Source organism: Leuciscus leuciscus, assembly GCF_965113295.1.
Source record: "Leuciscus leuciscus genome assembly, chromosome: 11".
Taxonomy (NCBI): domain Eukaryota; kingdom Metazoa; phylum Chordata; class Actinopteri; order Cypriniformes; family Leuciscidae; genus Leuciscus; species Leuciscus leuciscus.
The window spans coordinates 18,139,106-18,283,284 of record NC_138735.1 but is presented as its reverse complement, the minus strand read 5'-3'; the positions used below and the strand labels follow the sequence as shown (position 1 = coordinate 18,283,284).

Here is a 144,179-nt window from a genome sequence, read left to right as displayed (position 1 = left end):
GACAATCAACTACTTTCAATACCCTGATAATTAAATGGAAGTGTATATACCTACTGGTTCATAATAAATCAATAGATTTTATTTTTGTATAAAACAACTACCCGGATTGATCAATGATTTTTATGAATCAAGAATACATAATAGTACATATAAAGTTAAAATATAAATACTTAAAATATCTGAATTAATAATCACATCAAATAACAAACAAAATCGTGCATTTTAATGCATTTTCTTTTTATTGAAATAATATGTTACAGATATGATCATCGCCACTTTTCACTTTTAAAAAAAAAGTAAAACATCCATACTAGTGTTTCAGTAAAGAAAGTATTGCACATGATCACACTGGCTGATAGCTTTAAATCCTTTCCAGCAAGGTCTCGGAGTAACCAGGGGAATAATACCTGTGAAAGAAAGGAAGATCAGTGGAACACCAAAAACCATACAGAATATTCAATCTAAGGGTTTACAGCATTATAAAAGCATGTTTAGTGTAAAAACATTTTATCATGGTGCTGTTTATAATTCGCATAAATATTCATGAACCTGACAATCTCCTCAGGGTAGCAGCTGTTGATTGCATTGATATATTCCTGAATTGCAGAACCAGGTTCTGCTTTGATCTCCTGCACTTTCTTCAGACCACCGCTGGTAACTAGCAAGCGCCGTGCTTTACTGTCATGAGGAAGAACCTTTAAGATGGGGAGGAAATCGAAAAGCTCCTTAAACAGTTCTCAATGTCATTAACAAATGCAGCTTTCAGAAAATGTGTTAATGAAAACAGTAAGTTCCCGCTACCTTACTGAACTGGCAGATGACATGTTTAAGAATGTTGCTAGGAGCTTCATAGAGAAGAGGCTCCAGTGCTGGTAGATAAGTGCACTTTTGAAGGATGCTCTTTAATGCCTTCTTGGCCTATATTTTGAGTATGTGAACAAAGCAAAGAAGAGGCAAGAGTTACTAAAAAATGAATGATATTGGTAAAAATTAATAAAACAAATTCACAAAAGTTCCTCTACAGTTACTAATGGACCATTGGTCACCTTGACCTGCAGGTCTTCAGAACTTTCAGTGTCCAAATAGAGTTTTAGGAGTTTAGGGAACACGTTGGCCACAGCAACAGCTCGTGCATGTTCGGGGGTGTGTCGGCCAATCTGGCCAAACGCCCAAGCTGTGGCTGCTTTGAGGTGGTCGTCTTGCTCCTCTTCCAGACAGATAGACAACTGTGGCACTCCCTACAGGAGTGGAGAATCAAATGTGATCATAATCAGTATTATGAGAGAAATCCACTAATATTCAAAAGTTTATGATCGGTGAAGATGAAAGAAGTCTCTTATGTTCACCAAGCATTTATTTGATCAAAAATACAGTGAAACATTAATATTGTGAAATATTAGTGCAATTTAAAATAACGGATTTCTATTTTAATATATTTTAAAATGTAATTTATTCATGGGATGGCAAAGCTGTATTTTCAGCATCATTACTCCAGTTTTCAGTGCCACATGATCATTCAGAAATCATTCTAATATGCTAATTTGCTGCTCAAGAAACAATTCTACTTATTATGACAGTAACATGTTTGTGGAAACCATGAATTATTACTTGATGAATAGAAGATTCAAAAGAACAGCATCTACTTGAAATATATATTTTTGTAACAATGTAAAAGTCTTAACGGTCCCCTTTGATAAAAGTATTAATTTCTTTTTTCTTTTTAAAAATCTTACTGACCCCAAACTTTTGAACAGTATATGTAGTCAAATGTAAGTTTTACATGTAATCTTAAGGAAGGATGTTATAACAGACTTTAGATACAATAACAGCCGTGGCTAAGATCTCGGAGTGTGCAGCCACATAGCCCAGCATCATGATCCCAGGCAGGCGAACATTCCCTTTGGAGTCCCCGAGGTAGTCAATCACAGCTGCTACGCCCCCCATATTCACTATTATCTGAGACAGCTGAGTAGGAAACAAACAATGCACACAAGCAAACACACAAGTCAGTGTGACATAATGATAAATAATAAATAAATAATTAGAGCAGAAAAGCAAAACCGTTTTGGGCAGGTGAAAAAAAAGTGGTGATGCAATGACTATGCGGTGACCAATTGTCTGTTTCCTGTGTTGCACTGGTGATAAATAACAGACCCACATTCTCCAAGGTTTACAGACTAGCTGCCTCACACCATATTATTTAAACAGGGGGTGTCAAAGAGCTGACAAAGTAGAGATTCCAAAGTTACCCAAGCATCTTGAAATCATTTAGTGGGTATGTTATGTATGTGGTAGGTACTTCTGGGGTGTGTTTTGTGATTTCCCGAATAAGAGTGGCGACATTCTTCCGAACAAATTCATCAGGGTCCTTTAGGCAAACCAGCGCAGCGGGGAATATCTCGGCCTCCACCACCATCTCGGCTACGTCCACGGAATGCTTGGCGATTTGACTGAGAGCTGAAAAAACCTGCCTCTGTAAAGAGTAAAAATGTAATCTACTGTCAAATTAAATCATTAGGGCTTTTCACACTGTGCTTAACCCTGGGGTTGGCGTTGTTCTAAACCCCAGTTTTAACACCAGGTAGAGGAAAGTTACCCACTTGCAATTAGAAGCGGGGTTAACACTGCTTTTTAGGGATATAAAACCCTGCTCTGGAGCCGGGATAGCACCAGTTTAACCCTGCATTGCGGTGCCCAAGCATGTAAAGTGTTAAATTGTGATTGAATGTTTATGGCTAGATGGTTTGCAACAGACAACCAATCAGATGCATCATATTCACAAGCTTTTGATGATCATATAAACAGTGCGTGTTGTAAACAGTAGTTTCAGCATTTGAGGGGAAAATTGAGTTATTGTTGGTGTATAAACTGGAGTTAAGAAGAGTTATATTGAATTGATAGTCGGCAATGTATAATATGAGGTAGCACAACGCTAGTTATGTAAACAGGTTGTGTACCGACTCATCCAATCAATGTCACTGACACCACAAATATGCAATTAAGAACATTAACATATGGTTTAGGAATGTAAAGTGTGAACCATCAGTTTATAAATGCCCAGGATTAATTGTTAACCCCGGCTAAAACATGAGTAGTGTGAAATGCGAAACAAGATAAGGATTCTAGGATTCTGTTTTTCCTGGGTTAAGAATGACCCAGGGTTAACTATTTCAAGTGTAAAAAGCCCTATTGAGTCTGCATGTCATTGATTTCAATATCTGTACACTCTTAAAAAAATAAAGAACCTTTATTGGCATTAATGGTTCCATGAGGAACCTTTAACATCCATGGAACCTTTCAATTAGACAAAAGGTTCTGTATAGTGGAAAAAGGTTCTTTAGATTATTAAAATATTCTCCGGTCACACTCTAGATTAGGGTCCAATTCTCACTATTAACTAACTATTAACTATGACTTTTGCCTCAGTAAACTCCTAATTACTGCTTATTAATAGTTATAGGTAGTTGCTAAATTTAGGTATTGGGTGATATTAAGTGATGTAGAATATGGTCATGCAGAACAAGGCATTAGTATGTGCTTTATAAGTACTAAAACACAGCCAATATCCAAGTAATATGCATGCTAATAAGGAGCTTAACTAAAGTGTTACCTGTTCTTCACAATAAGATGGTTCTTTTAAAAAGATACTTTGAGGAACCCCAAATAGTTATTCTATGGCATTGCTGCGAACCCCCCCCCCTTTCAGAACCTTTATTTTTAAGAGTGTAGACCGTGTCACCTTTAATTTGGCATCTGGGTTTAGGATCATCTGGGCTAGGTGGGCGATTGCCCCTGTGTCCACCACGGTTTGAGCCAGCTCTGGGGAGTGCTTGGCTATGTCGCTCAAAGCGGAAGCAGCAACCCTCTTCAGGGCAATTTCAGGCTCTTGGATGCATAACACAAGCAGAGGCACCACTCCGGCATCAACCACTGCCTGAGACAGCTCTGCACACCAGGAGTGAAGATGAACAAAAAAAGGAACATTGACAAATTGTAAGAAATAAATATAAAAGCAAACCCTTTTGGAAGCTAACTCACGTGCATTGTGCCTGGCAATGTAGCTTATTGCCCACGCCGCAGCCTCTTTGACCCCAGGGTCAAACTCCTCCAAGGAGACCACAAGAGCGTCCAGTGCTCCACAGTCCACCACGGCCTGGGCCAGCTCAGGGGAGTGCTTAGCAACAGCCCGAAGAACGAATGCAGCTGCTTTCTTATAGAATCGCTGTGTCATTCATATCCCAGTAATCCAGAGGGAAAGGACAAAGCAATTGAACAATAAATACACTAGAATGTTCATGAATCACCAGCAAAACTGCCTTTAAAGGGATAGTTCACCCAAAAATGAAAATTCTGTCATAATTTACTCTCCCTCAAGTTGATCCAAACCTGTTAGAGTTTTTTTGTTCTGCTGAAAACAAAGAAAGATATTTTGAAGAATATCGGAAACCAAACAGTTGATGGGCACCATTGACTTTCATATTATGGGGGAAAAAAAACTATGGAAGTCAATGGTGCCTCACAACTGTTTGGTTACAAACATTCTTCAAAATATATTCTGAATGTTCTGATCCAATCTGACTTCTGACCTGAATCATAATCATACACTGTTCGTTCGTAGGCCAGAGGAGAACTGCCCCCCCCCGACTGAGCCTGGTTTCTCCTAAGGTTTTTTCTCCATTCTGTCACACCTGATGGAGTTTTGGTTGCTTACCACTGTCGCCTTTGGCTTTTGGCTTGCTTACTTGGGGACACATAATATATTTAACAATATTATTGATCTGGCTGCACTGACACCTTTATATATGAGAACTGAACTGAGCTGGACGATGACATCACTGTTTTCTCCAGAGCGGCTGTATAGATAAATGAACTACATTAATAATTTTTTACAACAAAAACGAACCATCACTGAACTTACTTCAGCTGGACTATGACACTATTTTCTTCTATCTACTGTAAAGCCGAAACAAACTTTGTTGCATTATTTTCCTGTTATCACTGTAAAGCTGCTTTGAAAAAATCTCTATTGTAAAAAGCACTATATAAATAAAGGGGACTTGACTTGACTTTGTGTTCAGCAGAAGAAAGACATTTATACAGGTTTGGAACAACTTGAGGGTGAGTAAATGATGACAGAATTTTCATTTCTTGGGTGAACTAGGCTATCCCTTTAACAAACAGTAAGTCCATATATCACATTCTATACGATTTAATTCGATAAAAAAGAACTTTGGTGGAGTGTATACTATACTCCTAATGAAGCCTCTCTCACAGTGTAACAGTAGTCTAACAGAAAGTTTTGGAGTAAAAGCTTTGGGTCACCACTTTTTCGTTTTTTTTTTTTTTTTTTTTTTTTTGCTGGGTTATTCTGGAATCTGGACAATGATCCGAGAGTTTGCCAGGAGTCAAACCAAGATGTGATCTGAGATCTGGAGTTGATGCACTACCATGCACTTTAGATTTTTATAATGAAACAATATGTAAATGTTTAGTACCTGTATTCCTGCTCACAGTCATGTTACTGTTCATATAATTTAAATAAAGAATGCAGACAAACTGCTTTTGCTTTGCCTTTATGCTTATCACAAGACATTTAAAAGCAAGTATTAAATGAGAATAGCGCAAAAAATATATTAATCCAACTGGAAATTGCACAAACATGGTTTGCCTGGCTGACATTGCCAAGTTTTTGCATTGTGCAAAAGCAAATTTAGTCATGAAAGTCTGACGCCTTAAGGCAAACCTATTTATTTCAATGAAAGCTGAACGGCTCAACTAAAGAAACTCACGTTTTGCTCAGCCAGGGAGTACACAAGCTGAGGAAGAATGTCTCCCTTTACTACAGCCTCAGCCAGGTCATCGTTATAGTTGGCAAGCCTTCCGAGAGCCAGGGCTGCTGTCTGCTGAATAGTTGGGACTGCATCCAAAAGGAGAGGCCTCAAAAGGGACATTACACCTAAGCCAGAGAGAGTGAGCACATTTGTGCAGGGGAGAAAACAGGAGTGGAAAGACACTTGAGAGCAGATGAGGGGAGGATATACTTTCAAAGGTTCAAATCATATAATAAAATATATCTATAAAATGATGAGCTACTGTATGCGTTCCTTATTAGTTAAAAATGTAACTTGTTAACTATTTTGTAAGATATTTCACCCAGAAACATTCATTGTACTGTGCAGTGTTTTGGTGAAACATATTGATTTAGATCCTTTTTCCCCCCATCAGTCCTGAGTGTGTTGTAAAGGTTTAAAATACTCTACATATTGTAGGTTAGGTCGTTGAGTTATACAGCCCATGTTATAATTCACCTTGAATGTCTTTAAGCTCACTTGTAATTAGTATTACCCAGGAAAATCATATTTTATCAGTTGAAAAATTATTTCCATTATAAGCAGATAAGTTATCATACCATTCTTCAAGCAGAAAATTTTTTTTTTTTTTTTTTTTTTTTTTTTACAAAATAAATATTTCAGACACTCACCAGCATTTTGAAGTGTTTCAGTATTGTGTGGTCTTGATGCAAGATCTGCTACAGTTTGCACAAATTGTGTTCTTGCCTTCTGGTACTGCTCAAACACTGCATAATAATAATAATAATTCATATTATTATAATAATCTCGTTTTACAACTTTGGGTTTGCTGATAGGGCAAATTACTAACAGTAGTTTAAGTTAAACATAGACCGGCATAATAAGACGAGTCAATGCCAAAAATGATGTCAACAAACTGCGAAAGTAAGAAACGTAAGTAACCCCAGTGGTTTTAATGATCTGAGTGCGTTTATCATTGCATTAACATTTTTAATCATCCTTCAACGGATCTGACTTCCTCACCTTGTAAAACCTGCCGTTGACTCATTGTTTTATCAGTATCCTAAATCGGAGCAAAAACGACAAAAAGCTGCGTGGATGCGACAAACTGTGCGTTTAAACTTCCATTAGGAAACAGCGTTTGTTGTGACTTTGAGAGCAGGCGTGCAACTGTTGTCTTGGCAACAAACCGGAAGTGATAGGCATCTCAATGTTCGTTCGGTGAGCTTGCTGTCAATGTTCTTCTAATGTTTCGAGCTGACATCTTTTCAAATCAGGATAAGTGCCGAATTCAGGTGATGTCCAGATGTAATAGCAGGTTAATTAATCCGTAATTAGTTTGGGGTATTAAACAGGATTCAAGAACGGTGTCAAATCGGGACAGAGCAGCTGCGAGGGCGAACAGCTGCCCTCACATTCGTGTCTAAGTTACACGGTTACCGCAGAGACAACTGCAGTCACAGGAGCAGTGATATTTAGTAATTACTAGTCTTCACATTCGCATTTTCGTTGAATAAGTTTTAGAATAGTAAATACACTACTGCCTGCTGGTTCGTGATTATATGTGGGGAAAAAAAAGAGTCTTTCGTCGAGCAGCTGAATACAAACTTTCCGTGCGTGCTTGTTCACTTAAAAGTTGTTTTTACGGTTGAATTATTTTCACTTTAATGAGGTGGTCATTTAAGCTGGTTACCAAATAGTTCATATTTTCCCGAATGCCTTTGATAATTGCTTGTTGTCGACTGTAGCTGTAGCCTATCTGCTGCATTTCACGCACTCTGTGCCATGGCTGCATTAAACAAAAAAATGTCCAACCCTTTTTAAGTACTGTACACATTGCGTAGCCTATTAGAAAATATTTTGTATATAGTTAGCCTATATAGGCCTAAAATAGTAAAAAATCTAAGCTTGTCATTTAGGTTGTTATCTGGACCATTAGTGGAGAAAGGCTATCTGCCTTTATGAAAAACCCTGACAAATCGGGCCTTTATACGCCAGCTCAAGGCTGAAGAGTTTATGCATTAACTTTAATGTAATTTCTGACACAGATATGCTCTCATAAAGCAATACTTAGATACTTTTGAATTTAAAATAACAATAACAATTATTATAAAATAATATTAATTTATTTTTTACGGGTTCACCATGACATCAGCCAAGGCAAGGCAAAGCGAGCATAGATGATTATAGCCTATTGAAGAAACTTTTTTTAAACAATGACAGCTTATTTGGAATGTCCACTTGGCTTTGCTCATGTCCACCTCTAAATTCACTCCTAACAAATAATTTCAGTCAACAACATCATTTGTAGGGATTTTTTAAAGGTGTTTTGATTTTTCGACTTCATCAATGTATAGCCTTGTTACGTCAAAAGTACAAGTTTTAGGGGTTACACTTTATTTTAAGGTGTCCGTGTTACAGTGTAATTATACATTTAAGTGCTGAGTAATAATAATTAAGATTGTACTTACTATAGGGTTGGCTGCATGTAATTAAACACCATTTATAGTAATTACTAGTAACTATGTATCGTGTGTGTGACAAAGACTGAAACATTTTTTTTTTACCTATGAAAAAAGTTGTAACTGTGGATTGGCCAAAATTAAAATTAAAAGCCATAATCCTGTTCCAAACGTTAACCTTGACAGAATTAAATCTCTTAGAAGTCCTAACATGCACGGAATAAGACCAGACCGACCAGATTATAACTGACCTGTCAACTAAAATATAAATCTGTAATAGATGAACCACATACCCCGTTAAAATAAATAGCTTTCATTACCTCAGTGTAAGTGCAAATAATTCAGTGCAAACTGTCGAGACAGTGTTTCCCTCACGTCACGGAGAGATTCACCGACAGACTTTCCGTTTCTAACGACTAGGTATGACTATAGGTAATGTATACACAGGCTATTATAAGCTGTTTAAGCCACAACTGGAGAAGTTTGTAGCACCTGCCTCTCAATACCTTCGTCACAATAGACTTTGAAACCGGTCAAATGGATTTAGTCATAAGTTTACCAGATGTATATCGCACGAGCATTTAATAGTGTTCATCATTTGCTCTATGCAAAAAAGAAATAAACGGCTGTTCTGTAGGCCTATTACAGCACCATTATCAACACTTTGATGGTTATTTCTTGAAGCTTATTGTCAACTTTAAAAGTTTAGCACCATAATAGGCCTAGGTACTTATTTTAATTAGAAATCCGAATACGTTTATTCGGATGTTAAAGTAATGCATGAATACTTTTGGTATTTGTAGATTTCTCTTTATCTATTTCAAAGCAGCATTAAAACACAAGGCGATGTGAAAGTGTAAAATGTTTATTTAGATGTTTTATACTGTGCAACAGTCACAATACAATAGCTGTCAATAGTCTACAATCGACCAATAAGACAATGAACACTGAAGACATCAAAATCTTGTCCAGAAGGAGAAGTTGGGGGTAGGCTATAACAGTGGCTGTTTGTCTAATGACAAATTCGTGTATGTAATAGCTTGAAAAGCAGTCTGAAAGATATGTGTGCATGCTTTACAAGACTTGAGCATGACCTCGAGACCAACCTGACGGCCCGAACCGGCACAGTGGAGCATATCGTACAATAACTGCAAAAAACTAAACTTGAAGAACTTCTAATAAAAATGATTAAGCCAAGTAGAACTTAAAAGTTTCATTTCTTTATCCCTTTGAACACGCAGTTCTAATATAGTCTTTTGTCATTTAAATTTGAACTATATAGGCTATATGCCTTTCTTTGATATATTAAAGGCAAGAATATAACAGGAATGTTCAGTAGCCTAACTACCCCAGAAAAGGCAAACTAAAATCAAAAGTAAATGTTTTTTTGTTTTTTAATCATGCTTTTAAAGAACATTATAATACACATGTAAAATACAAGCAACAGATAACGCAATTTGTTTAGGGAAAATGTAGACCAAGAGTAAAAATATATAAAAAGGTATAATTCAGTCATTTCTGCATTCTGAAAATGCCGCAACCGTCGCTCTGCGCTCCACTTTGCAAACAAATGGGCCTCTAACGTTCTCACACAAACTTAGAAAATCCAGCAATGTGTCGAAAGAAGCGCGTCATTTCCACTACGTTAAAGTTACAAGTATAATATACTGATAATAATGAGAAAAATAATGGCTCTACATGACACTACGTTGGCATGGAAATAGCTGGATTATGTCTGGCGTTGGCTTTATCGTGTAGTCCCTTCTCATCCCGACGATGTGGAAGATCCGTTCAGCGCTGTCTTTCGCACTTTGTTGCCAAAACTGAACTGTCGATTTGGGCTTGTCATCGTCGTGCCGTTAATAGGGTTGGAAACATGGCTGAAATGAGGCTGAGAAGGCTGAACCAGTGTGCTTGGACTCGGTAGTGGTGATGATGTGGATGGGACTCCAGCGGGACTGCTGGCCTTGTCGCTGGCTGAGTCGCTTTCAGAGCGGTTTGTGCTGTTCACGCCATCTTGCGGGTGGGTAATCTTCATTTTTTTACAGCTGGGCCGCACGCGGTATTTCAGAGGCAGTGGTCCATTCTATGTAATGTGCGAGAATAACAGAAGGCATTTAACGGCGGATGCTGAGCAACCAAAACCAAAACCATTCTTAAGATATTTTAAGATACATAAATTACGTTTATGTAAAGTTTGTAAAGTCACAGTAAGTACTAGATTTAACACTAAAAAAATATTTGAGAACTTACTCTTCTCCATGTGTAGATGTAGGCAATGTCCATTAATGTGTAATAATCCTTCAAAGGCTCATCCTCATACATAACTTCAATCTATTAGAACAATAGTATTAAAAACAAGCACCAAAATCACACTGCAATGGATGCAAAATCAGAAAATGATAACAAATAACATCTTAATACCCTCTTTATTCGAAATGCAATGAAACACTGGACTGCATTACTGTAATATCTGTGACAAACTACTAAGGATTAAAAAAAGCCAGAAACTCTTTTGCAAATTAAACTCCATCCACAATGACATTGATCACATTACCTGGAAAGTAGGAGGTATATCCATTTTGCTTCTCAGAAATTTCCTCAAATGCATCACAGTCATGGCAGCAGGGCATTGTAAGTATCTTTTATTATTAACCTGTTTTTAACACAAATACTTTATTCAGATAAGCTTTATTGGTGCAATCACCATTATCACAGTAAAAAAGAAAGAAAAAAAACTTTGCAACTTCAAAAACGTTTACATTTTTTAATAAGAATCAATACTCCAGATCTTAATTACCTCTTCATTTTGCCTCTCATCTGTGCAGCCTTGCTGTTGGGCCCTAAACAATAAATCATATAATTGTTTAAAAAAAAACACACAAAAAGTGCTAAATTATAACTTGTCAAAAAAAATTTCATGGGAAAATTTTTTTTGCAAATATCTTTATCATTTAGTTAACACTATAGCAGAAAGGCTACTTCAAAAATAAAGGCTATGTTACACACTTTTACAACTTTTATAACAGAATACACTGACAATAAAAAAATAAAAAAACATACCTTTGATCAAAAAACTCAATTGACAAACTGATTATCTCATCATCTGTGATGATTCGCTTGTCTTCGTCAGCAACTTCCCCTCGATCCTCATTTGATCCATTTGCAGCTTTGAAATAAAATGAAAGAAGAATAGTGGCTTTAATTTAAACAAATGTCAACAATTAGACCACACAGCTGTACGACACTGTTCAAACAGTTACCTGAACAGTTCAACAAACTTGTTTTCAATACTTACCATCAACAGACGGATGTTCAGCATAAAAATCTCTTCTACGCTTCATTTCATCTGCACAGAAAACAACATTTCATGTTTCCTTGTTACAGTGTAATTATACAATTAAGTACTGATGAAATTAATTAACAACATGTACTATAGGGTTAGGGTTTGGTTAAGGGTTAGTTGCATGTAATTATGCATAATTTATTACCGTAAGTATATGTTACACATGCAACAAGGACACTGACATTTCCAGATCAAGCATGTGTGACTAAATACAAACAATAATTACAATCTTATACAGTGACTGACTTACTTTTGAAAAGACCAGGAACCAACTTGTATACAATGTCCTGTAGAGTTTTGTCAGACCTGAGGGAGGAAGGGTAGATGTTGATCAGGTAAAGGTCAGGTATTTTTTATTGCAATTTAGACAGTCCTGTTGCGACCGACTCAAATGTTATTTCTTAATTATTAAAAGGCATCCACAATAAAAAAAAAGAATATGCTAAATAAATACATCATTTCAGATAAAAAAAAAAACAGAATGGTGATTATGCTCTCAAATCAGTATTAATTATTACTATTACTAAGTGGAAAGATGGAACAGACAGTGTGATTTTAAAGGTTACCGAATATTGAGAAGTGGCTTCGTTTTGTGGACCTGCACATCACATATGGGACAGTATTTACTGGTTTCCAGGTACCGGACAATGCACATTTTACAAACTAAGGATCAGAGAAATATCACAGGATTAGACACAACAACATATCTAGATATGTTGCATGATATTCAAATATAACCATAGAAAATAGTGCAGTACATCTCATACTTACATGAGTGCAAGCATTCTATGATTGTTGTTGCATCTATGAAATATCCACCACATAAGACACACATCAAATGGGGATTGAGTTCTGTAATCTTGATCCTTGTTGTACGATGCATCGTCATGGGATGGAAAAGAGCCTGCAAGGACATCAAAATAAGATGAACAAAGGTTTGCAGCTAAGCAAAAGCAAGAATGAAAATTATGACTAGGCTACTCAATCAGCTGAGAGGCTAACATTTTTGTTTTTGTGGACTGTTGCGTATACATATGCAGATAACGGAATTGGGGCAATTAACCATTAAAAATGTTAGGTCATCTCCTAAACATGGGTCTTTGGTGCAGTAAAACCGCACAATTGCGATGTAAAGCGATCGTTAAATCGCTGCAAAGTCAGATTCATCAAACACGACATGACAGTTCACTGCACACCGGCTATAACGCATCCGTCATGAGATTCTACGTAAATTAACTTTACGTGACGAACACTACTTACGGTTTCTATAGCAACTAAAGCTGCGTTACATGGCAACGTACCAAGCAGCTGAAATGGAACATTCCGCGTAGAAAATGAAAGCACTGAACGCGCCAATTTTGATTTAAAACCGAAATCTCACCCATTAAATAAAGCCTATATGAAATAGTGTGCATGTTATGCGATAACGGCCTTCCAAAAATACAGTTTATCTTAAGACCTCGCATGAAGAGCTGAAATAAAAGAATGAACAGCTTTAACCGATGATGCTGACCTCCGTTTTGCCTTGACAGTCTCTCCCTCCTGCACTAATCTTGCAATCGCCCATTGCCCATGAATGCACCTTGCATTAAACTAATAAGATACCCGTTTGACATAATGACTATCGTCATACGTTGCTATAGCCTACTGTTCATTAATCCTGTTTTTGAAACACATTATTACGTCGGGGCATTCACTGATAGCCGAAGACAAGTGCTATAAAGTATAGAGAGTTCACATCAATGAGAAACGATCAGAGTAGCCTAAGCAAGAACTTTAAACAGAACACATAATGATGAACGTGAAACTTCTCAAACTCGTGCTGGATGAAGCATCCCAAAGTGCATATAGCTAAGCTAATTCTTATAGAATGCGTTTTGAAGGTTAATTGGGCAATGTTTAGCCTCCGTGCTGTAATATAATCGTACATTGTTATGTGCCAGTGACAAATCAAGCCATCGGACTAGCCTACACAAAACTGCTCGAGAACTATAAGCAACCGACATAGTGATGTTACTCCATACGAGAGGATATCAATACATGTCCGTAAGACAGCTTTCAAACCAAGATCGGTCTACAGAGGATTTTTTTTTTTTGATTTTTTTTTTTAATGTTGACCTGTGCCCTTTCTTTTTAAATAAATAAAAGCCTTCATGTGCTAACATTTATTTAGTGAAACATCCACCAGTCAAACAAAAACGATACAAGAGTTCTTGTTCTTAGTGCAAGCGTTTCGGTTGGTTATAAAAAACAAAACCACAAACATTCTGAGCGCTGAGAAGCATTGGTGATGGTGGTGATACATAGCCTGAATAAGTAACTGTCAAAAGGAGGAAACGACCCTTATACATGAATTGTACGTGAGAAAGTGCAGAGTTTACAAAGACCTGTAAATGATGACAGACCGGGTTAAAGTAATCAATATTCTAACACGTAACTTATAGATTTAGCTCTGACATTCACAACTTCAGGGAGTCAGGGAAGTTAGTCTAGGCTAGCCTATATGCAAAATTATTTACCAAGTCTTAAGGGAAAAGCTGCCGCTTCTAAATCAAGAAGTGCGCAAGTTAATCATATTTAAAAAACACATTCTGAAACAACCCGCCGACAAAGTCCAATATTAAAATATATTTTTCTTCTTGACATGACAACACAAAGCACAACAAGGCTTCCGCAGAGAATATAAAGGGATAACTAGCCTAATTCTTGAGCTTTAATATTTTTTTTAAATCTAAATGGTAGAGTAGGCTATAGTAGCCTAGACAAATGTGCTTTGTCAAAGTCCAACAAACTGATATAAGATCCATACAAACCTTGTGTAAGCCAGGCTATCTAAAGCAGCATTCTTCGGTTAAGTTGGATAAATGAAAGAAACCTCTAAAAACATTTGAAATACGTTAAATATGTAGCCTACCTGAGTTCATAAATATGTTGTTTTATCAGCCACATATCTTCCGTGTAGTGAATGATTGCTGTCAACCACTGAAAGCTTTGTCTTTTGCATCCGACAACAGGACAAGTTTAGGTTACCATGTAAATTTAAGTTAAGAAAACACACAAATAGGTACAATTCAGCAAAATAACAAGTTTGCCCGGTCGTAAACATAATACAGATCGCATATCTATAAAATTAGATAACTGCTCAATGTGACAACAATCGGAAAATCCTTTAGAATTCAGCCTCACATGAACAGACGACCCGTCTATACCCGATTTCTCGTGCACATCAGGATTCATTAATAACTAAACCATTCCATTTAAGCCAGAAACACCAAGCAAACATGATGATGGCAATAACTGATAACCCTACAACAAAATGAGAATCATTCGCGCAGACAGGACACAATATTATTAGAGAAATTAACTCAAATCTATAACCACGCGGAGAGACGGAGACAATGTTGCGGACGCGAGGCTGTCAGTTCCCGCATCCACTCTAACACACGTCTCCATTTTACACTCACAAAACACAGATGCATTTTGAGTACACAGTCTGAAATTTGACATTGGTAAGGGAAGATATCGAAGAACACATACCTTACTGAGCTGGAGTGAATAGTCGAGCCTGGAGGTGGTTAGACAATGAAAGTTAGAAGTCGTTCAGTAGAAAATGAATACGAGCCAAGCGGCCATCTTGAAAAGGGCTGCAGACGCTGTCAATTGCAATAAGAGAACGGTGGAGCAGGGCGCATTTCAATAATAAAAATAATAAAAAAATAGAAAAGGTCCGGTTGTCGATGTGTGTGCCGTGCTCGGTTCCAGATCTTGAAAGCGGTCTTGTATTTAGACCTCCGCTAGTAAAACGGCCAGGCTGATGTGCGTTTTCTCTAGGCTAGCTCCTTCAGTCTTCTCTTTGAAAAATGCTGCGCTGATGGTTCAGTGGAAACTGACACCGTCCCCAAAATGGCTTGTAGTTCGACCGCCCCGTGCATCACGTGATCTAATTCCTTAAGGGTGGCCTGGGAATATGTGTCGGTGTATTCAGCGCTGCTCGCGTTCAGCAAATAACAAAGAATTGCGTTTCAAAGTCTGTTTGACTGGTCCGGCTCGTTAGGTTTACACATCAGCCGGATAGGTTCTTGTAGGTCAGCTTTGAATCGTTTGCTACTTTTGTCTGCAAAATGATCTCTCTCCGTCAACAGCTTTGGAGACTGTGATTCATAACGGAGGCAAGATCAACTTACCATAAAACCCGAGTCACATATATAATCTATTCATAGACAAAGATGGTTAAACTAAATAGCGCAAATGTGTTGAGAAAGCAATTCATATATTAGCCTATCACATGTTAAAACATTTTGTAGCCAACCTAACCCGATAACCCGTTTCTGAATTAATTCATGGTGGTGAATGTGATGCAGATGCAAAGTAGTAGCCTACGAAATCCACTTATGGTCGGGGGTCCCCTAGAAAATAAGTGTTATTTTTGCTTCTACAAACTCAATGTTATAGCCTATCGCACAGTAACAAACATCCCGCATATTAGGATTGAATTATCCTATAAAAACCCGGTCCTCAACCTAAACAATTTATAGTCAATATAATGCGTTATTTTTAGCAGTTGCCTATTAGTAACGGGATCCAGGTCAGACACTTGCGACAAATGTCGATTTCTTCGTAAACATGCGTTTATCGAGAAAGACAGCCGACTGAGCTCTACACATAATTACACAAAGGCAGGTTTACTTATATCAACGTATTTTTATTGTGGATTTTAGGAAGAAAAAAGTTACAGCATATAGGCCTATTCGATTTATGCGAGAAGAATTCATCAAGAAAGAAACTGGAGCGCTGCGTCCTGAAAGAAAGACACTTTGCCTCGTTAAACCTCGGCATCCAAAAGACATTCAGGAATCCAGGAATCAAGACTGGGATGCCCTCTCGAGACTTTTTGCTGCGTCCTTCATTTTTCCGACCAAATCCTAAACAGTTCAAACAATCCAGATTATCCACCAGCAAATGCACGGACATGTTAGGTTACAATGATTTATTTCATAGGTTATATGCCTATATCTGAGCTCAACATAAAATGAATGCGATAATGCAAGTCGTGTATCTGTCATGCTGTTGTCTTCTTAGTGCCAGATCACTCTTTCATTTAAAGATGATCAGTTGGTTGACATCGTAAACTTCTCAAACTCTTTGTAGGCTAACAATAAACCTACAAAATCCTCTGAAATACAGTTTTATAAAAGTAACCACACATGGATTAACACTCTCAAATTAGAAAACAGTTTAGTTTTGACAGTGTGTGAATGATATGTGGACTGCTTTTTTATTGAACATACAGCAAAGTCAATCAGTCAATCGTGATTACAGATTAAAACAGTTTCGTCATACATTTATTTTCACGCAGTGGCAACCTTTTTGGCTTCGGTCCGCTAAACTTGTTGGTCAACAGCTTAAAGATATTTGTTAAGTGATGTGACGATGATTGAGTGCATGAGAATTTTATGACTTGATCTTTCGACAATTCACCTTTGTGTCACCCCTACGACAAACACAGGCATCTGTGTAATGACTAAGATAATAAAATTGGCTTTTCCAGATGCAGAAACCCAACGCTGACATTATAGAAAATAATCAGGTAGGCCTACAGCTTTACCATGAATTAACGGGTTATAGCCTATCAATTAACTGTCAAAAATAATTATACAGAAATGTTAAATAATTTATTGCAATTTATCGTCTGTATGTTTCTTTAGACCAGGAATTCTTGTAAAATGAGGAAGGCACACAAAATGCAACACTGTAGGATAAAGTAGGTTCTATGCTAAAAACAGATCTTGATGTTAATGACATAACATGCAGACATGGCTCAAATATTGCCTACTAAAAGCAACCCAGACCTTTAGAAAATCAACGATCTAGGCTGAAGTAAATCATGTCATGTTTACTTGTTTTTAATTATTTATTAATTAATTTAGGATAAAACAAACTAATTATGCAAATCGTTTAAAATAAATACCTGAAGTTGCTCCATGGTGCAACTAAAATTAATTTCCGAAGAAGCTCCACCCCTCTGCAAGAGTAACCAGAGTTTATTCAAAGTGAAGAAAAAAAACATTTACTGGACATAGCTATTGCATGTATGTATCTGAAATTACATACCTCGGTGTTCAAAGAAATCAGGTATGACGGCTGATTGACTTTATGTAAATGACTATTCTGCCGAGAGAAACAATGATTATGAGATATAGGCTATAGGCTACTGTCAACGCTGACTAACTTAAAGAAACAACGTACCTTTATACAATACTCAAGACGCCATGCAGCATCAGTTATATGGGGAGGACATGTATCAATGCTGAGGAACAATAAAGACATTTTTAAAAAATAAAATAAAATAAAAAACCGCTTATGGCTGCGGTCATATTTAGAGTTACATAGATTTTGCATGATTCATAACACTCTGCGAATCGTAAGATACTCAATATGGTTATGTGACGAACATAAAGGAGTATAATTTCCAATAAATAAATGCGTGTAATAGGTAGCAGATGCCTTTTACAATAAAATATTTAGGCTATTTCTCACCTTGACAACAAATATTCCAAATTTGTTTTGTTTTTCTAAAAGAAAAGAAACATTTATTTTACTGCAATGCAACTGCACTTTAATAGCATTTAGATGAGCATTTTGATACAAAACATTACCTGGAGTGAAGTATACAATAAGTCCACTCTTTCGATCTGGAACCTGGCGTCTTCAAGACACGAGCTAAAAGAGCACACGATATATTCAGAATGAAAAAGTGAAAAAAGTAAAAATAGAGAAAGAAAAAAGAAAAGAAAAAGAAGTGCTGAACAGTTTCTCTTATCTTCAGAAGACCATTTCGGAACATGTTACCTAATTGTTGATTTATCTGCATTTTGCTTTACTCCTTCCAGAATGAAGGTCGTTGTCGCAGCATGACAGTGTTTCAGGGTAGTCTGATCGATGTGCTTCAATTCTGGGTGACCTGCGATACATGAAAAATTGCTCTCAAGAAAAGCTGTTGTAGCTACGTGCGTGAGAGAGAGAGAGGAGGGGGAGAGAGAGGGAGAGATGTAGGCTAGCCTTGCGTTGTTTGGAACTGAACCAGTTATGCTAACAATGCTTGTGGCGATACAAATGTACAATTATTTGTCATAGCAATTAATCACATAGAATATGGGCTACAAACTGAGAGAGAGAGAGAGTAAGCGGAAAAAAGGACACGAAAAATATGCTTAGCGGGTAGCTAGCGCAGATGAGATAGCCTAACTTCACTTATTTACTTAGACGAAAGACAATGCAGGCCACTAAGCATGCGTTTGACCATAATCAAGTAAATGTTCATGACTCCTTATACATTCATTCAGTTCTTAAAGAAAAAGAATGCAGTGTTGGTAATCACACCATATAGCAGCTAATACGGCTAAGCAGAGGGATCATTGATGCACTGGACTTAGAACAATAGGCACACCGCGAGCACGGATGACGATCACAGTCTGTCAGTCCTTATGGGCTAGACGACACATAATATGCCAATCCTTAGAAAATAACATCAGAAAAAGACAGCGCAGCGCGACTTCCTTCTTGTGTAGCAAGAACCGGAAGTAATGCAGCACAAAGAAAAACCTCAACCATCTTACCTAGAACACTTTCGCATTGAGGCGAGACCAGACTGTCGAATACGAGCTCTGTGAATATCGTAAATGATTTCAGGTCGAACACATTTGGATCGGCCACGTTTTGAAGCCCTTTCATCACTGATTCCGACAACTCCATTTTGAGCTGCAGATAGCCTTGGTCACATGAGCGCGTCACGTCAGCTGATCTCAGGACTTGAATTGTCGGAGAACAGAGGCGCAACGCGTGCATTACTCGCTGTTTACATTATTTCAATGTTATTTCCATATAACCAGGATAAAAAAATAAATAAAAAAAAATCCTCACATAATGACTGACAACATCTCTGGCGAGATCTCTTCTATTTCCACTACTGCCTGTCCTGTCTTTATAGGATAAAACACTCGCCTGTAACCTTTGTCAATCTGGATACATGTGCAAGCAGCCTATTTCTTCTGCTGCATAACCTTTTATATTTCAAATTATATTAGAATGATTCGTGTGGACTCGTGGAGGTTGGATTATTGAATGCCTAGGCTACCCTTCTGACGTCTTAACCGCTGCTTCCATGAATCAACAAATGAAATAGCCTACCACTTTTACCTACACACCTTGCAGTTTGTTAAGCGAGTTTGTTATATATATATTCTGTAGCTGTGTCCACCCGACAAACTCAATTCGGATGAGCGACAGTAGCGCTGTTAATCAGTTGCCGAAGTCACGTTTGGAAGATAACCTTGGTTAGCTACTGCAAGAGCTCTTTTATTACAAATTAAATGTTATGTTGTTTTGAGCCAAACTTTAGAACTTTACATAAATAGGCTACTACATCATGGAAACAGCCTACAATAGGCTACGTTCAAATAAATCTACAATTTCCCAAAACGCAATATAACAACCGAAATTTTAATTTAGCCTTTACATTTTTTTTTAATGATAGCCTATACGCGTTTACAGCTATTACGCCGATTTTCTTTGTCGTAACCATTTCTGTTCTATTACCTAATCATTAGCCTATTAGAGCCTAAAGGTTTTTCACTAATGGCTAAAAAGTTATTGACGTCACATATTCTTCAGAACACTGGTTTCTGCGTTCTTTAGAACACAAATAACTCATATTTCTCGTATGACATTCGGTAAGATCTAATTGAGTCTAATTGGAATTTAATTGGCTAATTACAAATCAGCTTATCAAAGTTATTTTCTACAAGCGACCATCAGCACTGAATCGATAAAACCTTAGTTCGTAGCCTATAGCCTATAAAATGTACACTTTATCATATCATAGATGTTTAGAAATTTAAGAAACTATAGTACAAAATATTTTACCATGTATAGCTACTGTAAACACAATTATTTTGTCTCTTTGCGTTCAAGATTTATGAAGAAATGGTCCAATTTTATAAAATAGATAATGCAATTAGATAGGTCCGAAACACGTCGTAATAGCCTTTACTTTTCAGTTTAGAGAAAAGGTCTGCATAAATTGTCTGCACAAATCTGTGACAATTAACTTCTGCCAATTTATTTTGTAGGCTATTGATATTGTGACATAACGAGATTTTTTAATACAATTAGGCTAATCTTAAACTTTGCTCTTCTTTTCTTGGTTTTTGGTTATTGTCAGATAGCTGCTGTCGAAACTTTCAGTCGAAGATCATTGTGATGGTCAGTAAAAATTGATTCATTAATTAAACAATTATTTTGGAACTAATTTAGTCTTAGGCCTATATCAAATTTCCTATAGCTACAACCTGTGTTGTTCATAAAAATGTTGTTTCAACTGTTGTTTTATTATGTTTTGTAATATGTTTGCCTGCAAGAAAAATTACTGAATGAATAGTGAGATCCTCATATTTTTTCCCTGCTAAAATACTTTCGTATTTATTTAGGCTATTTATTTATTTATTTATTTCGTTTAGGTAATTGAAATATTCATGAAAGTACAACACACTTCACAATATAGACTAATCAATGATATAGGCCTAATCTATATTTAATTAAGCACTTTTTAAAGTAAAATGTTTTATTTTTATTCATAGGCTGTTTGTTCAAACATTTTCCCAAACTGATGCGATATAAATAGTTCTGCAATAAATGGCAGTAATGTTTTTCATTTACATAGGCTAAATTACGCTCTTTAACATCTCACCATGCAAGCAGGCCTACTCAGTTAAAAACATTCTGCTAACTGCGATATTTTTCTTTCAAAGTTTTAATAGAAGCCTTAAGACTCCTTGATTTTATGATACAACAAAGAGTTGGTCAGTAGGGTATTTACGTTACCACCCCTAAGTCAAATGGCATAGGCTATAGAATATGCATGATGACCAATATTAACCTGTTTGTTTTAGTTAAAGAAGAACAACAAATGTAGAAGAAAAATAAAACAGTAGGCTATTATTACGGTCATTGCTCTGACTTATGACAGAAGCACCGTTTTGAGGCTAAACTGCATCACGAACTAAACTGCTGTCATTAAAATATCCAGTCGACCTTGTCATTTCAGGGGTTACTCAAACACACCACGACAGCAGTTAAATGCTCCCAATTACTTATCTTAGGAATGCATTAGGCCCAAAATACCTGATAAAAACCCATCAACGTCATGATATGCAATTCGGCAAGCTGAAGATGCTTTTTTTTTTACCCTCAAACTGAACAGCGGCCATTTTGGGTAATGCCCGAGACAAGAGGTTGTTCAACAAAATGGATGTGACGTGGAAAATGGATTAAGTGTTTCACTGAAAAATATCCAGATGCCAAACAACTAGCTGTTAACTAAGGAGGCTCTTCAGCAGCAAATGTTCAGAAGAAAGTTCATGCTAATAGGAGACAACTATGTTTAAAATAACCTTTTGCGCCACATGAGATTTTTATTAGGGGGAGGAGATATTTAATAGCCATTGGGCTGTTTTATTAAAATAACAATTTTATTGCTTCGTGATTGTCTTAATAGCATATAGCAGAAGCATATCAAGAGCCTATAGCAAAGCATATAAAGTAATGCCTTTTAACAAGCCTAATATAATGATCCAGCAGTAAACTAAAGCCAAAAGTGGCAATTGTGAAAGCAGGTAGGCTAGGCCTATGCCTAACTGAAAAAATAAAAGATAAAATATCTTAAAGTCTGAAGTAAAAATTTTACTTCCCATGATACTCAGTATTTGTTTCAAATTAAAAGGCATTATTGGTTCAGGTTGCATACAGACGTGCGTTTATTTATTGCTAATTTGTATTGTAGAAATGTCGTAATCAAACAATTAAGTCGCCTAGTCTATTAAACCACAATTTGAACAAGTCAACAAATGTTTAGCTTAATTGATTATTAATTGCTTAATATATCCGTTAAATCATTAAAATAAATCAAAAACTAAATAAAGGTTCTAAAAGGGGGTTTTCACTATTCTCTTTAATAATCTAAAGAACCCTTTCCTATACTAAAAAAAAACTTATGAGCAATGGAAAGGTTCCGTGAATGGGAAAGGTTCTTCAATGAACCTAATGCCACAAAGTTGCTCTCCTGTTTAAAATTAATCTCGGAAGTCTCATTTATGGAGATAAGCAACATTCAACTATATATATAAGGGGGCAATAAACAAAAAATTAAAATGCCATTCTTCGATTCTTTATTTAGATTAATTTGTTTGCTTGCTTGCTTGTTTTTCTAGCGCACTGATAAGAATAGGCTATAATCATTTGAAGCAATAGCCTATAAACAGACCCATTTATAAACTGAGGCATCGATGTCAAACATGTATCCGTTCATCTGTTCCATATATCTAACAAACTATTAATTTATTTATTAGGCCTAAGTTATCTGTTTAGATTGCAAGCTCACTTAGTGGACGCCTTGCGACATAAAAACGTTTGGGTTCGTCTAAAATCAGCATCTTATTGGAATACAATAGCATTTTAATGGTTCTAAAATTGACCTCCAAAAAGTTTACAACGTGAACAGATTATTTGGCTAATTCAAAGGCCAACATTGGGATTTCTAGGAACTAATTGGACACATGACAAAGGAATCAAGTGGTGAATATGGCGACGTAGCCTATATGTATAAACTGTCAAAACAGATATTTTAACGTTTCTTGTTTCTAGGCTGTTTGAACTTCATCTGACACTTAAATGTTTTCTAATGATTAAACCTGATCAATTAATCCCAACATTGTGTGTTTGCTGCGTTTCTGATTGAGCATGACAATATTAAACTGAGTGACTTTTTAGGTTTTTAATTACGAATCTACTAAGCATTCATAAGGGGGAAATCATATTTATAAAATGTTCTAAGAGTAAGTTAATTGTTTAACAGGAAAATAATGTCAAAGAATAAAAGCGATAAGACAGCCTAAAGAAGAAAGGAAAAGGTAAAAAAAAATAAAAAAAATAAAAAAATAAATGGAACCAGAAAAAAATAGGTTTAATAAAATGTTGACTTTAAAAAATAGCATTCTTTTTATATAAAAGGGAGTTACAGTTTGGCTGTCATTGTTGTAAAATGTGTCTTAGAAAATATATGAAAGAAATGCTAACATTAATTCCCTGTAAAAATAAATAAATAATACAATTAAATAAATAAATAAATAAATAAAATAAACAGGCTGCACAGCATTTATTTTGTATGATGATCTTATTTTTTAATTACGTCAGCTGTCAGGACATCTCTCGTGAGGTGTTAAGATAAAGAAAGTTGACCTCATTGTAATGTGTGTGTGTGTGGGGAGGGGGGTCCTAATGGTTACGTCTCCTTTAAGACACGCGAGAGGGAACTTTCGTTTTTTGTTTTGTTCTTGAAGGAAATCATGTCAATTCATATGTGACCATGCATTGAACACGAGCATCATGGTATGGACGAAATGCAAATGATCGAGTGCGACTAAACACGTTCTTCTCATTGTTCTTTGAATCGTCGATGCACATCGCCAAGTTGTTTGGGTGAATAAAAGTACAGAAAATTCCATGCGTGGAAAAGTTAATTGTTAGTTTTAATAGCCTACAAAGCCATTTACGTAGGCTACACATTTGATCTCTTCGGGTAATTTTGTCAAGATTAGACCGTTACTTTCATTTACACACCACAGATGGCTTATTTAAATATTTGTCGTTTGATCATTTAAAAAAAATAATACGCTTATAATTTTCACGATCCCCATCGAGATTCTGTGAAGACGACTGTAAATTTGCGAAGACAAAAGAACACATATTATACCGCAACACCGCAATTATGCTGAGCCTCAACTCACAATAATCCTATTTGCTTTGGCAATGCGTTTAACTTGGGCTCGTGAGAGCTATATTTGTTCACTCACTGAACGTATAATAAAATACACGTTTGCTCACTTCCCACTGATACTAATGATTTGCCCCCCTCGATTTTACAAGCCGCCGTGTTGCTTCATCCTGTGAACTGTAGGCAGTTTATTAGTGAGGTTTGGGAAATCCTAATGTTCTTCGTGCCAACCCCTTGCTCTATCTCATTCAGAGTGGGCACAGTGCCAAAAGAGAGTGCTGTGAGTCTCCGCCCCTCCCTCTAGTCCTACAGCTTATTTGTTAAGGAGTAAACAGATCACGAGCTGGGCGAGACTTGTTGCTTTATCTCCGTATTAAAACGGTGATGTCACAATGCGCAGAATACAAATGCTCTGCAAAATTTGCAAATGGATGATCTTATTATTTGTCAGTTTTGAGCATTAAATGAGACGAGTCCTTTTGTGATTCTTGAAATGTAGGCTACTTTAACTCTCAAGATGTTGACTTTTGATTGCTCAAGAGGCCATTCAGCAACATTCTGGACGCAGAAAAACATGACATGGTTTATGCAGTCTCTTTCTCTCTCTCTCTCTCTCTCTCTCTCTCTCTCTCTCTCTCTCTCTCTCTCTCTCTCTCTCTCTCTCTCTCTCTCTCTCTCTCTCTCTCTCTCTCTCTCTCTCTCTCTCTCTCTCTCTCTCTCTCTCTCTGTGTGTGTGTGTGTGTGTGAGAGAGAGAGAGAGAGAGCCTCGGTTTCGCTATGGCCTCTGCATAGGCGTAATGATTTTATACTATGTGTGTGTGTGTGTGTGTGTGTGTGTGTGTGTGTGTGTGTGTGGCCCCAACTCCACAAAGATGTCAATATTCGAAATCCTTTTCTTTGTGGGAACTTTTTTTGCTCTAAACTGAAAACATGTTTTTGAAAATGTTAAAATGCAGAAAGTTTTCTTTGATGGGTAGGTTTAGGTGTGTGTGTGTGTGTGTGTGTGTGTGTGTGTGTGTGTGTGTGTGTGTGTGTGTGTGTGTGTGTGTGTGTGTGTGTGTGTGTGTGTGTGTGTGTGCGTGCGTGCGTGCGTGCGTGCGTGTGCGTGCGGACGTGGTTTCAGAGAGTGACTCTGCCCCCTATAGGAAGCAAAGCCCTCTTTTTGTTGTGGAGTTTGTGGACCAAATTCAAATCAATCACCACAACTTTTTTCTGCATCCAGAATGTTGCTCGCTATATCACCTCTCGAGCAATCACAAGACAACCAAATCAAAGGGTTAAAGAACATTTCAGGAATCACAAGAGGCCACTCCTGATTTAAAGCTCAAAATGACAAATAAAGCTGTATTGAAACGATGTGTATTGTGAAAAGTGTTAGCCTATACAAATAAATTTGACTTAGCGCTTTTCAGCTCTTATTAACATTGTACTTGTTGTTAGCTTATGTGTAGGCTGTGTTTTCGACCATAACATATTTAATTGTAAAATGTTTTGCCCTCTAAGTTGGGCAATCAAAACAAAAGTTTTGACAAGATGAGCCATGGAATTTGACCTGGCAATTATTGATAAAGGCCAGGACAAAATCTCCTTTCTTGTCAATAAATTATAAATAAACAGATAGGCCTATTCGTAACATGATTTTAGGACCTTGCCGTCATAACTTTGTGGAATTTAAAATAGCATAGGCCTATAGGCTTTACGTCTATTTAAATGAACGAATGCTTTTGTTGAAAATCGGTCCGTAAAATTGACCGCAAGCACTGACATTGACTTCTGGTCGAGTCCTTTAACAAAAATAATTTTTATAACTTGGATTTAATTTTATTTCTGAATGATCGCTGTTATTCTGACAGATGTTTTTTAACATAACCCCAATCTTTCACTTAATTTGAAACTAGTCATTCTTCGCCAAGGGACCAAAATTACTTAAGATTTAATTTCATTGCATCACGAACAAAACGTTCCAAACCCGTGAAGTTGACTTTTTCGTGGTTACAGAGAATGTCACACGTAGGCCGCAGACGCGCGCGCACACAAACATATAGACTACATGAAGCGGGGGCGCAGCCGTTGCCGCTTGATGGCAGTGGTGGGATGTAAGTATGGGCGTTGAGTCAGAAAAGACCTCGTTTTTTGACCGTAATGGCCACATAAGCCAGTGGTGAGGGACAATGACCAAACGGCTGGGCGGTCGAGAATTGAAATATGGCTGAAATTCACAACCAACGAATGGTATTGCACAATCTAGCTGAACTTCAAAACGGCCCGGGTTGCTATTGTAATGTTTTAGGCTATTTACAATTTCGATCGATCTGATTTGTCACCAATTCCGTAGATATTGCTTAGTAGCCAAGGCTATTCTGCCTCAATGATTGGCTCTTGCCACACCGCATCATACTTTGTCTTATGTTTGATTAATTTATTTGGTAGGCCTATACAACATTTAAGCTAAAGATTAAGGAAGATGGTGTTAATAATAATATAAAAAAATAATTATTAAATACAAATTATTAAATAGCCAACTAATATAATATAGGCTTACCAAAGTTTGAAATAATTCACAATTAAAGGCATTTTGTAGTTTTCTTTTACCTAGCCTACCTAACATGTTAATATAAATAACGCTTGCGGACTTTTATTACTCATTTTATTTTTTGTGCATTTAAAAAAAAAAAAAGACATGCAGAGCTTAGCCTACTCGATTAGAAAAAGTCTGTCGCGTATTTTCAAAGATGTGCGGTCCACATTCCCCCCAAATGCAGCTTTTCAGCCTGGTTTTATTGCTTGGCACAGCGTCGCTGCTGCGATTTTCCTGCGAGCGTCAGTGGGAAAAGCAGCCGCTCGAGTAACACCATATTAACCGCTGTTCCTTTGCATTCAGCGGAACGGAAAACCGAGCGTCATTCCTCCTTTTGACACATTTGGAATTATTCCTGCTCTACCCCTCATTTCATACATCCAGGAACTGACATTTTAACATGCTTACCGGTCTTTTGAGTCCACTCTTTGTACAGTGTTATTCAAGTAAACATCTTGCCAGCGGTCGCAATCACTGTTGAATGCAGTATCCTGCTGTATAAAACACCGCTTCATTTTTGCATCTTTAACTATAGCACGTTCTCGCCAGGCTAAAGAGACGTCGCCTAATAATAAGCTATTATCCCGCGGAAGACATTTTGTTAAATGTATTGTTTTAAACGTAAACAGAAGCTATTAGCATAACGTGCATAAAATACATAGCTATATTTTACTTATCTGACTGTATGTCGTTATTAAAGTGAGATATTATATGGGCTACATGGATAGCCTTTAACTTCTCAAAACACTGAGAAACAGTTAAATGCATGCATGCTCTTGCTCACTGTCTCCATTCGTGCAGGAGAGCTAACGCATTATGGAACTTTTTATTACTTTATAACTGCAGGTATTACACAAGACACTATTTAAAAAATTTCACGCTATTTTAAATCTGAGAGATTTAAAACAGGCTGTTGCAAAGATCATCCGTTCAGTTATATAAACTGGTTATTTATCCTATATCGTAGCTTCATGGCAGTTCTTATGTCTAACAAATATAGGCTAGTTGTTGGTTTTGTTTTGCCTGTGCGTTTAGGTGATTGTGCAAGGATTTGCATTGGGGAAACGGGAACATTTGTAATTCGGAGTGGCCGGCCTGCTGCTACGCGCTTTTTGATTGTCAACTTGAATTTAAACTAATCATTCAGAGTTTGCTTTTTTTTAAACGCCCCAAACAGCAATGGATAAGGCCATTGAAAGCAATGTAGCCTATTCAGAGAGGTTAATACAAATATGGCTAATGCTGATGTTACTGGGTTTTCTTTGTATCTCTCTCTCTCTCTATCTTTGCAACACGCACCACCACACACACACATCATTCATTGGTTTTTATAACGAGTCAAATTAACGCAAAAGGACAAAGTTTCCTTTTCTATTGAAGCTCCAAAGGCGATTCCTGTGACATTTCCCTGTCGACTACAAATGCGGCACAAATGAAAGCATTTTACAATCAGGCTCAAGCGGACCACGAGCTCTCAAATTCCTAGTGCAGGAGGTCCGAGCAGCTCTGCGGTGAGGGATCGGCTTTCATATGCGCGCTTTAACGCAAAGCGTTCTCTTTGTTCCCCTCCTGTCTACCCCTTTCTATAAGTTTTTATTTGTATCGCTTTGCTTTTCTGCTTGAAGCAAATAGCCTGTGCACGAGGTTCTCTTCGAAACACACACACTCACTCACTCTCTCTCTCTCTCACACACACACACACACACACACGCACACACACACACACACACACACACACACACACACACACACACACACACACACACACACACACACACACACACACACACACACACACACACACACACACACACACACACACACACACACACACACACACACACTCCTATTTCTACACTATATTTATTTTTTATTAAAACACTTATTAATTTATTGTCTGATTGTTTGTTGCTGTTTTTGTGTTTATGTTGTTTGTAGGTTACATCCAGCTCTACAAATCTATGCCCATCTGTGTAAAAAAACAAAAACAAAAAAAACCACATAAACAAATGCACATTATAAACTGAATTACACCGCAGAGAGAAATCATATCTAGGTCTCTCATATCTTCTCTCTACAACTCAAGACATTATTTCAACCCCCATCTTACAACACTCATTACCAAAGAGAAAGTGGTGTTGCTGCCCTCCTTCCTCTTCTCTCGGTAGGCCTCTCCAATGCTACACCAGGGGACTGGGGTGCTCTGATTGACAGGCCATGCTTTGTGTTTCTCTGCTCTTTAGAAGCACTCTGCTGCAAACAGACGGATGGCCCACTGCATGCATGCCCCTGACCGGACAACCTCGTGTTCAACAAAACAAGATTGAGCAAGCTACTCACAACACATAATGCAGCATGCTTTGTTTGTCTTTTGAGTGTTTAGTTTTGGTCAAATAGCCTATACAAATCTAAACTTAAAGATTTAAAATGAAAGATTTATTTATTTATGTTTTTGAACATGTCCAATGAAAATGTAATTTCTAGACCTAATCTAAAAATTCCACAAACGAGGATTTTTTATTATTATTATAGCATATTATATAATATCTGTCAGCCTTTGAAACTGTAGTTAATTGACATTTAAAAATGAATAAAATGGATATTTAGATCAGGCAAATTAAAAAAAAAATATATTTTTCCCATCGCCAAACTTGGTACAAAGAATTTTGCAAACGTTTGAGCGTGCACTGCATGAATTTCAGGTGTAGTCTAAAAGCAGTAGTGGAAACCTTCCCCTCCTCCTCTGCCGGGTCTCTGTGGGGTTACCTGCACCGCCTCAGGTGTCTGTTTGCTTGAACCCAGTCCACACAATCCGCAAGGTGTCACTTGTATGTCCACGAGTCACACTGCACAAATTCAAGCACCGGGGCTTTGTGAAAGAGGAAAGCCGATGTCATGTTTAAGCGAGGAAGAGCTCTGAAATGGTCATTATAGGCCTCAGGCTTCACCGCATTTACTCGGGATCGAGGAAATCAAACATTCACATACACACACAAGACAATTATCTCCGCTAACAATATTTCCCTCAGAACTTAGATTTTAAGCTGGTTTGCAGGAATGCGTTCCACTTTTTCCAGATATGGGCTGATTTTTGTATTGTCTGTTGTCAGCAGTCCTCTTAAAGGATTGCTTAAATCTCTCAGATAGCCAACACTGGTATTGGATATGAATGTATGTGCATGGATATCCATGTGTTAAAGGGAGAGTTGTATATTTACCTGCATGTTTTGTGGCTAATAATATTCTGTTGCCAGACATTGCTTGTCTTATGATTTTGGTGCATATTATGTGCAAGCTCCAGGAGATCTCTGAAACCTGCTCTCTTCTCTCTTGCTCAGTGACAAAAGCTGCACTTTTTTTCTCTGGTAGTCAAATCCAACATCCCCTCTGACTCAATATCCTCTGCACTTCAGGTATTGATCCTCTACCCTGCGTGTGTGCATGCATTTCCCTGCCATCCCTTGCTTTTTAGCCATCTCTCTCTCTGTCTGTCTGTCAGAGACCGAGGAGTGATGAAATCTCTCTGTCCCCGTGGCAACAGGCGGCACGTGGATTGAGGCCAGTGCTAGCAGATGCCTGATCTATGATAATGTCCATTGATAGGAAAATCAATGTAGCATTGATTCTCGGCCTAGTGTTCGGAGAGTATTGGAAGTGGAAGTAAAAGAAGGGGGGGGGGGGGGGGGGGCAGACTTGTTCAGATGGTATAGTAACTCTCTTTTAGGCTCAGTAAATGGCAACATGTTCAGAAACCCTATGGATTGAAATGGATTTAAATGGAATTTGAAGGGAGACAGGATTAAAAAAAAATCAATTTCCTCTGAAGCTGAATCACTTAATGATGATCTGGAGAAGTTTGAATTTTTCTGCTAATTGCCTGTTCCCTGAACATGCAGGTCAGTACTTCCACTACTGGGTCAACAGACCATTTCACTTAATTGGTGGAATATATTTTTTAATTCAGTTCATACTCAGGAATTGAGTGGATCGTAGGCATTTCTAACTAAGGGTACGTTTACACGACAATGATGTAATAATAACTGAAAAAGTACGTTTTTTGCGTACAGACCACAACGTTGTCTAAACGATCCTCGCTCACACGGATCCACGAAAACAATAAAAAACGCTGTATTATTCATGCCAGGCCAGTAGCTGGTGATGAGTGAGCATGTAATACGCATGACGTCACCATTTTCACAATTTCACGTTTTTGTAGTTTACGCAGAGACGGTAACGGCATCGGTAAACGCACATTTTGAAACTCAAGCCGATCTCATGGTATGGTAACTCGTAAGTATTTTATGAGGTGGCTAATTTGTATGAATTTGTACGATTTGAATCATACGAATTCGTAAGAATAAAAAAAAAAAAGTCACCAGGAAGTGGTCACCCCTAACCCCGCCCCTAAATTTGCCCGTCACTGGGGTCTAAACAAATCGTATAAAAACGTACAAGTGAGGTCGTATGAGTAAGGGGCATACTAAATTTGTACAGATTAGCCACAAGTTTGTGTTTTCAGGCCCCCAAAACAGTGTTATCGTGTAAATGAACGGCCAAATCGTACAATTATTTTGACATTTTTAGTAGAAAACAGTGTCATGTAAACATCCCCTAAATGGAGGCAGATCTCAGATATTTAGTCACACCCTCCACCGAGACACACGTCATGAAGAGAAAAGATGTCGTTTCAAGAGGGAGGGGAGGTTAACAATTTCAATTAAAGATTATGAGCGCGTATGAATAATAAAAAAAAATGATGTGCACGGATAAATCATTATAAATAACTGCAACATTCTGTAGAAAAATAAGAATGGTCATTTTTTATTTCATGGTGACTTTAAGGTATTGTGCCATTATTATCTCTGTCTTTCTTTCTGCACATTTACTATATATAAAGTTTCTTTGTCTGTGTGATTGGGAAAACAGAAGTTGCTGTGGAGAATAGCAGGATTGCATGGCATCTTGATCACTATGGCGACGCATGGACAGTCTCCCCGCTGCAGACTCTCTCCCTCCCCACTTATGAAGTGAAAATGGGTACCATAGCAACGGCACACACTGTTTACAATATGTACTCTCACTTCGTCACTGGCTGTTGATGGCTTCAATTTGCATGTACATTTTCCACAAGCATAAAAGATATATAGAGATTCTTTGAAGAATGAGGGAAGGCTCTTTGTCCTACACTGGCTATTAACAAGAATTACAATAAAAAAAATAAAAAAAAATCTGTAAAAACACACGCTTATCTATGTTTTTATAAAACCAGGATTAGATTTTATTTAGAGATGCTTTATTCTAAATCATAAATTGGTATTGAATAATACTTTGATTCCATTTTAAGCCACTTTCACAGTAAAAACAAATATATCAATAGGCCTACTTAAAGCCGTCAATTAATTGTTGATATAAACATAAAACCCAACCAAAACCAAAGTGTTTTTGGCAGAATATTTTGGTAGACTTTCCTACTTTACTTGCTATTTTACAGAGACAGTCAAACAATATTTTTGCCTATTAAATAAAAAAAGAAGGGGGGGGGGGGGGGGGTGTAGGATTCTGGCAGCTCACTGGACCTCACGCTGGGGACGCTGTAGGGAAATGGATCCCTTACCAGGAAATCTATTAAATTATGGCACACCACCGTGCCAGGCTTGGAGCCACTCTCTGTTTTTAAAAATTCCTTATTAGCTGTAATTCAAAAATTATAATCAACATGGCTTGAATATAAAATGGATAATAGTAAGAATAATGACGGTAATAATATAAGTGCCAGGCAGGCAGCTGGTATGGGTCTGAATAGTGTTGAAGCTTCTCGTGCTCTGCTCAGCCTGATGGTTAATCTAGCACTATGTCCATCGTAGGGTTCTGCCCCTAGGGGGAAAAGCAGGGAGGGAGGTGGAGAGGCGAAAAGAGTGGGACAGATATAGATAGAGGGTGTGCATATACAGAGGTTTCAGGAGTGGAGGGGGGAGGTTAATTTGCACATATTAAAGAGGGCAGAATTTCTCATTAAAAAGAGATTGAAGTTGATATATGCCGGGTTGTGCCTGACACACTGTACATTCTGATTGTGATAAGTCCTTGACAGAACAAAGAGGGCCCTCCCCTCTCCGGTGACCACAAAGACTGCCGTAGTCCAGGCTGAGTTCGGATTCTGCACTAACCCCTCGCTTCAAATGTCCCGTAAGATGATGTTCATTTGGAGGGTATTTTTAAATGGCAATTTTGAGAAGGAATAGTATTTGTGGCATAATGTTAAATTAATTTCCACTTGTTTCTACTTTTCTTAAACAAAGGAAAAAATCGGAGATACAGTAAGGCACCTATGGAAGTGAATGGGTTCAAGCCAAGCATTAAAATACTGAACAGTGGAGCTTCGCAAGATGTAAATAATATGCATGATAACATGATATTAGCGTGATTAACTGGTTGCACTTTATTTTACAGCATGTGTACTTACAATGTACTTACCTAAGAAAGTACTGGGTACTAAAAGGTAACTACATGTTAACAGAAGTTACACATGTAACTACAGATACGTTTAGGTTTAGGTTTAGGGGTAGGTTCAGGGTTATTACCCAGTTATTGTAATAACTACACTGTAAAAAAGTATATATTTTCATAATATATTTGTGGGGGGAAAAAAGTGCTAGCCTACCAATTAACTTATTAACCTTTTCTATGTAAAGTTATATCCAATTTTACACTTCCTTGCAATGACAACTTAACACCATAAACCGTGAAATGACTGTAAAAGTGATGATTTAAACAGCGATACTTTATGTAAATGCTTTTCTAAGCTTCACATTTCAGGTTTAATTTTTTTATTGATTTGTTAATTTGAGCAAGACTCTAAACAGGTTTTAACCTGCTGTCTGTTGGTAATGCGTTTTTATGTCTTCTGATGTTTACTTAAAAAAAATGTGGACAAAAAAAAAGCAGGGAAAGCAATTTTTGGCTCTACACTTAATTTTCACATTGGAATTTTTTTTTTTTTTTTTACGGGCCTATAATGTACAAGTAATACATCTGTTATTTTGTTTGAGATGCAGAGCTTTGGAAATGATCCAATCAAAACAGCCGTTTTCTAAGGGCCCATTAACACTCTCCAAGATCATTTTCATTATAAAACAGTTATTTAAAATGAACCTCAGTGCTAATCCACGTTAAAAAATAAATAAATCAATACTTGTCCTACCATGACTGTAACCAGTTAATTGCAGTTTCAAAACAGACTCACTGAACCTAGTTCATTAAAAACAAAAATTTGGCCGCTGTATTTCTTCAAGTCATTTTATATTACAAGTTATGCAATCAAATCCTAGATGGGCCTTTCACATATTGTGGAGAAAGGCTATTCCAGCCTGGGCCTCATTGTTTCTGAGCTGAAAAGCAGCATTTCTTTCTCTCGATCCCTCTCCCCGGACTGACGGTGGCCATTATGTGTCCTGTGCTGCAGCTTGATGCAGACAAAGCACAGCAAACACCACTAATTGTGGGTGTTGTGTAGCTGCCAGTGTTCGTACGGCCCCTCTCCCTTAACCTTAAGCACGGTTTCTCTCCCAGCAAACCTAAAAGCATCAAAACCATTCACACTCTGAAGAACGTAAAACACATTCACATTTTGTTATCTTTTGTCTTGGACTTGATTTGGTCCCTGTCTCTCATGTGTCCAACACCTGTAGTTACAAACTTTCCGATCACGTTTAATAAAACATAGCGAGCGAGGGAAGACACAGTCATAGTCTTGGTCAGCTAATCCTTCAAAACAAGTGTCCTCCACTCTGCAAAATACTGGCCATGTGGCTCAACAGATGTCTAATGCCAAATAACTAAAAGGCAACACAACTCACCAGACTCCTTTTTTATCATATGAAACTGATTGAGAAAAGATGTAGTGGACTCCAGAGACTTAGGCTAAGGGTTTAGAATCTGATTTGTGTGCTTGTTTATATTTTTATTTATGTGTGGTATGAACTTGATTTCTGTGTTTCTTTCAAGTCGCGGTGCTGTTATAGGCCAGGGAGTTTGTGGGAGGTCTCTGCACTCATAGATTACATTGATAAATGCACACCTGACATTCGATGACCTCATCCTTTTTATATGTCAGCCTTAGGTTGACCATATTTTTATTTAAATGGAAAATGCTTTGGAATTTACAGGGGTTTTGAATAACAGAGTAGTTGCCATACAAGGTACATTCCCTTATCTGAAGAGATATTGGCCTATATATCTGAAGGTATGTTATGTGGTAGGCCCACTCACTTATATAAGATGAAAGGAATTTTTACTTGAAATCTACTTTAATCAGGTGCAACGTTTAAAATAGCCTATAATGTAATATTACAAAGTTCAGACTTTATAATAGGCTACTAGAACCGTTTGCTTACTATCTGTAGTCTATTTATGCTTCTTGTAAAAACGCCAGTGAAACGTACAGCTACATCCTAAAAATACACAGCATTGTTTAAAGGCATAACATTTCACAAGAGGAACACACTAGAAGCATTTAGTCGACACAATCCTTCACACACACACACACACACACACACACACACAGCGCGCGTTTGTTATTCTATGATGGTGAGGACTTTCGGTTGACTTGTTGTCCATCTAATATGTTTATAAACCTGTTTGTGTTGCAACCTAGAAGACGCCACGTGTAGCCCTACTATTATAGCCTACCTGGTGCCATCATTCATGTGATGAAATATATATTTTTGAAGTGAGTAAGCGCATATTTTCATTCGCAAAAGAAAGAAAAAAATTCAACATGGCGTCTACGCCAAAAGTCATAGGCCTACATCAGGCTACAATTCAAAATATTAGCCTTCAGCGCGACCGGTTTAAGTGTAACAAATTGATAATTGTATGTATTTCGATTTAATTTATTTCGATTATATTTTTATAATTGTAATAATTTATTAATTGAATTCAAAATAATTATTTCATAAAACTCACCTGAGTTTCATAAAGTTTCACCTGTCAACTTGAAATTAACTTAGTTAGCCTGTTTCTGCCTAGCCTAATCTTTCAACACAATACACACTTCTCGGAGTTCCCTCTAAAATGAGCGTCAGTCCTGCCGATGTTCTCGTTAATAAATGCTCCGAATCTTCCTTTCGCTGGTACCATAGCAACGCATAATCTGCTGCTTATACTCAGGTAACCTGTAATGGTCTTCTACTGGGGTTACCGGCCACATACAGCGAACGGGCATCTCTCTCTGGGAGTTAAAGGGTTGAATAATTAATGAAGTCTCCTGAGATGTGCAGTGGCCCAAAGCAGCCCCTGTCCATGACATGCATGTTCACTGCACGGCTTAAAATGAAAGGGCCTGTTTCCTTAACACAGACACACACACACACACACACACACACACACACACTCTCTCTCTCTCTCTCTCTCTCTCTCTCACACACACACACACACAGAGAGAGAGAGAGAGAGAGAGCCTCGGTTTCGCTATGGCCTCTGCATAGGCGTAATGATTTTATACTCCACAAACTGTATTTGATATCCTCTAACCCACCCCTACACCCATCACAGGGAACTTTCTGCATTTTTACATAAAAAAACAAAACATAATTTGGGCAAGCTATGTGCTGACATTTGGTCCCCACAATGTAATATAAACCTGTACACACACACACACACACACACACACACACACACACACACACACACACACACACACACACACACACACACACACACACACACACACACACACACACACACACACACACACACACACACACACGTACGTACGTACGCACACGCACACACACACACACACACACACACACACACACGCACACACATCCCTCTCTCATGAGAGTGGCTCCGCAGCATAATAGTGACAGCTGATTCTAACTCACATTTCCATAATTAACAAGCTAGCGGCAGGTGAGCCTATCACTGCATGTCTCTCCTGACCCAGAACAAAATGAATAGCTCTTCTTGTATCAAGAAATTATATGCAATTTACTCCTTCTCTAGGACATAGAGGAATAAGAATAATTTAAAGTAGGCTACACCCACCCCCTTTTTCACTATTTTATTAATTATGATGGGGGCTGCTCAGATAATGAACTGATATCTATTTTTACCCGATTAATACATGATGTTCAAAGTTAGTCTGTCACATTTATCACGTTTGCCGGAATGATCATTTATCGTGCAAAGGAGGATGTTTTTATTTAAAAAAATAAATTTAAAAAAATCCTAATTGTATTTTTCCTTCAACTTAAATTTTAAATATATATAGGCTATATTAGTAAATAAAATTTTACTATAATTTCGTTTTGTTAAAGGGAGAACACAAAACATCTTAAGAATCTGTTATTTACTAAGCCACACACACACACACACACACACACACACACACACACACACACACACACACACACACACACACACACACACACACACATATATACACACATATATAAACACACATTTTATATATATATATATATATATGTGTGTGTGTGTGTGTGTGCGTGTGTGTGTGTGTGTGTGTGTGTGTGTGTGTGTGTGTGTGTGTGTGTGTGTGTGTGTGTGTGTGTGTGTGTGTGTGTGTGTGTGTGTGTGTTCTTAAATTACTGTAACTGTACTCTTAATATACTCTCATTAAATCGTTTATTGTTAAAATAGCAGCTTATTAAAATCTGTGTCACCATAAAATGTTCTAAAAAAATAACTTTATGCACAATGTAAAACCATATGATGGCATGAAGTTCCTCAGATTTGGTCTTTCCAGCAGCTGTTGCCTAATAACAACAAATATTCAGAGCAAAGACACCAAATAAACACACCGTCAGGGTAACACACAATAAAATAATGCAAGAAAGGGATAAAATGCAACCTCCAAATTTCCCGTAAATGATAAGGTAGCCTACGCCCTGCTTCAAACATCGTACATCTAGCGTCAAATATATATATATATTTACAAAAATTTACAGTAAAATTACGTCTTTTGAAATAGTCCACTTTCATTTTACGATACGTTTTTACTGTAATTTCTTTGCATTCTTTTCCCGTTAAAATTACTAATAATTCTACGGTGTTCTTCCGTTGTTTTATAGCTTTAATGGCCCGCATAAATATCATAACCATTTATACAGCCGTTTAGCTATTTGTCTTTTGTAAAACATGCATAAGAAAATGCACACGCATTTTCTCTATAATACCTCATTGATTAAGTTCATATCCTGTCATAATATTCTACATTTATGGATAATTATCAGTGTTTCGGCGTGCGCTTTGGAGCCGTTCTCTCGCGGTGGCTGAGCTCCTGTTCCCCGCTGCTGTTCAGCTCCGGCTGCGGCAGTGAAAATCAGCACACACCGCTGAGAGGCCTGCTGTTACCGAGCACTGAGAAAGAGTGTGTGAGCGTGCAGACCCCGACTGAATGAAAACGGCCGAGAAATAAACGGATTGTGAGTAGAAACACGTTTGTGTTTATGTACAAGTTATTTATGGATATGATGGAAAGATAGGTTTATGCAGCCAATATGTGACATTATTGATTAGAGCGATTTACTTCCAGTTAGGACATGTTTCCTGTGCCGTATGCTCCTGTGCTGAGCCCAGAGACAGGGTGACAGGGCAGATTAATGTCACGCAGGGGCCCAGACCCCCCTCTCCCACATGCAGAGGTCAGTTCCCAATCCGAAACAACCGCCTGCAACTAAACCACTGGAGATTCAAATGGTCACTTTACAGTGCGGATAAAATTATCTTTTATATTTCACGTTTTTTTTTCTTTTTTTCTTGCTCTTGAAGTATTTTATTTATAAGTAGCCTACTATTGGTGTTCTTTTAATAAATGTACTTAGATTTTATAGGCTTTATAAATAATTAATTAGGCGAGACACCATCCGTTTAACCAATTAGAAATAAACAACAGGGGTGAAATCACTTTCATAGGTTTTTTTTTACTCTATTTGCCTTGCTCTTGAAATATTTTATTTATAAGTAGCCTAATATTGGTGTTCTTGTAATAAATGTACTTAGATTTTATTTAGGCTTTATACATAATTATTTAGGCAGACACCATCAGTTTAACCAATTAGAAATAAACAACAGAGGTGAAATCACTTTCATTATAGGTTTTGTTTAATTTGATTACATGTTAAAATACTAGAATCACCATGTGTGCCACACACACACACACACACACACACACACACACACACACACACACACACACACACACACACACACACACACACACACACACACACACACACACACACAGCCTATATACAGTATATATATATATATATGAAGTAGATTTAATTACTCAATAAATTATTGCACACACACACACACACACACACACATATATATAAATAGTAAAGTAACTGTAACAACAATCTTTGTACTTCACACTAATTTACACAGTTTAAAGATAAACAGTAGCTTTTTAAACTTTAGTAGCAGATAAACATGGTAATATTAGGCTATACTTTATTTTAAGTAACAGAATTATACATATACTTTTAAGTACAGAGTAATATTAATGAACTAGATGTACTTACTATAGGGTTAAGCCTATGGTTAGGGTTATGATTAGGGTTTGTGTTAGGGTTAGTTGCATGTTATGCATAATTTTATTGTTATTACTATAGCCTATATATAGTAACTACTGTACATGTTACATTGACGCTGTAAAATAAAGTGTTACCGAATATTAGGCTATAAGAGTTTGAGACATATAACACAAAAAACAAACAAAAAAAAAACACTGAAAAAAAATATCTTACAACATTGTTTAGACACACTGAAAAATGTCCCCTCGCCTATTTTTTCTGTCTGGCTCTTGTATGAAAACAAATAAGTTGGCATGTAGGATTGATTCTAATCAGTTGCTCTAAACTTATTAGCGTGTATTTCTTGGTCCCGTCCATTTAGCGGTTTAGGGGTTTAGGGGTAGGGGGTGGCGTTACTTCGGAAGAAGAATAAGCTTGTCTGCGTATGAAGAAAGATGTGTCTGAGTCCCACCGGGCCACACTGGGACCATTATCCAACAGGAGTGAAACCTGTGGGGGTCCATCGCAGGAGCCGTGGGAGGGAGGATGATTTTGGGGGAGGCCCAGGACTGTATCCCTGTACCCAGCCCCGCTAATCTCCCTCAATGGCGGGGGAGGACACATACTGTAAGGACAGAGAGGAGGTGGAGAGTGTAAGACGGGCCCCTCGAGCTCCAAACTCACAGGATCACGGTGAAACACAACTGTGCAGGAGCAATTCAGAATGTGACCTGTAAAGCCTGGAAGAGGATTTTCAGGAAATGATTTACTGGAAATAATAATTTAATGATTTAATAAATCTCAATTGTATTTATACTTTTTACCTATAATGTTATGGTTTATCCTTTTTTATAAACACTAAAACAAAATGTGTAACCCATCTTCCAGTAACACATTGGAAAGATTAATTGAAAATAATTTATTATTCAAAAATTTGAACAAGGTTTTTGCATTGTTATTTAGTAAAGCGCAATTATATTATGTACTTTTTTTTCTTTTTTTTTTACCAATAATAATGGTTTATACTTTTTTTTCAAACTTGAATAAAATGTGTAACCACATTTTCCAGTAACATATTGGAAAAAAACTGACTTATAATATTATGATTTATACTTTTTACAGTTTTTATTTTTTTCTGTGATTTTTTTTTCTTCTTCTGTTTACATTTGCCTAATCCAGTTAATGAGTGCTTTGGTTGTTTGTGGTTTGAGATATTTCTAACTAATTAGAAAATGAATAAACATGCAAGTAAATAAGCAAGCAAAAAAATATCTTCAGCTAATAATCCCACTAAACAATCAATTAATGTTTCATTTAAATACTGAAAATATGTAGCAGACATTATTTATTTATTTATTAGTTAGTTAGATATTTAACCACAAAATTCAGCCAGTTAAAAAAACTAAAACCACAAATATTTTTGTTCAGGCACCCAAATGGACAGAAGTGGCCCTTTCTGGGCTACCCAGGAGAGCCAGGGCTGGTGTCCCCATAGGCCTCTGGCAGACTGATTGAAACCGTTGATGTTGGACAGGAGGAGTTCAGCTGGAAACAAGGGGGATGGGACTGAAGAGGGGGAGTGTCCAAACTCACAAGATGTGAATGAATAAACCCAGAGGAAGAGGAGGAGGAGGAGGAGGAGGAGGGGTGCAACTAAGAAGTGAAGAAAGATAGAGCATACAACAAGCAAGAGAGAAAGACAGAGAAAGAAAGTCAGAGAGAAAGCAAACGGTGGAGAAAGATAGAGAGTAAGTGAGAAAGAAAGCAAGAGGAGGGGGGAGGCAGCAGCGGTGTGTTTAAACAGCCTGGACTGGACATGATTGACAGGTCTGATAAGGCAGGAGAGAGAAGAGTGTGTGTGTGAGAGAGGCTGGAGGTGTGTGTGCGTGTGCGTGCGTGTGTGTGTGTGTGTGTGTGTGTGTGTGTGTGTGTGTGTGTGTGTGTGTGTGTGTGTGTGTGTGTGTGTGTGTGTGTGTGTGTGTGTGTGTGTCAGTCTCCGAATCTGACTGGGAGAGGAAAGTGAGCTATTAATTACTAAAGCAGAAGCAGATGTAACAGAATGGTGCCTGAACAGCTGGAAATCATCAGCATGAACGAAACAGGGAGGAGAAAGAAAGGTGGTAGGTAGAAAGAAAAAAAAGGAAAAGAAAGAAAGAAAGAAAGAAAGAAAGAAAGAAAGAAAGAAAGAAAGAAAGAAAGAAAGAAAGAAAGAAAGAAAGAAAGAAAGAAAGAAAGAAAGAAAGAAAGAAAGAAGTGAACAGTGCATTAGATGCTGAGAGTGGGCAGGATCTCTGCTGATGGGTTTGATTTAATAGCAGTACAAGTGTGTGGCTTGAGTGGTTCAGAATCATCTGGAAGGATGTTTGATTGGGCCTTTAATCCTATTCAGCTTTTTCTTTTGATAAAGAACCAAATAGAAAAATGTCATTAGAAGAATTTTTTTTTTTACAAAGGATAGCATGAGACCACCCAATAATAATAATAATAATTAATAATAATAATACAATTATTATTATTATTATAAATTGCAATTGTAAATTTGAAATTTGAAAATTTCATTCTTTTCCTAATGAGTTCTTTTGCTGTTTGTGATCCCTGTAAATCAAATAAATATCAAACTAACTAGAAAATTAATAAACATGTAAATAATTTAAGCAAATAACAGACTGAATATGTATATATGATTAGGAATAAATTATGAATTTATATACAGTGTATATATATATATATATATAAATTCTAATTTATTCCTAAGGATAATTATATTTATAATTATTAGTCAAATCGATTAAACATGTAACATAAGTATTTGTTTATATAATATATGTGTGTGTGTGTGTGTGTGTGTGCGCACCCATATATGTATGCATATACATGCACACAGACACACACACACACACACACACACACACACACACACACACACACACACACACACAGACATATATATATATATATATAATTACACATATATTATATAAACAAAACTTTTATGTTAGATGCGATTAATCACGATTAATCGATTTGAAAGCACTAATAATTATATAATAATAAAGATAATTATTTAAAATAATTTATATAAAACCATTAAATAACAAACATTTCAGTCCAGATTAGCACAGGAAGAGGATGAATTGGAAGAATTTGAATAAAAGAGATAGCGAACTGAAGCAAAGATTTCTGTTTACAAAAGTCTGCTCCAGAGACTTTCCAGAGAAGTCTGCTGTTTACAAAAGTCTAATTCACCTCATATATTCGTCTCATACGAGCAATGATCTTAAACGTGAACGTCTGCCTTTCCCACATTTTTAAAGACAGGCCGTCTTTAATGGCTCAATTAATTAGCAGACCGGAGCTCAAAACACACATTTTCATTGTGGTCGAATAATATTCCTAAATTTCAATTTGACATGGTCATTGAGGGTTACAGTTCTGGCGAGAATGAGAAAGAAAAGGACCATAAATCAGTCACCTCCCCTCCAGCTCTGTCAGTTAGCAGCTTTTGTTACCTACCTGTAAGCTGAATCCATTCCTTACAGGCAGCAGGGGTGAAAATGAATCGTCCCTAAGGATCTTTAGTGGGATTTTTCTATCTGAATCCCCCCTCCAGTGCACCTGGTGGAGAAGGAGTAAGAGACACAAGGCTTTAGCAGCTCTATGCCCTCGTCCTCCTATTACTCCATCTGCTCTCTGAGCGGGCATTTACACAAAGACATCCCTAACTGGGTGGAAAAGGACTAAATATTTGATTTATCACTGCCGTGCAAATGGATCATGGGAAAAGCGCGGCGGCGCCCCACAAAATGTGACGTTTTGCAAATTTCCAAGAATGCTTTCATCCGATTAAAATAAAGCGAAGATTTTTTAGATGCGTAAATGCTGTCACTGGCTCCATTGTGTGCGTGCTGCTTTGAGCGTATCAGGCTGGGGTGGAGGGGTCAGGGGTCAGTGGGTGGTCAGGAGTGTGGACAGCTTGATGAAGCTGAGGGGAGAGAGGGGCCTGCTGTTCCCACAGCAGGAGCGCTCTGAGCTGGGCAGGGACAGTGGGCAGGTCCCTGGGGGTCATGCTGAGAAATGGGTTCCACTCACCATATAGCAAACACAAGCACAGACTGCAGAAATATGGGGGTTCTTGAGTGTAGAAGGGGGGAAATAGTTATATAGTTAATAGTGTCTATCCCCCGGTTTCACAGACAAGGCTTAAACCTAGTCCGTCTAAAATGCATGTTTGCGCTGTTTTAAATGAACGCAACTTGCACTGGCGTATCTTAAAATGTCACTGCCATTGTTTTGTCTGAAGATTCACACCAGTAATGTGTTTTTCTAAGGCATGTTTATAAAAGCTTCTTAAATGTCCTAATTAAACCAAGGCCTAATCCTGGTGTAATCTAAGCCCTGTCTGTGAAACCAGACCTGTTTTCCTAATCATGCATGGGTGGAAGAAATAATGCATGTGGCTGATGCATTGACACTGATAAATCTCAATGCAACATTCTAGTGTGGCAACTACATTGAGGCTGTGCGATAATCATACTATTGTAGTTAAGGGGGATAAAGGGAATGAAAAATGAAAATTCTGTCATTTACTCTCTCTCTTGTTGCGCCAAACTTTTTACCTCCTGCTGAACACAAAAGAATATATGTCGACAACAATTTTTTGTTCCCAGCATTGACTTCCATTGTATGGACAAAAATACAATGGAAATGAATAGGAACCAAAATAGTTTTACCATCAAACTTCAGCAGAAAGAAATAATTACACACAGGTTTGGATCAACATGAGGGTGAGTAAATGACAAATTTCCTTTTTTGAGTGGAATAGCCCCTTTCAATTATGTAAATATATTTTAATTAGAATCTAAAAGCACTTAATATAATTCCTTCTCATTTTAACTGGAGCCAATTTAACCAGACAACTGTGTGATTGGAATACTTGTTATGATCAAATGAGACATTCTTTTAATGAAAAGTAGTTTGCAAGACTCTATTTTCAACTTGGATTTAAATGCATACAGAAATTCAGTAGAAAACTAATCTGATCTGATTTGAATTGCAATGCTACAACAAATGATATAACCAATTAGTTGTAACGACATATTTTTACATTACTTTTTTTTTTGTAAGTTATACAAGATTCAACTCATTTAAGTCAGTTTAATGTAATTTAAGTTGAAATTACTTAAATAGCCAAATTGGTTGTACTTAAAAATCTAAGGCAGTAAATTCTCTTTTAGTGTTTTAAGTCAAAAAAGGCACTGCAAGATGCAAGAATTGTTATAAACATTTTAATTTATCACTGAAAAAAGCGCAACACTACAATCTCAGTGTTCAGAATTTCTTAATATGAAGCAGGACTCGTGTGGTTTCACTTTCGATGTTTTAAATACAAACTTTAGAGATTTTGCATAATTTCTGTACAGATACATGAGAACGTGGACATACCACATCTATAACGTATAAAACCACATCAATAAAACGGTGCAAAAAAAAAAAAGAGAAGTCCCTGCACATACAAAAATAAATTAATACACTTTATTCAGTCACCAGTCTTGTGTAAAGCCTGTTGAAAAAGTTCTGAACACACCGACAGTGCTTTAAAACAGTCCTTCACACCACTAAGTGAATCACAAATATGTATTTACAACAGAAAAGAGGTAAAGGTGTGCTAAACTAAATCTTATTCATTCTGTCAGCTTATTCTGAATCAATATGTATCTGTTGATTTACATAGCAACAAAAGGAAAAGGGGAAAAACAGGCGTATTTACAAGACCACAAAATTATCAAGTAGGGTTTTTTCTTTTCTTATAACTTCAAACACCAGACATGTTCATCAAAATGTTTACAAGACTCAAAAGAGCTGAGAATTTTGTACAGTAGTATAAAAACATTTTGTGAGTTGAGCGTTAAAATATTACCTTGCGCCCAACATGCAACAAATGCAAATAAATAAAAAAGAACAATAGAAAGGTGGCTTCAAAAATGATCAATGCAACACAAACATTCGAAATCAGTTTTTTTTCTTTCTTCAGTGTAATCACTGTACAGGCAGAGATCTGCGACTCTCTGAACTGGTATTGCCTGAGTGACGCCGATTGGTATTAATTAATTTCACAAAAATGGATCGACTGGAAAAGGGGGAGGGGGGAAGAGACTGGCAGCGTCTCCAGCACATGGCCCCTCGCTGAGAGCTTGGAGATGGGGCCAGGCACTTGGGTTCAAGGCCTGGTCTATGTGTCCTGGCTTGAGAGGTAGTTGCTCTTCAAAGAGTGCAGCAGGGTCATTGAGACAAATTTGTGGACCTTTGGGACGCCTCCTCCTCACAGGAGAAGCTCAAGATCGGGATGCAGAGAAGGCCTTCATGGTGCACAAATGTCAGCGTTGAAACATTTGATGCCTTTAAATACACAGACGGACAACTATGACAGGGCTTTTATTAAGATTATCATGAGATGTTCCTTGTTAAAGGGGTACAGAGCGGTAACAGCGGGGAGCAGATACTGTTCCAGAAGCGCCACCATCCGAGACCTCCATCTACACTTTCCGCCCACAGAGACTCGCACTAGCGTGTCATTTTCAGCACACTGGCAGAGTGAGAAAGACTGTGTGTCTGTGTGCACATATGTGTGTGAGCCTGTCATTTAGCCCCCATGGGACCCAGTAAGTTTACAGCAAGTGATTTTCTCAAACTCAGTGCAGCATGTTGTTTGCCAGATGGGCATCAAACTGGCATGTGTGTGTGTGTGTGTGTTCAAATCAAGGCTGGTGCTGGTGAGGCTTTCGTGCGGTGGGTGAACGTTCTGGTCTTGCTGCTCTGCTCAGATTGCCAGCCTCTTGGGGTGGACAGATGAGAGGGATCCAGAAGGCAGAACTCCTCCAACATGATGTTTTTTTGTTTGTTTTTTGCATCAGGTCTTCTCCTGTCCTGTCACAGACACAGCCTTATCCCCCATTCTCTGAATAAAACACAAGCACACACTTTCAATAATCACAGCATTGTCAAAGTGCTACTTAAAATCTATACATTATATTGAATATTTCAAAATGAATCATATGTGTCAATACTTTAGTCTGTCTGATAGTTGCAGTACTAGCTCCAGTTTTCGGAGTGTTGTTGTCGTTGTGCATGGCGAGGAAGGGGTTTGTGGAGATGGCTGGCTGCATGCCGGGCAGGAGGCTGTTGATTGGCAGCTGTATGTCATTCTGCTGCTGCTGCTGTTGTTGTTGCTGCTGCTTCTGTTGCATTAACTGATAGAGCAGAACCTGCTGCTGTTCCTAAACAGACAGACAGACAAACAGAGTATGATGAGATGTCTAGACAAATATGGCACACCCACAGACTGCCCACGGACCGTCTGATGCATATTGCACAGAAAAGTGGCAAGAGTTCCCTTAAAATTGCAATTCCAAGTTGTTTTTACAAGCAGCCAGGATGCTAAAATAAACACTTCTGAGGAAGACCCATCATGGATGCTCATAATTAACCGGTTAACCGACATGGTGTTTTGTATGCAAACTAAGGATGGGACGGTATGAACATTTCATATCACGATTATAGTGACCAAAATTATCGTGATTATCAATATTATCACGGTTTTGTTAAAACGAGATGAAAGTGTTAAAGAACTGATGCTCACACTAAAAACAGTTTAATATTTGAAAATCAACAAACAACAAATAAAACAAGCAGCTCTATGCACTTTTTTAAGCAAGATTATATTCTGTGGCATTTCCTTCCTTATAATGACAGTCGTCAATAGCAACGCATTATAACACAGCGCACATCCATGTATCGCAACGGACGCGCACTCGCTCTCTCATTTCATTCAAATACAACTTGCCGTCTTGCGTCTCCGTTCTTGGGCGATTGTTTTGTACGCTGTGCAAAATGGATTTATAAACAGGTAAGATTTAAAACATTAATCTCAATTCAATATGTCCCCGTAATTGTGTGGTAAAGAAAAAAAAATCTGTGTAATAAGTGTACAATGATAGTCTTGTTTGAACTTGTTCGCTCGTCTTTGGCTCAAAGCCACTTGCTGCGAACTTTTATTCGCGGAAAGTGAGATACAATATTTCAACTCAAAACAACATTTTGTGCCCAATTATTTCCCAGACTTAGTTTTTGGTAAGTTAACTTGCCTTGCGTTCGCTATAAACAGTGGGTGATGGTCACACAAGAGGACTCGGCAGATTTGAAGTGTTTCCCCCATATTGTATAGTGACCATCCTCGATTAAGTTTCACTCAGGACTTTTGTAAAAGCCAAAATATGACCACACCTCAGATTTGGTCCTCTTAAAAGGCTGAAAAATCTCCCGAGCACGGCCACTGCCTTTCGCCATTCCTTCTCGAATAAAAAAACAACAACATTGCGCGCTGCACCTGCGTCAGACTGTATATGGACAGGATTTACAGTGAGTTATTAAAATCGCGATAATCAAACACGGTTTTAATGATAATTAAATTTTGAACGATAATACTAACCGTCAGTACATTTTATCGTGGTTTATAGTGAAACCGGTAATCGTCCCATCCCTAATGCAAACATGTATATTCCAATTTTCTTGGAATTATGCATGATTTCAGATTCATCTGCCCGTAAACATAACATTACAAAACGACAGCATCATCTTGCCGAATAAGATTGATCATGGCCATAATAAGCTGCAACGTGGGCTGCGAAAGTCGCATGAAGAATTGTGAATGCTAAAACGGTCTATATATTCTGTGCTGGAGAGTGTGTAGGTGCTCCACTTACCGGTGTGACCTGCTGGGAGCTGAACATCTGCTGCAATTGGTGCTGATGGAGGAGGATCTGCCTGTGCTGTTCATTGAAAAGCCTTTCCGCACTGCAAACACAAGTGCATAAGCCCCCATAAGAAAACTAAATGTGTAACATTTCAAAACATCTTGGCAATGGCCAGACAAAAGTATTAAATATAAATTAAAATGCATTGCTTTCTGTATGCTAAAGTAAGAACACTAATGATAACTTATGGATAGGAGAGCTGTTTAAGAAGACAACATCAGCTGTTCAATCTGAACTACAAGAGAAGTTTGTTTCAGAGGCAGACGTACAGGCGCAAAAACACAGAGGTGTAAGAACTAAATGAGCAAGTGTGGGGAAAAAAGGGCAAAGCGAGTCAATCCTCACCTGGTTTTCGCAGTGGTCATGCTGCTGCATTCCAAAAAGAGCAAGCAAAAGAGGGAGAGAGAGATCGGGAAGCAGAAAAGATATGAAATTAAGCAAACATGAATGCATCACAGTGCCAAGCTGTATGGATGAATCTCATGAATATGTCTGTCACAATTCACCCAAAATAAAAATAAAATACAAGTAAAAATACAATGTGTAAATATATATAAAAAAAATATATATTTTTAAAAAAGTATTTTAATATAGTATATTTATACGCTATCATTCAAAAGATTGGGGTCAAAAAGTTCTGCAAACTTTTTGCAGAAATTAAGCAAAAGTTTGCTTAATTTCAAAAGTTATTTAAAAGTAATTCATATTTGTTTAGTCAAAAAGGTGCGTTAATTGATCTATTGACATTTATATACTATACTTTTGAACTTCATATTTAAAAAATATATCAGGAGTCAGGAGTAATGGCTGCTGAAAATTCAGCTTTACCATCACAAGAATAAACAACGTTAAAATATTACAATAGAAAGCATTTATTTTAAATGGTAATAACAATATTATTTTTACAGTATTTTCTTATTAATTAAATGCCTTAGTGAGCATAGGCGACTTCTATCAAAAACATTAAAAAAATCGTACATACCCCAAACCTATAAATGGTCGTTTATGTTGCATTTATTTTTATTAATTTAATATTTCCATGAGATTCGCACACAAATCCACATCTTCATCAGCATCCCCTGCCATTTCATCGCTAATCCAGACCATGTTATCATGACCATGAAATACGGATCCTCAACCAAGGCCTCCGACTTTAAAGTAAATAGCAAATGAATCAGGTTTATTACTTAAAAGCTAAGACGACGAGTGCCGGTTTGTACCTGTTACTGAGGCTGTTGGACATGGGCAGGGATGTGCTGGTAGCTGTAGAGGGATGGGGCAGGGGGCTGTTGTTCTGGAGCACTCGGTTTATGGCGCCCACAATGCCACCCATGGCCAGGTGGTTCCCTTGCAGAGCACTGCAAACACAAGTGCATAAGCCCCCATAAGAAAACTAAAAAACTAACATTTAAAAAACATCTTGGCCATGACCAGACAAAAGTATTAAATATAAATTAAAATGCAAAGCTTTCTGTATGCTAAAGTATGAACGCTAATGATAACTTATGGATAGGAGAGCTGTTTAAGAAGACAACATCAGCTGTTCAATCTGAACTACAAGACAAGTTTGTTTCAGAGGCAGACGTACAGGCGCAAAAACACGGAGGTGTAAGAACTAAATGAGCAAGTGTGGGGAAAAAAGGGCAAAGCAAGTCAATCCTCACCTGGTTTTCGCAGTGGTCATGCTGCTGCATTCCAAAAAGAGCAAGCAAAAGAGAGATCGGGAAGCAGAAAAGATATGAAATTAAGCAAACATGAATGCATCACAGTGCCAAGCTGTATGGATGAATCTCATGAATATGTCCGTCACAATTCACCCAAAATAAAAATAAAACGATAAACAAAAGATTTATTTAAATTAAAAATACAATGTATTAATGTATATGTAAAAATATATAAATTTTTAAAAAGTATTTTAATATAATGTATTTATACGCTACCATTCAAAAGATTGGGGTCAGAAAGTTTTATTTAAAAATAATTAATATTTGTTTAGTCAAAAAGGTGCATTAAATTGATCAAGTGACATTTATATGCTATTCTTTTGAACTTCATATTAAAAAGAAAAATCCACAAAAATATTAAGCAGCACAACTGTTTTTCAACTAAATATTAATTATAAATGCTTCTTGAGCACCAAATCAGCACATTAGAATGAAATAACTTCTGAAGGATCATGTGACACTGAAAGACACAAATCCACATCTTCATCAGCATCCCCTGCCATTTCATCGCTAATCCAGACCATGTTATCATGACCCTGAAATACGGATCCTCAACCAAGGCCTCCCACTTTAAAGTAAATAGCAAATGAATCAGGTTTATTACTAAAAGGCCAAGAAGACGAGTGCCGGTTTGTACCTGTTACTGAGGCTGTTGGACATGGGCAGGGATGTGCTGGTAGCTGTAGAGGGATGGGGCAGGGGGCTGTTGTTCTGGAGCACTCGGTTTATGGCGCCCACAATGCCACCCATGGCCAGGTGGTTCCCTTGCAGAGCGCCCATCAGGCCAGTCACCCCGGCTATGGCAGGTAGGGATGAGTTGGCATTGCCAGGCTGGACGGCCACCCCGGCCATGCCGACTCCGTTCACCTGCTGCTGGGGGGGACTGTGGGCCGCAGAAGGAGGGGTGGAGAGAGAGGACGTGCTACTTCCGCTACTATGGCCACCAGACAGGGGATCCTGAAAGGAAAAGAAAGAATAGAGAAAGCACAAGAGTGTGAGAGAGAGGGGGAGAAAAGAGAGGTCAACGTGAGAGAGGCACCTCCTGCACCTGTCCAACCAAAGAGATGCATCATCATACGAATTACATTTTAAATTACAGGAAGCTGCAAATCACTTAAAAATTACACAGCCACCAATTATCAGAAAAATCTGATTTTACAATGCAACTACGTACTACACCATCACATCACTGAAACACTCGACTAGGGGTGGGCGATATGACCAAAATCCTATTTTACGTTATGAGAATTTTTTTTGCACGAAAAAGTGTGTATGTATGTGTGTGTATATATATATATCAAATTCTATAGTCACAATTGTTATTTTTTATTTTATTTTAAGTAATTAAAAATAAGAACAAAAAAGCACAAACAAAACAAATTAAGTTTTCAGGTACAGTAGGTTTATTTAACGAATAGTAAGTACTAGGGTAGTCAAAAGTACTGGTACTTCGGTACCAAGTCGAAATATCAAAAACGTAACGGTACTAGTCCTTCTGCAGTACCAGTAGTATCGAGAACCGGGTCTATTCACTACCCGCTGATAAGCTCTGCTTTCAAATGCTCCTGTCTGGATTTGTGTGAGAGCTCTGTGAAGAGCAGCCAAGGTTTCTTGCAGCGTTGAGCATTGTAGCCAATCACAGACATGTTTGTTTTGCACATGAACCCAATGGCCCATCAGAGGAGTTTAAGTTAGTCAATCTCTCAATAGGAGTTTGTTCAGCATGAGCTCTGCATGCTCGCGAATCATTTCATTATAGCCAACAAAGTATAACGACGATGTAAATAAGAGATTCATTCACTGTGCAGTATAGACAGATTTTTAGTTATAACAGGAGTTTTCACTCAGTGAGACTGCACTGCAGCTAAACTGAAGTGATATCAGCTTCATTGATTAAAAAGGCAGCGCTCTTTGATCGCTTTTCTGATAAAACCCATTCATAATTTGAATAAAAGTGTTACTTTTCATGCTGTTAAGTACACACTGCAAAGTTTAGAGAGTGACAACCGATTTAAAATGAGGGATTGAATCTGAAACTGTGATGTTTGACAACAGGCAGGGCAAAAAAATCTGATATATTGAAACCGATCCGTGCATTAAGTCTTAAAGTGTAAGTGCAATAGACCTGCCACTCGTTCTGTTACCTGTGATGTGTTTCTTTGTTTTTCATTTTATTACTAACCTTTCATTAGATTTTTTTTTTTAAGGCAAGTTTAACTGAATGATTTTTGAAGGTTGCAAGCTAATGGATTTACTTATAATAATAATTAGTAGTATTAATAATGAACTTATTTCATTTATTTAATATATTAAATTTTCAAAAAATTTAATTAAAAAATTAAAAAAATTAAAACAGTCACAAAAGTTCTTTCTATGATACCAAAATAGTAGTACCAAATAAGTACCAAGAACAGTGAAATTTGACTGGTATTGGTAATGAGTAAATTAAATAAATGTACAAATAAAACACTGCATAGGCTTCACTGTATGTATAAACAAAATATAAATAGATTCTTATTAAAGTTATAAAAGTTTAGTCAAGAGCAGTGAGTGATTTTCTCCCTCTTTTGTTGTTTGATTAACATTAATGAGGCAGACAGTAGCAGGTATATTAGACTGCTGTCACTTTAAGACCTCATGCACGGATCTATCATACTGACACACATTTTTCACTTAAGACATAACTGTGTTTACGTGAATACTCCCCACAATGGGCCCTTTTTTTACATAATTGTGTGTGTATTTCACCTTTCACATACAATAAGTTGCGAAAGAGAACCGATTTGGGGATCACATGCTGTCTGAGAGGTGGATTTCCTTGCGAGCACTTCGTCTGTATCAGACAGCACGAGTACAGCATTGGGTTATTTTTTTTCATGGCTTTTAGGCTTATTAACATCATGCACATCCTGCTCCTTATTTTCTTATTCATGCATGTTTCTTTATCACCCTAACATGTCAATAACTAAGTAGTACTATGCTACGCAGATATATTTACATACTGTGACATAAGCAATATAGCAAAATCTCTAACGATAAACACTTTACATCGTCGCCACAATATGTATCGTCATACCGCCCAGCCCTACACTCAACTATGTACAGATATACATAATATAACACTTGACTCAACTAAAGAGGTGCTCAGTCCCAGCAGATGGCATCTGCAGAGCAGGGGTAGAGGAAGTTACCTGAGTGGGCAAGGGTTGAGAGGACTCTGTTAAAACACTGCTGCCTAGCTGAATGCTCTTGCTGTGCAGCATGTCTGGAGGAGAGAGAGATTTTGCAACTTGACATGAATGCGGAGACCAGATTAGCTAGAGTTGAGCTGGGAGAGGAGGCTCCGTGAGCAGAACAGAGGGGAGGAAGGGGGTCGGACGGGTGAGAGGTGGTCTCGTATGTGTGTATGTGTGATTATGTGCATCGGGAGGAGGGGGTGTTTGGGGTGGGATTGGACTGTGACTGTCCAGATGGAGTTTGTGAAAACTGTACGGGTAGACAAGAGGCAGAAGGTAGCGGAGACTGCTCACCTGGGTGAGTGTTGCTGGGGTACAGAGGAGATGAGGCAGTGGTGGCCGTGGTGCTCGCGGGGGTGAAAGGCACAGAGAGCTGAGCGCTCAAGAGCTGCAGTCGTTCCTTCTTCATGGTAAGAGTTCGGATTTGTTCCTCCAGGCGCCTGTTTTCCACCTGCAGCTGGTGCAGGGACTTAAGCATTCCCAGAACTGGACAAAAAAAACAACAACACACATATACAAACATACCCATCAAATAATCTTAAAGCATCTTTTTAGAGCCGTTTCATAGCAGAATTCCAATTTGTCTTATATTTGAAGTTTGCATCGATTGTGTTATTTTTCTGTTCATTACAGTGAAGAAGTTTTAAACAATCTGTAATGTATGAAGTGATATATAAAAATAAAGCGGACTTGACAAGATTTGACGCAAAAATAAAAGTGGTTACAAACCACCGACATCAAGTCTTTCAGAAGCAGCGAACCCGTTACCACAAGCACGAAAACTACATCGGCACAAGTGTGGTTCAAGACCTCCAGAAGGAAATACAACGACAGACTTCCGCTCTTTCCCGCACGCTCGTGGAGGATTACACGGCACTGATCAGGGGGCGGCAACCCCGAGCCAAATGCAAACCAGATGCACTGTCAGCGAAACCGCAGAACTGGTCCCATATCAGCGGCGAACAGAAACACAACCGTCCTAGCGCTTCCTGTGCAGGCATCTCCATGCGTTTGTCAGACTTCCCCCACGTCGTCAGAGGAGCCTCTATCATAACAGAAACAGCTGCTGCTCATTCACACAATCCTGACACTACAAACCGACCTGCCGCTACTGAGAAATTCACTACTACCTCCTCGCAAAACTTACTTAGCCGATCATGAAACTACACAAGCTACAAAGACAAAACAGACAGGTAATGAAGCTCATAATTACGGTGGCATTAACCTATATATTAATTACATTTTACATTTACATTTACATTTATTCATTTAGCTGACGCTTTTATACAAAGCGACTTACAATTGCTATATATGTCAGAGGTCGCACGCCTCTGGAGCAACTAGGGGTTAAGTGTCTTGCTCAGGGACACATTGGTGTCTCACAGTGGATTCGAACCCGGGTCTCTCACACCAAAGGCATGTGTCTTATCCATTGCGCCACCACCACCCCTAATTACTCACATTATGGGGACGGATGTAATTACAGGCTTCAAACAGGCATATTATTTATGACTTAAGTAATTATTCTTGCTTTAAATAAAATATTGAGTGAAAGCAATAGACCCAAGTTTATCATTATGCACTCTGAGATTAAAAGGGATGAATTATACTGAATAAAACAGCAACAATTTTCATGAGATGAGCCAACTTTCAATGACCATAAATAATAAAGGCTTTTAGTGTACTAATGAGAAATTAATTTAAAATGCCTTTTGATATCTACTGTAAACCCTCTCAGCTAAACTTAAAAAATATTACAACAGGAATTCATTGATTTTTACATGCAAAAGCCAGTGTTGTAGTAAGTGGGTTTCCAGGCTGTTGCTATATGGTTACTAAGCTGTTCTGAGTGAGTTTTAGCATGTTGCTATGCAGTTGTTAAGGTGTTCTGGGTGGTTGTTTACTGCCAAGATCAAGAGAGTCAACCTGGAAGAATTACATTCTGTCCCTAATAATGGCTCTGCGGTTTTGTTTTGTTTTTGCTCTATTTATCATCTGCCCGAGTAAAATCATAAATTGTATCACTTAAAAAAAAATAGCACTTGCCTTCTCAACAAGTCACATAATTTGAGGAACTATTCATGTCTCTGAGGGATGAGTTCCGTAAAGTTTAATACTCAAGCTGGTTTAACTGGATCCTATGGCTAAACAATATCCGCAGCAAGACCAACACAGTGACAAGGCCAAACAACTCAGTGCTTGAGTGTTGAGGTTTAGCATTGTACACGGAAGCAACATACATCATTACAAAAGAGTAAAAAAGCCTCTCACCATCTCCTTGTGGGCCCTGTTGTAGGAGGAACTGCTGTCCTTCGTTCCATTGCCGTTCCAGCAGCTGGTCAATGCTTGTGGCCACAGGGGGCAGTGCATCCGAACCAGAGCCGAGTCCTGGAACCAACGGTCCTGACGCGTCATACCGGATATGAAGCCCACTTAACGGAGACCTAAGTGAATGCATATACACATAAGTTTATCAAACAGCTAAATTTGTCTCATTGTGAATTTAAAATGTAAATTCATGTCAGAGCAGGTAAGCCAAGCATCACAGTGGTACTAGGGCTGGGCAATATGGCCAAAAATATGAACAAAATATATTTTTTCCATATCATACGATATCGATATTTATTACAAAATTAAATTTACCATTAATGAGGAAGGAAACGCTTTCCACATATTTGTTAGACCTTGAGAATGAATTATGTCAACTTGTTTGTTCACAATTAAACTCCACAGAGTAGCTACCTTTTAATTTAGGGCCCCACAAAATCCATTTTACTCTCCCCTAAATTCTCTGTTTTCCATTTTATTTTATTTTATTTTATTTTTGGGGGACTCGGTTTTTAATACAAATGTATATAAACTTTAACAATTTAGTCAAGCTTTTAAAAAGTAATCAAATGAAAATTTAACAATTAATTTATAACAAAACATTGCATTTAAATTTTTTGTCAAATACAGAACTGCACAACAGAACTGTAAAAATTTAAAACATGGATGAATAAATATATTGGTTGTATGATATTCCTTAGAAATTAGAAGTACATTTTAGTATACAGTAGCAAGAAATTTGTCATAATTTCTTGAAGTTGAACTAAATGTTTCTTTAGGCGGTTTGTAGTGAGGATCTTTCAGTTTTATTTTCAGGTTCAGTGTGCTCTGACAGTGGTTTTTCTCAAATGAAATGGTGAAAAGCTTGTGAAGTGACTCAAAGCAGCTCTGGAGATGAAGTTCATATGTTCATGTCATGTTCATATATTGAGAAGGTAGGCGCTGAAAACAGTCAGTGTCACGTGTGTGAGTTTGTGTATCAGATGAAACGCCGTTCATTCACACAAACACATGCAGAAATCACTTATTAGCAACATGCACTCACTGACTGTTGTCACGTTTATTTCTGCTGTATGATAGGCTGTTAAATTAATCCATTGAGTTAAAATGTCCAGAGCTTATCAGTTATTGATGTAAATTGAATTGCGCTCTCGATATGATATTATTTATCGCCCAGCCGTAAGTGGTAGAATTCTAATTGTAAATATATTAATAGTTTTTGTTTACAAACAGATAAAAGACCACTGATGTATTAACAACACAGCTGAACTCCTTGTCTGGCATCATGTCTTCAGAGGCAGACGCACTGCTCTGTAAAGCCAAACAGAGTTCAAAGCTCGTGCAAGTGAGAGAGCCTGGGCCTGCGTCTCTGACACCATAAATCTCAGTACGCTCTTGTTTGGACATATAGCGATCTGTGTTATTATGAATGCATCCAGCTCTGGGCTCTACATCAGGGCTCTCTAGCGAATGTGAATCTATCTCTGGGGTAATTACGACTGGGCTGAGATCCGCGCCACAAGGCAATAAATCTCCAGCACAGGACTGTGAATCCATATCATCCTGCATGGCTGCTCCGGTGCGGATCACAGAAAAAGCAGATACAGATTTTTGCAGTTAATCTGAAAACAGTGCAAAAAGCTTCTGAATGAGATTCGTGGACATGTGGGATATATTTAAGGCCCATTCACAAAAAAGAACAAGATGCAGTACAGTGGAAAGCAAAAATGTGTTGTGTGAGAATGTTCCCTTATACTTTAAATACTGAAATTGCTGACAGGCAAAACAGTTTACACACAAAATGACAAGCTAAGATTTTACACTGATATTGAGCTAAATGCATTTCACAAAAAAGATCAAAATGATCTGAAAAAAGTCGATTACAGCATTTGAAAATAATATATTGTTTATATTCATTTCCATATATGAAATATACTGAAGCAGCAATGAAAGTACACAAAAAACCACTAAATAACCCACTCCTTAAGTAACAGAAGTGACCTAAATGAAACTCGACATACCTTGTCAACCAAAAATATTACATCCTGGAGGCAATTTTGTGCAGTATATTCAATTGAATATTAATCCATTTTATATCCTCAGTCTCGGGGCAAAAAATGCTATATCTTGGGTTACAGAAAATGAAAGTTTCTGCGTTCGGAGACATCATTGCCACATCAAACTCTGAAGCCGCTTTAACTGCGATAAGGGCAACAGCTGAGTGTTCAAAATGCCTGCTGTTCGGAAGGTGAGCGCGCAAGGGAGGAAGCGGAGTGAGTGAATGAGTGTGTTCTAGGGGGGAAGGGAGGGTGAGCAAAATCTCGGAGCCTGGAGGAAGGGAAGTCTAGCTCAGGAATGTAAATAGGACTTACCGAGGGGAGAGGCTTGTCTTTGGTGAGTTTCCTCTTCTGGAGAAGCCGAGAGCTCCGTCTCCTAGCTCCTGATCTGAAAGGTAAACAGAGAGCAGTCGATAAGGAGCCGGAGTGCAGATGTGGGCACAAGAGAAGCCTGGGAAATGCAGGAACGTCAGGCTCGATCCAAAGTGAGCCTGGTAGACATCAGATCTCCCTCGTAGAAATCCATCTAGGGGCTGCAGACTGGTCTCTCTGGCGGCTCAGCTTGCACACTGACACCACCGAGTGTGTCACTGAGTCACCTCTCTCTCTCCCCCCTCCCTCCGTTCTTCCCCTCACCCCAGCTCTTTCTTTCCCGTGGAGGCTCCCTTCGCCCTGCCTGCAGGCCCCATGCCAGACACTGCTTTTCATTTTCTGCAGTGAAAGTAATGAATCACATATGCGCCTCGCCAAGCATAACCCCCTCCCTCCTTTCTCTCTGTCTCTCTCTCTCTCTTTTTTTTCTCCACACCCCCCTCAAGTCACAGTTAGCCAATCCCCTTTTTCTCTTCCTCCCTGCTTCCTTCCCCCCTTCCTTTTTCTCAACAGTCTTGTTCTTTTTAACACTTTCCAGCCCACTACCACCTCAAGCGTAGGCTGGCTCCAGTGGGGGTGCAGGCACATCAGTGCAAGCCGCCCAAGGTCTGGTGTGACTTATTATGGTGCTGACCCCTTGCCTGACCCTGGATCAGCCCTGGGGCTGCAGTGCAGACTGGACCTGAAAGCACCGGGTCTCATTTTACAAAATAAAAAAATAAATAAAAAACACAGAAAGAACAGGGGACTGAACGACAGTGGAAACCTATGAGCAACAGGTGACCAGCATTGAGAGGAAATAAGTACTTTGTTAAAATGTAAACAAGCCTAGAGTTAGTCTCACGGACCCGATGACAAATGTTTAGAATAGTGTTTTTTTATTTTTTATGACCAATGCCAATATCTAGACAACAGGGTGGCTAATGGCTGAAATATACCTGGCATGTATGTAAGATGCAAACAAAACAGTTATTAATTTAAATGTTATATTATAATATATAATAATAAGATAATATATAATTATGTTTTTGAAAGAAGTCTCTTATGCTCACTAATGATGCATTTATTTGATCAAAAGTACATTAAAAACAGTAATAATGTATAACTATAATTTCAATCTAAAATCTATTTTAATAGGAAATATATTTATGTGATTGCAAAGCTGAATTTACAACAGCCATGTTGATTTACTGCTTAAGAAATATTTCTCATTATTATCAACGTTAAAATCAGGTTTTTTTGTGGAAACCTTTTCCAGGATTCTTTGATAAATAGAAAGTTCAAAAGAACAGCATTTATTTGTAGTAATCTTTTTTAAACAGTATAAATGTCTTTAAAATCACTTTTGATCAATTTAATATATCTTTGCTGAATATATGACTATTTTCCCTAAAATATTAGATGTATTAGGTGTATTAATTTCCCCCCCCAAAAAATCTTACCGTCCAAATATAAGCTTGTTCAATATATATATATATATATATATATCAGTTCTTTAGATGTGCTGCGCTGAGAACGATCACCAGACAAGAGCCGGGCTTGTGCTAAAAGCACGCAAGCTTTCCAGCTCGAGCGGTGGTCTCTTTAAGGACGGGTGTTCTTCCTCCTATTGTTAGTCAAATGACCCCCTGACCTCTGTTTGAGGAGGAGGGCATGACTGATCCATTATTCCTCAAAGGCTGTGTTCCTCTTTTTCTCCTCTCTCTCTTGCTTTCAACTGGTCCCACTCCCCACCCCAACCCCCATGACAGGGTCCTGCAAGCCCATTCGCTCATGAGTGAGACCCCCAGGGTTTAGGCAGGGTCCAGGGAAAGTGTTGAGTGGCCCAGGATGGAGGGAGGGAGTCTAAGGTATGCCTGCCTCCTAAACCCAGGGCAATCCCCTCTGTGTCATCACTGCGGTCATTGTGCAGATTAATGAAATGTTTGAGTGGTAGCATGCTTCATTTAACAGGTATGCACACTTTCAGCTCTCTGTCCCGGGGAGTTTTGTTCTCTGGCTCTCCCTCTCTCTGCGACCTGAGGAGGTGTGGGGGGGGGGGGGATACAGCTGACCACACATTCCACATGCACAGGGGAGTGGAGAAAGAATGGGAGGATGAGGAGAAATGGGAGAAGAGAGCGCAGGAAGCAGGAAGAAAGGATTTGAGAAGGGAATTCTGTGCCAGTGGGAGGTACCAGTTAAAGATCAGTGTGGTTCCCCGTCTGTGTGTCTCACCTGCTGGGGAGGTCTCGGACTGGGCGATCAGTGCAGCCATAGCAGAGGTCGGATTCAGCCTGTTTCCGAACATATGGGATGGCGCCAGGTTAAAGGATCCCGGTAGCGAGTTTGACTAAGGAAGAAAAGCATAAGAAAGAGTTAGACTAAAGATGTAAAACCTGTCAAATTCCAAATATTTCGGGTGCCTAAGTGCGTGTCCCTGCATGTGCGTGTATGAATGTGTGCGTGAGCGTTGGCCAAAGAGCTGGATGATAAAACACCATGTCAGCTTTATTTCCTGTGAGCCAGGAGAATTTGGCTGAGCCTGCAACAGCAGATCCACAGCCCTGAACAACATGCAGACCATGTGCTTCTGCAGCTAATTATTTAATCCAATTAAGCTATTTCCCTAATAGTGGTTGGGATTGGTTGCGGTGTTGCTTCTGAGGTAGCAGCATATGTGCAACAACAAACTTGGTGCATAGTGGAAACCACACAAACCTTCACATGACTTGCATTTAAATAACACTTTTGCTATAAAACAATCTTGTTAATAGCAGAGAATTATTGGGAGGAGAATTATCGAGAACTGAAGAATTATTACATAAAAGAGATGATTTGAATATTTATTCAAATTTACAGACCCTGCTATCAGCAAGGATGGGGGGGATGGGATCCATACAATTATGGACTTCATACAACACATCCTATTTACTCCATCCTTTTTCACACTGCATATTTTCATAAAATCAATTCGTTCTTTCCTTTTCCTTTGCTTGCTTTATCTACATCAAGGCCTTATCTGATCCAAACAGGAAATAATGCTTGCTGAAATTACAATGTATTGGATTTCTTGCTCCGTTATTATAGAATAATGTCTTTGTCTAACTTAAGGATTTCTGACCATATCAGACTGAAATACAATTGGTGGAAACCACTCTTGCAAATGGCCAATGAATAGACACCCATATAATGCCAATGTTTAAACCAACCTTGAAAACATGCTTCTTTTATGGCTCTTCAACCAACAACTACAAGATGTAGATGATTTGGACATGAAGCAAAGTCTATCAGGAACTCCAACCCTAAACCTGACATTGAATTTGAACTGCCTTGCCTATTAAAATTGTAAAAAAATAAATAAAATAAAAAAAATTCTTTGAATATTATTATTATTAACATTATTATAATAAATATGAATGGTATGGTTCTAAAATTAAAAAAAGGAAAAAAAGTAATATCCTGCATTCCCCTGGCCCCTCACAGCCCCGCAGGCCCTCCCTATTCCTCAGACTCCTCTTTCAGGCGAGAGGAGGGAGCATGACCAGTATGAAGAGAACCCCTCATCCCACTACACAGCTCTCTGTCCAGCCTGTCAGCCCTCATCCCATCAGCGAGCTGAGCTCAATGCGCCCGCACAGGGAAAAGAGGGACAGCCGGATTGTTTGAGGCTTACGGCTCTCAGCACCATTGTAGAGGTTAACGAATAGTGGGACAGAGGTGGGCCTAGGGGGTGTGTGCTGGGGTCGAAGGTCACCGCTGTCCTGCTTGCAACCACTGATTTTTTTTCGTCCAACCATTCTTCCATCCACAAAGGGAGAGTTAGAGATGGAGAAGAAAAAAAATTGCAAACATCAGGGACAGTCATGCTGATGGATGATTGTTTGCACTGAATATATGATAAAACACCATGTTATACATCAAATAAAAATGTATTATATTCCTGACCGCAGACATACTTTTAAAAACATCACCTGTCTACTGATCTACTAACTACCTAGTAGGGACGCACCGATACTGATACCAGTATCGGGCCGATACTGAGTTCATGTACTCATAAAAAATGCTCCGATACCAACAACCGATACCAGGCAGCGTGTAAACAGTGTTTGTGTCCAGACAAAGAAACACTGACAACAGAGGGTATAATGGTGATTAAAAAAATAAGACTGTCTATGAAGTAAATGTATCTTATTAGTGGAATATTAAACAAAATATAGTAACGCATTTAGCCGTGGTGCGCGAGCTGATAAGAGAAAAACGTGCAGTGGATTGAGCGCATCCGTTTTTCACTGACAGACGTCAGTGGAAAGTTTGTAGTTAAGTCAGATGACAATGGCAAAGAAAGTAAAACGAGGCATGTAGCTTATTAACGTTAACTGACGTTAAGAGAGAGAGAGAGAGAGAGAGAGAGAGAGAGAGAGAGAGAGAGAGAGAGAGAGAGAGAGAGAGAGAGAGAGAGAGAGAGAGAGAGAGAGAGAGAGAGAGAGAGAGAGAGAGAGAGAGAGAGAGAGAGAGAGAGAGAGAGAGAAACTTCTTTTGAATGCTCTTGATGGCTGATTGTTCACTCAGCACGTGTTATTTGGATTAAAACTAAATTGTATGTAAGTAAAACATGAACTTTTACCTGATTTATGTATAATGGGTGGTTCCCTACATTATTACAGGACATTTGCAGGTCAAGAAGTTCCATGAACGAAACATCCAAAGCTCCGAAAACCAACGTCTTGATAGACAGCGCGCGAATACTGAATTGAATTGGCTTTTCATGTCTTGCGCTTGTACAGACGAATTCACACAAGTTTATGTAAAAACGCCTGTCTTGGCGAGCATCCCAGTAAACAAAGTCGGTTATATCTCAAGTGAACGTAGACAGTATATTCAAATGGGGTCCGTGCATTCGGTCTTAAAGGGGCATTTATTTGTGCTATATTTTTGATTATTTGGTCTTATTTTATTACTGCCTGATTACTTGTCTTTAATAAATGTTTTAAATTCACATTAATTAGGCTGGTAGTTTTTGTAGTATCAAAATTGGAATAAAGAATTGATATTTCACTGGTGTCTAAACATTTGTACCACTGACCCAATCCTCACGGAGCCCTTCTGGAGCTGCTCTAAATAAATATGATGTGCTATTAAATGAAAGATAAAATATTATAGGGCAATAGAATGAACAGTGAAAGTAACAGAGGCTCATACAATGCATTTTAGCAGGCTTAATTAAGCATGAAAATAACTGAAGGAAATATATATTTGATGAACAAATTAAGACAACTATTATGATTTATATTCCTTTGGTTTATCTTCTAATACATTTAAAATTAGAAATGCAGTGAAAATACAGGTATCGGGTTTCGGTATCAGCGAGTGCCAAAAATGGGAGTATCGGTATCGGACTCGTTCTGGAAAAAGTGGTATCGGTGTATCCCTACTACCTAGTAAAGAAAAAAGTCCATCATATTAAGTCTCTATGCCATAAAGCTTAGGACTAATGGAGGATATTTGCAAGCGTGCGTTAGTAAGGGCTGGACCGCCGAGAGCCCTGCAGCATTAAGGCCATCAGTGGGTTTACTTCATCTCCTAATGTAAGGCCACCCTGCCTGCAGAGAGGGCAGATCTGCACAAACAAAGCCCTGTTGCCTGGAAACGACCGGTTGCTACAGCAGTGCAAGTCAAGACAAAGATGCTCAGGAGAGCGGCAGAGATGGTGCTCAGTCTCTAGTGCGCTTCCAAAGGGCCTATTTGGAGCAGCGCTGGGAGCCTGTAAGAATGACTTTACTTTATTATTGCCATCTAAACACATGCAGGAGTTCGTCAACGAGTGGGAGGGGATTCTGAAGTCGCCGATTGATTCATTCTGTATTTATTAATGATTTAAATATTGTTGCATGAAGAAATGTATACTTTAATTCAGAAAAAGGCATTAAATTGATCAGAAGTGACAGTAAATGTAGAATGTTACAAATATATATATATATATATATATATATATATATATATATATATTCAAATAAATGAAATTTATTCATCAAAAAATCCTGAAAAAATTGATCAGTTTCAAAAATTATATTAAGAAGCACAACTGTTTTTAACATTGATAATAATGTTTCTTGAACATTTAGAACGAGAAGATTAGAATGATTTCTGAAGGATCATGTGACAAAGAATACTGGAGTAATGATGCTGAAAATTCAGCTTTGCCATCACAGGAAAAAATACATTTTAAGATATATTAAAATAAAAAAAGTTATTACTTTTATTTTAAATGCAGCCCTGATGAGCATTAGAGACTTCTTTCAAATACATCGGAAAATATCTATATTTATATATAAATATAATTACTGACTCAAAGCGACATATATAGCAAATATAAAGCCAATTACAGCTCTTTTCTCACAGTGCCGTTCTGTTTATTTGACCACACATACTTCTCTGACTAGCTAATGCAAACACAATCACATTCATCCGTTAAGACCATATACTTAAGCAGCCTAGTAATAAATACCCTAAATGACTCAAAACACTGTCTTTCAAGAGCTGAAAAATGAGGTCTGAAGTGACAAACTTTACTTCTCCCACTGACATGTTATGTAGACATGCGGCCCTAAGATGGCTTCCTTCGTACTGTTAATATTACTGTCGCAATTACATAAATATTGCATTAGCACAACCTGGGCACTTGAGAACCAAATTCATTTGTTCTGTAGAAAAAGAAAAAGGGAAAAATCACATCACATGCGAGTTACTTAAAGCATAAATAGCTGCACCCAACGTTTACATCTGAGCCTTTTAGGAGTTAATTACTATTTGTGGCATGAATGTGCTTAAACAGCAATTATCTTGATAAATGCGGAGCAAATTAACACACAGTACAAAAACTATGAGTATAATTCTATTTAATTGGTTAATTTTGTGAGAGATAATGCATTACGCATACGTGTGAGCAGAAACTAAGCTGTGCAATTAGCTGTATTACTTTTCTTCGCATATATACACTACTGTTCAAAAGTTTAAGGTTCTCTTATGCTCACCAAGGCTGCATTTATTTGATCAAAAATACAGTAAAAACTAATATTGTAAAATACTATTGCAATTACAACTGTTTTCTATTTGAATATATTTTACAATGTATTTTTTCCTGTGATGGCAAAGCTGAATTTTCAGCAGTCTTTACTCCAGTCTTCAGTGTCAGATGATCCTTCAGAAATCATTCTAATATGCTGATTTGCTGCTGAAAAAATATTTCTTATTATTATCAATGTTGAAAACAGTTGTGTGTGAAGATTTGTTTTGTGGAAATGATGATTTATATACATTTTATTACTGTCACTTTTGATCAATTTAATGCATTTGCTGAATTATATATATATATATATATATATATATATATATATATTTTTTTTTTTTTTTTACTGACCTAATGGTAGTAGCTAAATCCTAAACAAAAATATATTGTGCAGTTTTAATATAGCCTAGTGATGCTGAATCACATTTTTATGCTCAAATCGATTTCTTTTATTAATTCGCCCATTTCACCAAAAGCAAACCAAATCGGTTTTGAAATAATCAAACAAACATGAATACAAAATAAAGTCCGTTAAATACTCACATGTGTAGATGAAGTGCTGGTGAACGGGGCGGTCGGGGGCAGTGAGGTGAGAGTGGGCATTGAAGTGACCACAGACTGATGAGCAGGTAACTCGGAATTGGATCCGGACAGAGACACTCCAAGCACCGCACTGGGCAACGAGCAGGCTACATCACTACTGCTGGGGTACGAACCTGCAAAAAGACACCAATTACAGTAAATTATATAAGTAAAACAGCACATCTTCAATAATCTCCAAGACAAATGTTTTCTTTAATTCTCAGTCAAAAATAACATTGTTTTGTTTATCAGCAGGAGATCTGGCATAGCAACTGGGGGATGTGAAACAAATCAACACAGGTTATGACCTGTAATCTAGTGGTAAAAGCAAAGTTTTAATAGCTGTAAGGGCAACCTCTGTCCTCCAATATACCTTCACTGGTTATCCATCTATCTTTCTCGCTGCCCCTGAGATGAACTTTGTGGACTTTGAATGGCCTGTCTGACCAGGCCCTCATTACAGCAGACATCGAGAGCGAGCACAAAGCATTTCTGAGTCCTCTCAACATGCACTCTGCACCGGCCTCCCGGTGACCCAGAAAACAGTTCCCTGAATCTGACGACTCACTATTTCTTCTGTAAAAATGGGCTTTCCAGGCGGGGCCGGAGTGCCAGGGAGGAGTGCGGCCCATTCATATTTATGTGCCGGTTCATGACATGCACGCTGTTTGTTGTTGCTGTTGTTTTATTGATTTTTCCCCCTTTTCTCTCTCCCTCCTCCCCTGCCACCATCTCAAATAAACCCAGCTGATGGCCCAGGCTGACCCATTGCAGGAACGAGAGAGGCCCCCTTGCCACACAAAGGAATGAATGGCTCGCGGCAGTCTACATTCACTGCTGAAACAAGGAAACATTGTTGGGCGGAGAGGTACCACATGAAGCATTTACAGTACCAAGCTCTGAACTCCACATAGGGCATATGCAATAGAGAAAGGAAGCTTTGACAATCACTGTGTCGTGGTTTTCCACTTAATCCCAATTCGTTTTACTTTTAGAAGATTTGTGAATGCAAACGGCTAACTTGATGCATTAATGATTGGATCAATCTTTAAATCATCGTGTTGATCTGGTAATCTGGTTAATAATTAACATTTCAGAAAAGGTCAACCAACAGAGCATTTGATTAGAGGTTACAAGACATGAGCGACCAAACAAAGCAAGGACAAAGATCCTGTTATCTGGTGCTGATCGAACGAGACCGATCGATCAGGACTTAACATCTCCTCCTGAACCCCCCCCCCCTTATCAAATCAGGGGAAGAGAGGGGAAATTTCAAATTAGATTAGCCAGCATTTCAAGTCAAACCCCTGTCTCCTCTCTCAGCAGAAAATCCATGCGAGTTCAGAGGGAGGTTAATGACGAGGCCCAGAACCTGATAAGGATCCTCTGCACTTTCCTTACGGACGAAGAGAAGAAAGGAGGGACTGATTCGAGGTATTGTTGCACGGCAGTAGAACATTTTTAGGCCTTTGACGTGGCAGATGTTTTTAATTTAAATGTGCTATCATGAACAGTAATCGATGTCTTGAAGTGTTTTGCGCTGGGTTACTAGCTTCAAGATATGTTCCATGACATGCAAACAGTCAGTCAGGCTTGATGTTTCTAATGTGTCCCGACAGAGAGCGATAAGTTAAGGCGCACGGCTGCAGTTAATGCAGCAAATGCATGCACTGCTTGTCAATGTTTACTTGAAAGGACAGCACAGCTGCACAGTTTCATCCTAGAGTAATAAATCCAGGCTTAAAAGGATGTTCACCTAAATATTAAATTCTGTCATTATTTGTATCATGTTGTTATATCACCAAACCTGTGTTGACTTTCTTCTGTGGAACATAAAAGAAGATATGATGAAAAATGTCTCTGTGTTGTTTTGTCCATATAATTAAAGCCAATGGGGCTTAAATGACTTCATTGTATGGACAGACAAAATTGTAGTCAGTGTATGGAAAATACGGTTCAAACATTCTCTTTCTATAAAAGAGGAAAAGAAAGTCATACAGGCACATTGTAACACATATGTTTTAGCATTTAAAAATGCAAAGTGCAGGGCAGTGAAAAGAAAAAACAAATGCATTTTCTTTTTACATTGAACTTATTTGAATTTGTGTGCAACATTTTTAGTATCACGCTGTATCATGTGCAAGATGCTATACAAAAAAATGACAAAGAAGTCCATCTAAAATATATTTACAATGAAGAGCGTACGACAAGCGTACAATGCCTAGTGTTTTAAAATCTGTTCAGTTATCAAAAGTTGTGTAGAGTCTTCCAGCCTTAACAGTACATTGTGCCCATTTGTCTCACCCAGCTTTTCCTTCTAATTTCAGATGAAAACCAACAAGAATCATTCCCCCCTCTCCAAATAACACCCTATAAAGCCCTACACCCGGCCAGGGCTGAGATGGATGTTTGCCTTTAATAATAGCCCCCACTGCTCCCCTGATAAACCAGTCATCCATCCATCCAAAAAAAAGAAAAAAAAAAAAAAAGGAGAAAGAGGGCTGGGAGCAATAGAGGGAGGGTGAGACAGATAGATGAGGTGGAGCATTCTGCTGTAGCCCTGCATTAGCAATGGCTAAATATTTACAGTCCAGTCAAAGGCCAGGAACAGGTGAGGGCAGGGACGGGTGGGAGAACAAGCACAAAACAAACAAAAAAATCCTTGAGAGAGGAGACAGGGTGATAGTGAGACGGCACATAGCGGGGAGTGAAAGAGGAAAAAAAAAGACACACCAGATTTAAGTTCTAATCAGAAGGAAAGAAACTACAAAAAAGCCGGATGGTTGCCAAGCAACAGTGCAGCGCCACAGATAAGGCCCGTTTAACATTTTAGCTGGCATGTGTACGTGGAGCGCTTGTGTCAATGGCTAGATTTAGCAGGTGTGAGAGAGATAGTGCCAGCAAATGAGTGAGAAAGAACGTAGTATGTGGACCGAGATCGCAAGTTCTGGTTCCAGCTCAGTGAACGGGAAGGCCAGTAGGGGTCAGGGCATTTCTACACACTATCTTGAACCAGTAAGTGATGTCGGCTCACTCTAGATCCCGAGCGAAGACAACGACAGGGAGGAACAAATAAAATTTTAACTAATTGCCTGTTACGGGCTCCTTCCCTCCTCCAGCTCCCTCGGGCTCAACAGGTTAATGTGCATCTCTATGGAGATTCAGCGGGCCACTCTAAGCTCTCAATCAGGTAGGAATGAGGAAGCACTTTAGAGAGCACCTCCATCCACTTTTATCCTAATGAGCTTCAGCACAGACCAAAACAACATCATGCTGGTTCCCAGGCTTCTATTCGAGAAAAGCGGACCTCAAATGGATTTTTTTATTTTTATTTTTTTTATTTTAAATAGAGATGGAAAAAACTGCAATTCATGGCAAGATTAAGATGAATTAGAGGAATTGAACTGACTGCGATATTGAAAAGACCCTCCAACGAGTAATTCCTGAAAAATAATTATCTCAGATCGACCAAAACATGCCAATTTATGATAGCCCATTTTTTTTATATGCTTCCATTTTTATGGGTCCAAGAAAAAGAAAAAAGAAAAACAGTAAAGGTAAAAAAAAAACAGACAAGAAAAGATGAGGAAAGAAAAATTTCGAGAAGAACGTTGGGAGAGAATATTTGGATTTAAGAGTGTATAGATGTATTAAAAAGAAAAAAATAACTTCAGTCATGGTAGACATCATTTGTAATATGAAAGGAATAAAAATGAGGCTGTGAATGTGAAAGATAGAAAAAAAGAAAAAAACATGGGCTAAAAAAAAAAATAGACATAACCATGGAGGTCAAAGTCAACATGAAGTAGGATGGGACTTCAGAAATTTTTTTTGGTCATTTCAAAGCATTGTGCATTTCATCTGTGGCCATTTCAAAGCAAATATGCACTTTTTTCCTTTGAAATAATGTGTACAATGTGTATATATACATATATATATATATTCATTATATTAATAAATTCATGTGTAGCATTAAAAATAATGATTTTAGTTATTAGTTTTTTTATTTAGACAAAGTCGTATAGGATTTTATCATCCATTCTAGGGCTGCACGATAATGCTTAAACTGATAATTACGATTATGTTGCTCATATTATAATCATAATTATTAATCATGATTATTCTCATTTGAGAAATTTCAACAGAATTCTTATACTTCCATGTAAGCACAAATCAAAAGAATGTCAACTTGTACGAAGGAAACAGACACAGTTTGGCTATATTACACATTCATTTGAACAGGATATCTCAATAGAGAACGCTAAACTTTTGTGTGTTTGTGTTTTAAGATCATCAGAATTCTTATACAGTGCAGAGAGACTGGATACACATGGTTGCCACGTTGGGATGATTAAGTAAAACACTAGGAAGGAAGAATACGTATCCATTTAAGAGAAAAGTTTTGATTGAGGGATCTTAACTCTTGACATCTGGCAACCCAAAGCATGAAAGCTAGAGGTTTGTTTCCAATGCAAGATAAATGAAATGTCAAAAAAAAAAAAAAAAAGGATAAATAACCAATGTGCCAATGTCAAAGACGATTATGTGTAAACAAGAACAGCAGAAATCTTAAATCATGACTTAAATATGATTAATTGTGTAGCCCTATTGTTATGCACTATATTGCTATCATCCACAACATCAAAATAAGTATTCCGTATTAGTGAGAATTAGTGCACATTTGAACAATTCATAATAAACATGAACAATTTTAGTTTCATGCTGAATTTAAGCAAACTTTAAACAAATGAAATGCATCTTATGGGTCTCTCTGCTCACCTGGTCCAGCAGATGGGGAACTGACAGTCATACCCTGTAAGTTTCCATTCCTGAGGAGGGATGGGGACTTCTGAATCCCCAGACTGCTGCTACTAGCACCCACCGCTCCCACACCTCCAGTGCTGCTGACAGTGCTCCCGCGGCAGGACATGGTGCTCATGGAGGATGGCGAAGGAGAGGTGGATGAGGGCATCGTGGATCCGTGCTCTCCGGTATCAGTGGTTTTACTGTCCTGGGTGGTAAAGCACGGTCCATACCGGTTCCTCCAGTTCCCTCTTTTCTTCTTCTTCACTCCATCCTCGCCTGTAGATGAAGATGATGTCGCAGAGGAAGAGGACGAGGAGGGCTGGGGTCGTTTGTAGCCGGCGGAGGCCAGGCCACCCAGCTCTCCAGCTGGGTGACAGTTTTCATAATGCTTGCTGGAGCTTTGGGGGAGGGACATCACGCTGAAGGTGTTGAGAGGCATCATGCCTTCAGAGGCTCCGCTTTCCGCACCACCCTTCGCGTGGCAACGGCCAAAGGATGGAGGCGTGTACGAGTCGCCGGCCCTCAGGCTGGGATCAGAGAAGCTGAGGAAATCAGATGCGGGTTGAACCACAGACCCACTAGTGGCTGATTTACTACTGCTGTTGCTGCTGCCTAATATAAGACCTGAGAGAGAAAAAGGAAGAGATGAAGATAAAAGTGCACCTTAATGTCACAACCACATTAACAGACCGTCAGCATAAACCAAAAGAGAGGTGGCATGTGGTCATAAAACGAATACCTTTTTGCAGCCTCAATTTTTAAGGACACAGAAACACAGCATAGCTTGATGCCAAACTGGACAAAAGCACTACAATCATCTTTACTAAGAGCTTGTAATATTGTATAAATCATTTTCAATTCTCTGCATAATAGTTTGGCAACTTTTGCCACATTATACACTACCATTTAACGCTTTCGTTGCCATTGACAGAATTTTCCGTAATTTATGAAACTACGCTTCCCCGCCATTGATGGAATTTTGACGGTTTTCCGTGTTTTCACAGTTATACGTAAGGGAGCGCTATTACACACCTTCAAAAGAGTACAGAAATTCCGGGATCAAAACAAGTGAAAGCACATTTAAGCAGATGCATATGTAAAATAATGGCAACTTTTTTCAAAAATGCTGGCAGGGAAAGAGTTAAAAGGGCTGGTAAGATTTAAAAAGAACATTTTTTACTGACTCCAACTATATCAGTTGTCCGAAATGAATACTAAAAAACCCTCTCTAAAACATTGAATAGGTAGGAGGATCAATGACCTGATGCCATTTTTTTTTTCTCCTGATCTGGCATTCAAAAATGAAACTTAAACACAATGACTTAACTTTACCTCTTAGATGAGAATGTTTTAGTTTCAGAATCAAAATTCTAAAAAAAAGTATTTGAGAATATTTTTTGAAAACTATTTTCTGAAGAAATTAGGAAATTTCAAAATCTGGTGGACCGGTCAAACTCGCAGGAAGCCAAACAATCAGGTACGTAGGCAGCTCAGAACGGTGACCCAGATCTAGGTGTTCATTCAGACCTTCGCCTCAGGCAAGGACTCGTCCTTTAACCAAAGCCAGAGAAACAACTCTGACGTGCATGTTTTCACAGCTGTGGCAAGAGGCTGCAGAGACTTTACTTCCCAATTTTACTGTGCAGTCTATCCCCCAAGTCTATCCCACAAACATTTAAACACACACAGATAGATAAAGCAATATCACAAAAAATCTGCCATGACAAATAGATAACTAGCTGCATTTTGTAATTGTTCCAAACACATATTCAGGAATTTTGCTGTATCTTATCGCCGGATCCTAGATTAAGCACTGCTATCCATTTACTGCCTGAAGATGAGCAAAATCTGTCTGAAAAGAGAGCACACAACTTAAAATCTTAAATCCTGACTCAAAGAATATTACTTTTTATCTGCCGTTCTTATATCAACAACAACAACAAGATTCACATAAGCGGCAATATACAAAACTTTACATATTACTACAGCTCTCTGTTATTGTCAAACACAAAGGACTCAATTTAATAAAAGATTGCTGATATTGTAATCTCTCATATACTTGGGATATTACATCAGGGTGGCCGAACAGGACAGTTGTGTGGCTGGGTCTGTGTTGTCACAACAGCCCAGAGAATATGACACTCTCAGTCAGAAGATTAGACTCTATAGTTAATCTCCTACATCTTTTGATCTCATTGCGCTCTGCTGAGAAAACACTGCATTGTTTCTTCTTCCAGGTTCCATGAAGTTTGCGCGTAACTCCAACAAGGAGGCCCCTGCAGCACTTTGACACATTAATGATTAGTCTGAATTTTCCAGACGTGACCCCTGCTTCAATCCCTCCATCACGGCATGATAGCAGAAAGGAAGGGAACATGCTTCTCTCCTCTGACTCCCAAACCTCCCTCATAACACACAAACACACACACGCGCGCACACACACACACACAGACGCCACCCACAGCACTGCCAGTTCGGAAAGACTCTCCGCTCCACATTACAGCGGCAGCCAGCCAGACGACAGCCTTATCGCACACACATGCCAAGCTTACGGCTTCTGGCTTCCATCCAGCTCTGTCACAACAGACTCACTCAAAATGTCACGCACAGGAAGTCGGCACAAGACTTGAATCTGGCCGTTCAATTCAGGAACATGGAGAGGGTGTTTACCAATTCACCTCATCAACAATCTGAAGTGAAAGTAAAGTTGGCATGTTTGACAGTCTCACCTTGCTGAAAAGGACTGGTCGAGGAGGGGGCCGTAGATGAAGTCGCCGTGGTGACCACAGGACCGTGGGTTTTGCTTGGCACGGACTTGCGGCCCCTGGACGCCGAGCTTGAGCTGGTCCCGTGACTGCTGGACTTCTTGCTTTTGCCGTCCGAGCTCTTACCATCCGAGGAGCCGCCATCCTTGGAGCTGGAACTAGAGAGAGATGGAACTTCCTGGAAGTTGGCATTGGTGAAACGACCTCCACTGTCATCCAGTCGCTTCTGAGTGGAGGAGATAGAGGAGACACTTCCGCCACTGCTGCTGTTGTAGCTCTGTGGCCAAGAAGGAAATGCACACATGGGCAAAAAGGCTTAGAATGCACTTATTTATTGACATTTGACAAACTCTCAGGCATCTATCCTAGTCTAACAGACCGGTGGACTCACCTTCTCAGAGGACACCATCAGTGCTGGCACCAGGGAAGGCGTCATTTCCAAAGACTTTTTGTGCTTTGGTTTGTGGCGATCTCTTTCTTTATGTTTCTGTGATGAAACAACAACAAAAAACTTAATGAAGATGGTGCAGAGAAGGTTTTGACTGAAGCCAGTACAGCTTGGTAAGGACTTTAGCCTAGACTGTCATTTCTGAAAACAAAGAGACAGAAAGATGGGAAATGCAAAAAGGTGAAACAATGCAAGTCCCATTCTGAAAAAGTCAATCGTTAGCATGCATTCAATCTAAGCAAGGAGAGCCCCTTGTGCTTCCCATGAAGATCTTCCTGTAAAGAAAAATAAAAAGTATTCCTCTGGATGGGAAAGGATTCACATTGCAGGCCTGACCAGTCTCTACTGCAGCTTAATTTACACCCCAGTCTAGTGCTGCTGTACACAGCTCTATTTGCACCCGAGAAACGGGAGCGTGAACAAATTTACACCTCACACTCCAATCGAACACCTCCAACCTCTCCGTTTCTTTTCTTAAGAGCATGGCTGTAAAAATATGCAGTGATCCTGAACCATTCGTAGAGAATATTTACACATTCCCCACTGGAGCGATATACAAACGTCTATCTTTTTTTGCCCCTTTCTGTCATCTTCCAGCCATTGTCTCAGTTAGAATCGACAATTATTCTGAACATAACGGTTTATGCTACTTCTCTGTGCAAGTGACGGGGACAATTCCAGTGGCCCTCAGGCTCAAGTTTTTCAATGAAAATGAAAATGAGCTTCTGCTTCTTCTACGCCATTTACCATTTTCCTGCATATACCATTTTAAATGCCATTTTCTTAGAACAGAAAAATCATACACATTGGAAATGAAGGTGTTGAATAAGCACCTTGGGAATTTTTTTTAAGTGGTTGGAAAAGATTGTATTTGTATTGAATATGTATTGCTATTGGTTTTCATCTGCAACCTACATATCCAAAACAAATGTCACTGTTTTGGTTTTATGTTTAAAAATTATTTGCTTATGCTGCAAATCACATATTTTTAACCACAAAACCAAAATGACAAATTTATTAATAGTGTCAAAATAATTAAAATTATAACAGCATTTACTGAAATTACAAAGCTTTGTCATGCCACATTTTCTCTACAAGAAAAGAGCTAATTTCGTAAGGATTCAAAGACAAAACTCTTAGTCTTAATTAACATTGTTTCTAAAGGTGTTGACAAGGCAGTGTTAGTATGAGAAAAAAAATCATGTCACTACTTGGCTCTAATTATGAATAGAAAAAAAGAAAAATGCACAACATTCATCTTAATTCCATCAAATAAATAAACTGAAACCATCTAGATATGTAGACCCTTATGTAATGACAAAATGCAGTTATGAACTGCTGTTTACTGGTCTAATTAAAATTCTGACATAAACGTCTTGAAAGAGTTTGACATAAGACGACAGCTATCTTAATTATACAAAGATGAATAGTTCAGGCAGAGGTGACTGAAAAGAGAGAGAACAAAAATGCCAAGGCATTTATCATAATTCATCAATGCCTTCAGCAGATTAGTGAAATGTAGCAAATCTCTTTCAGGATGAACAAAGAAATTACTCCCAAGGCTTCAGGCTAAGTATTAAAATTCAACTACGGAAATGAATAAATATAATAAATAAAATAAAAAAATAATTTAAATACAAAAGAAAAAACGAATCATCCAGAAAACAAAGCTAAAATCCCAAACAGATTAGAATTTAAGATATGTGATGCAAGAGAAGGAAGAGAGATTGAAAACATCATTTTATTCCCAGATGCCGCTCTCTACGGCCTCTCAGAGCACATCTGAACTAGCTGCAAATTGAGAAGCTTTTAGCCTCTATTGTTGTTTGGCCCTGGGGTTTGGAATTAGCTAGGTATACATCTGAGCCCCCCGACCTTTGACCTGGGAATGTGGAGTAGGGGGGATGGGCCCCCTTTGCTAATGCAAATCAGGCGTCGTAACAATAGCCATGGCGGAGCACAGAGCACTTCACAACACGATCTTCAAGAATACACCTCCAACCCGAATCATTGTTAATGTCAACCCCTCTCAATGCAGAATAAGGCAAAGATGTTAAATATCAGAATAATTCTGGGAGAAACGGCTTTAAATGGCATCTCATATTTAATCTTTCGCTGACCTAGATTACACAGGCTGCACAGTCGGTCTTTGAGCAGCTTAAAAGAGCACCATCCACTCCATTTTGGTATGCATTTCCAATGCAAACGCATTCAAACAAATTCAAATAATTAATGAATTTGAGTCAAATAACCAACAGCCTCAATGACCTGCACTCCCCGCTGTAAGTGCTCATCTGACTATTGTGAGCATTCAGATTTACATTTAAGCACATAAATGTAACAGTTTCTCAAATGCAGTCTAATACTTTCTTCAAATTACTTTAAAATTATTTATAATTATCAAAATAATGAATTTGTTTTAAAAGATAAGATAATAGCAAAAAATTTTTTTTTAAATTCATATATATATATATATATATATAAACAAAAAAAATGCATGTGTGGTTGCAGACTTTACAATTAAACAGTGACTTTATATGTAGGTTGGTAAGCTTGTTACGTATATATATTTTTTTTTACAAAATGTCAAAAATATATCACTGTTTGAAAAACAACTATTAAGCAGAATTATTAAATGACAAAAAAAAAAAAAAAGATTTAGAAAAAAAGGTTCAGAACAGACAATTAAATATATAATAATTAAATGACAATCCTTCCAACAAACTTCAAAATCTGAAAAACACGATGAAACTTTTGAATAAATGTTAAATCAACACAGAGCTATTTTACTGACCCGGTTCAAATAGAACAATTCAGGCAAGCTATCGCTGATTAGGATGGCTGTACAGAGGCAGAGTGTTTGAAATATGTGGCCGGTGGGAGCTGCTTAGGGACAGGCAGAAAATTATCAATGACGATGGATAGATGTGATGAGCTCCTCCACACATTTCACACTATGAGGTCTGCTGGATTAGGATTCCCGATACCACCATTATTACAGTAAAAGAGAAAAATACAGACAAGAGGCACAATCAAACATGTTTTATACATGCACTACGGATCGTCTTCTGCCGTTACGTACACATTTACTGATGTGAGGCCGTGTTGCAGGGCCTACGCTTAATTGAATTAAATGAAAAGGCGAGCAGGGCTAATAATGCTACATGTTTCATTCGGTATGGCTGGGTATAGAAAATTAGTGGAACAAATGACTACACTACCTATCAATACTGATTAAACAGACTCTGTGGAACTAATGGCCATGACGGATGCTTTTTTATGCATACAGCACTCTTTATGTTGATAATTTGTGGCAGCATCAAAATACTAATTACTTTGAGTGATAAAAGGCACTCTTCTCCCTCCCGTGGCTTTAAAAGCTTAGTGGGATAAAAAAAGTGTGCATGTGAGGGTCGGCACAGGGTGACAGTGGCTCGTGTAACTCGCATATTTCGGACAAACAAAGAGTTTTTGGTTTTGTTCGTTAACCTCATAGTCTGAAGTCGTGAGGAGGGGGGCATCAATCACACATGGCAGGAAGTGAGGTAGATCTGGAGGCTGCCTTACCTTCTTCTCCTTGTCATGGTGCTTATCCAAAGAGTGAGTGGAAGAATCACTTAAGCTTTGAGCCCTACTACCACGGCCTTTGCTCCTTCTCTAAAAGGTGAAAAAGGAACTTCGAGTTACCATTTAAAGTCTGTCCAATTACCCTTTTTTCCTACTTCTCACTTCTCTCTCTTCTAGCAGCAAAGAAAATAGCCCGTTCTGAGACAAAGGAAGCAAATAGGAAACAATTACGGAAAAAGAAGTTGTAGAATAAAAACATTGTCATGACAACCAATCAGGATTTTTATTTATTTATATTTATTTATATATATATATATATATAATTCAATGGTTACTCCATCAAAAGCAACTTGCATGAGCTAATCAAGTCAACCTTTGGCAAGGTTTGTTTGTTTGTTTATTTATTTATTTTAATGCCATGTCCTCATCCAAGTTTATTTTACTTATGGAAATGTAGTTCAGGAAAGCCAAAGAATACTGTCAAAGAATATCGTCACTTATATTTGATTTCTCTATAAAACTACAAATCAACATCATTCTCCATTTACCAACAGAAACAGCTAATTTTATATTTACGCAAAAAATATATAAAACATTGTGCCATGATGCATGAACTTGACATTCAAACTAAAAAAAAAAAAAAAAAACTTGTAAAATGTGCCACATTTCTTTTTAAGTCAACAACAGTCTCTAAAGCTGCTACTGACAACAAATGCCACAAAAAACCTCAGGTCACAAAATGGTCTTTGTTTACCAGCAGCCCACTGAAACAAAGGCCTACATGGAAAAGTCAGGGGTTAGTAGCCCACTATTGAACTATTAATCCACGAGACTGTGCTGATGCTGTCAGTCCATTAACATGGTGACAGGGAGACATGGTACATCCTGCAGAAACATCATGCTGTCCTGTACAATAGAGCAATCACCACAATGGATGACAACAAACAAAACAAGCAAGGTATTGTCACTTTATTCTAACAAAATGGGAGACACATTTTTTTATATATATATATATTTACAAATGTCAAATATGTATTTATACAAACATATAAACATACACAAGCATTCAAAAGTTTGGGGTCAGTAAGATTTTTTTTTTTAATGTTTTTGAAAAGTCATTTATTTGATAAATACAGTAAAAGTAATGCTGTGAATTTTAATTTAAATAACCATTTTCTATTTAATATATTTCAAAATGTAATTTATTTCTGTGATGGCAGTGTTACATTCAGCATCCATTACTCCAGTCTTCAATCAATCAATCAATCAATCAAATCAATCAATCAATCATTCTAATATACTGATTTGGTGCTCAAGAAACATTTTTTATTATAAATGTTGATAATATGCTTAATGTTTTTTGTGGAAAACAAATAATAATAATACTTTTTTTTTCATAATTCTTTGATGAATAGAAATTCAAAACGACAGCATTTATTTGAAATGTATATATTTTTACTGTCACTTTTGATCAAATTAACGCATCCTTGCTGAATGCAAGTACAAATTTCTTTATTTTTTTAAAATCTTACTGACCCCAAAGTTTTGAATGGTAGAGTATATTTATATATTTAAAAAATATAGTTATATAAATGTATATTTAAAAACTACTGATGCCAAAAAGCCCAACTGAAACCATGAAAAAAAAACTATGTAAAATATGAATGAATGCATAAAATTGACAACACTAACCAATCTGAAAAACAAGACATGAAATACTGACTCTAGAGTCTATTCCCCAGTAACCAGAGTAGTCAAAAGTGCTTGAATGAAATAAAATGGTGTATACATAAATAAACATCACTATCCCTCCATCCTCAACTCATTACAATCCCCTATGAGAACATCACAAAGCGCTGGCCCTGCCTCCAGCCCCTCACTCAGAAAACCTGTAGAGGACTAGCAGTATCTGAGAAGCCTTTGTTGAGTGGGAGGATAGACACACACACAGCACGAATCTGAGAAGCAGCAGGGGGCTGTGGCTCTAAAGCTCAGTGTAGCTCCAGGGCTGGAGTGAGTAAAACCCCTTGCCACACACACACACACACACACACACACACACTCAAGCCCACTAAGGACCGAGCAAAGCTGGACAGAAAACTACAGGCCGTTATGCTGTCACCGAGAGCTGCCACTGGGCAGTCCCTGTATCTCTCTGAAACCTTAGCCCGCTTTTTCAGAGAGGGGTATTAAGACAGAGTGAAGGGGGAAATGCAGGAAAGAGGGGGGATGATGGGAAGGAGAGGAAAGGAGAGCCACAGACAAAGGTCCAGTGAGTTGCTGTTGATTGTCAATGAGATTAAGGGGTTAAAGGGTTTGAGGGAGATCGAGGTGGGGGCGGCAGGGGCCACTGGGGGTGGACGAGGGGCTTATGCCACAGCTCAGCTTTCAGCAGCTGTAATTGGACCAGGAGTGCCAGACATTCGAGAAATGAGAGATATTCCAGATGAGGGAGTGTCTTTTTCGAGAGCTTGGTGAGTTCACGTGCGATTCTAGATGTGCAATAACAGCTTGAACAATGATGACATGGTCACAATGATGTGCTCAACATGATTCATGTATTGGTGAATGCAAAAATCAGTCACTTAAGTGCTTTAGAAATGCCCTAGAGACATGAAGTATACCTCAATAGATGAAGCACTAATGACAAAATACACAAACCATGACCATCAAATGCTAATTGACAAGTAAAATACATATCATTTATGGGAAAACCATATACACTCCCGTTTAAAGGTCTGGGGACTGTAAGGGTGCTTTCACACCAGCACTTTTGGTGCGCATCCGGGTTCGAATGACATCAGAGTTCGGTTCATTTGGATGATGTGAACTCTTTTCCGAACTCAGGTGAGCACCCACAAACTGAGCCAGAGCGGTCTGGGGTACGGTTCATGTGAACTCCGGTACGGTTCACTGCTGATATGAACGCAAATCATACTAAATCGTGGAAGTGAAGAGCTATTAATGATGTAAGATTTGATAAAACTGTGTTTGTGTGTGCTAACTCACTTTCCTGACAAGCATGACTGATGCACTTTAAGCAGCGAGAATGTACGTATATCTAATTTTTGCTCGGATTCAGCACAAATGGACTCCAGCGTTCTTTAGAACATTTGCAGTACATTCGCGGCAAGTGCCATTACTGATACTTGTAAAACAAAACCAACGGTTCAAAAACCAAAATATACAAGTGAGGCGAGCAACACTATGCATTTTGCCACCTTCTCTGCATCGTCGTTACCATCCAACAGGGGTAAATGCTTTGATGACGCAAACACACCACGGTTCGACCCAAATAATAGAACGTGAACAATCCAGCGGGGGCAGGGGGACGAGGGGGGAGCAATCGAACTCTGGTTCGTACCAGGCAATCGAACCAAGTGTGAAAGCACCCTAAGATTTTTCTCTTATGCTCACCAAGGCTACATTTATTTGATCAGAAAAATACAGTAAAAACAGTAATATTGTGAAATATTGTCACAAATTTATAGAACCATTTTAATATATTTTAAAATGTAATTTATTCCTGTGATGCAAAGCTGAATTTTCAGCAGTCATTACTCCAGTCTTCGGAGTCACATGACCCATCAGAAATCATTCTAACATGTTGATCAAGAAACATTTCTTATTATTATAACAGTTGAAAACTGTTGTGCTGCTTAATATATGTGAAAACTAATAGTCTGTCAGGATTCTTTGAAGAAAAAAAAGTTCAACAGAACAGCATTTATTTGAAATAGAAATATTTTAAATGTAGCATTAAAGTATTTACTGTCACTTTTGATCCATTTAATGCATCCTTGCTGAATAAAACTATTTTATTACAAAAATAAAATCTTACTAACCCTAAACTTTTGAACGGAAGCGTATCTATTTGTATATGCACAACGTAAAGATATTACACATTTCCGGTACTGCAGCCTAAACGTCATTAATGGTTTAATTCAAAATGACAGAATTTCTGTATTGTCAGTGATTAAATGCATGAATGCTTTGGGATCAGTAGCAGCGGTGCGTGGTGTCAGGGTGTTATAGTTAGTATAATATGGTTTAGAAAAAGCAGATTCTTACCAGTTTGCTGTAATGGTACTTGCAGTATCCACAGTATTTCACATTATCAGCATCTGAGCCCTGTTCTTCACACAACAACCCAGCAAGCTGAGCGCTACATTCAAAGACAAAGAAAAAGCAGCTTTAAAAAGACTGTACACAATGCAGATTAAACCAGTTATAATTCAACAATTTGTTATGAAAGTAAAAAGATTAATTCGATTAAAGGAAAGTTAGTAGTTAACGTTGCTATTCCGATCCATTAAACAGATGACATAATTAAGGATATTAAGATGCTTATGAGGTCCATTAGCTGGAATATTAGGGCTCTGCAACTCACCACGTGACATGAAAGGCCTGTCGGCAGCCATGTTTATTGCATGTCATGCAGGCTCCAGAAGCAGCTTTGCTCTCACGGCCCTGTTCTTCACAGATGTAGCATGTCTAGAAAGAAAAAACAGTCACCAAAGTGATTCCTCATACAGAAAGCAGTTATTATGGTATATAATGCATTGCTGCACGGCCCACAGCTTGTTTAGCGTGAAGGCTCTACCAATTTAACAAGTCTCTCAGAAGCCGCCCTTCCCAGCGCCTCGATTATTAGGCAAGTGATAACCATGCCATTTTAAATTGGCTCACAGTGAGGACTCAATTACCAACAGAGCTGAATCTATTTTATCCCAGATTTTAAACCCACTATTTCAAGCATGAGATTAAACTTGGCTCCATAGTCCTGCGAGTCATCAGACACAGTATTGAATCCAAATCATATAACACTAACTGATTGTATTTTACTTATCTACTGCATTGAAGGGCATCCATAGAAAACAAAACGTAATTAGGTTTTCAAATGAAAAAATGAAAGAACGGTGTCATGGCATATCCCATAAGTACTTGGTCTAACATTGTTTTTTTTACCCCTGAACGGTTGAGCATAAAGTTAAACTAACGTCTAAACGTTTGGACTTTGCAAATTGCAATTACTCTTGAATTACAGTGATGCACAGTAGTAAACACATACACCTGCAAGTATCCCAGAACCCATCAGAACACATCAGCTATACAAACCAGTCATTTTCAAGTCAGTTTACTGTATACAGATTATAAAATAATTTGTAGCCTATTAAATATTTTAATATATAAAATGACTTTTTTTAAATACTTTTTCATTTTCCCTAATGGATTAGGAAATTCAATGGCAAATAAGTATGGATGGTTCTTTTCATTTTTAGACCGTACGTGTAAATTCCCATAACATGAATCTCAGTTTTCATTCATTCAGCTTTGTAGCATAATTAATAGCAACATTCTATGTTTATACAAGATTGATAAATGTAGCACTTGGTCCCTTAAGAAAACACATTCACAGTATAGACCTAAACTCCTTACATGCATACTGTTTACATTGCTGAGCTGATTTATGAGGCTCTTATGTTGAGCCTTTGCTTTTCAATTGATATCCAGACTATAAGCGTTTGTCTTTCAGAGGTTAGGGAACTTACCTTGTTGTAACGTTCATGGGGGACAGACTGAAGCACAATAGGCTCCATGGTGGATACATTAGCGAACTCAACTTCTGGGATGTAGAGAGCACAAACCACATGGGCCCAACCTAAACAAGACACATGATATATGATCAGTAGATGTTATATAAAACAGCTGAGATTAAATTATTCCTTTATTTTTATGGGAACTTGCTTTTAAGATGCAACTGGGTTTAACTGCATTAAAAAAATGTGCTTGAAAATACCATTAAATGGCAAAAATAAATAAATAAATGATAAGCAATACAAATCACTTAAATACAATCAAGTCATTTTTATTATAAAATCAACTGCATAACATTTAAATGTCTCATTTATTAATGATAATAAAAAATATGATGCTTAAAAACATGGATAATGCAATGAAAGAAACATCTAAATTGAATATGTATCTGCTGACTATCACAATCATTTTCTGTCTTTTTTGTTTTGTTTTTGCTTTTTAAAAGAGCCCACGTTCATTTGTTTGCTTACAGTCATGCCTATGGGGCACGCCTGGCTTCCTCCACAGTGTGAAAAACACTTATTAAAGCATGTGGGCTGAGTGTGACCGCAAAGACGAAACACCCCGGACTGGAAGAGGCAGAGGCATATTCTCTCCTGCCTAGCGTCTAGACCAAGTGTTGAACCATAGGGTGTCAGCCATAAGTACACTACATAGATATTATATCATAATTTCAGACTACTACTTAACTTTTTCCCCACATCAACTGTCTCAACCACAAAACCCCTAAGCGGAGTTGATTTAGATTTAATGACCATATTCTGCAATAAGTTTGTGAAAAGAAGCAGATGCTATTTATATCGTTGAAATTAACCTGAGCAAATGAGTTCTGTTTATCCAGCGTAAGGGCACAATAACAGGCCTAAACTTAAAGGTGAACCCATGAACTGTCTTTGACCCCAGCCTAAAGGGACAGGGAGGTGGGTTTTGTTGTTTTGAAGTCCCTCCAAGAATCCAGCAGAAGCCTATAAAACCAGGCAATAAAACCCAAGCACACCCCAAAGAACTTCTAAAACCCTCAAAAAGAAGGGTGGCACACTTAAAAAGAGAATGATTTGCCAAAGATGTCTATAGCTTAGCATAAAGTCCTCAAACAATCTTGTTTCTTCAGATTCTAGTTAAACAAGTGAAATCTTGGTGACTAAAGCATCAGTAAAAACCGAAAGGCTCTGGCAATGGTCAATGAACATTTCAGAAGGGATGATTATTATTTTTTTGCATGTGTTTCAACATGCTATTGTGCCAGGTATATGCCACTGCTCCAGTGTTTTCATTTGGGATTATTCTTGTGTTTGCATAACTTAACAGTAGCAACACCTGTAAAAACCTCTCCATGTGTTGGTCTGGGGAACGAGGAGGACTTTGCAGCTGAGTTTTACTCCTCAGTAGGCTGAAATGTAAAGGTTTCTCTAAAGCAAATCGTGAACACTCAAATCTCACTTGTGAGATCTGGTTCAAACAAGCTCTTTCTAAAATTTGTTTAAGAATTCTTCACTCCTACTCGTAAATAATGACAAAACATGGAATGCTTATCTTGAAGCATTTCAAAAGGCTTTACAAATTCAAGCCAAAAAAAAAAAAAAGAAGAGATTACATGGTCTGAAACAGCTAAACCATAAGCCTGGGGCAATGATGTTTCCCTCATGGCCGTTAAACAGCTCACCACCCCTAAAGATGGGGTATGGTCCCGCAGCTGTGTACCATGCCATGTTTACAGTCTCTGAACTGCCCTTGCCGTGAACCCGGAGCATGAAGAAGAGTCGCCCCCTCTCAGCCCCACAATGACCCCGCTGAGACCGCCCACCCATAAAAACAAGGTGAGAGACAAACACGCACACTTCCTAACACCCTTTGCTCAATTATTCTGAAAAATAAGCAGATAAAATCTGCCTCATGTGCCAAACAAAATCCAAGACTACGTCAAACTTTTGGTTCATTCAAAAGCAGTTTAGATGTTAAAAGAAGAAATGGTAAAAAATAAAATAAAAATCATTGTAAAATTTTCCTGAAATCCAGATTAGATTATTTTGACATGACTAATTAACAGCTTATTGATGAGACACAGTATTATATCCTTTCAGCAGTAGCATTTCTGTGATAATTAAAGCTGTCAGAAGAGATAATCAGTTCACTACATTTATTTTTACATTGACTTTCATTAGAGGCGACAAAATAGAAAGGTGTCATCCTCATCAGCGCATATGTTCCTCTCAAGAGCTTCACATCATTGTATCACCTCACAATAAAACTGGGCTGAGAGATAATAGTAAAACTGCTAACCCAAAGATTTTATCAAATATTTTGTCTCTTACACACTCAACCATCAAAAACGTATTTTATGCTACTGGCCTATATTTATCTACTGAGTAACTGCAGTCTGTTCTTGCCAATGACATGTAGATTAGGCTTAATACTGTTTTTTCCTCAAAAAGTAAAAACAATCAGCATAAAATTAGATGTCCTACCTCCATTATCTGTTCGTTTCAGCGCTCCGTCTTTGTGGGGACACAGCTCACACCTCTGCGAAAAGAGGAGAAATAACATGAACCCACACTCCATCCAACTATCTGCAGGCCAGACACAGCTCTGAGGGCTCTCAGGAGCTCTACTTCTGACATGGACATCAAACTAAAGCAGAGTTTAAAGGTTAGACATCATTTTCTTCCTTGAAACTAGAGAACAGAGCATCTTGGCAAAAGTGATCAATGAAACTGTAGACAAGAGCCTTTGATAGTTCACAGGAGCTGGAAAAAACCCACTGCTGCAACCCTGAAGAGCTGCTTCTATATTCAAGGATAAAATAGGATCTGCTCTGCTAAAGGAGAAAAACTGGTTTAGACAACCGTTTTCTGAAACAAATGACAGGACAAGAAGATAAAACCCTCGGAATAGAAGACGAATGATCAAATAAAGACAGTTACTACCCTTTTTGAACAACAAAAACCACAGATGGTTGAAAGTGTCCTAAGGAAATGGGACCTGACACATGGCCTATTACACAGCATATCATGCATATACACTATGACATTTCACTCATCTTCAAAGCCTTGAACAGGGTTAGATATTGGGGCATAACATTGTGCTTGGAACCATGCCGTTATTTGCCACATACCACTATGTTCAAAGTTTTTAAGCTTCTGCTCAGTCTGCTGTCCTCCTCCTCTTTGTTACAGGTGGTGGACAGTCCTCCTCCTTCAGGGATCTGCCAGCTCGGCTTTCTCCCCCTCCACCCTTTAATCTTTGGGAACGAAGTGGCAGAGCAGGGCACAAATAGGGGAAAAAAATGGGCTCATTTTTAGTAAGTGGAGGAATGAGGACAAATGCAGCAATTTGGTTTCATAATTGACCTATCAGTAAGCCCCGCCCCCCCCCCTTAGTTACTGTTGCTAACTCGGACAAACAAACGGCTGTCAGTGTGAAAACCTTGTCCCAAGATGATTTTGATCAATTTTGGACACAGAAGGACCACCTCTCATCGAGGAGCATTCGAGTGGGACTTAAATATGCCATAGAGGGATGTATAAAAGATTTTAAAATAATATGGTGGGTAACAAGATTAATTTGGAAGCGAGGGTTTACAGATCACAATGCAAGCAGGAGAAGCCTCATGTTATGGTCGTCACGATCACAGAAAAACAACATCCAGGATCAACATTGTTAATGTACCTGTACCGCAGAGTAAGATTAAATAAATTTACATTTAACCAGTTTAATATGGAGGCACTGAATTATAGACCAGTCTGTATATGACGTGAGAACAGTTAGCTATTTAGGTTTGTACGTTAGCATGGACTCACTAACTTTAATTGTAACTTAATGAGAGTATGACAACCAGAAAATGAACGTTTTCATCTTCATTGAGATTGGGGTTGAATCCTTAGGGAACCAGGTTATTGCGCCCACATCAGTGATATTTTAAATAAACCGGCTTTAGCCGTATTGCGTATTTTTTCACGCAAATCTTATCACACTTTTGAAACGCGCTGGTGAACGCGCGCACTGTACAGTGATTCAACACATGAATACCCATGCCCATCCTCTCAGGATACCTGGAATCAGTGTTACAAGTACCTCAGGCACATCGTTTTACTATTTTTGTAGCATAAACACCATCAAAAATGATGAAAGCTTCGGATCTTCCAATGTTTCTCTATGGCGCTGAAACCTAAAGATGTCCGAGTTCCTGTCCCCGTGCAACTGATACTCATCTGCCATTGGCTCATCTGCATTCGAGGGGAGGGGTTTACCAATAGGTCAATTATGCTTTCGGAATACAAAAAAAAAAGGCTTCAAGTTTTAAAAATGCTCCAGCAAGAAATCTTTCTGATAGTGCAAGGCAAGCTATGATTTTCACAAATCTTTGGGTTCGGATTGGTTAGAAGTGGCAAAAAGGCCCAAAAAAATTTGCATGACAAACCTGTGGTTAAAAATAGGGCAAAGAAAAATCCTGTTCCTTTTCAGAATAAGAGCAGTTCCCATTGAATAATGTCTCTAACCTCATAAAAGGTGTTATGTGGGATGCCTTGTTTTGCCATGAATCCAGATCCTTCAACAAAAATGCCCACATAATGGGTTACGTGACAGGTTTCCCCTTCTTGTGACCCACTATTCTTCTGCTCTAAACTGCCACTTAGGTTTCATGCCTACCTGACAGCTCGCACAAGTCACATGTACAGCCATCAGATCGCTGAGCTCAAAGGAAACCGATTTAACTGCCAATACAACTTTGCCAATCCTAACCATTTACGTTTCCTTTACCCCAACCACCATCTTCCATTTATACATACTAGAACGGCATGTATTTTAAGCTATAGCATGTTTTATGAAAAGGGGTCATTACTCAGGACACCATCATTGAATACAATACATAATACAAGGATGTTGAATAAAAACGTAGAGACACTGCATTCAATCAATCAAATTTTGCTTCTTATATATATTATGTGAAAATTTATAAAATAAAAAAGCAGACTTCTTATTTGCAAGTACCGGTAATCACCATATGTTACTACACGACAGAAAATGCTCGACAAATAGTCAAAACTGTGATGCAATTAATGACAGAAAAAAAAAAGAAATATGAACTCTGAAGCTATGTCTTAGCCAGGGGTAGGCAAGTTCGGTCCTAGAGAGCCACTGTCCTGCAGAGTTTGGCTCCAACCCTGAAAAAAACCCTCACCTGCCTATAGCCTTATAGTAATCCTGAAGACATTGATTAGCTTGTTCAGGTGTATTTGATTAAGGTTGGAGCTCAACTCTGCAGAACATCCGGCTCTCTAGGACCAAACTTGCCTACCCCTGGTCTAAGCCATAAATAAGCTTTTTGTACAATACAGAACAATTCTCATATTTTCAGGTTAAACCACTTACCATTCAGACAAGTCAAAAAAAAAGTTGAATACCACATTATTAAGTCTGATAACATCTGTTATACATACAGGCCTAAGAGTCCTGACAAGTCATACAGTTTTTATATACATACATACACACCACGTTTATGGTTTGGAACACATTTTTAAATATGTGATTTAAGGTTAAGTGTTTCAGCCCACTTCCAGCCACTGATTTAAAACAAAAAAACATTTTGGTAACACTTTACAATAAGGTTAATTAGTTAACATTAGTTAATGTATTAACTTACATGAACTAACAATTTTGGCAATACATTTGTTACAGTATTTATTCATCTTTGTCCAGTGTTAGTTAATAAAAATACAGCTGTTCATTGTTTGTTCACAGTACATTAATGTTAACAAATACAACCTTTGATATTAATAACGTATTAGTAAATGTTGAAATTAATATTAACTAAGATTAATAAATGCTGAAGTATTGTTCATTCTTAGTTCATGTTAACTAATGAACCTTATTGTAAAGCGTTACCAACATTTTAAAAGACCAAACAGAGAAACTGTAGTCTCAGAGTTTATGCATAGACAACCTGCTTCATAATTACTGAACTGTTGTTGAACATGATATGAATGCAAAAATAAAAAACACAAAAATATTGATATTTAATCTAAAGTAATCAATACAAGATCATGAGGAAAAAATTGATGAAAATATGACCATATTGTAGAGCAGCACGATTAATCATTAAAAGGTTGCGATCTCTTTTCAAACACCCACGTGATCTTATTCCTAAATGACAAAATTTCAGCTCTGTCTATTAAACCATTGACAAGTCACAGCAAACATTCAAATCTGCGTTGGCGTTGCCTCTGACCCAGACAGAGATGTCATGTAAAGGTGTGAAACAGTCTTTTTTTTAACCACACACACACAGTATAATTATTTCTGTCTTTCAATAATTCAAATTATGACAGAAGAACTGGGATAAAAGTTTATAGTTAGGATATAAAAACTGCTTGAACTTGGTGCTTCAGATGAAGATTGGACCAACATCATTACACCAGTAGGTGGCAACAAGTGACTTGTATGTGTCAAAATGTATTCGTCATTTGAATAATTCATTTAAGAGATTCATTCAAAAACACTAATTCATCCAGTAATTAAACAAGTGAGGTCTTTTGGGTGCTTCTCAAATAGAAGGCCAGGGCTTGAATTTCGGCGCGGGATTGCGGGTATTGCGCATAATTTTAATAATTCCCGCAGGTCTCCCACTTATAATGCGGGAAATTCCCGCAAACACTGATTCACTTTAGCCTGTAGGTTGTATTAGTAAATTAATCCACACAGATTATAAAATCAAATCAGTCATTTTAAAACTGTCTGCGAGACGCGATTTCTCAAACAGCGTGAGTGATTCAGCGGTGCTGCGTCTCCTATCAGCTCGTTAAGAGCTACACTCTCGCGTTTCGGGAGTCGGGATAGACGGAATTGTCACTTGCATAATCGGGCCAGCATTGCATGAGTAACTAAAGTTTACCATTTGCAAGTCTTACCAGTTTAAACATTCACGCGATTTTAAACTATTCGGTACTTGCGCGCTGTCTGAGAGATGTTTCTCTGCACACATAGAGTAAAGCCGCCTCACAAACAGCTCGCGGGTAACAAAAGTTATTTTTCGTGGATTATATCGCTTTAACAGTCAAAAACAGGCACAGTTGATCAACTGTGAAAATGATGTCAATTTCGGTCTTGGTGAGTAGGCTATCCTCTAAACACAGTCGGTTATGTCTTAAATAAGCATAAATCGCACGTGACCGTATAATGAAACAGAATCCATGCACTAGCTCTTAAAGGGACAGCAGACATATGTGTCTGTCATTAATTTGGTTATCAAAACAACAAAACATAGCTTTCATTTTAAGGAATCAGGATTAATGTATTTAATTTAGTCAGGACTAAAATACTACCCAGTGTTATTTTACATTTGATTACTTTATTCAGTCTCTGTAGTATTTCTGAATAGCCTACTAGTGTTAGACCTAAGCAAAAACTCTTCTCTTTATTGGTATCTTTATTCTATTGTATTTATTTGTGCTACTTTTTTCAATTTAATTCAAAGATTGAAATCAAGCTTCCTTGTGTTGTGTAAATTCTTAAGAACAAAATTACCCCATTGTAAAAATGCGATGAGTGAGCATACATTTAGGCGAGATAATTGTAATTTAAAAAAAGAAAAGTCTAAACTCCCCCCTCAAATAAAAAATTCCCCCCCATAAGATTCACCTAAGGGGGGATTTCCCCCCCATTTTCCAAAATGAAATTCAGGCCCTGAAGGCTGTGTCCAGTCCTTTTGATGCTTCTTGGCGCTTTTCCACTGCATGGTATGGTTCGGTACGGGTCGCTTTGGCGCTTCTCAACTGCATGGTACGATTACTTTTTGGTGATTTTACACTGCATGGTACAGCTTGGCACGGCTCACTTAAATAGTTGCACCTTTGTTGAGGTTCCAATCGTGCCGTACCGATACTAAAATGTGACGTGTGAACACTGCAGATCACTGATTGGTCAGAGAGAATCGTCACGACCAGCGTCGTTGGATTTGCTACACGACACACCAAACCTGCTAGATTTAAATAGTCAGCAACAGCCACCGCAGAATCATTTGTTCGCACAATATTTTTTAAACGAAAACTTTAAAAAAAGAAATGGCTGAATCGTGGTCAGTAGACGAGGTGCAGACGTTCCTCTCGTTGGTAGCAAGGAGCGGATCCAGCGAGAGCTGGATGGGGCGACCAGGAATGAAGTTTTTCAGCAACTTATGATCAGTCTATAATCCCACCCACTTTGAAGCGGTACTAAACTGCAGTGGAAAAACAAACCGAGCTGAGCCGTATCATGCAGTGGAAAAGCGCCATTAGGCTGGACGACTCTTCAGCTTTGAAAGCTAGAATGAGACAGTCTAGTAAGTGTGCATGGCTACGGCACACCATGGTCACAGCACGAAAATGTAATTTTGGAAAAAAATACTTTGTATTAAAAATCTTTATATTAACTGGCCTTTTATGAAAGGGATATTTCACCGCTGGAAAGATGAATGTGTATTTAAGTTGGGTCATTTATGTAGTAGAAATGTGAAATTATTTTAGAAGTTGGTGCCTTCTAGACTGAGAAAAGCCAGAAAATGTATTTCATCATGTGGATGAAACACAACAACTCCCAGAATGCACTTGCTTCGCTGCCCTACAGGCCACTCCCAAGCCACGCCTACCTTACAGAGGGCAGTATTGGAAGAAAGTGAAAGTGAAAGTGAAAGTGAAAGTGACACGTGACGGCCAAGTATGGTAACCCATACTTGGAATTTGACCTCTGCATTTAACCCATCCAAGTTAATGCACACACATTAGGAGCAGAGTAGTGAGTAGTTAACACACAGACACTGCAAACGTGGATACACACACCCAGAGCAGCGGTCACTGATTGGTCAGAGAGACCAATCAGTGTGTGGCGCCTTTGTGTGGCGCCCGGGGAGCGATTAGGGGTTAGGTGCCTTGCTCAAGGGCACCTCAGTCATTTCCCACCGGCTCTGGAATCGAACCAGCAACCTTTGGGTTACCAGTTCAACTCCCTAACCACTAGGCCATGACTGCCCCTGAGAAAGGAATCAAAGAAATGATACAACTAGGCTACTAGTTGACTCAAAACTGAAAAGACACCATTTTATCGTGAGATCCCACCCCCTATGGGCGGGTTGAAAGCATGCGTAACGAGCTCCTACTACTCACTGTAGTCTCTAGACCAAAAAAGCCTCCGATGACGCAAAATGACGATTTTTGCATCATCCGAGTTTTTTTTACAGACACAATACAGAAATCTCTCATCTCAGGGGGACATGAGAGAGGGAAGCACGGCCATTCGAAAATACTAACGGGTTTCTACTGATACAAAGCTTAATGCTAATCGGTGAAGTATCCCTTTAACGCAATAGAGTGAATGACAACTGTTTGTGGTCTCCCAATGGCTTACATTATTGCCACTTTAGTGTTAAGTGATTATTTTACACCAAAACAAAAGATAACATGCCTTCATCTCTGAAAACATTATTTTTGTCTTACATTTCATAATAAACTCAGACAAGCTCAGTGCCGACTGGTTTTTCGTCAGTTCTTTTTTGTGAATTGGAATGTGTGCAAAGGATTGTAAGTGATTTAAGGACACGAAAGATACACTCGATGCATCCTTCAGAATGAGCTGAATGAAGGATGCAAAATGAAGGTTGCCTTCCAAGGATCCTTCAAATTGAGGCGGCCATCAGCTGCACTTGATGACGTGGCAGCCAAGATATGCAGTCTTAATAGGACATCAGCATTCCATTTGGGAAGCACAAAAATGAGTCGTTGAATCGTTAATTCAAGAGATTCATTCAAAAAGCTGATTCAAATAGCCTAATGAATGAATGATTTAACTCATTCAAATGAATCATGAACTTTTTTTAAATAAATAAAAAATTGTGATTCACAATTTATTCAGAATCGTACAGCTCTAAATACTAGGCTAACTAATGCAAGTAAAAAAAAAAGTCCTTACAAATTATTGCAAATATGTGAACAGTCAGTAATACAATAAAAACAAAACAAAAACCTAATTACAAACAGCAGGACAAATGCAATAGAAAAGATACAAATGAAACAATCAGCGCTTTGATTTTCTCATGCAAGTATATAAGTATTCAGCTAACAGCCTACTACAAAAATTGAATCAGAAAAATAAAACACAGCATAGTCTTCACTAAGAATTAAACTTGCTTTGATTCTTATTAAGCCAGGGACACACCAAGCCGACGGTCGGCAGTTTTTTGAGCGTCGGCCAACTCAGTTTTTCCAGTGTGTTCTGCACCGTTGTCTCTAGCCGGATGCAGTGGGTTGTTTTTTTTGGCCGATTCAACATGTAGAATCAGCTTCGGGCAGTCGGTGAGAGAGAGAACTCTGATTGGCTGTTCAGCAAACAAATCAGTGCACGAGAAATACGAGTAAAAGTGATGAAAGCAAGCAAAGAAGGTGCTTATGGCACAGACAGAGGGCTGTTCCAAGCACAAATACTTTCATAATATCATGAGCCGACTGGAATAAAGAACGGGAGCAGCATGATTGATATTCAAACCGTTCAGTAGGGGTGTGAAACATCACTGGTCTCACGATTCAATTTGATTACGATTATCACGTCACCGATTCGATATCACGATGCGTTGCATCCTTACTTTTCAATATTACTGCACATACCTACATTTTCGTCGAATACAAGCAGTCAGATATCCCTTTTTATTTTATCTGTTCCAAGAAAGTACACTTCGTGAATGTAGCAAACATCAAACAAAACTTAAGCCTGAACAGATGACAGGACCATTTAGAACAAACTAAATACAAACTAGTAAATACTAAAAGCACATGAAACTGTCAAGTGTACTTGAGTTACAATAACGTTCACACACACTCGCAATCAACTCGCGCACACACTCGCTGTAAATTTTAAAATAGTGGGTGCATTTTTTATTAATCGCCTCCCTCCACCATTTTACACTAGCATGAGAAGCGCGCGTGTGACAAAGGACGTCAGAGAAACGTCAGTAGGCTATAATCGATAATGGTAGCCTATATTACTGTTGCTTCAATGCAACGATTAATTTCAACACCCCTAACAGTAAACAAGCGCTCCTTTGTTTATGGTTTGTATACCTGCAGTCTTAGTTTCGCTTTCCCTTTTTGAATGACGAATATACCTGCTTAAATAGACTTATCTCCTTTATATGCAGGCGCAGAACGTGCATGCTAGCTGACAGTAGCCTGTAGTCCTTTTGGTGTGTTCAAACACAGATTTTTTCCCTGACGCAGACGACAACACAGTCGGCTTTCATCAGCGCTAGTTCTTTGCCGTCGATTTGGTGTGTCCCTACCTTTAAAGCTACAAAAAGGTAATTCAGTCAAGAACAGTGAGTAATTTTCTTTTTCTTTTGATTAACATCAATGACAGACAGATGCAAATATTAGGTTGCTGTCACTTTAAGGCATCTCATGCACACAACTCTAATATACTGATACACATTTTATTTTCTCCCATCCGTTTATGTTCACTTAAGACATAACCAACTGGATTTACTTTTAGGCATGTACCCGAAACTCAAAGTTCACTTTGCTTGTCCGTGTTCTGCTCCGTGTCGGAGCACGGCCACAGAAAGCTGCATGCGGAACAGAGCAAGGTCTCTTTTATGCTTGTAATAACTCTTTTTAAAGGACAAGTTCGGTATTTTACACTTAAAGCCCTGTTTACAGATCGTATCTGATGAAATAGAACGGTTAAGATTAAAATTTGGACACATGCTGCTGTCCCGAGAATTTTAGGTTTATTTCGCTTTTGTGGACCTATTTTGCCAAACGCGTCACACCCGTGATTCTTCCGTTGAGAGCTTGAATAATAGACACTCCAGCCCAGTTGGTGGCGATAATGCACCTTTGCCAATTGCAAGCAAACCACGGGCATTTCATTGAATAGGCCTACACAGAAGAAGCAGAAGAAGAAGCGGCGGAGTAATACCGTAAAGGTGCTGCGGTCTCACAGCACGTCCTATTAAGTCAATGGAGTTGGACAAAAACTACGATAAAACCTGTTGGAATGCATCTTTTTCAGCGATTTTTGAGGGAACATATCAGTGAACACCCCCTGACCACTCGGTGAGTTTCACGTCTTTGTAAACGAAAGTTTAATGTGTTTTTAGGTCGGAATCTTCCAGTGCATATAGACAACCATTGTGGGGGTGGGGGGGGGGGGGGGGGGGGGGGGGAAGCGAAATAAACCAAAAATTCTCGGGACAGCAGCATGTGTCCAAATTTTAATCTTAACCGTTCTATTTCATCAGATACGATCTGTAAACAGGGCTTTAAGTGTAAAATACCGAACTTGTCCTTTAACATCAAGCACATCCCATTTTAACAAAGTCACATTACATGCAAGTCTGGGCTTTTAACGAGGGGCAAAAACGCACCACTGGTACAATCATTGCTGTATCTTGATTATTGTGTTTTCATAATCATTGAGTGCCAAAATCGAAATCAAAACTCAGTTTCGATTAATCACACAGCCCTAGTTACCAGACAAAACATTGATAAAAATGATGTTTGTCCATGCATGCCCTGGTCTTAAATGCACTGTATTCTGATCTGACAAGATAAAACTGTCTGATCACATACTGAATGCCTAAATGTCCATTGCCTGGCCTTCAACCATGTGCTACCAAAGCTTTTGACTTGAAAACTATAAGAGACAAGTTACAATTACCAGTTCAAAGTATCAATAATAAATATTATCTGTCTTATGGAAACTGCAAACAAATCCACAATGTACAAAAAGAGGAAGGAGATCTGGACTTATAAATATTTGTATAAGTCTTTATAAGACTTGTAATATCTGGACTGGCAAAACAGATAGCCTTAGATATTTGTATAAAGATTGGAAAGAGGAAACTCACCACCCTGGCAGCACGTTCCTGTGATTCACATTTCCTGCAGAACCAGGGGCCAGTGGGGACTTGGACAATACCATAGCAGGCTGAAACAACAGGAATGAAGGACAGATGAGATGATGAGACTTTCTTTCAACTACTGTAAATCTGACAGCTTTACTATTTCTTCCTGTCAAGGTTCGAGATTAATGTGAGAGAGTGTTAAAAATTATATTTTAAGAAATGTGAGAGATATTTGTAGTGCAACAACATCGGGGTATGAAATTAACACCCGCCATCAGCCAAACATAGGTAATTTTTACACAGTCGGAGTTAACTCTTGTGGCACGTGACTTGTTGTAACACTGACATTTGACAGGAAATACTGTTGCCTGGATACACTTGAAGAAACCCGTTAGATTATATCTTGTTAAGCAGACAAACAATAATGCAGCTTGAGCACTTTGCAGAACAAAGGCATGTGAGAAGTTTTCATGTTCTCTTGTGTCATTGGTCTCAAAACAGTTTGTCTTATTCGTATTATCTTTTTAATTTACAGAGAAGTTCACTCATAAGTATTTTGTCATTTTTAGCTCAACCTAAACTAGGTTCTAAACAAACAACAGTGTGAAAGAAAAGCTAGACCAAAAAGAGATCCACGCTCACTATCAAGGTCAGGGAAAGGTGCAAAGAGAATCCTTTTTTGTCCAATACAAATGTCTTTGCATGTTTGTTTAATTTCACATAGGCTTAGGCTATATAAAATGTATTTGCTATATTTGAGCTGAGAACATTTAAAACAGCTGATGGCAAAACTAGCCATTGACCATTTATTTTTGGTTGACAAAATGTAATTTCTACACTTAACAAAATGTAAACACATGCAAGTACTCCAATCTCTGTTCCATAGTTATTTTTGTGCAAATGCGAATGAACATGCAATTCCACTTTCCAATGGCAGGCAAGAAACTAAGCAAAATGTTTTGCTGCATCAATGTCACAGTCAGCTAATCAATAGTCTACAAGTCTAAAGGTGACAACTTTACCCATTTGTACAGGATCATCTTCAGCGACCTAACAAAACAGATGCTGAAGAATGAACTGACAGCTCTAAAACCAAATCTAGGATATAGGCTAACACATCTGAACTTGTCAGCTATTTACATAGCATATAGAGGCAAAAACTTGTTAATCAGGTTACTCAAGACTGAAAACTTCCATTGCATACGAATGATAATATGTAATAGAAATCAACACCAGGAACCCAATGTCAAAACACTAAACTTTAATGACAGCCCGATCTCAATGTCAAAACACTAAACTTTAATGACAGCCCGTCAGTGTTTAAAGATTAGATCAGATTTCTACTTTAAATCAAAAACATAAAAGTTGATTTCAAAACTCATATTTTTCTGCTTCACACGTCTGTAGCCACTGAGGTTCCCACAAAGACAAGATTCTAGAAACCAAGATATTACTGTGACATCTTGAAGCGTCCCACAAAAAAAAAAAAAAGACAAATAACTACACGTGGTATCCCAATCAAGATCCTGTTAAGAGTCCGGAATTTGTTGACAGCTTTGCTGACTAGCCATAAATGTGTGTTATCAGCCTATCTGTAATGACTTACAGAGCCTGACTGAATGTGACTCATCTTTGTTTCCATAGCTGTGACTGACACGTTGTTGGTCCTGAGACAGAGATAATGAACAACCATGAGCGACATGCTGTTACAGCCGTGTAGCGCTCGTGCTAACGCATAACATTAGCACACAAGCAGGCCTTCGGCGAACCGTTGCTTCACAACAACAGCCACTCCTTAAAAACACTCCAAATTAACCGTTAAAATATTTAACATTTCCTTACTGTAATCCCAATAACACAAACAAGCGACAGTGGTTAAACTTATGTCATACTGACTGTTCGTTGAGCTAAGCTAGGCTATGTTATGCTAAGCTAATTCTCTTACCACAACAGACGGGAACTTATCAAAACACCCGCCTCGAGTGAAATAAAATAGTCTTTTATATTTACCTTGGTGGACAGCAACGTTACAGCCGTGACCGTCGCAGTAGACGAGGGGGTTTTCGGCCCAGCCTCTCTCATCCGAACAGACGCAGCAACCACCGATCATCTCCTTCATATTACTCGCCGAGTCGTCGTCTTCCTCTGCCAGATACAGCTCGCTGGATACCATCTACCACCAGCAACGCACAAAGACCAACAAAAATGCGGTCGGGCGTTTGTCTCACGAATCCCAATCTCCCCTGAAAGCCGTATTTTAAGTTCCATTTCGATGAAAAGCCATATTTCGGTTGCGTTGTTGATGAAGGCGGTTTTTTTTTTTTTGCCTCAACACACAAACCCCGTACTGAGGGCTCTCGGGATGTGGAGGCGCGTGTGCGCGCATGCGCGGAAAAGCAGAACACGGGAGGCAGTGGAGTAGAAGAGGCCTCTTGGGGCTATTTGATCCACGCGGCGAACGCCATCGAATTTTACCACGAGCGTGGGACAAGCTACAGTGCACTGCTCTTCTGGCTCTACGTACGATCGTCTGGGAGTTTTGAACTGAAAAGACGTTAACTTAAAGTAGGCTACATTCCATTTTAGAATGTGGCTTGTAATGAGAATTCTGATGCAGGCTCGGGTTGCGCTAAGGTGCTAAATAACTTAAAAAATAATTAGGCCTGCCAGTTCTTCAGTAGGTTACCCCCACGTATTTTCAGACTTTGAGTGGTTTATTCTTAAACGTTATAGAAGATAAAGGCAAAGAAATTAACTTTGTGCTTGTGCTCTCAACATGAATTAGGCTAAGTGGAGCTCGTTTAAACTTATTCTTATGTTTAATCCCCTAGAAGCAGGCATATATTTAATGTTTAGTCAGTTTAGATAGGCCTACTGTAATATTTAGGCTAATGTATAGGTTATGTATATAAAGAGCCTTTTTGCTCCAATTAAGGTGAGCGGAATGGCGAAGTTTGACCTAAACTGCCTGTCGGTTACTTAAAGCAAAGATTAGAGGTTATTGTCAACACTACACCAAACCAACCACAAACGTTTAGGTATATGCTATAAGCTTCCAGTTTTATTGATTGTCAGGCTGCTTGCATATGGGCCATGTTTGACATCATGTGGGAGCATGAAAAAAAGAAGTGCCGTTTAACATCTAGAAAAAAAGTAAACAATGTATCGGGCTTGTTTGTGTACGCCTTAAATCGTATAGCGCCAAAATTGTGCACGTACAAGTAAACTAATTTAAAACGAAATAGCACAGACCTTGACCCAATGAGGACCCCCTTTCAAAAAAACAACAAAAGCCTTTTTTCTTCTTTTTTCTTTTCTTTTCTTTTTTACATGTTGTGGAAATCAGGTTATACAACGTGCGTCGTTCATATGGATGTGCGTAGGCCTGTATAGTACTTTTTACACACCATTAGACATATTCTCAATTTAAAATGTAGATAGGCATATCCCATTTTTAACGTTTCATCAATTAGTAAACATTTTACACAATTTTCTTTTGATAGATGACACGAAGAAATAAATCTTAACCTCAAGAATGGCACCTCTGCGGCTTCCAGCGTTTTTTGATCTGGTCACTTTAGAATGAATTATTTACCTAAACATTTTAACATGTTTTTGGAGTACTATCAAGATAATTCCGCAGTGCCAATAGTTTGACAAGCCTTATAGCGTTGTATAAATATTTCGACCTGCCGTGATGTCCATCTCAATTCTCTGATAGTGCTTGTTGATGCAGTAGCCTATAGCCTAAATGTCATTGAAAATAACCTGCCCCCCGCGGACAGTTCAATATTAAGCTAAAGCAAGAATACTCAATTACATTAATAAATTATTCGATTTACACGTGCAGCATAAAGTTCAATGTTTAATAATAATAATACGAAACATTTGTCTGAAATGTTCCACTAAAATAAATGATCTATTGTAGAATTAGTCCTATTGTGGTTTTCCCGATCCCTGCTTCAGACCTGTTTGACTTTAACGTTTGGAGTTGTGCCTGATCAGAGTCTCACTGTCGGAGAAATTTCTTGTGGTGGGGGCGATGTTGATTTGCAATGTTGGATCCTTTAATAACACCACGTAAGTTTAGCTAATTGAGTTACAAGATGTTGACATAGATTCGCCACAATAAAGCATTTTGTCGTTCTTTATTGATAATGGGAAAAAGTTTTTATATCACACTCAATATGTTTGTATGTTACACGGAGTTGCTTGGAATCCACAACAGTCTTAAAAGGCATGGTAGGCCTAATACTTCTTTGCCCAACTGATCCGCTTTTTCAGTGTTCGTCCATGATTACTATCTGCAGAAAGTCAGTGATATATCTAAACAATCTGATGAAAGTATTTAATAGTTAATATTCGCATTTTAAATAGGCTACCCTATTTAAGGATAGGTGATATTGGCTTCTTTTCACATAAGTTGCACACTGGTTTTGCGCTTAAATAGCCTAATCTTCCGTAACGGTGATAAGGTCTGTAACGAATGTCAAACAGAGAGGTGAAATGGGTGACGTGTTTTTTTCCTGTCAAGAGCAGGGATGCCCCAGATCCGGAGTCGAAATGATAGGAAAAGTTTGCCTGTAGTAGCACGAGTTCTCTTTTACGCAAAGACTTGTGGGTAACTCAGGGGCAGGCACATACGCAGATATGACACAGCAGGGTGAAAGGTTATTTCAGCCCACCCCCAACCAGCTCACTCTGTAAATTCAGGTTGCATGTACCAACTCATACGTTCTGAAAGAAGAATGTAGCCTACGTAAGATGGGATAGAACTAATCACATTTTGGCATAAATATCCACTGATTACTTTTAATGATTGCTTTCAAAGACGTAAATGGATATTGTTTTAAGTACTGATATTGTTAAAGTGTGCCTCATGATTTTCAGGGACACGACAGACGTTCTGTGTACACGAGAGAGATCGTGTTGGTTTATCTCCATTTAGAGTATTCGTCCCACGAGATGTTTTCGTCATGTTATTGAAAGTCGCTCAACATTAAGCCTACTGCATCATTGAAAGGAGCATTTCGACAACAATCATTTGATGGAGTAGTCGTGCAATGTTTTGATTGTGCTAGAACTTTAAAGGGATATATATATATCTCTATACTTCCTCCGTGACTTTATATGCCAAGTTATCGTGAATGCAAAGAAGACATTTTACTAAAATGTTTAAAACTTAAATAGTTGTCTAAATTCGTCATCAGAAAAATTCTAAAAACGTATTCGAAATCGCTGAAACGCTGTCTCCTATAAAATTACTAGACAACTTACATCCAAAGGAAATGTGTTCTTTGTTCTCCTATTGTTAGCTAAAGCGCGACGAACAAACGTCCTCTTACCTCTCACGTTCTCTAATGTGAGAATCTTCTTCATCAAACTTTGAGCTCGCGATCCTTAGCGAAAAGTATACATGTGCACATTTACTTGATTTATCATAATGATAAATGGGCTGCAGTGCGCATTTTTATTTGTCACCGGACGTCTTTCCCATGCTGTTTGAGACTCCGCGCACGTTGTAGTGAGGTAGCCCACGCGGACCCCCACTCGGTGAGTCCGTCACGTTTAAGGGTCCAGGGCCCATCCTGATTTCACCGCAATAAACGAGTCCAACTCACAACTCTCCCAAGAAGCGATAAAAAACCTTATTTCCTTGGTTATTAAATAAATCACGAGTTTTAGCCTGTCAATTTGTTCACATAAAAGGTGTAAGCAATCATTACCTTTAGCTAGGCTATATAAATATAACAACAGCATTATATAAATAGCCTTAATAATAATTCATCCCCGTATTTTCTCACTGACCTATAACGTCTGCATGGTAGGCTACTTCCAATAGTCTTTGTGATCAAAATTAAACAATTGGGTTTGTGTTTGTTGTCAGATTAACTCAGCTTTGTGATAGTTATATAGGCTAGTGTATGCTTTTTAATGAATTTATTTGCATCCCATAATAATATAGCCTGCATAGTGTAAACAAATAAATATATTCAAAGAAGGCTCCCCAGAACGCGCTATTAGTGTTTCCAGTCAATTGCATTGGAAGTGGGCTAATTAAATCCCAACGTTGTGCGCGTTCTTTGATCAATGATTAATTTGAGTTAACTTGATTTTCGAAAAGTGATCAACTTTTGAAATAAATCTTAAAACGGGACAGCAAAACATTTCTAAAGGCAAACCAACCCCTCAACTCTTCACCCACGACGATGCACACTGGGTCGAAGATCAATCATTATCACTCATGTCACAATTGAGGACTATTCAAGCTGTGAGGTTTCAGAATCAAAGGACCAGGATCTGCATGTTGTCTTTCAAATGAGGTGTGCCCCTCGGATAAAAGTTATAGAGAGTTCAGCGGAGGTTGGAATAAAATTTACTATCAACAGCGCTAGACTGCAGAACATTAAAGTACCAATGTATGCAAGAAAAATAATCATGTTACATAATACAGCTCATTATTGCAGGTCCAACAATATCTAGACATTTTCTAATCGCTCAAGTTGGTCACTGCATACAGAACAACTGCATAGAAGCTATAAACTCTTTGAGCGGAAATAAACTGTCTTCAAGAGAGATAGCCTAAGCATGAAACTCCGGGGAAAAAAAACTCTGATATCAATCTGTAGCCTAAGAGTTACCAATTGAATTTTATTTGTATGCAAATTTGTACCCTTTATTTAGGCGAATATATGTTGGCAATATATTACACATTTTATTTTATTCTTTTTTAATCCCGGTGTTATTTAAGAGCTTATTTGCAAACATACATAAACACTGTGTTTGTTCGATAAAGCAGCTGCTGCAGGACCCACAGTAAGGAGCTGCACTAGGACTCAACGCTGAAGGATTAGACCGAGTGTACTGAATGGTGAACAGTGAACAGAACGACGACTCACTAGTAATGTAGCCTGGAGTATAGAGTGACATACATTCCCGTGAAAATCTTTATGAACACGTCTATAAATGTTGCCGCCCCTGCGTTGAGTGAGGTGGTACCGCGTACATTCTAAATACCGACGCTGAATTTGGCACTAAAAGGGCTTTGGTCGTTAACACGAACCACTTCCACCTTATAGCATGTATAGCTCTGTGCACGGCACATAAGCACGGACGCAATAATGGTAAGCTAGCATTTTACAATTCATCATCAATAGCAATACAATGACGGCACAGAGGGTTTAATTTATCCTAACTATTCAAGTGTGCCATAAAAGTATTTCAACCAATAGGCCTAAGTTATATCAATAATCAATTAATATTAAGTAGGCCTACTAATTACAATAACAAACTAGCACTGTACTAGCTGATATCCTGTACTAGCACTTTCAACAAAAATATTGGTAGCTATACGCTGAAAGCACTGTCAGTAAATATCACCGTCAGGGCCTGATACAAGTTCAAACCAAGACGCTGGTTCGCTCATCCTGACTCATTTCCTTTTTATAGGCCTATTGGCACTAAGTGAAGGAGCAGGCAGGTCATTTACATTCAAAAGATGGAATGATTGAATTTGAACAAATTAATGAATTATATGTTTCCAGTCATTAGAACAGTCATAAATGTATAGCAAAACATCGAATACTTTTGGGTCCTAAAACTACCTGAAAAGCAAGGACTTTTACTCTTGCCAGGTTATTGCAGCCTTCACGTGCTATCGGTATTATTGTAAATTCGAGTTTCTTAGTTAAAAATTGGACATGAACGCCCTCTCAAGTCGTATTTACCACTGGGAAATTCGGGGATAATTTTGATACCCAATTTTCCGAGATGGGCGTGCCACAAACTTTACACATTGTGGAGGGGAGAACGATTGCTGCTGTGACTGGTAGCCTACTTAGCCTATTAGTTTTTCCGCAACAGCTAGCCTACATCGCGTCGTCTTGTCGTTGAAGCATAGGCCTATATGCAAATATTAATAATAATTTGAATCGAGTATCCCTGTTTTACACACAGCGAAAATAGCATGTATTTGACCGAAATTCCAAAATCGGCAGATCTTGATAGCGTGGTAAATGTTTATAGCCTATACACCCTATGGTTTTCAATGAATAGGACGCTAAATATAATTTTGGCTTTAATAAGATTTTTTCTATAAATAAGTAAGAATAAACCTGTCCTCCATGATTCCTGTTCTTTCCGACAACAAAGCACTTGAATGACAAGCTCATAATCACGACTTCAGAAGTGGAATGCAGTGAAAGGCAGCATCATTCCATGAAAAACATACATCCACAGAAGCACCTTGGATTCTACAATGAACACAGTGGAAATGTGGAATACTGTATCAGGAGTGTTTAGTGTTTCACAATGTTTGTAAGTTTTGTGAAATCATAATGTGCCTTGATGTGCATTTAAGTTTAGCAGAAGCATTTTCTGTCAAATAACGTAGGCTATGCACACACAAAAAATAAATAAATAAAAATATTGTATTGAACTTTTTTTCTTTCCATTCTCTTTCCTCACCATTGTAAAACGGCATATGTCTGTACACCGACACAAACGGGGGAGGGGGAAGTCTTTGCTCGTGAAGACCCGTTATTTTCTCTTTCACGTTGGTAGGAAGTGGGATGGAGGCCTGCCTGATCTGTGAAAAAATGGACTTTGTTCGACCGCAAAAGAGTATGAATAATAGCCTATCTTTCTAACTCACACACACTCATACGCAGACCTTGTAGGCTTATAAGTCTACAATTACGATGATTTTACTTTGAAACATTTACCTGTGCTACAAATATTCGTATTTGTTTAATTTTTGCACACACGTGTTTCTTACATTGTTCTCTTTACAATTATTATATCCTTATTCATCAGTTCTGGTTTTAAAATGTGAAAATATGTACAAATATGTACAAAAAAAAGATTTCTCAAAGCCTGGCTAAATTATTCTACACACATAAGGGCGTGCTTACACACACAGATGCCACACACACACACACACACACACACACACACACACACACACACGCGCGCGCGCGCACACACACACACACACACACACACACACACACACACACACACACACACACACACACACACACACACAGAGAGAGAGAGAGAGAGAGAGAGAGAGAGAGAGAGTGAGTAGCTGAGTTAATGTATATTGTGATGTAGCCTATGTTGATTACATAGGCAAATAAATAAAAAACACTATACACAATTGTTTACTAATCTTTTTTCCATCTGAATTCAAATGAGCTTTGGGGTTGGAAAAATGTATCCATCGATATTTTTATTCGGCTTTTTTACTTGCCGCTGTAAATAAACAATGTTTGCTTCAAATACCAGGTTTTATCTCTGTTTGAGTTAAACATGCTTATCTCGCTGAAATTAAATAGATTAAAAAAATTTTGCCTAATAATAAATGCATCCGATTGTGCAGAGTGTAGTATAAAGACATTTAAAATGATAAAACGCATAGGCTATAAATGAAATGCGATAGCGACATCAAGACATCAATGTTCAATATGTTTTATATATATATATATATATATATATATATATATATATATATATATATATATTTAAATAAGCTGCACATCAATTTGCCAGACCCGTTTGTCAGCATTAGGGCTAATTTTTCAAAACAAAAAAAGTTGTAACAATACTCCGACAAAATGACTCATATTAATTTCTAAGCAAGAACTTATCACGAGTGAATTATTAGCTTTAAGAGAGGTGGGATTACAACAGTATGGTAATCAGCTAGGGGGATGGGGGTGGCTATGGGTGGAATATCCATTTTTTATTGCATCACCTGTCAGTAACGTCCAATCAGCGTCGACTTTGGGGGCATTAATTGATGAAGGTGTCTCCGGCCTTGCTCAGTTCCCACTGTCATTTTATTTGTGACTAAACCAGCAACGGGAATAGCAGCTGCATTTTGGGCTCTATTTCTCCCTCTGCTTCTCTGTCTCTCTCTCACTCTCTCTCTCTCTCTCTCGCTCACTCCCTCTCCTTTTCCCTTCCCTACTCTCTTCGCTTTTTATCCTTCTCACTGGCAGTGCAGTTCACCTTCCTCTTTTCCTCATGGCCAAATGGGAAGGGAGCTGAGGGAGCGCAGGTATACAGGAGCTCAGACAGGCAGCAGCCAGCCTGTCGGCAACATCACACACATTCCATCGATCATGCAGTGCTCAGGTCAATGGACTGATTGTTTTCATTCAAACAGGCCATTTCATTTTTATTTTTCTATTTAAAACTTTTTGTTCATCACGCAGTGTGGACATGTCACAGCCCATGCTGTACCGGTCAGCAGAATGCCTTGAAATAAAGAAGCAGCACTAAAGCTACTTTAAGGACATCCGTCGCGCTAAATGTTGGAATTAATGCAATGAAGAAAATGGGGGACTTGGAATCCGGTTTTGAGGAAATGCAGGGTGTAAAGCTTGGGTATTTGGTTATCAAAGGCAAACAGATGTTTGCCCTCTCTCAAGTCTTCACCGACCTCTTGAAAAATATTCCGCGGACTACTGTACACAAACGAATGGACCATTTAAACGTGAAGAAGCATCACTGTGATCTGGAGGAACTGCGAAAGCTCAAAGCAATAAATTCTATAGCTTTCCACGCAGCTAAATGCACTCTGATTTCAAGAGAGGACGTTGAGGCACTGTACTTTTCATGTAAAACTGAGCGCGTATTGAAATCAAACAAAAGAAGGGAAAAGACAAAAAATGCCTCGGAAAAAATGTGTGACGGCAAAAATCACACAGCTGCCAAAAGTGACTTTTGGAGAGAGAAAGTTTGGTTGAGTTTGCATGGCGTTCCACAGACTTTTTCATTCAAAAATAAAGCTGTTCGACAGGACCCTGTCCCTCGCACTCACTCAAATCTACCTCAAATTTACAGTAAATCCTTCGCCCGTGACTTTCAACCGGTCACGAAGTCGGCATCTACAACCTTTAAAAACTATGAAACAGATCAAAAACCTGACAATTGCGTGGCTTTTAATCAGAAACATACGTTTTTTCGGCACGTTGTGAATCGGCAACCGCTGATCTATCAGTCCGCCATTGCAGCGCAGGCGAAGCACCAAGGCAACGCAGATCTACTTTACAAAAGGAAGAGGAAGCGCGAGAGCTGCGCGAGGCAGTTTTGGTCGAGGAGCAAACGCAGCCATCCGGTTTTGGTCGTCCCGAAGTGCTGTAAACCAAAAGTTCCCCACGGATCTTTGAGCCAGTTTCATCACCTCGAGCATGGATTATACGTTGATCCTCGGCATACTGGACATTTTCAGGAAAGCTGCAGCAGCGACACGGAATCTAGCTCCATTTCAGAACGGGTGAACAACGATTCGGATTTCGGGTCGAGTTTCTCTACCACCAGCAACTCCGGGACTTCAGATGAGGAGGAGGAGGATGACTCTCTGTCGGACTCTTCGGATGTCAGTAGCGACGAAGAGAGCTCGTCCCAGTCTGATTCCAGCTCTGTATCCAGTCAAGTTTCAGTCCAGAGTATTCGTTTCAGGCGTGCGAGGTTCTCAAGTCTCAACACTAAAGCACCTCTGCTCTTACAGCCAACTTTTCACTACAGGCCTAATGTGCAGAACATACCCACTAACCAAGGAGTAAAGACAACTTTGGATTGTGAAAGAACTGGCAAAACACAAAAATCGGACTTCACATCGTCCAGGGACGCACACAGGGATGGTGATGCCGCAAACGTGCAGAAGTTTTGCCCGGTGCGGACCTGTTTCCCAGATTTAAGAGAAAATGAGGGCTCTGAAGCACCATCTCGTCTTGAATTTTCAAATGATCCAAAGACAACAGACTCTGTCGCTAACAAAATTAAAGATACTGGGCTCACACCTAATGCAAATGGGAACAAGGCGTTTCCCCAACAAAGAATACCGGGTTCTGCAAACAAATGCTCCCAAGCCTCCCACTGTGTTCAGGACAAAGAAATAACGGTTTGTAAGTCTTCTGACAGCAATCTTTCATTAGCAGCAAATTCCAGGAGGGAAGCAAAAACTTCCCTCAAACTGCCTTCACCTCTAAAACCTATCAAAACAGAGGCCGAGGAGCTCATCACTACCTCAGGCTTTAACAATGAGGGCAACCGGACAGTAAAAACGCCAACATGTTTACTCAACAACGTGAAGATTAAAGTCGAGGACACCTTTGACGAATATGAATATGCAAATCATCCCCTGGAATATCAATGTAAGGATAACGACTCTGATGGTCAGCGTATCAGTTATCATTTTAAGGAAACGGACCATTGCAACGCCATCGAGAGCTCTGTTCAAAAACACCCTCCCTGTAACGAGGAATCAAGAAGCACTTTAAACACTCCTTGTTCCGAGGAAGGGGAATGCAAAAATGGGGCAAGGGTCAGAAAAAACTACAGGGCAATGCTTCTGGGTAAGAAAGCCGAGAGTGTGAGGACATCCGCGAAATCGGGTGCAAAAGTTGACCGGAGCCCCCGTTCTGCCGGAAAATTCGCAAGCAACGAGGGATCGAATGAAGACTGTGCCGGCGCGAGCAAACGCAAACGAGCGAACGCAAATGTAGCATCTCTGAAAAAGCCCTTCAGATTCATGGCGAATTTTCCCTCTCCGCCGTCTCTTGTTCTTGGCAGCGATGGAGATTTGAGTCCCGCTTACTCTTTGAACTCTTTAAGAAGTAACCAACTGCCTCATCGTTCTCACCCAGTGTGGGGATGGCAGCTCGGTCATTCAGTTGTTCCTCCCCCTCCAAGCCACAAATTCAGGAAAGCCTCTGTTATCCCTTGAACTGTTGTTTTGAGCTCGGGGGAAATGTCTTAAAACTGTGACAAGCACTGATTCCCGTATATATTGTTTTTGTTTTCATCGTTGTTTGCAATGCATACGTCTCTGGCCTGTTGTTATGAAGCGCACACCGTCCTTATATAACACAGGCTGGTCTATTCGTCGAGGTTTGGGACTCGGGAATATACGGAGGTATTTATAATAAGCAGGGCTGGCAAAAAAAACACAAAAAAAACGATTGTTTTCAAAATAACATTATTGGCATTGTGGAGCTGTTTGTGACCTGATGGACTAGACTCTCATGGAGCAAATGTTGGCTCATTTTGCAGGCAGGGTTAACCATCTCTCATATGGATGGCGTTCTAGTGATTGTCAGGTCTGTGTCAACTAAAATGCTGATTTTGTTTTTAAAACATCTGACTTTGTCGGTATATTTTAGGCCAATGTTTTTTCTTCTTCTTTATGCTTCATCTACATACTGTATTTCTGAATTACTGTTGGCCGATGATCCATACCCTTCTTATTTATTAATTTGAAGGGTGCTCCCCAATTGTTGGTGCCTGGTTGTGTTCACTCACACGCAGCACACCATAACTCTCACGGTAGGCCCAACACAATGGCCCACTAACTGACAATCAAGAGATGTTTGATTTTGCACGATGTAATAGAGGGAAAACACCAAATCGATCTCCTTCTATAGCACATCCATAGCTTAAGGTATAGAACAGCTAAAGCACAAATTTACCATGCATTGCACTTTGCTAATGCCCATTAAGGTGAATTAGTGATGTGTTTTTATTTTTCGATTTTCTTCCGCAAAAGAGCCATCGCAAGTTAACCCAAAAACCTTTTTAAAATCTCGAATTATTAATGTGGTGCTATTTTTCAATATGTTCGTTTGCTGTTAAAAGGAAGTTTTGTTGGTCGTTCTTATTGTAAATGGTGCCGATAGCGACCTATAGGCATACAGACAGCTGCAAACAACATCGTTTTACATACGAAATAAAATAAAAAGACCTCGTTAGTGGAATATACACACATTCTGGTCAGGGTATACTTAGTAAATGTTTATTTCTCTTTGACTCAAGTAGCCTTGTTCTTTTCATATGGTGTTTTGATTGTATATTACTTCACTTGGCCTGTTTTCCAAGGATATGGATAACCTTGGCACTCGAAAGTGTAACCTTAAAAAAACATTCAAGTTTTAACTTGGTGTTCAACTAGAGTACCCTGCCCCATATAAATGCCTTGTGATGAATGTACTGTGACGTAGCCCACCATATTTGTTTACTTCAGCAAAAACAGACAGCCTCCAAAACAGGCCTTTAAAAGCTAATTGTAGCCTATCTTTGATTGGATCAGCCAAGGAGCCAAATTATAAATTTTCTGATTATATTTCAGAAAAAAAAAAAGGAAAAAAAATCAACTAGCCTACATTCTAATGTCCAACACAAACACACACACACACACACACACACACACACACACAAACCCAAACCCCTAAATAAATAAAAACATGTGAGTAATCACTGAATAGGCATAGACTATGCAGATTTGGCTAAAGCGAGGCTACCGGGTTCACGTCATTCTGAGAAAACACGTAATAGACTTTAAGGGTATTTAACGTATTAAAGTATGGGCCCATTACGTGTGCTTTGATTAACGTGTGCAAGTGGGGATATACACTATGTAGAGTATTAGGCGAAATTGCATCGCTTTCTGAATGTTACAATACGCGATAGTGTGAAACTCTGACAGGTGAATGATTAAAATATAGTAGGCCTATATTTTTATAACGCGACTATTTAATGTCTGCTCTCTCGAGCGTCTAAAAGGAAAATTTTGTTCCTTTCTTTGTCAAAGTGCACTGCGGACTGACAGAATAGCTATGTCGTCCCAACTTCACAGGACTTAATTCAAAACTAGCCAAATTAAACAGAATGTAGCGCACACATTACAACCCCATTGAGTTAAAGAATTTCACGATCTCCACAATGAACAGAAATGGGAAAATGACTCACTGTAAACATGGTAGCTTAGAATTTATCTGGTCAAGGTGGACTTAGATTTTTTTATATATATATCTGCTTTTGCTAAAATACTTGAGGTCAGATTTTGACGTTTTTTTTCTTAAATTGAAGTCACTGGGTGTTTATAAAAATGCATATTTATTTTTGTGATTTTCCTGTTTTTTGTATACCATTGTTGTGTAGGATAAATGCACTCGAAATGAAAACTTGAAAACGTGAGGTGGATTTTGAAGCACTTTCTTTTTTTTCCTTTTTATGGTGAAACTGTTCATTAAATACATCTGAGTGTGATGTGATATGATCGTTCATTTTTAGCTTTTAATTCATTAATATTCATTTTTATTATTAGGCTATAATCAACCGTTGTTTGTCCCTTTCTGGAGGTTTAAGCAAGATCAAACTTTAAGATAAGTTGTTTATTGTAAAGAAAAGTGTTGGTGTGGGGGATGGGTTTAGAAACTGATGGTCTCGTGCCCTGCTATACACACTATGCACTCAATCCCACTACTTATAAGCCTATAACCACACATGAGCGCGCTTAGGATATAGGCTATTCTAATCAGGGAAAAGAAACGGGAAAAGCGAGTAGGCTACGTAGAAACAGCACATTTTCAGAAATTTCTACAACATTCATGATCTGGTTACACTACCATGTTTTCATAGTTTTTTATAATGGGCTATTCCGTGTGAGACTGAGAAGAGGGAGCATAATGTCTCTGGTAGGCTATAAGATATTACGATCAGCTGCTCAAGATAAACTGCTTCTTCTGACTTCCTTTCTCCAAGGAGAGCAAGATTAAAAGCAGAGAGGGAGGAGGAAGAAATTAAGGACAAAGCCTTTGAAAAATATTGAAAAATTACTCCATAACGGCGCGCAATAAGCATGCAATGCTGCTGGTTCCTCGTGAACGGAACCTCCTGAGATATAAGCGACAAATTAAATTGTTAACTTGATCATTTGTGCATAGGAAATCAAGTGTCATAGTCGCAGCAGCCACTTGTTTGTAGATTGTGGTAAATATGTAGAGAGGGGGTTTTGAGAAGGTTGGTGTCCTTCTAAATAACTCTAAATACTTTTAAATTCACCTGATTTGTCTTTTCATAATTAACTAAATATAAGTATTTGTCAGTGATTTATTTCTTAAACCTTTCATATCAATATCACATAGGCATATTGTATTTCAGTGTGTGTAGAATCATATATTTTTAGTCATTAGAGATTTGTGCCGAAAAAGGCCACAAGATAAATCTCTAGATCTAAAATAATTTTTTTTATAAAATGATGTAATTGCAATAGCAAATAAATATTATTTACAGCTAAATATATAGCCTAAAATAAAATAATAGAAAATATTCACTGGTATTGTTTATGCTTCCAGATAAGCTGTTTCGTCCACAGGCAAATCAGCCTTCCAAAACAGTTGAAGGCAATAAATCTGTCACACAATGGAAATACACACAGTAGCGATACAGCAGCGGGACGACGTCTTGTGAAATGTAGGCTATAGGCCTATTGGCTATAAAAGTGTTCATATGAACTTTAATTATAAAATGAAAAAAAAAAAAATATATATATATATATATATATATATTCTTTAATGATACAAAAAATGATTTGATTAACAAAGATAATCGCTTGGCATGCACATAAACACGAATTATTAATACACGGACAGACGTCTAAACCAATAGGCCTATATAATTTCTGTAGAGTAAATAGCCTAGGTAGGCTATAGGCCTACTATCAAAAACCGGACAGCGGCTGAATGTTCTACTTTAATGGCAAATGCATTTCCCTTTAAAAAAAGGGAAAATAAAAAAAAAGTTGGCTAGCCTAGTTTAAGGTAGGCCTAGAAATTTGAAATTGTAAATAACAAATTAAGCACGGCGAACACACTGCACAGCTAGACGGATCTTGCACAGTGAAACATACTGACTAGCTAATTTTGAGGCCTGACTTCATCGAATGGACTCGAGGCTTCATTCACAGAACTCAACAGGCCACCATTAGGCTGTTCAGTAGGAAAAGATTTTTCAATCTCCTAACAAGTTTATGCTCAACCTGTTGTTGATCGCTACTGTGGAAAAGAACTAACCTGTGGAGAAATAAGCCCTTACGCTCTTTATAGATGTACAAGTATTTGGCTTGATTGTTTTCACACTAAAATAGTAAAAGACGACCAATAAATTCATGAATTTGCAATAGTTGTAGCTATTACATTAACAGGCTACACCAAAAATTGCCAATGCAATACAAAAAAAAAAGATCTTAGTAGCGGGTATAGTAGACAGTAATAATATTCAAGTGGGCTACAGGCCTACGTGTTGCATAAATATATCGCATTCTCAAACACTTCGGTCAACTATTCATCGTTCGCCTTATATTTAGACACGTGGTTCAACCAACAGGATAAGCGGCCTCATGGAAGCTTCTTTTGTAATGGGATCAGGACGTGGGAGGAAAATAATGCTGTTACGTGACCTGCAAAAAACTCATCACCATGTTGTTAATCCCACAAATCACTATCGACCTGTCGATTTTTCTAATGCTTATTACTCCACTAAGTTACTCCAGAACGTTGTAAAACATGAAAACCATATAACCTGGAGGAGTAGCCTAATATAAGCATTAGTAACTTTGAAATAGCCTATATATAAATCGCATGCATATCAGAGTAACAGGCTTAAGGAGGAAGCTCTGATTGACTGAGGTCCTCTTCGGCCTCGTGGAAAGAGATTCCTCCGTTATCTGCATAAACTGAACGCGTATCCTGAAAGAATACCCCCTCACAAACTCCAAAAAGAAGATAGGTTCTCTGTTTCAGACAGTGACAACTAAATATACATTGGAAGAGACAGAGATATTTGATTACGCAATTAGGGTTTTGTTCTACTGGTCTTTAATGACCAATCATTATTCTCAGATTTCACTTAGCCTATAGGGTTACAGTACTGACTCGACAGCGTTTGTAGCCTATTTTCAAAAGCGTAGATCGAGTTGAGTGATCAACAGCCACATAATTAAGTTACTTAAAAACTCTAAATAAATACCCCCTGCTTCTCCATTAACAAGTTTAATAAACAAACAAATGAATAAATAAATAAATGCATTGCCCCTCTGACATATGCCGTGAATCCCCAGTTCACGAGGAATTTTTTTTAATATTCCTTTCATTCAGAACTTTAGAAATGTGTCACTTGTAAATTTGTAATGCCGTTTTCCCTATTAAAATCATAAAGGGCTTGTGCACCCAGGTAAAAATCAAACTCATACGGATTGAAGAAAAGTTCTGCTTAAACTATTTGAAAGGACTCCTTTTTTTATCATAGCATACAAATTAAAATAAAGATTATTATAAAATATCATGTAGCCTATCCAAATGATTCATTCGTGTTTTTTCTGTTAATTATCGATGAGTTTTGACAAGCTTAATTTTAAGTTGCAAATTAAGTTGATAGTGACGTTGATGACAAGAGTTCTTCAATTTTCAAAACATAAAAATGTATCTTTATTAAGACAAGCGATACTTTTATTTCAGATTCTTGCACTGTTAAAGTTTTCCTACAAAACAAGGCTAATTGCTTGTAATAAGATCAAATAAATCAGACTTATGAGTCTTACTACTGCAAATGGTTTTCATATGTCATTGAAAAAACAACGTAAAAAAGGTATAACAAATGTATAGGCCTAATTCACCTTGCAAGTTATGAACAAATCATTATCGATAGCCTACTCTACAACGATACGGAAACAGTTAATAATTTCTTGCCTTTTGGAGGTCTGTCACTATGCTATAGACAAGGGCAATTGATGTGTTAACCAATAATTCACGTGTCAAAATAATTAATGATATTTGTGAAATAATTAGTGAGTTGGGCTGTAGTCAAACAAATCATTAAACCCAACACTATCACGAGCAACGTTTCTTTCAAACACTTGTAAAAACAAGTCACTGATCTAAAACAACAAGCTCCCTTAACTGTTCCATTAGGAGACGTACGTCTTTCATTTCACTTGTGAAAAATGTAGAGATGCATTCTGCTGTGAGCATGCCTTACAATTATGACCATTCTGAATAGGCCACTTATTAGATGTTTAACGTCTTAAGGCATTTCCAAAGAGGTTTAAGCACACTAGCATACATAAAACGAATAAATAATCACAGAATGTAATCTCTATATGATTTTATGGTAACGTGGATTTAACCAATTAAGGAGCAGATCTGTTAAAACAATCACTGTAAGTAGACAGTGCATTATTTAACCAATCCCAGTAGAGTGCTAGGGAATTAGCATATTCTAAAGATAATTCTTTCAAACAAAGATTAACATTTAGAAAACAGCAGCCTTTCAGAAAAAAATGTCACCTGTTAACTGTGTGCAAAGTCAAATAAATGTACCGTTTAAACCGTCGCTTTACTTTTAGACTGGCTATTCACTACCGTTTCACAGCTTGGTGCAGATGTATTTGTAAAACAACTTTGTTTTGGATGTCAAAAGCTATCCGAAAAAAGAAAGAAAAGAAAACCCTTAGCCTGCTACAAGCCTGCATCGGCAGCCACATGGTCAAGTCGATTTCCGCACAGCAGGCTACGGCAGAATAGCTTATTCTGGTCATTTCTCTTGGTCTGTGTTTCGTTGGGCAAATATTCAAAATGTGAATAACTTGTGCTGCTTGGGAGAAGTTTAATGATTTGATTTCCTCCCTTTAGAAAGAGCTTTGTTGCAAGGCATTGCCACAGCGATGCGATATCTTATTATTACTGAATCATTTTAAAATGATTATATTATTATAACGACTAGTGTTGACACTAGGTGCTATTTTAATAAACCTTAACGTGGTGTCTTTGGACTACAAAGAACGAAAATTTCAAAATGTACAGGCTGGTTTTTTTCTTTCTGCTGCGGAATTTGTGACAAGGTCATGTGTTATATAAACGGTAGGCTACTTTGTAGTATTTTTCCCAACTAACCTCAAATGTGAATGTCTTTATCAAAATAGAAGTCGACTAAAGTAGTCTACTACTATTGAGTAAACAGGTAAGAAAGCGAGCTGTGGAGGAAAAAGCCGATGCCGAGAAAGAGACGGTGCGGGTGCTGGGTGAAGGTAGAATTTACCGCATAAAACAATGTGTTCAGATATGAAACTCATTTTACCAACTGTGCTGTGAGCTATACAAGAGTTGCGTGGACATAAATGATAAATTACTGGCGATGTCTCGACGTGTTTGAGTAAGAACAGAAGCATAAGTGACAGCTCTTAAAAATGAGGCTCGTAAACGTATCGTCATTGCACGTGCTATTGGCGCCCCCGCTCGGGCGGGAAGCTTTGGAGAATTTTCTCTTAAAGGGGAGGACAGGAGGATTTAAGGTGGAATGAACAATTCACACCCAGCGACCCTGACTCCCGTCAAACTAATTAAATAATGAATATTGGGCTAATTTATCCAAAAGGGGATTAGCTTTATTTTTGATGATGATACAAAATTGGGTTATCTAAAATTGCGAAGTACATGCCTACCATTGCTTCATTGTTAAGGTAAAGAAGGGAGAACAAAGTTTTTACTTTTTAATGTTTTGTTATAGGCCTTATAAAATATGATAAAATTAAGTATGATAAATAATAAATAAAATACAAATAAGAAGAAAATGTTTCCGAAAAGTACATTTTATAGGCTCACTTGCTCTATAGTGATAAAATGAGGAGATAAAAGTGCTGGAGGAAAAAATGAAGTCGTCTTTTGTAAACGATGGTTTGTTTTTCAGCGCATAATTCCAAATTAAAGACTGCAGGCCTAGTATATTAAGTTGTAAGTAAACTCAAAGATCAATTCTTTAATAGGCTACTAAGGCTACGGTTCTACCTATAGGCTACTTTAAAACGCAAAACAAATAAGAGTGATGCATGCACGGTTAATTTCCGATTGTATAGCAACACAATAGAAATAGAGTTCTACAGAACAATGTTGATTGAGAATGAAATCAGAATAGCCTAGCCTCTCTGATCTTTGATATTTCCCTGTGGGCCATTCATCCAAATGTTGGTAACCTACCTGTCAGTCAGTACAGTATTTAAAGATGATGCCGTAAGTCTTTGCAGACGAGGAGGAGGAAGAAGACAAAACAAGAAAGAAAAAATAAATAACAAACTTACTAAATATAGCCTATATAAATGAGCGCCCTGGCTTTTTATTTACGCAAGTATAACTTGGCTTTGGGGAACAGGCCTCAAAATGAAAGGTATGGGGTACGGGCGAGGGGACTGTGTCCTGAACGGGCGGGTATTTAGAATTTAGAAGAACTTATCTATAAGAAACGAGTTAAACTGTCTGTGACTTTTGACCTTGGCCCTTAAAAATCGTATAAAACATTACACGTTATAGTATCGAATTTTACGTTCTCAAATCCCAATTTAGTCTATTATTTAGGCTATTTTAAGTACCCTATTATAAGCATTTCCCGTATCATAAGTGGTTGGCCTGGTGCTGAATTTGTGACTTTCCCTGTGGGGGAGATGAGCAAACTCTTTAGAATCTACACAGTCAGCTGTAGTATTCTTAAACACATTGGTTCACATCGCTAACCCCCGAGAGTGTTAGTGGTTTTTATTTTTTTATGTTCAATGTTGTTGTACTTAAATCAATTCAGCTGAGCTGTCTGCGCGCTTATTTTATTCGCCGAGGTTGGCGTGACCATTCCAGATTTTTTCATTTAACATTTATATAATGTTTAACAAGCTTAGAAGACAATTTATTATAGACGAACGAATTGGTAAAAGATGAGCACTCAGCCCAAGTCATTGCAACAGGCCTGTGCATTAAAATGGCTATATGGAGTCTACTTGATGCATATATTGTTTTTTAGCAAATGAAGAATACATTTGAACGATAAACATCACCCTTTTTAACATGCTGGACTGTCTTAAGCTCGTGTAACACGTCCGTTTCCAAACTTTACGCCACTGTTTTTGCTAAAAGTTGCAATCTCAGTGTTTCTTCAGCTAGAAGGTAAACAAAAGTAGGCTACGTATAGTGTTTGTCTATACCGGGCAGCCTCTGTTTATGCGCGTATAAATTAAGCCATGTACTCCGAAATTTAATAATAGTACTACTCTGATCACACACACACGCCATAAAATATTAATATTGATGGTTATTCTTAGGTGCGCTTTTTCTACTTTATCTTCAATTGCGTTTAGCTAATGTTTGATCTGTTCCATGTTCTCAGGTAGCCTACTTTTAAAAGCGTTTAACATTTAAGCAATTGGCTACTCATTTATTTACCGAGTAAACTGTACAATTGCATGCATTTTAATTATCAAGCTTTCATAAAATGAAAGTCAATTCTCTGGGTGACTCTTATTAACGCAATTTAAATGAGCAGAATACATGAAGAGACATTGCACCATAAATTGCAGACAAAGTGCTTTATTGTTTTGAGCAATGCTTATGGAATGGAGTGTATATCGGTTTACATCATAACACATGAGACAGCCTCCCCTTTGGTTACCCTCAACAATATCCGTGAGTGTGATGCAGATTACCAGCGATTCTCCATCACTTCTATTACCTTCACTATCTAGATTAAAACAGTCACAAACTAGGGGATTTTTTTTTTCTTTCAATAAGCCTGTAAACCTGCATATTCAAATAAAATCCAGCCGTTCACGTCATCCTTTAATGTTTAGAAAATAAAAATCGAATTACTAAAAAATACATGACATTTCCCCCCCAAAGCTTATGTGATGAGTGCATCAATGAACACATTGAGCAAAATGCTTTTGGCAAATGAAGAACATGGTGGAGGGCTTTTGAAGAAGGCGTAAAGTGAAGCTGTATCTTATAGCACTTTCCACATTTAGTGAAATCACATATACATCGCTGCGTGTGAATCCAGTATTAGAAGCTGAAGCGATGCTCTGATGACACTATCAAAGTCTACCGCTAAAACAGCCTCTTTTGTCATGCCCATGTTGTTGTTGTTTTGTTCTTTGCGAATATTATAACCAAGACGACAAGGGTTTGTTTTCTTACCCAATGAGAACAATAAAAAAAATTCTTATTTTCCCTGTGCAATGGTTTCCCAAGGGCACAAACAGCGCTCAGTTTATTAGGAAAATGAAACACTAACCAAAGACGCTGTAACATTGGTGCCGAATAATACTTCCAGATAAAAATGCTTTGAGAAAGCCCGAACACAATTTACAATTAACACTATAACAAGAGCCACACCTACTCATATCAACAAATTCACAATGCACACTCTTGTCCAAAAGGCTTTGCACATAGAATTAGCCGGTCAAGAAGAAATTGTGACCTTTTCAGTGTTGTGTTGTTGTGAACAGAAAGTATATGTGTTGTATTCGTTTGAAGAAACAGCACATTTTAAAACATCAAAACACCCACAAAAACAAAAAAAACAAAAAAAAAAACACTGAAAAATCTTTTTTTTCTTTTTTTTTTTAAACAACCACCCTAATATTAGAAAATAACATTTTACTTCTGTTTGAAAAAAAAAAAAAAAAAGATTAAAAAATACAGAATTAAATAATTTGGAGTAAAAAGGCACGACTCTTGCACAGTGTATACATTGAAAACACAGTATAAAGCAGGTATGGGACCATCTTAAAAAAATAGACCTGGGGTGGGGGAATGGGGAGTTTAGGGCAAGGAAGAAAAAAAAAAGAAGAAAAAAATTGTATGACCAAGCATGGAATATACACCATCTCTGGGCTAAACCAGACTGAACACTAAAAATAATGCAACATGCATTTTTTTCTCTTTTTCCTTTCTTTTTTAGACAGTACTTGTGTTGTAGGATTTTAACATTCTTCATTTATCAGAACACTTTTACCAAATCACACACAGAGAGGTGCTTTAAAATTCTGGTGGATTAAAATTCTATGTAAAAATATGTGCAAGTGATCAAAAAGTCTAAACCAACATAGGATGAGGCGGCTTTTTCTTTGAATTAGAAAAGTTAAGGAACAAACGTTAATCTCTAAGTCATATTACCTGCTTCTAATTCAATGCCATTTATAAAAGTATTCTCCTCCGTTACAGGTATTATGTTTCCCTTGTAAATACCACTGCTGAACCAACAGGATTCCGTGAACATTTTGGTTCCATTCATAATGTGCAAAATATACAACGTTTCATCTATGTTGCTGCCAATTTGAACGTTCAAAAGAATTTCGAACAAAACTCACAAGACATAAACAATAAAAAAAAAAATGAAACAATGTTTTAAAAAGAAGAAAAAAAAAAAATACACAAAGCACCCCTTCCCCAAACCTCCATGGAATACTGAAACAACACAAAACGGTGTGTCCTGGTACGATGCAAGAGGTAAACTATGTTTTGTTGCTGAGAACAAGCGTATGCGTGAGAACACGTGAAACTGCAAGGCTGCGTTGAACAGTGCCTCATAGTGCTATCGTTGCAGCTCGTAACAGACCGAGTGATCCTAATAAAAAGTGCAACAGTTTAAGGTGCTGATGGCAACTGAATCACTAATGTAACAGAATTCACTGATGACTGAAGAGAAACCACTGATCCTGCTGCCTCAGTGTCTTCATTCTCCCTCCTGTCAAGTTGCTGCAAAACGAAATGAAAAAAACAAAAAACAAAAACAAACAAACAAAAAACAAATACCTACCAGAACCTTCGCCTCCATTTCAAACGCGTTTGCCTCAGAACACTGAAGGAACATGCAAAACAGTCAGATTCATCTGTCTGTCCACACAAGGCAAGTAGGGGGCGATGGGTCCTCCTTTTGTAAATGGCTCAAAGAGCGTTTCTTGTTAGTCTGTCCAGAGCAGGAAGAGGACTGTGCGAGTAAGGAGAGTTAGTGAGCGGGGTGCCGTGGGGTCAAGTGCTTCAGGTGCCTCTCTGCGAAGCTGTTGACCTCAGGACGGGCAGCCGAGGGCTGCGTGATGTGAGTTCGGGTAGGGGTGTGATGAAATGAGAAGTTCTGTTTTGGCCTCCTTATCCAGAGACACAATTCTACTAACTGAGCCGCACATCATCACATGCGCTCTCTTTCCTCTCTCCGTCCTCTTCCACTTTAAAAGGCAAGAAAAGTATCAAACGGAACAAACAAGAAAAAGGGGCATGCAGAAGAAAGCAGTAAAAAGCCCTATCCCCCCCAAAAAGGTGTAACTGTTGTCCTTTTCCATCACTCTCATGGTCCCACAAAAACAAAGAACGAATAGATGAAAATCAAAATGTAAACGAATGGTGGTTGTAGCTGCTGTAGGGGTGCCCCCCTGTGGCAGAGCAGGCGAGTGAGTGAACTACACCCCTCCGCTGGCGTCCCTCTTCATCCCTGTGGACTCAACTCAGCTGCCTCGGACTAGGGCAGAATGGTAGTGATGAAATCATAGAATCTCTTCGAGTACTGCTCTGGGTTCACGGTGGAAATCTCTGCCCCAGCCTTCGACAAAAAAACAAAACAAAAACAAAAAAAGCAGGAGGTTGATGCCTTGATAAAAGCTAGAAAGGTTTCAGTCATGCATGCATGATGAATGAGATGACAGAGAAATACCTGAAATAAGCCTCTGTACAGTACTTTTGGTACATGTTAAAAAAGTATTTTTTGGTTAATGATGTTTCTTCTATCCATTCTTACAATGTAAAAATGTTAGCAATTTTTTAAAGTAAAAACCTGTTATTTAGTTATGTTACCTTACCCTACACATCGAACAATTGAAGAGTTCAGATGCAAAAGCCTCTAAGTGCCATCTGAAATTTTCTTCTAGAATGATCATTTTGATCAAGCTCGTATATTTAAGTTCAGTAATTTCACTTGAATGACAATAAATAGGTCATTTTCATTGCCAATTAAGTGAAATTACTGAACTTAAATATACAAGCTTGATAAAAATGATCATTCTAGAAGAAAATTTCAGATGGCACTTAGAGGCTTTTGCATCTGAACTCTTCAATTGTAAATGGTTTAACATCACATCATGTCATTTTACTCTTAAACACTGTCAAATGTATGGTTTGAAGATGTAAAATCTAAGAATTGTCTTAATTTATGGTAAAAAAATTAAATAAACAGTAAAATGACATTCCCAGAAGTCCCTGCCACATATAACTAAAATATATATTTAACATAAATATATTTTGTTTATTCTTATTTTTGTTATTGGTAATGTACATCATGGTGTTTTTGTCTTGAATTTTCTGCTATTTAGTGAATGTTTATTGCATTCTTTAAATGTCATGTTTTACCCTGCTGGTGTTTTGTGTTTGTGTGTGTGACCCTGACTGTGCACCGTATATATATCTGGCTCAAATATTAGCCATGTTTTATAGGATGAATTCTTAATCATTATTCGATTTTACCACCTGTATTATTACACTGCAGTACATTTTTAAGGTAAAAAGCAGATTTTGGTACTTCAAGTAACTTGGTATATTAATATTATAACTTAATGAAATGCACAGTTATAAGTTGTAAAATAAACAGGCACCAACATGCCATCCCATAATACCAGAAGCATTGTCAATGTTGTTTTACAGTTTCTAGCTGCCGCTTTTTTAACATAAATTTAACAGAATTTTTTTTTATAGTGATATAGCTCTACGTATGAATAAAATGACACTTAAAATGTTACAAAAATAAATGAATAATTTAATTAGTTTTAAAGCACTCACCCCATGCTTTACCGTCTTGGCTGCATGAGCAGCCTTTTTCTTGGCATCATAATGCTGCAGGATGTCAATAACAGCCATAAAATACACCTCCTTTCTGGGAGAATCTGGGGGAAAAAAGGTTTGCAATACATTTTCATAATGTGACATAGTACAGAAAAAAGTAGGATGGGTCTTCGCTTATCAATCATGAATTGATTTGATTTGATTGTGAATGGTGGCCATTACATACCAGCAGGGAGACAGAACATAATGTTTGACTATTAATATTATTTTCACCACCTGCCTTATTACATTTTGATAAAAACTTAGAAGACTTTTATTTTAAGAATATCATGCATGGATGAAGCACAATAACCACAGGAACATGCATTCAAAAAAGGGTAATAGGGCCAATTTTGATTTCATTCTACTTTAAGGTCCTCATATAAACAAAATGAAATGATTTGGTATAAAGCATATGTCCAATAAAGCAATAAGCCCCGTGAAGCCATAGTCTACAGTGTATTTAGAACAGCTAAAATACATTGTTAGGTACAACGCAGCGTCCTCTTAGCTGTTCTAAATTCACGGTAGACTATGGCTTCACGGGGCTTATTGCTTTTAAGAAACGGTTAGTCCATAAAAATATTTATTTTAATGAGGTCACAGGTGTATGTTTGTAGAGTCATTTACAGTGGCTTCGAATGCTGCTCAAACTGTTTATCATACACAGTGGAATATCTTCACAGGACCCATTTCAATAAGACAGCACATAAGCTTCTTTCTTCACTCACTGTCATGGCTTTTGATGGCATAGACGTCAATACTGGGGTCGAAGTCTCCCGGTGAGAGTGGTTTAGAGCTGTCTAAGGTGTTACTGGGACTGTCAGGAGGCGTCCCAACAATCCCTCCATCACTCTCTCCTTCCTCATCTCCCTCATTATCCTCACTTTCCACCTCCTCTTGTTCTGCCCTCTCCACGTCATGGATCCCAACCAGAAGACTGTAGTCCATCAACTTCAGCAAGGCAAGGAACTAGACAGAGATAGAATGAAGACAACAGATGGATAGTAGAAGGAGAGAGGAAGTGCACAAGATAAATATATCATTGTGTCCGTACCAGGCAGACAGAGTGAAAAAGCAAATTCTTCTAAATCATTTACCTCCACATCCTTTCGAAGCTTGTCGAGGAAGGTTTTCTTACTTTCCTCGTCAATGTATATTTTCTGTCCATCATTGATGAAGTCATTGTCTTTGTACGTAGGGAGTTCTTTAGCCTGGTAGAGAAACAACATTTAGTGTGCTAAAGATACTCATAAGAGATTCATCATTAACATTCAAATAAATTCAGATCCTGATACCCTGGTCATGTCATGTAATATCATGCAGCACACCAGGGGGGGCTCTAGATTCACAATAAAGAGGCTGTTTGGTGCGTTCAGCAGCATGTAGTGTCAAGGGACCCTCATAGGAACAAATGAGGCAAGCGGTCTGACAGTTTGGCTGATTTAGCTGATCTACATTTGTGTTTAGAGATATTCAGAATGGCCTATGAAAGAAATGAGCTTTAAACAGAGTTAAAGATGTATGTAGCTACAATGCATTGACATTAATGTAGACCCGCCAACACCAAAATCAGCTGCGACTCAATATGATTCAGCTGTAAGTAATTATTACTCACTACTACTTAATAATTAAGTAATAACTTTTTATGGCTTGTTCGAACTAATGAAAATGAATGCGGCCGAAAATATGTCCTCCGGGGTGATTAGACCTCCAGAATGAACACACTCCAGCAATTCTCTGTAATTAGCTCATTTGGTAGCCTTGCTCCAGACTCCAGTAAATACCATATTAATGGACTTTAACAGCCTCTACCGTTTGCAGATTTCCCAACTTTTAAAAAGCAAACATACACCTATCAAACTGTTGTGAAATCTAGGTAAATCATTGATAGTTGAAGTGTGCTCTGCTGGTGGGTTGAAGAACATTAGAAAAGGTTGAGAAAAGCGCTTCAAACCAGACAACAATATAAGTGCACACTAAAAGTGAACAGACATTAGGGCACTGATGAAATAGTTTGCATTCATTACAGATTTATACACGTCCCCAATCTTATCATGTGAGATTCATCTGTATATGTTATTCCAAAGACAACCAAATTTGAACCTCTGAAACAAATTTTTGGTCTCCAAGCCATTTTTCAACCTCTACCTTCCAAACACCAGTCAAAGAGATCACTTTTCGAGAGTTAATAGTTTTCTGAATTATAAAAATTGACCTTAAAATTGAGGTAATGGACTTGAACCTGATAGGCAGGCAGGGATGGAGCGAAAGGAGAAATATTTAACCTGTTGCAGGACTGAATCACACAGTATAAGGCAGCATAGTTCATTTGTTTCTTTCTTTGTCATACCAGCTTCTATGGTTATTTTCATGGTGAAAAAAAACCCTAAAGACAAGATCTATCTTCTAAAAAAAACAAACAAACAAAAAAGTTAAAAACCGATTCTAGGTCGACTGCCAGCATACCATGGCTTGAGACGAGAACTCGAAACCAGTGAGAGAGGATAATCTGATGTGCGATTAGGGAGAAATGGCTCTTGCTTGCTTTACGACTGTGTTTGACTTTACTTTTATGTGGAAAAAAAAGTATTCATGGCCAGTAAACTTCACAAAAGTATATTAATGATTCAAATCATTGTGTGAATAATACAATTATGCATTGAAGCAAAACCAGAAAATATAAATATTTGTCTTTGCAAATATTTCTGAGAAAGTTACTTCAAAGTCCACATTTGCACCGACATGTACAGGCGCAATAATAAACAAAAAAAAGAGGCTGTTCTCAGAAAACAGAGCATGTGAAGAAAATGAACCTTTCTTTCTATTCCTCTTCATGACTTGGCCAGGAAACAAGCAGCTTAATGGCTGCTAAAACAGGGAGTCCTCTGAGAAGGGAGTGAAGCCTTATATCCTATAGCCTATATGTGGGACACAGGGCTGACAGTGATGGCCAGTATCCCTGTTAAGCAGTGACCTTAAATTGGCACAGTTTCAACAGTCATGTGTAAAGCTGCCTTTGGCCTGTAATAGAACAGCAGCAGGTTCAGCATTTATTCAAAGAGCCGAGAATAAATAGGAAAGGACTGTATTCATAATCCATGTGGCAGATGAGAGACTGCAAAAAATTATTTCCTTAATCAGCATTTTGGTCTTGTTTTTCTAATGTAAATACCTAAACATTTTTAACAGCCAGATAATTGACTTGAGATGCAAAACTGTGCGTGGTAAAACTGAATAAGACTAGTTTTTAGAATATATATTATTAGAACATATTATAATTCCATTTAATATTCCATTTAAAATCTGATTCATATAATTTGCCATATGTAAGAACAACAAAGATATTTTCTCTGAAATCAAGGCTCTTTTGACAAAGATGCTGATTAAGGAATTTATTATTTTTAATCCTTGGCTGATTCTCTTTATTTAAAATCTCTTTAAAATTTGGCTATTAAAAATTCAATTGTTAAAAAAAATTACATTTGTTTAATACAAAGACACATGAAATTACAAGGATTAATGGCTAACTGTTAACATATTTCTTCTTTGTTAAGTTCTAGTACCTTCTGATGACTAAGACGCAAACAGTCTGTCATTAATTCATCCTTTTTTATTTACATTCGCAGTGATGCCACTGCAGCTTACAGCTTGGTGTAATCTCCATAGCTTAAAAAAGCACCATGGACTTTGCTTCACCTTGACACACTAAGTATAGGATAGATCTACATCTGCGCACCCGATAATCACAGACGCTCTAAAATCAGCACGCCTCACTCTTATACACACTCTCTGCTTCGCTGTAAATTAAGGTGCTCGAAGTGACAAATGATTAGCCACTACAGAATGAACCATCTTTAACAAACACACAAACAACAAAGAGACTTGACATGCAATATACTCTGAACACAGAAAACTATTCTTGACTGACACAGGGAAAGATATATATATATTTATATGAAGAGTTCAGATGCAGAAGCCTCTAAGTGCCATCTGAAATTTTCTTATAGAATGATCATTTTTATCAAGCTCGTATTTTTAAGTTCAGTAATTTCACTTAAATGACAATTAATAGGTAATTTTCATTGCCATTTAATTGAAATTACTGAATTTAAAAATATGAGCTTGATAAAAATGATCATTCTATAAGAAAATTTCAGATGGCACTTAGAGGCTTTTGCATCTGAACTCTTCATATATATATATATATATATATATATATATATATATATATATATATATGCAATACGTTTATTTTATATATATACAGTATATAAAGGAAAACATATTGCTTTCCCTTCAGAATTTAGTTCGAGTTTGAGGGTGAAACTGACCTTTTCTTTGTCACTTGCCTCTCTGGCAACGGTAGATCCCTACATAGAAGAAAAATTTAAACATGTCAAACCATATAATCATCATCTCGCTTGACTTTTCCACTCATTTTTCTGAATCCTTACCTTCAGGTCATATTTCTTATACACAGACAACCGATGGCTGAATACGTTGCGTGTGACTATCATATAAGTCTCGTCTCCATCTACAGTGAGGCGGTACATGCCTAAGAACTGTGGCAGCAGTGTGGTACCATGAAATTCCACGATATACTGCAGCGAGAAAAGTACTTATAACCATCTGGCTCATTATAAATGTGCATGTAAATTTAAAAATGATTGGTAAAACATCAATCAAATGTATATAGCGCTTGTATAGGAAATGTATGAGCTTTTGTGTTCGCACCTGGTGGTACTTCTTGAGAATGTTGTGCATCTCAGCCACGTCCTCGCTGCTTATGGTCTTGACGACGTACCTCTTGTCGTAGGAGGTGTGGAAGCGAGCACCACTACGACCCTGAGCTTCACTGACGAGGGGCGCGCTACGGGTCAAAGAGTTCTGCCAACACACATAGAAAAGAAGAAGATGTCTTGGCATACACAATAAACACAAAAATAGATGCAACTGACAGGTCTTGCACTCATTTACACATGAAGTGAGATCTCAACATCATCACACTGAATTAGAAATCAAAAGTAGAAAAGTTGAAACAGACAGTTGTTTTTATTCTAATTTCTCTTACCATCTTTAACTAGCATCTGTTCAACTTTGCATTTATTTACACATTTTCTTTAGGCACACTTTGGCAACCACCAATGTTTATTAGTAACTGATTAACACCATAAAATTGTGGATCTATAAAGCGGTAGTTTTTCCCCTTTTTCACACAATCTGGCCCTGCTACACATTACAGTTCTGAGCCAGAAAAATCAGCTGTACAGCACACACCTGCTCTTTTTGATCCAGGAACCACTAATGTAATTATCCAGAAAGCAAGATGATGTAATTACCATAAAAGTTTGCTGCTTAGTATTTTTTGTGGAAAGCATAATATTTTTTCCAGGAGTCTTCAATGAATAGAAACTTCAAAAGAACGCATCCATGATAGTCACATCGCAGGATGTGCAATGTAGTATAGGGTTCGTAGTTGATCGGTGATCCGTAGGGGTCAGCTGCCCCCTGGCTCGGAACGCATGAGATTTGCAGATTAATTGCAAAGTTTAACCATCATAGAGTGACAGTTTATCATTTGCATGCGTTATTAAGTCCTGTCAGTTTAAACATCAAGTGCAAGAACTCGCGCACTGTTTTGTGCGCACACAGAGCCACGCAGACAGCAAGTGAAGTTTTGTGAACACCGAATTATCTTCCCTTTCTTATCTATTTGTGCTTGAACGGACTTGTGCATGGAAAATTAAGTCAAAATGCCCGTCTCGGCGAGTTTCCACATAAACGCAGTCGGTATTGGATACATGCATTCTATTGAATACAGTTTGTCACCAAAGTTAATCAAACAACAAAAGAGAAAGAGAAAATCACTTTTGTAGCTTTAACAAAGATAAACAGTGCTATTTTACATTTGATTATACAATGTCTGTACCTGAATAGTTAATTTACCTGAAAATATAAAGCACTGCTTATTTCATCTGTGTCTTTGTTCTATTGTATTCAGATGCTTGTAACAGGTTTATTATTTTCAATGCAGAATGCAGATGCACTACCCTAAATAAATACTCTAATCATCCTAGAATGATTAAATCTTTACAAATAGAGCTATTCAAATCATCAGGTGAAATTGTTTTCATTCCGCAGAAAAACGAAATATCGCAATGACAGTTTTTTCCAATATCGTGGCGCCCTAATGCACAGCATGAGACTGTGATGCTGATTGCTGCATGTTTGTTTGCGGGCAGTTTAAGTAGTCAGTCAGTTATGCTATGCCGAAAGTTCTGAAGTTCAAGTTCTGAAAGAGGTTGACAGAACTCACCACTGAGCACTGGCTCTCATGGAAAAAGGGTATGTGAGCTTTACTGTAATCGCCCTGCCCACCAACACATGACCACTTAGATGTAGACACAGCTATTTTTCAACTGCCCTTGTGTCTGTACCAATTTCAGGGGAAAAAAAAGCTCAAAAAGCTCATCGTGGACACGGAGCACATGAAAAGACCGGAGGGTCTCTGCTCAGTGAGGGTGAGTGACGAGTACAGCTTCACTGAGCAGCTCTACGTACATTTCCAAGGTCTGCTACCTCAAACATGTAACATACACACCCACACATATTCCTATCGCCTCTTTGATGCGTCTCAGTTCCTCAAATCTATGTGGTTGGATTTCCTCATAGATACCCTCACCGTATTCACCAAGTATACTCATTAAACACAAAACCAAAAGCAGGATATGAGATTTTGAAAGGCTTCCCAGGCTGAGTCATGCGGGTTAGGGCCTGTAGCTGTTCAGCTGATGGCTCATTCCGCAGGGAAGTGGTGCACAGATGGGCTGAAAATAGTGATGATGAGGCAGGTAGCTGTCAGAGGACGCAGGGCGGACTGAAAAAACCACACAGCTAGGAAATCATAGCGGGATTAAGCTAGATTTGTATTACAAAACAGCTGTTATCATGCAGGTAGTTTTGCATAGCCAGACTTTTGACTTGCGGCATAACGTCTGGTCCCAAGTATCGCCCACTTATGACCAACATGAAAAGCTGTCCTAAACTAGCCTAATTATATAGGGTAGTGGTTCTCAAAATGTTTTACTCCAAGGCCTCACATTGTCCACAATAACTCTTTCAGTCGTTCTTGACTTCCTGGATAATGATTTTGAAAAATAATTGTAAATTTTTTTTGTTTAGATTAAAGATTAGTATATTCATAATAAAAATGCTCATGGATTTTATTCATTTACATTGTCAGAGCTAGAAAATACATTTTTAAAATGACGCTAGCTCATATATCCAGGTTTTTCGAGCAACAGTTGTCGAGGGCGGATCAAGAAATATCTTGATTTGTAGTTGTTTTGGCTTTTTTCAATGCTTATTTTGTCTGGTTTTAAGTTATTTTAACTCATCTTGAGAACCACTGTTATAGGTGTCCTTAAAATTGCTTAGCTGATTTTGAAAATATGTAGTTGTATGTACACATTTCTAAATTTGCTAAATGTGGTGCTTGTCTTAGTGCAATAAAGGTTTCATTCGTCTCTGATGCATAACATAGGAAGCCTAGACTATGGTAAACTTCCAGTAAACAGCTCGTACCGAACATCTCTAATCAAGACCATAAAATAAGCAGCACATTCTGGGAAGCTGATGTTTTTTTGTATGTGTCAGGGTTACAGTCATAATGTAATGCCTTTTAAACCCACACAAGCAGACATGGAGCTCTAACCAAGACCCTGAGCTCTAACTGATTACAGTGAAACGCAAAGGCATATCTTCCTCATTAGCCAAAATTAGAAATGTTGAGAAAAGCCCTTCTGCCTAATGCACACTGATTGCGACTATTCTTGCTAAAAAAGGTATTTTCTTCTATGAAAGGGATATAGGGAGAGGGATATGAAGGCAATTAAGAACATTTGAACGTGGGAGGCTGGAGGATGCAAGAACAGCTCTGACATTACTGTGTTATTATGGGGAATAATGGTCTTCATTACGACAGCAAATCGAGTGGTTAATGACTAAATTACTTCTTGGTAATTATGGGCTTTTCTCACAGAGACCTCAATCTATTTGGCATTGTTTAGTAGGGAGTACACTGGTGTTTTGTGTTATTCAAATGCATATTACGCTGTGGTTTTAAGACACTGAACGTGACACCTTGGATCATTTCTCTCTGTTTCACAAAGCTTACCTGGAAGTCCTGGTCATCGATGTTGAACCTCTCTCTCAAATTACGGAAAACAAGAGGGCAATACTCCTTGAATTTAAAATGGCTTGGCATATTCTCTCTGAAAAGCAAAGCAGCAAAGAGATAAAAGTGAAAACACCAAATAAACATGTCTAAAGTTGGCTGGGTCAATCTCACAAAGAAAAGTCAGTCATTTCTATATTTACAATGAAACGGAAGATACGAGTCTTCTCTAGAGTGACGAATATCAGAGTGAAACAAATGAAGAAAAAAATGCAGGGATATTTTGTCAATCGGGAACTGAGTGCAGCAACGATGACATATTTTTGTAGGCAAACACAGAAGTTAGCATCACACTGGTTCCCTCGACAAAAAACCCAATATGGTTTTTCCAAAAAAAGTTTAAATTGTCGCAAGAAATACACTCTGCGGTCGCTCGACTTCAACATCACCACCACCATAACCAAGCTTCTCACAAATATTTCAATCTTTATAGTAAAAATAATTTTCTCTGAAAGTGTGAGTTAGAATAGTTAGCAAGAGTGCGATTATAAACACAACAAGGCTGTGAAAGCAGATTAGTGCGTAGATTAGTTAACTGTTCGGTGTGATGGCGTTTAATGTCCCTGACAACATGATTTAGCAACTGCCTTTTTTAAGACACGTAAAAGCTTGTGTTCACCACAGACCACCTTATTTCAGGCTTTTAACCAAAATTAAACCATTAAAAAAAACATTGACTTCGGGATGGTGGAACTTCGGAAGTGCTTATTTCGGCCTACAAAAATACATCATCCCTGCAGCACTCTATTGATTGGATGTTTGTGGGTTGCTACTGCTGTGATCTCATGTGAGTGACAGGTTGTCCCGCCCTCACACCAGTAAACACGTCGTTGTAAGAGGGAGGGGAAGATTTTTTGGATTAAAGAATACGAGAGCATGTGAAAACCCCCCCAAAAAACATGATGTGCATGTATAAGTCATTTATAATAAATACTGCAAAATTCCATTAATCCATTGATTTGATGGTGACTATATATTATACCATTACAGTACTAAGAATTTTTCTTATGATATATGATTCAGACATGTTCTTTCATGAGATTCACCTCTCTTATAACACATGATTAAAAGTTGGATCATAGCAATTGAGAATGGGGAACAGTGAAAAGTTTGAGAGGAACTCACTTGTTGAAAAGGTGGTTGTCCACTTTAATCTTAGAGTAGGCTTTGAAGTCATCAGGCATAAGCATGATGGGGATCTGAACATGGCTCAACTCATTTATCTAGAGAGAAGGAAAGAGATTCAGTTACTGGTTACTTGTTCAGGGTTTGAATCTTTAAATGGGAGTCAAATGTAGAGGTCACCCAATATGGGCAAGGAAACGTATGACCAATACCAATATCTTGAGAGTAGGGCAGCCTATAAAAATATACATATAATAGGCTACAATTTAAAATATGAGATGTAAAAAACTTATGAAAAATATTTTATAGAATATTACTATATAATTAAATAAATAAAAAAATGTTTTGTTTTTTTTTTAAATCACAGACAAAGCTGGGTGTGGTTAACTGCAGATGCTGATGAAATAATAATAAAATGGCCAAGTACTGTATCAGCTGATTAAACAGTCTGTTGGCTATCATTAAACTACAAAATCCTAACATTTGAAAACTTGCTACCAGTCACTTCACACACATGCTTTAAAAACCGCACATTTTTATGCGATTAACATAATTGACACTGAACCAATTAATGCACACAAACAGTAGGTTCTGAGATGTGCTGGGTACAGGAACACATCAGTGTGAGTGATGTGTTCTGCTCATCAGAGGGCGATATCTCTGTGACACAATGCACTGTTTTGCTCTGCTCAGGATCTAAAACAATGTACTAATTCAACAGTCATCAGTTCCTGCTTTGCACAGTTTGCTCTTGTGAAAACAACACTTGTAATAAAACTGTAATAACGGAAACTGCTGCATTGTGAGAAGTGGGAATTTAAAACTGCTGTGGATAGTTTTCATCCCAACAAAGAGATCTGGTGACTCATAGGTTCTTTCCCTCTATTAAGAAATAAATAAATAACAATAGCACTAACTAAACTCAAGAGGACTGCAGAAGGCTTTCATTACTGTGATATATTTGTTTGTTTGAGGATGTGAATGTACTAGGATAATTATAAGCCGTCAAATAGGCATGAAGCACCATGGGAGATCAAAGATTATGTTTGACAATCTCGGCGGAAACAGACAATAATAAATATATATATACTGTAAAAATAAAATAAAAAAAGAACAAATAAACAGGGATACACCGCTTTTAAAATTCTGGCTGATAATTATTTTCATGTTAAGGCCAATAACCAATAAATGGCTGACATTAAATAGCTGCTATTTTGATACTATGATACTATTTTGTATAAATAAATCAAATTAGAAATGAAATCAATCCGTTTAAATTGGGCATTACAAAGTCTAAACGTTAAGTATAAAACAAATTATATTTATTTTTCATATTGTATTGATTTGCTAAAGATTATGTTCACGTTGGTCGATAATATAATGTGCATCCGTGTAAATAATGTAGAAATATTTACAGGGTGCATGTAAATAAATCTATAAAAATAAAAGGTATAAATAAAAATGAGAGAACATGGAAATGCAACCAAATTGTGTTATCTTCTGACATTCACAGAAGATGGCAGTCATTCAGGATCTCACATAGATCTAAATCAGTAAGAAATGGCTTTTAATCAAGGTGTGATTTACAGCTGATCGCTTCATTTCCTCTGAAAATACATAGTAAAGCAACCAAAGGTCAAAGAAGTTGCATTTATGGGCTCGCTGCCTGTCAGTCAAACCTTTTAACTGAGTTAAGGAGGGAGACAGGTTGTCTTCCAAAACAAGGAGATATTGCATCGACCCACTGTGATGTGACCTCTCAGAGAATGGAGAGCATTGAAGTCTCTAGAGACTTTCCTATTGGCTGGTTGAATGCCAGGCTTTTGGATTTGAAGGGTGTCTCAGAGCCAAATGCACTGTGGGTAAGTGCTACCTATAGGAGGTAGAACGTCTTTTCTTTTTTGAGCAAATGTGATAATACCTCATTTGTTCTGCATGTCAATTTTGAAAAACCTCTTCATGAATGGCACACATTCAAGAGTCAATTATTTGGCTTTCCTTGTGGATATTTATCTTGTTTGTTATAACATAATACAACTGCAATTTAAGACCTATACACTGATGTATAGCTAATTCACCAAGAATGATTATTTCTAAGAATGATAAGAATGCATTGATATATGTAAAATTCTTATATATAATTATAATGCGCTAATAAATAACATATTACCGCATGGACCTGCCATGTTAACGATCTGTTACTGCGTGACTGCCAAGTCTTTTTTTCTGCGGCTATTTAAAATTTGGATGATCAAGCCTATAGTTGACTAACTTTAGTCGACTATTAGGGAGCAGCCAGCCCTACTATTTTATCTAAATAAATGATAAATAAACACTAAAAACTAAAGGCAATCATTTTAAATGCTACAAGTGAATTTAGGCATACTTTAAGTAACCATTAAGTGGCAAAGGTCAAATGATCATGCACGAGTGTCTGAAAACACGTGGAAAACCCTGGCCGCGCCACTTTCTCCTCTTTTCAAAAGTGCTGCCGTTGCCAAGCAATCATGAGCCGCGTTCTCCATGAAGACGAAGAAGTTTCAGCAAAGGATAAACGGTGTAGACGCACCTGGGAAAAACATGAGCACGCTTGTCGCACCTCTACATTTAAAATGACAAACTTGAGCGTGCAAAAGTCGAGACATGTGAACGGCCCCTTAGGTATCTACTGTAGGTATTTAGACCTGCAAAGTGTCACATTACATGCAACCTTAAATAACAGTGACAGACTAGGTCAATATTCCTATTCATGGATTTCATCAGGTCCCTTTCCACAGGTGTATTAATCAAGCACAATGCAGTCTGCATTCATAATCTAGGTGCTTGATTTTATACACCTGTGGAAAGGGACCTGATGAAACCCATGAATATGTTTTTTCCTTCATTTCTGTCAAAAAGGACATGAGTGGGGTTCCATGGGGAAACCTATGGGCCGATCCGAGCAGGCTTTGGGTTACTGAAAACCTTTACAAGAATGCAAATTGCGAAAGGAAGTCAGGCATTTTAAACAAGGTCACTTGAAACCCTTTAAAACGCCTCTCTCCTGACACAAGCAAGTGTAAAGAGGCTGTAATGCATGCTGTGGTTACTGCTTAGTGAGTTAGGCTCATCTTTCACGCTGTGGTCAGAAATTAGGCTATGCTAAAGCCCTATAGGTAAGAAGAGCACATTTAGGAAGAAATTAGGTAAAATTACAACAAAAATGATTCATTTATGGACTTTAAATATGATAAATCTTTTTTAATGTGTTAAAGGAAATTAAATGTCATGAGGAAGCGAAAACTATGAACACAGGAAGCCAATTTCATAAATGTTTATGCCCACTCATCACTAAAACAGAAACTAGTTTTTCTTTAGATTGTGCTGACACAAACCATTCATCCTTTTAATAGAATAGATGGGCTGTCTGACCAAAAGAAACATAACTGCTGCTCCGCCAGGCTGTTGTACACACTATTTATCAAAGATCAAGAGAGCTACAGGCAGAGAGCTGCTGAAGACGGCATGAGTGCCAAGAGAGCATGACACTAAATCACCCACAAACCAAAAGAGTGCTAACCAAAAAGCAAAAGAAAGAGATGAAAATCTCCGTCTCTCAACACCTTTTTCTGACGATGTTTTGTTCTGAACAGAATGTAATAGTGACACAGTAAAGCCAATGTCTTTTTTTCCCCGCAGGATGGGATTAATGCGGTGTTTATTTGAAATGCAATTAAAGCCAAGCGGTGTTGTGAGGGGTTAAGAGGCAACAGGCGCTTGCAGAAACATGTGCGAGCAGGATGAGGTATGAGCTGTGCTTTCTAAAGGACTAAGCCTGTCTACTGGCAATGGTGAAGCAACAGTGAGCGGAAAACGGCTCTCTGTGACCCCACGTCAGCTACAGTAGGGGGCCTTCTCAGTCACTCTCAGCAGCTACAGCCTATTTTGGAGACAAAACCTAGGCCTTTAAAAGGACTATTTACCATATGGACAAATAAGGAACTGTATATGTTCCTTTTTGTGAAACAGTATATCCGACACCTGGGTCTGTGCATATCAATGATAGGCAAAAATAACACTGAAAAGACAAATCATCTCTAAAGGAATTCCTCGGTTTACAATGAAATTTAGAAAATTACAAAGTAAAGGGATATTTCACCCAAAAATGAAAACTCTCACATCATGCTCACCATCAAGTTGTTCCAAACCTGTACGCATTTATTTTTCTTCTGCTAAAAACGGTTATTCAAACAATACTTGTTCAAATGAAAAAGAAAAAAAGTTATTTTGAATCTCTCAGTTTGTATTTTGTCCATACAATGGAAGTCTATGTTAAGAAAAATGGTTTGGTTACCAACATTTTTGTGTTTCACAGAGGAAACAAAATTAATACAGTTTTGGAACAACGTGGTGAGAACATTTTTATTTTAGGCTGAACTATCCTTTAACTGTACACACAGTAAAGGGGTGGTCACACTACACTTTCGTTCCATTGACTTGTGTCAGACCACAAATGCAAACTGATGCGAAAAGTTTAATTCCGAAGTTCAAGTTTGGTGAACTCTGACCTTCAAATTAGAATCATGTGAAGACGTGTGACTAGTAGAAGATTGATACTTCATGGCATGTCCTCTTGGCTGAATTAAAAGAACAATATTTTTGCAGTAAAGTTTGAGTAGATTATACTTTTTTACATTTTGAATGTATAACTATTTGTTATATGTTGAATTCATGTTTATAAAAAAAGACACTGCAGAGCGTGACATCATATCACAACCGTTGCAGTGTTCGAAGAAATTTTGCATGCTCAAAGTCTTGTGTGACTGGCTTAATCCTGAAAAATCGAACGTGTCCACTCAAGATGCCCTCTCTTTAATAAAATAATGAAACAAAAATGTACTTTGCAAAGTAATTTACTGTGTTGTTGTTACATGGAAAACATCTAATGTGAATAAGTGCCCATGCTGGTTTGAAACAAATGTGTCTTTAGCTGCCTAAAAAACAGTTAACCATTGGAGCTGGTAACCTTGATCCAATAAATTCTACTCTGTGAGCCTGTGACGGAGCGTGAGCAGTTTTAGAGACGTTGCACTGCACAAGATTAGAAACTGAGAAACTGGAGTAGACAACATACTCCACTGTCCCACTTTCCACCTACATGCTAGATCCTTTGAGGATTCAGGGATAGTGGCCTAACATTTTCAACAAAGCCAGGAGCAGCTGCACAGGATCTCCTCAACTACCTTCCTCATACTTTAAACAGAAATAACATACAAAGGCGACTGCTTTAGACTCCCCATCGTGCTGAGGCCACGTATAGGTGTTTTACAAGCCTGCAGCAACGGTTTCATTTGTTCAAGAAGTAAGCACTTATCTCATCTCATCGGCCAAGTTTCACACTACCACTTCCTGTTTGTCTCCATGGCAGCGAAGTCAGGTTTTCCGCTACAGAGCTGACAAGCTTGCACTCCATCAGTACAGGAAGCTAAGTTCAGAGAATGCTCATCCTCCTACCAGATGTTTATAAAGCTCTTTGTCTCTAAGCAGTGCATTCATCATAGTGGGGTGTTCGGTATTTCAGCCTCTTGACGTCAACAATGCCTTCATTTATGGCATATGAGCCTATGAGTCTAAAATCAAGTTACAATAACATCTGAAACAGGTTAAAATTATATATTGACAAATTACACAGAAGAGTGTTGATTTGTTGATTTACCTTAAAGGGATAGTTCATCAACAAAATTTAATTCTATCATCATTTACTTGTGCACAACACTGTGGGTGAGTAAACTTTTGGCTTTCTAAATTAAGTGTTGACATGATAATATGTTATATAGGCATAGTTGTAAATCTGTCATCATTTACTCACCCTCATGTCAACATTAAAACTATCCCTAGAACACATTCTCATGTCAACACACTTTGTTTAGAAAACCATTAAAAAAAATTAGGTACAAAAATTGATACAAAAAAAAAGTGTTCTGGAAACTAGGAAGGAATCTATCTAACCAAATGGCTCATTCAAAATTCTTGAAGAAGGCCAAAGAAAAAGCCCTAAAGGTCACATATGACATCTGACCACATGCATTAAACCCTCAGATTCAAGTCATTTCATATAGACACTCTAAAATTAAAGTTCATCAGGTGCTGATACTGAGCTGCTATATTAATGACAGTGGTTAAAAACGAATATATAGCAACAGCAACAAGAATTGTTGTATTAAAACATAGATTTTAGGCAAACCTGACGAAGCATTTAGTGTGTGATCATCTACAATCTGTAAGAACTTTGTTGTAAAGATAGCAGTGAGAATGAGTATGAAAAATGAATGAGGTACATGTTGATCTTGTCCTACTCAAGGCTTAGGTAAATCCATTATGGAAGTCATTCACCTGTGCTGCCCTCCCTCATATGAATAAACTTAGACCCTACACCTGGTATTAAAATGCATTTTGGTTGACTTTTGTTCACTTTCAACCACTTCGAGGGGGAGAGTCAATGGCCGGGTAAATCCATAGGCTTTTTCAGATCTTTCGATCTAATGGATGAAATAAGATCATGCAATTTACATATTAACGCAACCGGAGACAACAGAAACAGCTTTCATTTCTTTTTCAACAGCTTTCATTTCTGCTCTGATATCCGCAAGACCGTGATGAACGAAGTGTGTGAGTGTTAGAAATCAGGAAAAGCGATAGAACATTGTGCTTAGTATGTTTTTCATCTTCAAACCAAACTTGGGTCTCCAGTCGACAGTTTAAATCCTGTCTTGCTACCGCGCTTCACATAATGTTTAGGTGGAGAGCAGATGGTCTTTTGTGGCTGTTCAAACACATTCGGCTACATGAGCGTTTACACAAAGAAAGCTATCCGTTCGAATTTGTTTTCGACTACCTCTGGAAGAGGTCAAAAGTGGACAAGCTCAAAACGTTTTAGACCCTGTTCACACCTTTATTTACCATCATCCACTTGTGGTCCGATTTACCAAAATGCATCTTAATACCAGGTGTAAACAGGGCCTTAGGCAAACTGAATTTGTGTAGGCGTGATAAGCTAAGCCTTGCAAATGAAGAGGAGAATGAGGTGCCTATGGATGAACTGACTATCAATAGTGTTAGTTTTACAGATAAAAATTGTCATGGCGATTAGCAAATCTCTTGTTGAACCTGATACGCCTACAACAAAGTAAATGGCAAATAGTATCCCACGTGTAGTTCAGCAGAAATGCATCTTACTGAGAGAGCATGTGAAAATCATCTGCATGTATTGCCCTAATAAAAGCATTCTGATTGAGCTTTAAAGATTTTGAAGATGATCAGCATTTGCCTTAGGCAGTGTAAAAATAAAATAGTGTGTCTATTTTCCCAGTGCCACAGATTGGCTGCTGAATCTTGAGTATTTTTAGAAACTCCTTATGCAATCCAAACACAGACAGAGCAACTCTTGGTCAGGGCGGGAGAGTCTGGGAAGTATGGAGGGCTTAACAAAGAGAAAAGTAAGAGATAAAGAGATTAAGAGAGAGTAAAGACCTGTACAGAGTAAGCAGAAAGGGGAGGGTGGCAGAACAGCCTAAGTGATTGAGCTGGACTAAAACAACCGCTTCCCACAGTGTTTGATTTCATAATCATCTAAACTGAATATCCCCTTATTAGCATTAATTCTCATATCACTTTCAATGCACATATTAGCCTTTTGTAGACGCACAAAAACAGACAGCTTGAGAACACAAAAGCTGAGGTGCTCCTTGATATGAGACAGAATAATGTTACATTATATTCCCCATTCACTGGTTTGCTAACCAAATTCAAGCATCGTGGTCCTTAGTGGTCAAGAGCCGCTGCTTTTCTGTTTAGTAGTCTGAGCTCAGTGAGGGCCTGCAGCTGCATGCATGATTCATTAGCAGTGTAAGCGCCACAGAGAGCTGCACCAACTACTCCACCCTCAACTTTCTTGACCACATGCTCTCAGAGTTGCTTGATATCTAAAATATCCAACACTAGGTTAAGTTTCAAGGCTTACTTTCAGCCTACAGAATGTAGAAGCGCTGCTTAGCTCCGGTCAGTGGCAGTCAATGCATTTAACTGATGGGGCTGTCACAGATAGGGAAGGATCTGTTCTCCGCTACTCTCTTGTGATTTTTGGCCTCCCCCTCTCCAATTCCATTTGCAGCCCTACAAGACCAAGACCTGACCTCTGCTTTGACCCATGGCACAAAGCACCACGGCTCTCTGTTGATGTTTATATCATGCAAAACAACCCAACAATCGGCTGTGGTTTAAAATTTTAACATAAAACACTTTACAGCTTAAAGTTGGAGTGAAATGGAAATTCACCCTATCTATTTTGAACAATTCATCCATGCATATGTTTTTAGTTTGTAATTTTTTATCAAAATAACTAGTATAATAAAGGTTAATAACTTCATATTCCAGCGAAACTTCTCACTGGTGACATGTCGTCTTCACCTCAATCATCAATGGGAGGGACTCACAAATCATGTTCATGGATAAGGTAATGAAATACAGTTTTGTAACTTATGTTTGATCACAAGATTTTATTTTATTCTAAAGAATAAGCTGAAAGTAACGTAATGTTTAATGCCAACTTATTCCTTTATTTGTCAAATTAAATGGTGGAGTAATGCAGCGCAGTTTTATGTGTTCAAAACATTCATACTAAAAGTACATTTGAACGTACAAACAGCATTTGCAAAAGGCTTACTTATTATTTATGTAGGCTAGAACACATACTGTGTTTAATTACACTGCCATAGACTTGTTAAACAGTTTTAATGCCACAATGATATTGATCCTTGTTTTATTTCTCCTCTTGTCCCAAACTTTTCTTGGATCATTTGATAATTTCTCTGGAGAGATAATAAGATAATAATCTCTGGAGACAGAACCTGCTGCAAACAATAACGAATAATTGTGGTCCATGACAATTAAGCGAAACAACAACAGAGTGGCTTAGATAGAGGTACAACTACTGTGTTACCGTGGTTTCTACGACAGTGAAAGTGGAAACCGAGGATAACGCGAACATGACTCCATTGACGGGCGAAGCAATGAATTCACACTGGTTAAAATTGCTAATTTCTGTGGATATAATCATTGTTGGAAATATGGAAATATTTGGGATAATGCGAGTAGAAAAATGAACAAAATATCTAACTAGTGGTTAATGGTTTTTGGATATTTTTAATATAAATATCTATATTGTGCCTTTAAGACAAGGGATTCAACAATAGGTTATAAAATTCTGGCCATTGAAGATATTAGCCAATATTTACTTTTCATTTTATTACTATTAAAAAATATAATTAGTTAAATAAGCAATTATATTTCATGAATAAAAAACGATGAAGAAACGATTAATGATAAAAGAATCATTTAAAAATTTAATAAATATTTAATAAAAAAATTTAAAAATCCAATGCAAGTTAAGGTTAGATGAGGGCAAAAGTCATCAAAAATATAGGCTAAAAATAGATGGAAAGGGGTGTCCAATTAAATACCTAATAATACTAACCTAACCAATGAACAGAAACAATCAACACTAATATTAAATTCCGCGTGAACCGGAAGTTGCAAACGACTTTTCTCCAGTGTTGTGACGTATTTCCCAGTGAAACGGAATATTGAACAGAGGGCAGAGTTTTACTTTAGTGCTCCTCCTCTCCATCTCTGCTCATAGCAGACTAACGGTTTGAGGAGTGGTTAAGCGTTTCCCAACCCAAGCCGTCAAATCTACATCAGAGAAGGAACGCCATTCCAGACCGGAAGTAACTTTTCAGATTTTGATTAAAGATTACCACGGCAAACAATTTTTTTCTGTGCATTAACTTGCACGGATTCATTTTTCACCACAAGACTAGTAATATGCGCTTACAAAGTAAATAGGGTCAATTTTGATTTCAGTTGAACTTTAATATTAACACATATATATCCTCGTGTACATTTCTGGATACCTTTTCAGTGTTTTGACAATGGGTAGTGAGTGAGTCCATCCATGAATACAAAACAAATAGGCTAGTTGCATTATTTTCATGCCTGGTCTACTGGAACATTTTCTTAAATGTCAACCATACATGCGGGCTACATTTATCTACTGTAAATAAACAAATTAAGCAGAAAAATGACCCTTAAGAATGGTATGTGTGACTGGAAAATAACAAACCTTTATTACATCTCAGACAACTAAACAAATCTACCATTTGGAAAATGTCACCAGACAGTGTAGAGAAACTGAAAAAAAGCTGTATTTCTGAATACCTCCAAATGACATTTTAAGAGACTTTCATGTAGAACACAAAAGGAACACACTGTATGATTGGTCTGAGACAGTTCATTCATAGAGAAACGTCTAACAAACAGCTGGAGGTGAAGACTGTCACACCAAACATAACTGGACAACTTGGGACACCAAGGCATCTAAATACTGCCTCATTACAAAGTACAAGGTACTTTGTACCTCAAAGTACAGTCAAACAGCCATGAATATGAAACACTACCAACTGAAATGTGCAGGCCTATTAGAGAAGCACATCTAGGAGTGTTTCCTCTCCAAAGACAACTAATGGTGCAAACAATAACAGCCAGTATCAGCTGAGATGAGTCTTGCTTCAGTAAACCTCTGAGCTTATCATCTTGCAACCAAAACTTCCAACAGGAAACGATTACTCACCCACAACTCCACGACTGATATAGATATTATTTTGCAACCTCTTTGCATGCACATAAAAGGACATAGAGAACTTACAAATGAGATTCATTACTGCATAAACAACAAATGAAGGCTTTAAACTAGTAGTTTGTATCAATAGGGGCATGTTGGAAGAGTTTTTTTTGACATGAACAATATCCTTAAGTCAACAATTCATTGACAGGTTTGGTTCACATGCTTTAAGAACATGCAACTGCAAATGTTTTAAGGAACAAAACAGAATGTTGTTCAATAAACTTAAGGTTAAGCAACAGAAAATCAAAGCAGACCTCTGATGATCCTGAAGTGCATGGATCCAACAGATGGTGCCAATTGTCGGTTTGCGAGACATAGCCTACTGAACTTCTCTTTCCTCGTTAACTCTAATTCATTGATCAATAACGGACACAAACAAAGAAAAAGACTGCAGGTTTGACTCACCGAATGGTTTATTCCCCACATGAGAACACTGAGCAGAGGGTCGCTGGCACGAAACAGCTTCACTTTCTGAGCCACAAAGTGTTTCTTCTTCGTTTTTGTTTTGCTCGCAAACGATGAGACAGTGTTACCAGCCGAGGCCATTGTTGGTTGTATAACAATAAATTAACTATCACACAGTGACAAGTGCTTTAATTAAGCTAGTGGTGTCCTAACTGTCTCTTAGTAAAATATCATTTGGCATAACGTTCAGTTAGCTAACTAACCGCAGCCAGCTAGCTGTACCAACTCAACTATTAGCTCGCTGGACAGATGAATAACTCGCCAAATGTGCTAAAACAGTCTGCTGTTATATATAACATTAAAGTTAAGAGCAAACCGCGGTGTTATTTTAAGTTCTCGCCCGTAAACTGCAAAAGCTCCTTAAGACTTCATTAGTAAGCCTTCCTTACTTGCTAACTAGCTAGCCTGACAAGCCAGCCTCCCCTCGGGAGCTTTTTTAACACTTCACTTAAAGAAAAACAGTAAAAATACTGACGGATACAACTGAAAATAGAGAACGAAGTGTAATCTGAACGACGTCAGTCTAATTTGAGGAAAAAAGAGCGGGTGGAGAGACATCCACTGCAGCGCTGCTCCATTAGCATGCTAACGCACCCCAGTCAGGCTAAGCCAGCAAATATGTCTCAAGCAAAATCCCACTCCCACTTTCTTTCTTTGTCGTTTGTCTGCCCCGAAAAGATGTTTACTTTTAGACGAAGCCAGTATTCCGAGCGTGGAAAGGGTTCGAGTCTGAATTCGGTGTGAATTTTGTCAGCTATATCTACATTGCTTGAAGTTGGCGTATCCGGCTCATCCGCACTGCCCGACTGAAGGACTGACAGCTACACGCGCGCGCGCACGCACGCACACACAAAACACACACACAAAATTTTGAATTATATCTCAAATCTTTATTTTAATTGAGGTCAATTAAAAGTATTTAGTTTTAGAGAAGGAAAAAAAATTCTTGTTTAGGATAGATAGATAGATAGATAGATAGATAGATAGATAGATAGATAGATAGATAGATAGATAGATAGATAGATAGATAGATAGATAGATAGATAGATAGATTAAAGAGACGTATTGCGCAGGTGCATTTTAGTTGTACTTGAAGATTGGGTTAATTTACCAAAAGTCAAAAACACACTGGGTGGGTGTGTTGTATAGTATATCACATTCATATAACTTTATTTTGCTCCTTCTTGCAACACCCACTGCTGAACATGCTCATCATTCCAGCGAGCATGTCACCGAGTGGGTGGTGTAGTGTAGGCTACTGTCCATGAGTCTGAACATGAATATCATCAGAGGTCCAGGTCTACTCCAATGACAGCTGTTTTTCCAACGAGTCCATACCATTTTAGATGGAGGAAATTTTCTCAACAATATAGAGTAAATGCTTTAACCCGC

The 144,179-nt window shown here is 38.1% G+C and overlaps 5 protein-coding genes and 2 long non-coding RNA genes across 12 annotated transcripts; 3 read left to right on the top strand and 4 right to left on the bottom strand.

The window, feature by feature from the left end:
• Nucleotides 1-291: 291 nt before the first annotated feature.
• spag6 (sperm associated antigen 6) lies at nucleotides 292-6,990 on the bottom strand. The gene is made up of 11 exons (XM_082185008.1): nucleotides 6,834-6,990; nucleotides 6,482-6,577; nucleotides 5,790-5,956; nucleotides 4,039-4,222; nucleotides 3,740-3,945; nucleotides 2,300-2,473; nucleotides 1,813-1,965; nucleotides 1,047-1,238; nucleotides 802-918; nucleotides 550-695; nucleotides 292-407 (listed from the first exon to the last, which is right to left on the bottom strand). Exons 1-11 carry the CDS (start codon nucleotides 6,856-6,858, stop codon nucleotides 362-364), a joined length of 1,506 nt encoding a protein of 501 aa, XP_082041134.1. The 5' UTR covers nucleotides 6,859-6,990; the 3' UTR covers nucleotides 292-361.
• A 2,131-nt stretch (nucleotides 6,991-9,121) lies between these two features.
• LOC309508811 (polycomb complex protein BMI-1-A) lies at nucleotides 9,122-19,420 on the bottom strand. The gene is made up of 18 exons (XM_082183281.1): nucleotides 19,235-19,420; nucleotides 18,468-18,579; nucleotides 18,275-18,338; nucleotides 18,156-18,190; nucleotides 17,865-17,925; nucleotides 17,730-17,786; nucleotides 17,587-17,640; nucleotides 16,488-16,540; nucleotides 15,156-15,183; nucleotides 12,390-12,522; nucleotides 12,185-12,281; nucleotides 11,869-11,924; nucleotides 11,571-11,621; nucleotides 11,336-11,441; nucleotides 11,073-11,115; nucleotides 10,830-10,928; nucleotides 10,526-10,606; nucleotides 9,122-10,358 (listed from the first exon to the last, which is right to left on the bottom strand). Exons 1-18 carry the CDS (start codon nucleotides 19,368-19,370, stop codon nucleotides 10,038-10,040), a joined length of 1,587 nt encoding a protein of 528 aa, XP_082039407.1. The 5' UTR covers nucleotides 19,371-19,420; the 3' UTR covers nucleotides 9,122-10,037.
• Nucleotides 19,421-43,603: 24,183 nt separating this feature from the next.
• LOC309509042 lies at nucleotides 43,604-45,703 on the top strand. The gene is made up of 2 exons (XR_014209779.1): nucleotides 43,604-45,355; nucleotides 45,388-45,703. It is a non-coding gene; the product is annotated as an uncharacterized lncRNA (long non-coding RNA).
• On the bottom strand, nucleotides 44,834-99,047 carry mllt10 (MLLT10 histone lysine methyltransferase DOT1L cofactor). 6 transcript variants are annotated; one of them, XM_082183529.1, is made up of 24 exons: nucleotides 97,781-99,047; nucleotides 95,774-95,853; nucleotides 86,018-86,143; nucleotides 85,371-85,425; nucleotides 82,860-82,969; nucleotides 81,698-81,801; nucleotides 81,379-81,472; nucleotides 77,308-77,397; nucleotides 73,684-73,779; nucleotides 73,257-73,569; nucleotides 70,501-71,151; nucleotides 65,683-65,855; nucleotides 60,309-60,423; nucleotides 58,035-58,107; nucleotides 55,606-55,778; nucleotides 53,629-53,820; nucleotides 53,290-53,363; nucleotides 50,736-51,055; nucleotides 50,039-50,062; nucleotides 49,595-49,732; nucleotides 48,720-48,743; nucleotides 48,324-48,414; nucleotides 46,629-46,838; nucleotides 44,834-46,519 (listed from the first exon to the last, which is right to left on the bottom strand). In XM_082183529.1, the coding sequence occupies exons 1-24, from the start codon at nucleotides 97,941-97,943 to the stop codon at nucleotides 46,472-46,474; spliced, it is 3,537 nt and encodes a 1,178-aa protein (XP_082039655.1). In that variant the 5' UTR covers nucleotides 97,944-99,047; the 3' UTR covers nucleotides 44,834-46,471. The 6 variants fall into 6 exon arrangements, with proteins under 6 accessions (XP_082039655.1, XP_082039656.1, XP_082039657.1 ...); XM_082183530.1 differs by lacking the exon at nucleotides 48,720-48,743 and having other exon boundaries at nucleotides 97,781-99,046; XM_082183531.1 differs by lacking the exon at nucleotides 50,039-50,062 and having other exon boundaries at nucleotides 97,781-99,046.
• Nucleotides 86,150-93,338, top strand: LOC309509043. Its single transcript, XR_014209780.1, has 3 exons — nucleotides 86,150-89,457; nucleotides 90,592-91,569; nucleotides 91,948-93,338. It is a non-coding gene; the product is annotated as an uncharacterized lncRNA (long non-coding RNA).
• A 6,319-nt stretch (nucleotides 99,048-105,366) lies between the features above and the next one.
• skida1 (SKI/DACH domain containing 1) lies at nucleotides 105,367-110,829 on the top strand. The gene has a single exon (XM_082183235.1). It carries the CDS (start codon nucleotides 106,104-106,106, stop codon nucleotides 108,504-108,506), a length of 2,403 nt encoding a protein of 800 aa, XP_082039361.1. The 5' UTR covers nucleotides 105,367-106,103; the 3' UTR covers nucleotides 108,507-110,829.
• A 7,115-nt stretch (nucleotides 110,830-117,944) lies between these two features.
• On the bottom strand, nucleotides 117,945-143,615 carry pip4k2aa (phosphatidylinositol-5-phosphate 4-kinase, type II, alpha a). The gene is made up of 10 exons (XM_082183856.1): nucleotides 142,728-143,615; nucleotides 131,603-131,700; nucleotides 130,418-130,514; nucleotides 126,976-127,128; nucleotides 126,696-126,842; nucleotides 126,573-126,611; nucleotides 123,339-123,452; nucleotides 122,970-123,210; nucleotides 122,197-122,300; nucleotides 117,945-120,967 (listed from the first exon to the last, which is right to left on the bottom strand). Exons 1-10 carry the CDS (start codon nucleotides 142,866-142,868, stop codon nucleotides 120,887-120,889), a joined length of 1,215 nt encoding a protein of 404 aa, XP_082039982.1. The 5' UTR covers nucleotides 142,869-143,615; the 3' UTR covers nucleotides 117,945-120,886.
• Between the last annotated feature and the right edge of the window lie 564 nt (nucleotides 143,616-144,179).

Coding starts and splice junctions, on each gene's coding strand:
- LOC309508811 (XM_082183281.1), bottom strand. CDS start 19,370: ATGGAGTTGTCGGAATCAGTGATGAAAGGGCTTCAAAACGTGGCCGAT. Junction 15,184..16,487: donor AGTCTCGAGAGGGCATCCCA/GTCTTGATTCCT, acceptor AACCACCTCCAG/GCTCGACTATTCACTCCAGC. Junction 10,607..10,829: donor ATATACCTCCTACTTTCCAG/GTAATGTGATCA, acceptor TTGTTCTAATAG/ATTGAAGTTATGTATGAGGA.
- mllt10 (XM_082183529.1), bottom strand. CDS start 97,943: ATGGTATCCAGCGAGCTGTATCTGGCAGAGGAAGACGACGACTCGGCG. Junction 55,779..58,034: donor AAGACAAGCCTCTCCCCTCG/GTAAGTCCTATT, acceptor GCATTCACTTAG/GTCTCCGTTAAGTGGGCTTC. Junction 48,415..48,719: donor ATGACCACTGCGAAAACCAG/GTGAGGATTGAC, acceptor TTGTGTTTGCAG/TGCGGAAAGGCTTTTCAATG.
- skida1 (XM_082183235.1), top strand. CDS start 106,104: ATGAAGAAAATGGGGGACTTGGAATCCGGTTTTGAGGAAATGCAGGGT.
- pip4k2aa (XM_082183856.1), bottom strand. CDS start 142,868: ATGGCCTCGGCTGGTAACACTGTCTCATCGTTTGCGAGCAAAACAAAA. Junction 126,612..126,695: donor ATAAGAAATATGACCTGAAG/GTAAGGATTCAG, acceptor TCTTCTATGTAG/GGATCTACCGTTGCCAGAGA. Junction 122,301..122,969: donor TGCCATCAAAAGCCATGACA/GTGAGTGAAGAA, acceptor TTTTTCCCCCAG/ATTCTCCCAGAAAGGAGGTG.
- spag6 (XM_082185008.1), bottom strand. CDS start 6,858: ATGAGTCAACGGCAGGTTTTACAAG. Junction 4,223..5,789: donor ACTCCCTGGCTGAGCAAAAC/GTGAGTTTCTTT, acceptor TGAATGACACAG/CGATTCTATAAGAAAGCAGC. Junction 3,946..4,038: donor CATTGCCAGGCACAATGCAC/GTGAGTTAGCTT, acceptor CCTGGTGTGCAG/AGCTGTCTCAGGCAGTGGTT.